Source organism: Bactrocera neohumeralis, chromosome 3 (assembly GCF_024586455.1).
Source record: "Bactrocera neohumeralis isolate Rockhampton chromosome 3, APGP_CSIRO_Bneo_wtdbg2-racon-allhic-juicebox.fasta_v2, whole genome shotgun sequence".
Taxonomy (NCBI): domain Eukaryota; kingdom Metazoa; phylum Arthropoda; class Insecta; order Diptera; family Tephritidae; genus Bactrocera; species Bactrocera neohumeralis.
The window spans coordinates 64088384-64232562 of NC_065920.1; the positions used below are offsets into that span (position 1 = coordinate 64088384).

The 144179-nt window shown below is 31.2% G+C and overlaps 1 protein-coding gene across 2 annotated transcripts; it reads right to left on the minus strand.

The window, feature by feature from the left end:
* Positions 1-34864: 34864 nt before the first annotated feature.
* On the minus strand, positions 34865-108532 carry LOC126753969 (sushi, von Willebrand factor type A, EGF and pentraxin domain-containing protein 1). Of its 2 annotated transcripts, XM_050465762.1 has the most exons (14): positions 108366-108532; positions 92110-92362; positions 63701-63782; positions 47517-48947; positions 47250-47452; positions 45691-47181; positions 40314-45632; positions 40024-40236; positions 39789-39951; positions 38679-38804; positions 38405-38497; positions 35968-37361; positions 35240-35350; positions 34865-35160 (listed from the first exon to the last, which is right to left on the minus strand). In XM_050465762.1, exons 2-14 carry the CDS (start codon positions 92228-92230, stop codon positions 35129-35131), a joined length of 10779 nt encoding a protein of 3592 aa, XP_050321719.1. In that variant the 5' UTR covers positions 92231-92362; positions 108366-108532; the 3' UTR covers positions 34865-35128. The 2 variants fall into 2 exon arrangements, with proteins under 2 accessions (XP_050321719.1, XP_050321720.1); XM_050465763.1 differs by lacking the exon at positions 38405-38497.
* Between the last annotated feature and the right edge of the window lie 35647 nt (positions 108533-144179).

The following is a 144179-nucleotide window of genomic DNA, read 5'->3' on the forward strand; positions in this document are numbered from 1 at the left end:
AACTGTTAACTTAAATCTTTTCTCAAAGTTTGAGTAAAAAGTTTTTGAAACTTTTTTGGAAAATTGTGAAAAACACTTTTAAATTATTTTTCTTTTTTTGTTTTCAATAAAAATGGTTAAACAAGTTTTTGAAAATAGTTTTGAAAATATATTTGTTGAAAAAATATATTTAAAATTCTTAATTGAAGTGAAGAAAAAGTTTTCGAAAAATTTAAAATTTTTGTATTTTTTTGATTTTTATACTTGTTTCAAATAGTTTTTAAGAAAATATTTCGAAAACGATTTTAAAAATTTTCAATTCAAATAATTTTTTTTTAAAAAGTTTCAAAAAAGTTTTTGAAAATTTTAAGGATTCGACATTTTTGAAAATTTTTGTTTTATTATACTTGTTTTGAAAGTATTTAGGAAAATGTTTCAAAAATGTTTTTTAAATTTTTGAAAATGTTTCAAAAAGGTTTTTTAAAGTTTTTTAAAATTTTTGAAACATTTTGAAAATAGTTTTTGAATTTTTGTACAACAAAAAGGAAGATTTCAAAATAATATAATACTAAATTTCCAATCAGTTATAATTAAATTTCAATTAGATAAACTGTTTTACTTTAACGCTTGAACGTCGTCGAGCTACCAAATCCACAGCACCGTGAACGCGACCACCAGATTTTCATGGACTTCGAATATGAGAAGATTTGTTCTGATTTAGTCATTTTTGCATTGCTTCCATAAACCACTTCATTTATTGTCTTTTTTTACTTTCCTAATTATTTTTCGCAAATTCACAGCAAATTCGATATCAAAGTGAGAGCACACTGCTGATAACCCCACCGCTTACCGCGTGCGCTGCTAAATCCGAGTTTTATGTGCTCACATTTAGCATTCACGTGCACGCTTCGTGTCGCTTCGTATGCGTATTTCCATGCATGTTTTTCTTGTATTTTTGTGTATTTCGCCACAATGACAATTTCCGCTGCAATTTCACATGGAATTAATATCGACAGCAACGGATTATAATGCGCGCAAGTATGCGCGAGGGGTGCGCATCAGTAGCGTTTATTTTATAAAATGAATTTTGTGTTGGCATTCGGTGATTTCGTGGAACAAAAATAAACAAACGCACATACATGTGTATCACTTCATATACTTCAATCAAGGTCTTTACACACAATCACATTTTCAATTCTCTTTGCGCTTAATTATTTATTTTAACTTCGTTGGGGAGATGTGTCCTCGAAATCGCATGTCAATGTGCTAAGCACTGGATAGTGATGTTGTTTGTGGTTTTATTGGTGTGTATGGTAATTTATTTTGATTGATTTTCGGTGAGTTCTAAGCCAAGGAGAAATTAGAGCGAGGTTATATTCGAATGCTCAGCGGATTCGCTAAGATAATTGAGTTTGAGACACTGATTATACAAATATTGCTTGTGGGATAACTTTATGTTCTAAATATTATAGTATATCTAACATATATATCAGATATATATTCTGGAATAAAACATAATATGAAGCTCTCTGCATTGAATTGTCTTCTTATTTTTCTTCACTTTGGTAGATAATGTCGTAACACATCTCAGATTGTAACACAAAATGAAAATTTATTTCTGCAGCTTACAAGAGGGCTGCTCTCTTTAACACTACTAAATATTACTACAACTTATTTAGTGGAGCCTCATATCGTCTGAAGTGATCCATGTCGGTATTTTCCTTCTACGGAGGACAGCAAGCTTCTGGAATTGTTCAAAGTGCTGGAACTTAAAGATCATATGTGATATGGGAGAGGGCATAATTGACCATGGATCACGGTGTCAATTATATTCGATTTATCTATACTTCTATCCTGAGAGACAGTTAAGGTTGCCACTTATTTAAAAAAAACTAATTAAGAGTCATAAAAATATGTAAAAACACTACAAAGTTAAGCAAAAAATAAAAATAAAATCAAAATTTTTGAAGACAGTTTTTGAAAATGTTTGCAAAATATTTTTGAAATTTGTAAAAAATTTAAAAAAAAATTGGACAATAGGTTTTAAAATTGTAAAAAATTAAAAAAAATTAGAGAATAGGTTTTAAAATTTTTTGCAAATTTATTTGAAAAACATATTTGATATATAGTATTTATTTTAAATAATTTTCAATAAAAAAGCTTAAACTTTTTTTTTTAATTTTTGAGTATAGTTAGTCTCCTAATTTTTGTTCAAAATTTTGTTTTTATGCCTGCTTAAAATAATTTTTAAGAAAATATTTCAAAACTCATTTGCAAATTTTTTGAAAACTAATAATAATTTTTATTGAAAAAGTTTTTGAAAATTTTTGAGTTTCAAAACTTTTTTGTTTTTTATAAGTGTTTTAAACGATTTCTAAGAAAATGTTTTTTTTTTTTAATTTTTAAAATAGTAGTTGCCACCCATTTCAAACAATAAATTAAGTTTTAGAATATAGGAAACACTTCATTTCATACTATATTCGCTAAACTAAAGAATTTAAACAGCTTTAGATTTATTTTTTTCTGAATAAGGTTGCCACCTATTTTAATATTTTTAACAAACATTTGTAAAAGATGCGGCAACATAAAAATATTTTGACTGAAATAAGAATTTCATGCTTTACATACAGTTTGTTAATATTAATTGTATAATGTTGCCACCTGTTCTAAACTTATTGCTCAATAAAATTTATAAACTTTTTGAGTTTCTTACAAAAGTGTAACAAAAACATAGATACTCAAGAACACTTACATATGATAATATTTTTGGAATCAGGCTGCCAATCGTTTGGAAATTACTATTCAATAACAAGTTCAGTCTTCTTTAGTTCCTGTCATCTTGTAGCGGGTCCAAGGCGCAACACGCATATACGAAGGGCAGATCAGTAGAGACTACATTCCATATACTGGTATTTAATGTGGAAAAGGCTCTTGCAAATATGGTATACGCTCTTGCAGCATTTCTGGATATTTCTGGAGCGTTTAACAACGCCACGGAATCTATTCTGGGTAGTATTCAATCAATAGGTATTGAATATGCTCTATAACGCTGGATCAGAAGACTTTTCACCACCAACGGATAAGGGCAAAATGAAGCGACGCTAAAATGATCAAGGAAGTCTGTAGAGATACTCCCTAAGGTGGAGTGCTATCTCCACTTCTACGGACATTAGGGGTGAATAAACTGCTAAGGAACTTTGTAGTCAAAGCTCCTAAGGTAGTGGCATATACGGACGACATTGCCTTCTTAATAACGGGTATGTGTCTACAGACTAGTAGTAGTATTATGAGTGAGAGTCATTCATTCATTCAATACAAGTATGGTGGACAGGTATAGGCAAATCCAGCTAACGAAAGCCAATTGAAAAGATTCAGAGTCTCGCTGCGCTGTGCATAATGGGAACTTTAAGAACAACTCCAACATGCATTGTATATACGACGATCTTGACAGAAGCATGGGAAAGGAAATCAAAACCCGATGGAACGAGCTAACTGGGTGTAAAACTGCAAAAGTCATCTGCAAACGGAACATCGGAAGTACAAAAAATAGAAGAGACTGTAGGAACATAATGGAAATACTAACTGGTCACTGTGGGGGGGCGACACATGCCTCCAGAATGAAACTGACAGATCGAGAAGACTGCAAGAAATGTCTAGAGCAAGGCACCAGGGAAACAATGGAGTATTTCTTGCACACTTATCTCGCATTGGCAAGACTGCGCTGAAAGCATCTGAGGTCCCAACGGTATAATACACTGGAGGAGGTATCGTCAATGATGTCTCAGATTCTGTTAAAAATCGCGTCAAGCGCAGACATCCTAAACTATGATCACTCCTCTTGGACTTAGCAACTGAACACTATCTGGTATCGCAAAGAACCAAACTGTCTATGCGTGGCTTATTGGCCTACCAGATTAACCTAACATAACCCAATATTTATTAAAGACGAAAGAGATGCAAAGGAACTTCAGCAAAGTTATTTGAAGAAACGGAAGGAAATAAATAAATCCATGCTCCTCAATTGGCCATGTAACAATGAATATATTGACAAGCTAAAGCCAAAAATATGGAATTGGAATTCCCATCAATATCAAAATGTTCTTGAATAAGCATAATGAGCTCGTAAAGACCCCTTTACCAGATGCTTCAAATGTCTTTCAGAAGTACGAGTATGTAAAACGATTGTTACGGTAACGAATTTTCAAAGCAAAAGGTCCTACCTGAAAGCTTTTAATGGAAACAAAGACAATTTTGGATACAAGTCTGAAAAATACTGCCGAGTGGATATACATATATTATGATATGAATAGAACTTTAGGAATCGATAAGAGGTCGCGGTTGCTTGCAATATTCCCAAATTAATTCTAATATTCCAAATGTTAGGAAAATGATATGGTTTGAGATTTAGAAATTATTCTCACAAGAAGTCCAGTAAATTAAATTCCTTACCTACTGCACAAGTCTTCTCAGCAACATTTATGCGGCTATTATGCTTGTAAAGTCGTGAAATAACTCCTAACTTGGCTGGATTTGACAAAATTTATTCGGTTGAAAATGTAAAAAAAAAAACGAATATGTCCGCTGCGGTCATTACATACAGGAAATAAACAGTGAGGTTACCACAAGGACATCCGAGAATCGTGCTCAGTTAACTTGAGATGTAATGCAAACACTCAACAAATTCTCAGCGTAGTTGAGTTACACAGATTTATCTATATACGACAGTTAATTAATGCATTATCCAAGCGAGTACTTCATGTAACTGCTGCAAATCGTACACATACCAGTAGCTGAAGCACTTTTTCAAACATGCTTAAACCGGCAGCGCGTCCTTCAAAGCGCAGTTAATAAATGTAAGTATGCTAGGGTGAGCCAAAAAGGATGAAAATCGCATTTATTACTAAAAATTAAATTACATTAATTTTAAATAATTAATTTAATTTAAATTTCAACTTGAATTTTAATTTTATTTAAATTTAAATTTTTTTTATTTCGATTTTAATTTTATTTTAATTTTGATTTCAATTTTACTTTTAATTTTAATTGTAATCTTAATTTAATATTCATTTTCATTTGAATTTCAACTTGAATTTTAATTTTATTTACATTTTTTTATTTAGATTTAAATTTTATTTTAATTTTTTTTAATTTTATTTTAATCTTGGTTTTAATTTTAATTTGAATTCCAATTTTATTTCAATTTTAATTTTATTTTACTTTTATTTTAATTTTAGTTTTAGTTTAAATTTTAATTATAATTTTAATTTAATTTCTATTTTAGTTCCTATTTTAGTTCCAATTTTAATTTTTATTTTAGTTTTAATTTGAATTAGAATTTTTTTGCGATTTCAACTCGAATTTTAATTTTATTTAAATTTAAATTTTTTTATTTCGATTTTAATTTTATTTTAATTTTAATTTCGATTTTTATTGTATTAATTTTAGTTAGAATTTGAATTTGAATTTTACCTTAAATTTCATTTTTAATTTTCATCTTAATTTTAATTCTAGATTTAATTTTAATTTAATTTTTATTTTACTTTTAATTTGAATTGTAATCTTAATTTCAATTTTTATTTTAGTTTTAATTTGAATTTTATTGCAATTTTAATTTTATTTTAATTTTAATTTGAATTTTTACTTGAATTTTTTTTATTTCGATTCTAATTTTAATTTTATTTGAATTTTTATTTTTATTTCAATTTTTATTTTAGTTTTAATTTGAATTTTATTCTAATTTTAATTTGAATTTTTACTTGAATTTTTTTTATTTCGATTTTAATTTTAATTTTATTTTAATTTTTATTTTTATTTCAATTTTAATTTTACCTTAAATTTTATTTTTAATTTTCATTTTAATTTAATTTTATTTTAATTTTTATTTTATTTTTAATTTTTGTAATCTTACTTTCAATTTTTTTTTATTTAAATTTGATTTTAATTTTAATTTTAATTTTTAATTTTTATTTGAATTTTTTTTATTTTTTTAATTTTAATTTTATTTTTATTTTGATTTTAATTTTATTATAATTTTAATTTTGATTATAATTTTAATTTGAATTTGAATTTTATTAAAATTTTAATTTAACTTTAACTTTAACTTTAACCTTAACTTTAAGCTTTACTTTAACTTTAACTTTAACCTTAACTTTAACTTTAACTTTAACTTTAACTTTAACTTTAACTTTAACTTTAACTTTAACTTTAACTTTAACTTTAACTTTAACTTTAACTTTAAATTTAACTTTAACTTTAACTTTAACTTTAACTTTAACTTTAACTTTAACTTTAACTTTAACTTTAACTTTAACTTAAACTTAAACTTTAACTTTAACTTTAACTTTAACTTTAACTTTAACTTTAACTTTAACTTTAACTTTAACTTTAACTTTAACTTTAACTTTAACTTTAACTTTAACTTTAACTTTAACTTTAACTTTTACTTAAACTTTTACTTAAACTTTTACTTAAACTTTAACTTTAACTTTAACTTTAACTTTAACTTTAACTTTAACTTTAACTTTAACTTTAACTTTAACTTTAACTTTAACTTTAACTTTAACTTTAACTTTAACTTTAACTTTAACTTTAACTTTAACTTTAACTTTAACTTTAACTTTAACTTTAACTTTAACTTTAACTTTAACTTTAACTTTAACTCTTAACCTTAACTTTAACCGTTACAGATTAGTCCTTCTATGGAAGTTTTAACTATGCAGAATATTAAAGCTCGTTTTTTTGGCTTGCCCTAATGTACTTACAGATATGCTTATTTGCATTTAAATCGCCAACTTGATTAATACACCCATTCATATATACATATATTTAATGCCAGTGAGCGCACACTAATGCCGCTGTAAGCCAAAAATTCTGCTAAATATTGCAATCGCTGTCATTTACACATTTCATTTCGACATTAAAATTCACTGCTGACGCTGCTGTGGCAAGTTAAAAGCGCCGCTGCACAGCACAAACACACCAACGCAGCAAGTTGCTGAAATGCTTTGCATGAAATTGTATGAAGATTGTGTAAATGTGCTTATTTGTGTGTATATTTATAGATATACATATATATATGTATGTGTATATGTGTAACGGTATGTGTGCTTGTGTGCATCCGCTTCGAATTTGCAGAAAATCGCTTCCAAAGCTTTTATATCGCTTATACTCCACACACACAATGTCTAACCTACTTTGCTTTGACTTTGGCACATTTTTCGCATATTTTCTATATACATTTATTCATACACATACACATATATATATACATACATATGTGTATCTAAGTCATCCACACTGCTTGCCTTACGTTCGCATGCTGCACTTCCGCGCTCTCCCTTATTTAATATCGCTCTTTAGCCCTTTTGCTGCTGCCTTCGTAATTGCAGCACATTTCAAGTAAATTACCCTTGATGCATTCCGTAAGGACAATACCGGTTCTACTCCTGGCGTAAAATGCAAGCAGTGAAACTAATTTGAATATTAAATACATTTATTTATGTAAATCGTGCTGTGGCGTCGTTGGGGAAATGTCGATGAATTGCGCCAGTTATACGCAGAATATATACATATGTACGTGTATGTGTATGTAAGTGTATATGTGTAACTCTATATGTGCGCTACACCACAGTTAGTTACTTAGCCAAGTTCAAAGACACTTCAAGCCAACTACAACCCTGCTCCACAGGTTAAACAATTAGATTAATAAAATTGTACCGTTAAGCCGGTGCGTTAACTGTTTATGATAACCAGATGATACTCGTACTGTAACAGTTTGAAAACTGAAAACAAATATAGTCAATGAAAAGTTGCCTTAAAGTTGGCTAACACTCGCTTTGCAAACTTCTACTCGTGCTGGCATGCCACGCACACAGGCAGGCGTGCATACAAATATACACTCACAAGCAAACATACATACGTAAGTACATTCCCATAGAAACCTACATACATTTATCCATACAAACACACATACACATTCAAAGATGCCCTCTCATGCACATATCAATACAATCATACATATATCTCAACCTCCTGTCAAGCACTTGCCACTCACTCTACAAAACGTGTTGCTGCTTGTGTGGCACTTGCCAATTGGGCGCTTAACCGGAGCAACAGCAGCATCCGCAGCAGCCGCAGCCGCCATAATGAGTCTATTTAACCGCGTGTTCCTGCGAAAATTCGCCTACAATGCAAGCAATGTGAGCTTTTAAGGTGCTGCCACCCGAATGTGTGGTGAGTTTGCGCAGTGCGGCGGTTTTTAAATTACACTGTGAGAAAATTTTGTTATGATTGCTTTTACTTTCTTTTCAACGTAATTAAATTTCATGAATTCGAAAAAATATATTAAAACATTTAAAAATTTAAAAATAAATAAATACAGTGGAACTTCCGTTACTCGAACCTCCATAACATAACTCGAAATCTTGAGTTGGCGACGTCAAATTTCATACAAATTTCCTGCCATAAATCGAATTTTAAATTGGCACGTGATCCTCTAAATCACATTTTGTGGGAAATCCCAACTTGTAAACAGCTGCTCACGTAGCAGTCGCTGCGCGTATTTATCTTTTCGAATTTTGCATATTATATTGAGGAGATTTGCTCAGCCAGATTTATAACGGATTATATGGAAGGACCAAATATTTCAAATCCAACGAATATGACTTCTAGATGATGTAACGCATCGCTTTGCATTTTAAAATCCCTATTTGAATAAGGATATCAATTCAACTGACGATCACTGCAAAACACTAAACAGTTTAGAATCCTTTTCACTGAACCAAACAAGTAAAAAATATATGTTCATTCAAAAGTTACAGTTCATAGAAAGAATTTGTCCCAAATTGTGTATTTCTAAACAAACTTCGTGTGCGGAATCGTTGCGAATGTTGAGAAAAGCTTGCGGTGACTCAAAAAGCCTTCAAAGATAGTCGAGACATCGTTGAAGATATGACCCATTCTGGAGTTCGACCTCTTCAACTGATGAAAATCTTAAAAAAGTGAAGCAAGTGTAAGAGAGATGGCGAGAGATCTCGACACATCTCGCGAGTCTATTCAAATGATTTTGGTGGATATTTTGGGTATGAAACGCGTTCTTACTCGACTGGTACAACTAAATGTGAATTTTTTTCAAAAAGAGTACCGTAAACAGGCTTCTTTGGATATGCTTAATCGTGCGAATGCCGAACCCACATTTATTGAGAGAAATAAAACTGCCGATTAGGCATGGGCTTATGAGCTTGACATGCAAACAAATCAACAATCATCGGAATGGAAACTGTCTTCAGTCGATCGAAGGGATAAAACAAAATTCGCTTAAGGAGCTGAAGACCACCCCAAAATCTGCTAATAAAAAGTATTTTGAGAACTGAAAGTATCGCTGGCATCAGTGTATTACGTCTGGTGGGAATAACTTTGAAGTTGACAAAATAAATATTGATGAATAATTAAAAATTTCCAGGTACTTCTTAGTCACAAGATATATTTTTTTATATCTTTTTTGCTCTCAAATGTATTTTTTATGTCATATTAAGTTTTAAGAAATACAAATAGTTTGTTTAATATTTTTTAAATCCCAATTAAGCCCTCATATGGGGTAATATTATCATCAAAATCGATCATAATGGGGATCACACTTGGACAGTTTACACACACAGTTGTGATACCTAAAGCTCTTATAAAATTGGTCATACATATCCTGATAAATCGACAAAGGCCTTTGAGTGGATCAAAAGTTTGTTGAGACGACTAATGCCAGTGTCAGTGTCCTGGTTTGCCGCAAGTATAACTGTTGAAATGTCCATACACCCAGTGCTAGAACGCAAGATGACAACGGAGATCCACCTTATTCACACTTCAATGTAAGTGGTGTAAAATTGATCCATCTAGCTCTCTGATCGACTTTTTAGTTTCCATTGATTCCACTATGACCAGGCACCCAAACGCGTCTGATAATGAGCAGCTTTATGAAATATGTAATGAGGATAAGATACACCTTGACCAACTTTTAGCTCACAGTTTTGTGAGTCACGAATGATTGTCGCTTTGCTGTGTGAATGCCCGCAAAGCAGTTTAAATGCGTAGGTTGCCTTTATATTTCGGCATTTTGCAACACTAGTATTGCAATTTGAAAACTCACAATTTAATCTTAAAGTTTGACATTTTTGACAGTAACTTAAAATATTCTTCTTGACCAAAAAATTAAATTAAATCACAAACGGTTTCGCACTATTATATATTACAAACTTTCAACGTGTATTCACCTATCAAGAATGCATAAATTAACTTAGTTCAATTTTTGACAATGAAATTCCATGGAGAACCTGTATTCATCATGGCTGTGCGCAAACCGATATTGCAAGATCATCATGTGACCTACAGTGAGATTGAGTCAATTATGGGCATTAGTGGGACTAGCAAACAGTCAATATTGCATAAGCATTTGATTGTAAAAAAAATTGTTCACGTAGGATCCCACATAATTTATCAATCGCCCAAAAACTGGCTCGCTTCGATTAGTCGAGGGCAATGTTAATAATATATAGTACAATAGCAGTGATTCGAATCACGTTAATGATATTGTGACAGTTGATGAATCGTTGAATTTTGCGTATGAGCGCGAAAATAAACAGCAGTCGACTATATTGCTGTTTCAAAATGATCCATGATCGAACAAAAGCTTTTCGAGCAGGATGCGTTTTTGAGCAAATAGTTGCCCGTTTTTTGGAAAAATTGGACATGTCTCAACCATACCACTGGAACAACGCAGAACTGCAAATTCTGTGTGGTATTCAACCATTTATTTTCCAGTTGGCTTTAAAGAAATCAGGAAAAACAGCCACCGAAGACGGAACACTCTTCCCAATGCAAACTCTCACACACTGACTGAAATAACTGCATTTTTGAGCACTCAAAACAGTGATTTGATGAGTAATCCAACGTATAGTCTTGACTTTGCATCGAATGACTTCTGTTTATTCCCGTCCATAAAAAATAAAATAAGAGGTCAACGTTTTTCGACACCTGAAGAGGCAGTTGATGCGTTCATAAGGCATGTGTTGGATAAACCCCAATTAGAGTGGAAAAAAAGCTCTTCGACAATTGGCGATTTTCGATGATTAATATTTTTTTATCGAATCCCTAAATATAATAATAATAATAATCAGTGGGCAATACTACTTTTTTTTATATTTCCAAAATGTCGGGTTCTTACGAAGATAATAATCTGCTGCATCAACATTTCTATATGGTTAAGTGTGAGGTTCATCTGTTATAGTTATACATAGATGTGTTCAAAAAATGGCTAGCTCCATTAATATTTTATGAGATTTTGTCTTATTCGAAAAATGGTCTCTACTAATTTTTGACTTAGATTTTGTTCTTAGTCTTAAGTTGAAATACACCAGCTTTCTCAAATATGCTCAAATTACATAAAATTTACATTGATTTTGTAAGCATACTTCCGGTTCTTCTAAAGAATCCAGCAACAATTGCTCCACTAACTTCAATTGTAAAAATAATTAAGTGAAACGTTTTTCATTTGACCGATGTAACTCACCGCAAACACAATGCTTCTGCCCTTGTCTAAACTACTGTTAAATTATTTTTGAATTAAATTCAAGGTTTTATTTAACATACTTTGAATGATCTATTTTAGGTCAAATATGTAGCATTTTGTTCGATGACTTGTTGTTGTTGTTACATATTTATTTTTAAAATAAATATGTAATGACATTACTGGTCAGATGGCGGTACGTCCGATTTCCACAAGTGAAGCGAAGTTTTCACCACCAAAATCATTTGCGGTAGAAAGAAAGGTGTAGCAGTCAGTCAGTGACAAATCCAGGTGTGCTTTATGCAAAAGAACCTCCAAACCAAGCTTAAAAAACATCTGTTGAGTCATTAGGGATATGTGCGGCCTAGCGTTGTCCTGATGGAATAAAATTCCTTTTCTATTAACTAAAACTGACTGCTTATGAGCGAGTTCAGCCTTCAAACAGTTGTATTGTTGACAGTACATGTCCGTGTTAAAAGTTTGGTTTTAGGGGACTCCTATAAACGAGTTCGATATTTCCAACAATGGATGTCCCAGCGGGTTATGCATTTTTAAAACAAAATTACCGTAAAGAAATCGAATATTCATATTTTCAATCGTCTGGCTTACGTTTTCTCCGCTTTCGACAAATAACTGTAAAATATGGTGCGTTTTATTTTTGCTGGTATCCAACTTTAAGGTTTGCTCAAATAATACTGACTTAAGTGACTCTTTAGTACTAAATCTTATCTTCCTTACAACACATAGGGATCCTGATCGCACTTCTTGAATACCAAAAACAAATCAATACAGCCATCGATTGAAAAAATATTGGATTTTTTTATTCACAGAATAGTGTATATGCGTATAAAGTTCGCTACGAAGCTCGGGACACCCAGAAACGCGAACTAGTCCTTCAGTTTTTGAGGTATCGATCTGAAATTTTGCACACGTCCTTTCGTACCATACAAACTGAACTAGTAAAAGCGCAATACAAGTAAATCAATAACTAAATACGCCAGAAAGAAAGATTAATTGATTAATTTTTGGTGAAATCACATAACACATAATTCGACTACATATTTCGTACGTGACATTCTTCTCATATTCCTATGTCACAGTGCAAAAATGGACGAGATCGGAGAACAACCACGCCTCATTCCCATCTAGCACAATCTTAAATTCTATTTGAGATTTTCGCTTTCCAGTAAACAAATCACAAAGCAAATGATATAACCTGATAAAACTTTGCCTTAATAACTCCTTAATTATATGCCACCTTGTGAGCAAAAACTGCCAAACTCCAACAAAACCTGTTCAAGATCCTAGGTACAAACTATGTATGTGGACCCCAGTATCTATAGTTGACTTTATACTGAAAATATTGATCAATGTATGGGATATACAATTGAAATTCAGATTCCCGGCAATAGCAACTCTCTATAAGGAAAATGGGTTGAATCACTGAGCCCTCATATACCTAACGCTGCATACTATATATCGGCATATATTTGAGTTATCTTAATCAAATTTACAGAGCATATTTTACACATAACAATATACATTTGTGTCTAAAATAGACAAAATTTGCGCGAAAACGACCTAGCTCCCATATAACTATTACCAGGATTTTCGAACATCCGCTTGATTGGTGATTGTATATGAGGTACCCTAATGAAGCTCAGGAAACATTCTTTCTGTATGTGACATGATAATAGTTAATAGATAAAATCGTGTCGGTAAAAGCCAAAAACCAATAAACAGAACAATTTTAAAGATTTCATTATGAAGTCGAATATTTATTTTATTCGTCAATGGTCCTGCTTACATCTTGTTACGCTTGCTTTCTCTCTCTCTTATACCACTTTACCATGTTTTAATTACTTATCAGTCAACACACTTCTGCTGCCAATTAATTACTTTAATTTAAGTAAATGCTATAATTATGATTAAAATTTTCTTCATCATCTCGCATTATCTCGCAGCAGCCACAAAAAACGTGAAGCAAATAACTTCCATTCTTCAACAAGGCAACAACCAGCTTTCCACTCATATGTGCAAATAAACGTAAATTGTACTTTTTATTCCACCACACACCACCAGCAACCACATTGACATTGTTTCAGGTAAAAACGCGTGCTTCGCAGTCATTTCGCTTATCCAAATACGCATTTCCATTTACCCATCTGTTTACCTTCATATAACACATAATCGCACAATTTATGCTTTCAGCTATAATGAGGTGTTGTAGCACGCACACACACTGCTACACACAAACACACGCAGACAGACACAACAAAGAAGAGCAGAAGAAAAGTCTTCAAGTCACTAAAGCTACAGCAACAAACAGCACGCAGGACCGCACAGACTAACGCCGCCGCGGCCGCCATCGCCCAGCCACTCGACAATTAAATTAATCGCACGCCCATTTAATTTTGTCATTGCCACTAATTGTGATGATTGCGGCAGCCGCAGCCACTGTGGCAAGCCAACAATCGGCAAGCGCGAGCAGCTAGCGTCGAACCGCTAAAGCCGTACACCGTAACCGCCGTGCAAAATGCGTAATTCAAGTAATATTCAAATGCATGTGAGTATATACTACATACATATGTGTGTGTGTGTGTGTGTCAGCATGTGCGTGCGTTTTTGTATATGCATGTGCTCACATTTTGTGTTTGTGTTTTCGCGTATTTGCGCACATTTATTTGTTTACTGTGTTTACTGTGAAGCCAGTTCATTCACAAACATAAATTCCTGCCTGGCGTACGGGGCGTATGAGTGCCCTTAAAGCCTAACGAAGCAGTCGCTTGATAATTTATTTCTTTAATTTGCGCTAAAGTCGCTTTTGTTTACATGTAAAGGTTTATTAATGCCGTTTTGGCTAATTTGCTGCCTACGCCCACATTTTGGGTGGGTCCTTGCTTTAAAAGGCCGTTTCGATAACCTATAATTATAGCAAGCTTTTGCCGCATATATACAGAAATATGTATATCATATGATAAGGGTGAAATAAAACTCCATCAAAAATACTAGCAATTATAAAAATAAAAAAAAGTATGTAAAATATAAAATATTTTGATTAATCACAGGTTTTTAAAATTTTGTTCTCAAAGTAAAGTGCTGCCACTTAGAAAAAAATATATTTAGTAAAAAACTATTTCAACTATTGGAATTTTAAAAATCAAAAATCATTCAAGCCCTTAATGAGGGAAATGTGGACCACAGAGCCTCTGGTGGTTAGGTTAAGTTAGGCTAGGTTAGATGGCTGATCTAGAGAGATCGCACGTCGACTGCTAATGTAGTGCTTTGTGAAGCCATAGAAAAGAATACTACTGTGTTACGAGTATTTATAAATTAGCTAAACCCTTAGTAGCCAATACAAATTTGCACAGGCGATTAATTTCCATTCCTGCCAGTTTGATGACATGTCTGAATATATTCGTTCCCAGGTGTTTAAGTCTTGACCTCCCAAACACGGGGCAATCACGAAGGAAGTGTTGAGTTGTTTCCACCTCATCTTCTGCAGCTGGCTTCCGCAGATGGCGTCTTGTAAGATTCCCGGCCAATAGGGCAATAACCTGTTAAAAGCCCCACAACTAAGTAGAGGCTAGGCTTAATGATGACAAAAAGAGCCAAAAGAAAAGACTTTCGAAACAACGGATATATCGATGGTGTCCCAGCGCTGTCCAAGCTTCCCCGAATCCCACCTGTCTATGAGTAGTACGGGAGAACCGAACCGCTCTCATCCTACCGATAACGGTTCTAGGGTGCCTTTCCATAATTGCTCATCAGCTTTACAATTTCCTGCAATTCCGCTGAGGCCTTATCACAAAGACACTCTGTGCTATTGATAGCGAGGTTAGGTGCTCCTTGATCAACTCTGAATACACTGTTAATGAGTTCAAGGCTAGCATCGCCGCCCTGCTATTTGAGTAGCTGGACACATCTCTGAAGGCGGCTGCACTCCGGAGCAGTAAGTCAAAGAATATATGTTCAGCTCATCTTCCGTCGCGTCGTTGTATAGCCCTCGTGGCTCTTCGACTTTTCCCATTAGGTGGAGGTACTTTTTGAAGCACACATGACCGGATGCAGCTGTGTCATGTAGAAGTCGACTTTCACGGTTCAAGTTCAGTTGATACAATTCAGGGGGTTGCGGTGCGACGCACTTAGGCCAATACCTTACGTCGCTTTCCCTTTCTAAGCACATCTGCCCAGATCTCAGGTCCGTATCATGAGACGTTGATTGTCGTCGACATTAGGAGCTTTTTTTTCCTTGGTTGAACCCCTCAATGGTGGCCATTAGTCCGCCAAGTTGTGACGTGATTTTTGCGACCTTTCCTGCGGCGTGCTGAGTTTATAACCGAAAGTTAGTCTTGCGCTCAGTCTTACGCCTAGGTAGTTTACTGATTTTTGTGTCCTTAGCAGATGCGTAGTCCTTTGCATACTTATTTTAAGAGGTACGTACTTATTATTTGTTAGCAGTAATAGCTCTGTTTTTTTCCGTACCGAGCTGGAGGTTGCATGAGTCGAGCCATGCTTGCGTCCGTATCATGACCTGACTAACCTTTCTTTCCACTTCTTCTGTGTAATCTGTAATTACAGTAAGAATTAATGCTGCAATGTCTTCCGCATAGCCAATTAAGTACGAATCGTCTGGCATTTCGAGTTTAAATATAGCGCCATAGCTAATGTTCTGCAAGTCTGGGCTTATAATGGACCCTTGTGCTGTCTTAACGTGACCGCTGTCTGTCATGATCTCTCTCTAGTTTGGATCGGCAATTTTCTATTTCTAATACAGTTCCGACCCACAACTCTGAAGTAAGTAGTCAGAGATTTTAAAGCTTTTTTCGAGAGCCTCTATCATATCCACCCATCTAGCGCTGTTGAAGGCGTTTCGGACATCTAAGGTCGCCGGCAAAAATATTCTTATTCGTTTTCATGGTATCAACGCTGTTTAGCTTCCACACCTAATGTTGAGCTGCCGGGTCTAAAACCATGTTGTCTAGGGGAGAGTCTTCCTGGTCATCGAAAATTGGCATAAATGGTTGTAGTTATGAAAACAGAGTTTTTTATTTCATTTTAACATCACATCGTTCCTGTTGGTGGACCCTACAGATACTTCCAATATTAACACAAGCACAAAAGCAAAAACTAACCTTTTCTAAGCCATTGGTGTATTTTCGCTCAACGGCGAACTTTTTCGATTGTGTCATTAAATTTGTTGTTTTTGTTAGTATTTTCTCACACGCGCCTACACAGGCTCGCATAAATTCGGCGAAATATTCAACATATTGCGCGAAGTGTCAATAAATTTAATCACTGCGCACAGCTGTGCCAACAAAGTAAAAGCGGAGAGGCGAGCGGCAAAGAGAGCAGTTTTGATTCATAAGCAAATGTTGTTCTTGTAGTTAGAAATAATTTTTTTTGTTGCAGACGCGTATTAGTTGTTGCATAAATAACTGTGTTTGTATAAATAACTGCTTTTCTATGAGTAACGGTGTTTCTATGAATAATTTTTTTGAATAACAGTTTTTCTGTGAATAATTGTAACTGTAGTTGCATAAATATCGCCGCAAAGCCGAAACTGTTTTGGAATTTGCTTTCACAAAAACAACAAAAACCAACAATAACAAATCGAAAAGTGAATTTTAAGCATATACACATTCAAACAAACATACATATATGCGTGTTTTGTATGTGTTTGAGGAAGTTGACTTCGAGTCGGCAAACGGAATACGAGCTCATAGCATTACGAATTGCCGACAGTTGGTCACTCATGTGTGCCTCTAATGGGCATAGCTCGGCAAGTTACAGCATTAATAAGATTTATGACCACAATAAAGCACTTAAATCGCAAATGCAACCACAATACTTACAATTGGCGGGATGGGGGGGTGCAGAGGCGGGATGTGCGAATGTATGGAATTCGTGCTAGAAAAGCCTAGTAAATTGTTTACTGTAAGTAAGGATAGTCAAACACTGGGCTATTGGCCATTCTCTGACAGAAATTCTGAGAGCTAAACTGAGAGAAAATAGAAGAGAGAAATGAGGCGAAGTTTTTGCGTAAAAAGTAAGTATAAGTTATAAAATAAAATTCCAGATTTATTGCAGTTAGAAAGTTACTCGATGAGCTTGAGTTGTGTTATCGAACAAATAAACATTCAAAGCGAAATAAAATGATTGAGTAACGGTAGCGGAAAGCTGTTTCGTTTTAATCGCTTCTCAGCAGTTTTTGGTTGAAGTTAATATTTCTTTACTTTTGTGTGTCTTTATTAGCACGAATAAATCAAAAAGTTAGAGCATTTTCGCTAAATTTGTTTGACGGGCAATACAAATACATCTATATATGTACGTATGTCCATATAATTAACACCTAAAGCTCTTAAGGCTGTTTTGATAAGTTACTCCCTGCATATCATTTTAGGGTTATTGAAGTTTATGAGCGCCTTTTTAATGTCAAAAAGACACTCGATGGTGCGATATTGTGAGCCAAAAAACAATTAAAGTAGAAAGAAGTCTTTAAGATTTGAACTTACAACCTTCATATGATAGTCGCGCACTCATGCCACATGGCTAAGATAATAGCTAATTGTCTGATATATTCAAACAACTCACTCAAACAGAATCGAACATCATATATCATCATCAAAATCGCGAACACAAGTATTTTAGTGGCACAAAGTCTTCAGTGAAGATAGTGCAGTCAGCGAAAACTCTTCTCATGCGAGTTGTCCATTCGCCTCGGTTTTAATAACGATATCATAAATAAAGTTAAATAAATAGCGCAGAGGATCTCAGAATCTCTTTTGAATCGGCAATACATTTTAGTTAATGTTTTGGTTACAAAGCGTGTCAATGCTAGACACGTACCAAAATACCTGCATATTTTGCGAAAACGACCTCGAGTAGAAGTTACAAATGTGATGCTTGCCAACGTAGCTGCGAACTCTACATTTGGCAAACATATCACTACTGGTGACGAGACGTGAGCTCATGATTTGATGTCGCAACCGTCCAACTATCTAGCGAATGGCGTTCGAAAGATTAGCTGAAAGCAAAAAAACCACTTCAAAGTCGGTCACGTTTCAAAATTATTATCATCGTATTACCGTGGTATAGTTCATCGTGAGATCATTCCAAAGGGTCCAAGAGATCAAAAAGTAAAAATAATTGGCCATTTTGAGGCATCTATTAGAAGAATTTTATCAAAAACGGCGTTGGCGTTGATGGCCAGAAAAGCCCACACATTCGCTGGAATTGGCTCACTGCGACCTTTTCCTGTTTTTGAAACTAATCTAATAAATCTGGAGCGAGGAACGCACCATGAATCCACCGAAGCCCTTAAAAGTCATTCGCTTAAGGCACTGAAAGCCATCCCAGAGATTTATAACAAGTGTATGGAAAAATTAGGTAGGCTTGTATTGACTCAAAAAGGGCTTATTTTGAAGGTCATAATAAAGATCTGGTATCATTGTCATAACATTGTTTTTTTGTTTGTCAATCCGAATCAAAATTTAGTTCCTTTGAATACACGACTAAAGAAGTTTTTTACTTGAAACTGCATATAGTGAAGAATATCAGTAAAGTTTAGTTTTTGCATTGGGATATGCTTGCACTGTTGGAATACCGGTTCTTTGTGATAACAGAAACACTTCTAAATATAGGTAAAACCCCCTCATATATCCAGTCAAAAATTAATACCTAAGGCCTCCCACAGCATACATAAAGCAGCAGTTTACTGGTGGACCGTAAATATCGTCCAACTCAGACGCACATGTCTCCGCCTTCGCATACCCTACAGGAGATTCAGGCGCAGACGAGACGCATTTCGAGAAGCCGAGCAATACCAAAAAATCAGAGGAACTACGCGAGGATGTTAACAAAAACACCTGGGGACTTGGATGTAAAAAAGTAATGAAGAAACTCGGTATTCGAGCAAAGCCACCTGACTTAACAGCTGCCAAAATGGATCGCATCGTAAACGCAGTATTCTCCACACACGAAAAAAGGGCTAGTGATCCAGAATAGACTCGAAGACTTCCGCAATTCCCAAATTTCAAATTCATTCTCGAAGAGCTGCATCTAGCCACTGGCAAATTCAAGACTAACAAATCACCCCGCCAGGATGGAATCCCAGCAGAAATCCTCAAAATAATCGCTGCAGAGCGACCGACAGTACTATTGAATATGTACAACGCCTGCTTCAAAGCCGGAATATTCCCTAAACTCTGGAAGAAGCAACGACTAGTGCTAATCAGTAAGGGAAAAGGAGATCCCAACTGGCCATCAGCATACTGTCCACTATTGTTTCTGATGACTTTAGACGTCAGAAACGCCTTCAACAGCGCTAAATTTGATCTAAGAAGAAGTTGGAATGCGTTCAATTTCTTTCCGAGTAAGGAGCGCTGGGGTAAATACAGTAACACATACCGGAAAATGCGTGGTCGTAAATTTGTATTCCCTCCTGAGCATTTTGAGGTTATAAATACTGGTATAAAGATACTGCAATTTTATCGAGCGAGGAATGACTTACTTATGTATACATAAGTAGACGTATCAAAAACAGAATCATGTCAACCCTTATAATAAAAATTGTGTTCTTGGAAGTAATTACGCTCCTGATAATAATTGGTATGTTTGGCAATTTAGCGTTTTTGTCGCATGAAAAATGGTATCAGTCAATATACTCAGCCGTATTTAATTAAGCCCACAATTTACTATGTATATAAGCCCTAATGTTTAGAGCCTATTTAACATAGACGAATATAAGGTATCTTTTAACCCCCTCAAAGTTGTATACCCACCATGCATATAATTATATACGACGATAACTAATTCATTGAAATGTCTTGATTCTACTTAATCGAGTGTGTGTAAAGACAGATTTAGTTCGTTATGACCCTTTATTCGGAGCAAGAGCCAATTTAACATTTTGTTTTACGAATATAAAAATTTATAATATTTGGCTTTGGTGTAAATCTTTATTTTTTATGTACATTTTTGCTGTTTTTTTTTTTTTATAAAACGGCACTTGCCCTATTTCTCATATTCAAACCCAAATGCAGTTACCACATAGGCTTTTTATCGTAATGAAAATGATGTTTTGTTCACATAACGGTTGTTTGTGAGTCATGCGACGATAACTAATTCATTGCAGTAGAGTTGAAATCATGTCTCTGTCCGTCCGTCCGCATTAACAGTCAAGTATATATAACCTATACTAGATATGCCCTGTAGGAAAAATTAACCATAATTAATGATATTAAAGTGAAAGACAGATCGCATTAGTATTTGGACGTTTTTTTCGCATGAAAAGCTTACTAAGTTTGGAAACAAATTTGTCTACCAAATCTATAGATGTCTTGCAAAATTCAAAAATTAAGTCTAATACAAAGGTTATGTTGAAAATCACTAAAAGTGCGTTAACCGACTAACAAAAAATGTCAGAAACATAGTTTCAAATTATTTTAACAAATACGTACACATTTTGCTCTTTTTAAAGGACTGTTCAAAAAATATCTGATATTTTTGGCCATGTTGATATAAATATTAATTTTTTTAAGTTTACAATTTTTGGAAATTTTATTTTTATAGGAAAAAAATAAAGTGCTTGTTGTAACAATCACACATAAAAATATTTTTTTTTTTTTTTTGACAGTGATGCCACCTAAATTCAATTCTTTGCAAAATAAAAATTCAAGTGCAGTTGCCACATAGTTTTAAACTATTTTTTTAAATCTATATTTTATATTTTATTTTTCTATAATTATTTTTATAAGGTTGCCATTTGTGTATTAATAGCCACCTTAAATATAACTTTTTCGCATTCAGTATTTTGATGGGAATAAATTACAAATAAAGTGTTGATTTTACAGAACTTTTTTTTGACAGTGATGCCACCTAATATCTACTACTTTGAAAGTGGTATAACTAGCGTAAATATTTATTATTTTTAAGTAATATTCATATTCTAAATTAATTTGTTAGTAGTTTAATTAATTCATATTTTGGGCTAAGATTGCCATGTGTACATGTTTTAATAGAGCTTAAATGTAAAATTTTTTAATTTATTATTTTTGAAGAAAACAAATACCAAAAAAAATGTTTTCAACAATCTCAAAAATATAATTTTTTTTTTGACAGTGTTACCACCTGATATCAAAACAAATATTTCTTCATTGAAGTAAATAATTATAACACAAATAACACATATATGCACAATAATTTTTTACATACATGTATAATAATTAAAAATATTTACAAATGCAGTGTTGCCACCTAATTTCGAAGACTAAAAAGTTACAGTGTGTTACATATTTTAATAACACATATTCAAATAATTTTCTTTCTTTAAAAGTTCAATATATAAAATGTAAAATAATAGTTGCCACTTAATGCAGATGTAAAAATTTAGATTATGAAATATTTATGTTAATACATATTACAAATAATTTGAATATTTATAAAAATTACCAATATTTCAAAGCAGAGTTGCCACCTAGTTTTACTGTAAAAAATTTAGTGTGCCATATTTATAAAAATATTTAATAATTACATAAATTGAATAATATCCATTTAAATTAGCTTATTAAAAGATGAAAACTCTGTACTATTAAAGTCGTTCTGATTTAAACAAACGAATGTAACTTTTGACCGTAACTAATATGGATGGTGGAATGTAGAAAATTTAATAGAAACAGATTTATAATAATACAAATGTTAAAAGGAAAAAATATTTAAACAGGGTTGCCACCTAACTTCAAAAATTTAAAAATATATAGTATGAAATATTTATAATAAAACACATCTTTATTTTCATATTTAATATTTATAATAATTAAAAATATTTTTAAAAGTGTTGCCACTAAAATTCGCAAAATTTAAAAATTTATAGTATGAAATATTTATAAGAAAATATTTTTATATTTCTCTATTTATAATTTATAATAATTAAAAATATTTTTAAGTAGAGTTGCCATCTAATTTCGTTGTAAAATTTCGAGTATGTAATGTTTATTGATTAAACTAAACTGTATATAAATGAAAATTTTATCCGGAAAGAAAAACGTTCAAGGAATAAGTAGTAATATGTACATATGTATGTATAAATTATTTATAATTTGGATTCTGTATGTCAATTGAATGGAGTTTGGCAACTCTTTATTAATTTGTTTTGGTTAAATTTAAAAAAAAATATTTTTAACGAAACATATAACGGATGCAAATTTACTTTGCTTTTAAATATCTGAAAATCATATCTATGAGCAGGGTTGCCACTCAAAATTTTATGCACAAATTATTTTTAGTTTGAAAAAAATATTAAGAGGTCACTACTAAAATGCTTATAAAATTTTACCTAATATAACTTATTTCATATATAAAGATAAACTAGTTACCTAACTAGTCCTAGTATTACTAGTTATTTACGTTGTATTTTTGAGAATAATGTATTATAAAAAATCTAACTTCTTGACGGTTAGGTTATCACTTATTCCAAATACAAAAAATAAACTAGTTACCAAACTAGTTCCACAGTAATGCGTATAATTTATGCTTTTTTTGGAAATTATATATAATAAAAAATAATTTCTTGAAGGCGAATCATATTCATACCCATATACTCGTACCCACATTACCAGTAAGTCTAGCTAAATACTAAGCAAACAACACCAACAACACCCACTGCAAAAACATCGACAATCACGCTTAATGATAATCTCTTGTTGACATTTACAAATTGGGTATTAGGATACTTACGCACCAACCGGTGGCTAAGAGCTTAGGGAGAAGCTAAAAGGAACTTGCAGGACAGCAAGGCCGATAGCCAACATGCACACACACATACATACTTCAAAAACATGATTTGTTATAAAGCCTAGACACCGGTATTTTGACAACATCAGCAATACAACAACAACAACAATACACACAAGAACATGCGAACGTCCGAATCTGGAAGAAGCAGCAAATAAATAGGGCTTTATATAGAAAAGCAAAACAAACTGTAATCACCCCACACACACACAAACATACATACATATACGCATTCAAAATGTCTGTGTTGAAGTGGAAGCGACCGGTGAGTGTATCAAACACTGCGGTGCCCATGCAAATTGTGTCGAAGACGCAGCAAAATCAATTTTTCAGACGTGCCAACCACTCGACGCACGACCGACTCGTTGACTGGGCCGACACCGAATATCCATGTACCCTCTTCAAACTGTGACAAATTAGTTATGTGATTGCCCCAAGTATGTGTTATTGTAACACCACGTGTTGGGGTCGAGCCTAACAAACCAAAATGGTTACCTGATTTTTGATAGAAATTTCGCAAGTTGAAAAATGCCAAAGCGGAAAGGCTAACAGAGGCACGAAGGTTAGCAGAGATTTTGATATTGTGGGTAATTTGGGGTGAGTTCGCATTAAAAATGACAACTATGCAAGTGACAGGTACAAGGGGTGTATGAAGCACCAGCTCGGACGACGCTATTGATTGAGTGCGTGTAACGAAGCAAAAAATCATAATGAAGTGGTTATGTAACGGTAGAAAGGTATGCGGTGGTGCTTAGATGTATTTACAAGTGTGGCTCGTTTAGTGAGTGGCACTTGGTTTATAGATGCTGTTGTTTATTTAGGGTTTGCCAACGTTTAATCAAAATTTAATTCTTCTTCTTTAAAATTGAATCACAATTTTTATAATCCTCGGCTAAGGGAAACTTGAAGGAATTTTTTTTTTTTTTTTTTTGGTTACGGCTTTCATACCTTTCGCGACCTTTTCTCCACCTCTTCGTCGATTTCAAAGCTGCTTTTGACGGCACGAAAAGGAGCTGCCTTTATGCCGCGATGTTTGAACTCACGATCGATAAAGACCTCTGCCAGCCGTTCGATACCAAACGAGGTTTCAAACAAGGCAACTCCCTTTCGGCTGGCTTCTTCAACCTATTCTTGAAGAAAATAATACTAGCTGCAGAACAAAATAAATAAAGTACCATCTTCTATAAGAGTGGACAGCTGCTGGCGTATGTCGGTGATATTGATTTCATGGGCATCAACAACCGCGCCATTAGTTCTGCTCTCTCCAGAATGGTTAAGGAAGCGAATCAAATGGGTCTGGTAGTGAAAAGAGGCAAGGGGCTGTCATCAAACAAACAGTCGTCGACGGAAATGTTATTGAATGCCATTTATGGGAACTATTTGAAATATGATGAGGTAGAAACACATCAAAACTTCATTCTTAGAGAATTTTATTCAACGAGGGGGCAAATATTGGGCTAAAAGAGACCAACTAGTCGCCTTAAAGTCGCAACCGATTTTTTTAATATGCAATCACTTTAAATAAATATTGGTTATGTCGAATATCTATTTAGACAGTTCTTTTCAATCCATCTCTAAAAGCGTAAGAACCCAAGTAAGGTCCTCAACTGAAATGATTGCATATTAGTTTAGGTTATGAGACTAATCCCCAAAATGGCGAAATATTACATTTAGACTGCTATTAATAGTTATTAACAGTTTATTTGTATATTGGATCTCGACTAAGCGCCTTGAACCTATCACAAACTGTTTAGGTACTTCAATTCTATTTCCGCTGATTCATCTGAATGTCTAAAGTTGTGAGTTCCGAGGTATTTTAGGCTTAATCTAGCAAAAGCGGGAAGTACGAGAAGCATGTGTTGAGAAAGATCTATCTCATACTCTTCCAAGCAACTTATGCAACTGACATTCAGACCATTACTCCATACTAAGAGTACTAACGCATGTAATGAGTCCCCGTATGACTCTAACCACATCTTTGCGTGCCCAGCGAACTCCACTCCGTTTCTCTATAGTCCGAACTCATCGAAGCAGCACGCTAGTACTAGAGTCGGGTCTTAGTAACCGGAACAGACACAGATTTTTTAATTTATTTCCCTCGAAAAAACTTCAGTAATGTTTTCGGTCTGAAAAATATATATTCAAAAACTCTGTAGCTTATCAAGCCACCCTCGTGGGAATGTTGATACACATGAATTAAGTTTTGCACACGACAACATAAATGACTTATTCTTTTAAGGACCACAAATTACAAGTACTTGCCAATGTGTGATGGGACGGTCACGGCTGTGGCACATGTATGTAGGTTTATACCTTTTGAGACACAACTTAAGAAAGTCTTAATTTCAAACAAGCACATAAATTTGCTTATGTGAACACACATAAACACAAGCAGGTACACAGACCTATTCATTTGTAAGTATGTGTGTATAATGTAAATTTATAAACACACTTGCACCCTTGTCCGTTGAGAAGCATGTAGCGCGACACTTTAGAGGACTTCAAGACACATATGATAGACACATATGAGCATATTTGTTAACGCCCAGTAGATGCTGACTAAGTGAGTGGCAAGAGGTTAGAAAAACTTGTTACATACATATAATCTTAACTTTTGAACTTATGTAACGGGTGTGTGATTCCTTGTGAACAACACCCAAGAAGCTTGAGAGCATAAAAGAAGTGAAGATGCACAGTGAGAAAGAGGGTCTCCTTTTTTGTGGATTGGGCAGAGCACACTTAAATTCCAATCGTTGGGCATGCTTTCGTCCGACCATATTTTACAAAGATGCATGCTGATGCATGCTCTTATCAGTTCATCGCCGTCGTGTTTGAATAGCTCGACCGGCAATCCATTGGCCCCCACCGCTTTGTTGTTCTTCAGAAGGGCAATTGCTATTCGAACTTCTTCATGGTAGGGCAATGGAACGTCTGATCGTCACCGATTGGGGAATCGGATGCGCCATCTCCAGATGTTACACTTTCACTGCCGTTCAGTAGGCTGAAGAAGAAGTCAGTATACTCTGAACATCAGCCACTAGATCTCCACTTTATGACCTACAAGAGTATGCTCCCGCCTTGATATTTTGAATCTTTGGATTTTCGACAATTGTAAATAGCAAGAGTTTCCTCACAATCAAAACCTTACCTTTTAAAGAGCTAGAGATTGGCTATTGGATCAAGGGATTCCAAGTTTTTTTCAAAATATAACATTGAATAAGAATTAGGTGCATGTATGTAGATCTGTTTCTTTATTTCTATAGTCATCTTTTAAAGTATTCCAATTTTAGAGGAAGAGGAAGGTCACACTATTTCTCTTACTCTATTTGAAATGGTTACTCTATCTTTAGACCTGCTTCTCTTTCTTTTTATCTATTTATACTCTCTCTCTATTTCTAAGTCTCTCTCTAGTAGCTCTTATTATTTATATCTGTCCTTCTAATCTTAATCTACATGTTTCTTTCTTTCAATATGCTGTCTTTATGTATCAATCTCCCTCTCAAACTGTTTCCTTAACTTTAATTCTCCCAATCTCTTTCTCACTATCTATATATCTATTATGTATACCTATCTTGAGAAAATAAACGTTGCTGTTCGGTTAAATTTTTTTTAAAGGAAAGCCATTTAAGTCTACTTTTTTCTCTTTGTCGACCTATCTCTGTATATCTCTACCTCTCCCTTTTCTATATTAATTTAATTTTCTATCTCTATCCCTATATTCCTCCTTTTATATATATAATTATTTATTATATCCCTCTTTATCTCTATAGCAATCTCCCTCGCTCTATCTCTCTTCAATTCCAGCTGTTTCCTATCTCTATATCCCTTTCTCTCTTTATTTGCTTATTTCTCCCACTTTGATCTTTCTCTCTCTCTCTTATCTAATTATATCCACTCTCTCTCTTCTGGGCATTTGTAAGTCCTTATCAGTAAATTATTTTACATATCAAATTAGTTAAGGTGGAGTTGAACTTCGACGATGTGCCCAAAGTCACTTCAGACAACATGGGTCACTAACCCTGTTGACATTTATCTAATTTGATTAATTGTGAGAGAATGTTCGTTCCGGTAATTTCTAAATGTTTAACAAGGAGGCGAAACTTTGTGTGAGTGTGTCTAAACGTGAGTGTATGTGTGAATATATTGTGGTATATGGCCGCAAATGTGCATATTAAATGAAAACGATGACCCTATAGGAACCAAAATAAGTTTATGAGCAATCATTGTGATCCAGTGTAATATTAACTAAAAGATGATAATTTTTATTATGAATAAATAAACAAGTTAATAAATTCAGAAAATTTAGTTACTTAGATGTTAAAAAAAATTAACTTATTTTGAAATATTTTGCAATATTTTAGTAAGCTTTACTTTTATCGATAGGTGGCAACTGTGTACAAAATATATTTAATCTAAAAACACATTCCAAACGCTTTATTAATTTTCAAAATTTTTATAAACATTTTTTAATATTCTAATCAGACTTACTTTTATTAGTAGGTGGCAACATTATTCCAAATTAGAATCTAACACGATTAAATTAAAAATATACTCAATACATTTCAAACCAAACTTTTTAACGCATAAAGCTTTCAAAACTTCAATTAATATTTTCCCCAAACTCATTTTTTCAATAGGTGGCAACACCAGTCTATAATATTTCTATGTTAAAAATTTTCGCAAAGCTTTCAAAATTGAGTTCTTAAGCGCATTATATTGAGGTACATTAGATATTTTGTTTTTATTTTAGGTGGCAACGCTGTTAAAAATATAAAAAAAAAAATTATTTCGTATAAAGAGAACCTCACTTACAAATATAATAGATTAATAATTTCTTAACAGACAATTTTTATATTTCAGTCAATTTATTTTTCGAAAGGTGGCAACTCCAGTCTATAATATTTCTATGTTAAAAGCTTTCGCAACATTTTCGTTTTTGATTTCTTAAAAACGTTGACATATTGAGGTTCATTATATATTTTGTTTTTCTTATAAGTGGCAGCGCCATACCAAATATATTTAAAAAGATTTAATTTTTGTGAAATATTTTCATTACGTATAAAAAAAACTCACTTATAAATAAATGAAAGATTTCTTCAGAGAAAATTGTTTATTCGTTTTAGTTTCTCTACAGATGGCAACTCTCATACCAAAATATGTATAAATTAAAAACGTATCGAACACTCTCCAAAATATCTCTTAACTGTTTTAATTTAAACAAAAGTTTTATTTTATTTTAGTTTGATTTAATGTTTTCCGTAGGTGGCAACTTTATTATATAATTAAAATTTATCATGCTTAAGCTAAAACCTTTTCGAAAGCATGCAAAAAAATGTCTAAGCACTTTCAGTTTTCTAAATGTTTAAAATATTTTTGTCAATTAAATTTTTTTCGGTAGGTGGCAACTCTAGTTCACGATATCTGTATTTTAAAGCTTTCTAATGCTCTGCAGCATGAGCTCTTACACGCATTAGATTAAGATTCATTACGCATTCAGTTTTTCCAATAGGTGGCAACTCTACTCCATTATATTATTATTTTTAGAATTTTCGCTATACTTTCTGGAATGCGAGAAATTTTTTTAAACTTTTTATAATATTTTAGTCAGTAGAGTTTATTTTTCGATAGGTGGCAACTCCAGTCCATAATATTTCTATGCTTAAAAATTTCGTAATATTTTCCTTTTTGAGTTCTTTTACTCATTTTATTGAGATTTATTATATGTATATTTACTATAGGTGGCAACGCTATTAAAAGTATATCTAAGTTACACATTTTTTATGCTGCATTCGAACTTGTTTTGTAATTTTTCAGTTGCATATTTTTAACTAGATACCAACCAACCAAACACAGTGTACTATAATTCCTACTGGGATGCTTGTTTTAGCTTATAGGTATGTATGTATGTACATTTATACATATGTACATACGAAAATCTCATGATACTGATACTTCTGAATGTAAAAAGGTATGTTTCCTAACTTGTTCGCCTGTAACAACTTCATTTATGTAAAATTAATTTATTGCGGATCTAAACACATTAAAAACTAATTAAAATTAATTGAGGCTCTTGGGAGAAATTTGTAGCGGAAATTTCAAATTGGTTAGATTTAATGAAAACCAGGGTGGTTTTGTGGGTTTAACTTTCCTCATCTAATACTACGGATATATGATATAAAGTTTCTGGTAATATATTATGCTAATGTATATATGTACATGTGAATATATATATATATAGGGTGAGCATTCCTTTGAAGTTTAGATATTTCTAAAAGAGATGCCAGGCACTGCGAAATATGAAAATTGCTGCTTCGCTGAGAGCTTTCCACTTTTCAGTTCTCATTGGAATGACAAATAAGTGTTATAAATTTCACTAGTTTACAATACATTTGTTGCCGAAGAAATTTTAGCTGTTGCTGACTACATATAATATGGTATTTCCAAAAATATAATTTAAATATTTTTATCAGCTCTAGTTTCAGAGTTTCAGCTATGTACATAGGTATTACACAAACAAAAAAAAATTGTATTTATCAAGAAAAATTTTAATAAGAAAATTAATTAATCATTAAGTTCTAAAAAACTTCGTTTTAAAGCTCTTCTCCGATGTGTAGACTTTGGAAAATGACGTATTAGAGACCAACGATAGCCAGACATCACATTTGTATCCTAGAAACCCTGATAGCGCTCTTCCATGACGCGTAAGTCTTGATGCATACTAAATTTTCCGGAAACTATGACTATGGAGGAAGTGGAGTTTTATACTCATATTGCATCCCATATTTTTTAATTGTAGCAGAAGGTCTTCTACAAGTTCAATATAATTTTCAGATTTTTTTTTTCAGAGAAAATTCTGCATCACAGATACGAATGCTGTCCAAGCCTTTAGTTCTGACTCAGTCATAGAATTTCTAATTTGAGTATCTTTCGTAAGTTGTCTAATTTGGGGGCCATCAAAAATTTCGGCTTTAATCTTTTCCATAGGGAGCTGAGGAAATTTTTGGCAAATGTAAGAAAAGCAGTTCTCATCTTTATCTAGTGATTTTACAAACTGTTTCATGATGCCCAGTTTTATTTGTAATGGTGGAAGGATAATTTTGTTACAAGCTACTAATGAATTGTGGACTATATGGTGCTTTACATGCTCCATTTTTTTCTCAAGGGCCAGTTTTTTCTCACCCAATGCTCTTGTTTAGCTCTAATGTCACAAAGACATATAAAACAGGGAAACTTGGTATAACCACTTTGTTGACCGAGAAGAATGTTGACCATTTTTAAATCGACACAAATTTGCCAATCATGGTCATTATATTTTATTTTGTTCAAGACTAGCGAAATATTACAATATTCCTCCATTAACTTTGTACTGTGGGCAATAGGTACCCCAGCTTATTTATTTCCATTATGTAATAGAATACATTTAAGGCTACGTTTTGAGCTGTCAATGAATAAACGCCAGTCGTTTGGCTCGTATCGATGTATTTATCAACAAGTTTTTGATATCTGAACAAAAGGTAATGCCGTTTTCTTTGGAAAAATAACGCCGTAATTATGCATCTCTTTCACGATAAAAACTTATTTTAGTATCCGAGGATAGCAAGTTTTTTTCTTTTAGTCTTGATGCTAACAATTCTGAAGCTTGTTTAGAAAGATTTAAATCATTCAACTCATTTTGGGAAAAGCGTTTTGGCTCATTAGACATACCTTCAAAATCAGCATCATTTTGTGAGGAGCTTGGTCCTTCAATGTCTCGCTCTAATGGTTTAGATATATTTTTAGGCTCTGAAGAGTTAGGTGAACGCTGGACTGGACGTTGAACACAACTAGTACTTGGGTACTGCCATTTAGCTCGATTTTTAGTGTTTAAACCGTTTATGTTCACACTACAAAAATAACAGTCTACGAGACGATTTTGTGGTTCTCGCCAAATAATCGGTGTTTCAAATTTAAAGGCACTTCTTTTACCACTTTTCCATAATCTTAAATATTCCACACAAGATTTACAAACACAATTGGGAGCCTAAGAATTCATATTTTTATCCAAGAGCACCCCAAAATACTCAAAATAGGTATTTTTCACCAACTCTGATATAACTTTTCTACAATTTTTAAACACATATTCTCCGCATATGTAGCAAAAATGATCTGGTTTATTTAAACAACGTCTTCTTGAACTACTCATGACGCAAAAACTTGATAAACTAATCTTAACACAGTAAAATACGCCTGTTTTCGATTAATATATATGCTTAAATGATAAAAATCAAAAACAAAGTAACTCGAGCTGCTCAAAAATTTTTGAGGGTAGATTTGACAAAAACAAGTAATAAGTGAACAATATCAAACGCACGATTCGCGGCAACAGACAAAAAGTTCAATACTGTAAACTAGTGTTTTCCACCGTAAAACTACCAACGAGTGTATTTTTCCCTTGTACATACAAAACCAAGGACAATGCTTCAAAGCACTCTGAACACAACGGACTAATGTCATGCAGGAATTTGTACACGTAGTTTGAAAAGGCCACATGTCCACTTACTGTTTGGGTTAGGTGGAAACCTAGGTTCCCATATCGTCTGTCGATTCACGAATGGATGCCCGGTATCTGTGTGGGGGCCCACCGTCCTTTGACTGCGGTTTGCCACCGCTACTGCCATATTGTTAAGCTTTTAACTCTTTATTCTCTGTTTGCTTCTATAGACGGCTCTAATAATTTTTTTATCCACTCGTATTCGTCACCTTACCGTCTATAATCATCATACTAGCTATTAGTTTAGCAGTGATATTGTTCAGAAACCACTGATAACTTTTAGTGCCGACAGCCTGTCTACTATGTCTGCAATGCTTATTTATCTGACATTTGCTTTAATGCCTAGCGCCTGGAATATTGAAGCCGCATATAACACAACCGATATCATAACCTTTGCGAGTAAAAAACGCCGGCTGGAATGCACGCAGCCTTTCTTTGCCATCATTCATGATAAGGCATTTAGGATTTTATTCGCTTCAGCTGCAGTGTATTCTAGGTGAACCTTAAATTTGAGCCTTGAGTCTATTATTACTTCCAGATACTTTAATTGTGGCTGTGATTATATCTCACACTCCCCTATGGTTAGAGATATATGTACTTTCCCTCAATTTTCTAGTGCTTATGAGCAAGACTTCTGTCTTTTTCTCAGCCAGTCAGCCAGTTCTAAACTCATTGAGGAGAGCCATTGGCGCAGACCATTTATGTACTCATTGCATTTACTCCGGAGGTCATCTAGGTATTTAGCCACTGCTACCACAATAAAGTCGTCTGCCTATGCAATTAATTTAACAGCTGTCGGTTGGTGTCTCCTTAGCACCCCATAATATGTGACCTTGTCTACGAAAAGGGGGCTTAGGTGTCAAAAAAAAAGGAGAACAATTAATGAGATAACGAGAAACTGACGATTATTTTTAACAGCTTTTCCCAGAAAACTAGTTTTCGCACGTTAGCCCCCTTTTCGTAGACCAGGTCACATATATTAGGTTCCATAGAAGGAGACCTAGAACCGAGCCTTGCGGTACTCCACTCGAATTAGAGTAACTCTTGGTGCCTTCATCAGTATCGAATAATAGTCGCCTGTTTTTAAAATAACTCATAATAATTTCATAAGATATTGAGTAGCGCGTATGTCATACAGAGTCCTGAGTATGTTTGCCCATATGGCTGAGTTGAAGGCATTCTTCATATCCAGGGTGATCAGCCTTTCCATCGCTTGCCACTTATTGCGCCTTCCACAAGGTCAACGACATTGTATAGTCCGTCAATGGTGCGCCTCTTTTTCATAAGGCCGTATTGTCTTTCTGATAATCCGCCAGCTTTCTGGATTGCTAACTCCAAGCGATTTCTTACTATGCTTTCATACACTTTAGCAATTGTGTCAAGCATGCACAGTTGGCGATATGATAAAGGTTTCTCAGGAAGCTTTTTTGGTTTAGGAATTAGAACCATTCGCTGGACTTTCCATTTTTCGGGAATTATCCTTTATTCTAAGCATGCATTATAAATTTTTGTAAAAATAGTTTGATTTCAAAGTCATGGCTGCCTTTAAGGCTCTCTTTGGTGTGCCATCTCATTCAGGCGCTTTGCTGCTTTTAATTTTTCCAACATTTCTTCTGCACTAACTAGCAGTGGTGGCGCTACGACTTCGGTACCAGTGAAGGGTATTATACTTTATGATTAATACAAAGCCTCTAGAGATGCCATAGCTGATAAAAAAAAATTTTTTTGCACTGCAAGAAATGTATTTCTTATAACTAAATCACTCCGTATTTACTCCAAAATCCAAACGGTTGCTATACCAATTAAAAAACGCCTTGATTCATATTAAATATATTTCTTGTATTTATTTTTATATAGTACAAAATACAATATTATAATATTTAAAGTAATTATTACATTAAATAGTATTAAATTTTTTAAATTATAATATAACGACGACTATGATTTTTGCATATGAATTGCATTTAATTCATAATTAAAAGTACAATAAATCAAAATTAAAATATTTATAGCAACTGAAACGATAACAGGTGTTAAAAAATTAAAAAAAAATTAAATTCAAAAAAAAAAATTTAAAAAAAAATATTAAAAAACAACATATATATATATATATGTATATGTATATATGTATAAACTATGCAAAAAAATATATATATACGCTATAATATAGAATCTATGCGTGCTTGCAGCCGAAACTGCCGCACACGCTTCGTTGGACGCTGCTACTGCCATCTCAGCTAATTATTACTATTATTTTGATTATTTGTTCATTCGTTGTTCATCACTTTTACGATTCGTTACGGGCGCCAAATAAGTAAAGAATACTTAATTAATTACTTTTTTTTCTATGTATAATTACAAAATTAAGCGAAATGTGTGGGCGCCATTTTTTAATTGTATTTGTTTTCGCTAAAGTATAAACTAAATGTAGCAATATGCTTAACAACTAATTACAATTAATTATTGCTGCACAATAGTTTAATTTATTGTCTTTTTTTTTATTTTTGTTATTTCATTAAATTTCGCTTTTACTATGGAAAATTTGAGCAGCTTTCAAAGCTTCACATTAAATATTGTAATCTGTGTGTATGTTTGTGTGAGCATGTGTGTGTGTGTGCGCACACGTCTATGTGTGCGTTGTGTTGCATAATGCTTAATTATAAACAAAAACTTTAATTAACTTTAATTATAGTATAACATTTGTGCAAATTAAGTAAATGTGTAGCATGCATTTAGGCGCGCGCATCAAAGTGCTTCGATAAGAAATGCTTTCGTGTGTTTTGTATACAAAAAGAAACAATAATAATTACAAATTTAAACAACTTCAATTACAACAATTCAATATAAAGCTTTTTTAATATTTATTTTTGTTTTTTTTTTTGCTTAATTTCAATGCAAAAATTGCGCTCTCTGTGTATATATGTGTGTGTGTGTGTGGTGAGTATTTCGAGTTATGCCAGATTTACACTATTGAAAAGCAGTGTTTTTTTTTACTTTTGCACTTTTCCACTTTAATTTTTCATACTCATTTTTGTTGTTGCCAATTTGCTTGCTGCACTTCACTACTAAATCGTACGAGTCTAAGCTAAAATCTATTCGCATTTAAATACAATGTATCAGCGTCGTTAAATTTGCCATGTGACGCTGATTCGTTAGTTTTATGACCACAATTCTTTATTGCTGCCCATTGTTGGACGGCACTACTATGCATGTGCACTTGTATGTGTGTATGTGTGTGTGCGTATGTGTTTCGAGTTCGGCGCGTTTTGCGCTTATTGTACTTCGCTGTCACTGTCGCTCTTCTCTGGAAAAGAGAGAGAGAGAGAGTGAATTGCACATAAATTGCGATTTTATTGATTTTCAATTGAGTTAACGGTTTATACCTTTCTTGCCAGTGTACGCGTGTCGTTTCAGTCGATCGTATAAGTCTTCTTTAGTTCCATACAGCGAAGCATTCGACCTCGCCAATGTACTCATTTTACCGCCATGCAGACCTGTGGTGTACAAGAGAGTAATAAGAGAAGAAATAAAAATGAGAATTTTCGAACATATTAGAGCAAAACCGCACATACGTAACGTAACGTAACATAACTTAACGTAACGTGACGTAACTTAACATATCATAATATAACATAACTTAGTGTAACGTAACGTATCTTAACATAACATAACTTATCGAAACATAACATTACTTAACGTAACTGAGCGTAACGTAACGTAACACACAATAACTTACTGAAAAATATCGTAACATAACATTACTTAACCCAAGAAAACATATCGTAACGTAACATAACTTAACGTAACTTAACATAATATAACGTAACATAACATAACATATACTATATGTAGCATAAAACGTAACATTACAGCATTACACAACTTTACATAACGTATCATAACATAAATGAAAATGTCAGAAACTGAGAGACTAGTTAGCGTATATACGGACAAACAAAAGAACATGGCTAATCGACTCAGCTCGTCACGCTGTTCGTTTACTCATATACTACATACTATATATACTTTATAAAGTCTTCGACCTAGCCTTCTGATTACTACAAACATAATAGCATCCTCAGAATATAAAAATTAAACTAAAACCACTCACCACCGCCATCCTTGATGTAGGCCTCGTTGTAGAAGTTCGGCATCTCCCAGCCGTCCTCCTCATCATCGTAGTAATGCGCATAGGTGCTGTGATGCGACGGCGCAATAGACTCCGCATAAGGCGTATGCGCACCATAGTAGAAGTTCACCTGCGAACCGGTTTGATCGATAGCCGGTGTGAGCATTTTCTTTGGATCGCGACGCTTGGTCGAACGTACGCAGATCATCCAAATCAACAGCACAATGACGATGATAAAGATAACGGCACCCGCAATACCACCGGCAATATAAGCAAACTCAGAGCGTTCCGCACAGTGCGGACCGGTGAAAGAGCCGATGCAACGGCATGATGGTGTACCCTTGAGATCCTTAACACAAGTGCCGGAATTCTCGCAGAAGCCTTCACACATGTCCGTGCACTCCATGCCAGTGCCATTGAAGCCAGGTTTGCACTCGCACTTGAAGTCCGACGTTTCAGGTACCAATATGCAATAAGCATTAGGATCACAATGTGGGCGACCCTCGGCAATATGTTCGCATGGATTGGTACACTCCGACTTGGCAGTGGCGCCCGTAATCTTAGTACTGTGATTGGGTGGACACTGTATGCACGACGTTTGCTGTGAATCCGGCTGATAGTAGCCCTTGCGGCATTCCACACACATATTGAGTGTACCGTTGAGATAGGTGCCGGGTGAGCAGACAGGCAGTGTGCATTCCTCCACAGAATTGGCGCCCACTTTCGGTGTTGTACGGCCAAGTGGACAATTGACGCACGACGGTTGTACACCCTGTGTGCGATAGGTGCCACGCGGGCAGGGCTCGCAGCGTCCATCGATGCCAAGCTGTTGGCCAGAACTGCATTCATCGCGACACTCCTTACGTGAGGTGGCCTCACTGGAGCGTGTGGTCTGACCGAGTCCACAAAGCTCACAGCTGAATGAACCTTCGTTGGGCTGGTAGAAGCCATGACCGCAAGAGCGACACAAGCCAGTGTCCGAGTCAAGGTATTTACCAGCTGGACAACGTTCCTTACAATCGGCTGCCGAACGTGCGCCGGGACCGGCAGTAACACCTGGTCGACCAGCAATGACTGGACACTTGCTGCATTGCAGTTGACCCGCCTCCGATTGATAAGTGCCGCGTTCACAGGCAACACAAGTCCTATTCGCCGTATCGTAATAGGTGCCAATGGCACATGGCACACAGTCGGGTATCATAACCACCTGTCCAACGGGGCAGGCATACTCCGAACCCAATTCCAGCGAAGCTGGATCGGGTACGGTGTTGGGTAGAATGTCTTGTACGGCGAACTGATCATCTTCGAGTATAAGTTTTTCCAAGAGATTCTTTACGGTCGAACGTTCACCTGTGCTCGAGTGGATAACCGGGTCGCTGTGAATAAGAAGTGATAAGCATTATTACTTAGGTTCAGAGAAGCGGCTTAAGGTTATGTGTTAAGCTAAGCGTTATTGGGTGGTAGTGAGACCAATTTGTGAGGATGGAATTAGCAAAAGTTTGATGTAGGTCATGCTGGTGATTTGCAAGAATACATTATGCTATAGTTTCTTATGTTACGGTTTGTCTTATTATGCTATGTTATGTCACGTTATGTTATGTTAAGTCACATTATAATTTAGTAGACTCTTCTATGTTAGGTAATATTATGCGATGTAGAGTCGAGTCACGTTATGATTTGGTATGATATAATATGTTAAGTAACGTTATGTTATGTCATGTTATGTTATGATAAGTTATGTGATTTTATGTTATGTTACTTTATGGCCAGTTATTTTATGGTATGCTGTGTTATGTCTGTAACATTATGTTAGGTCAAGGTGACGTTGTGTTATGTTATGTTACATTATATTAAGTTATTTTATGGCAAATTATGTTATGTTACGTTATTATATGGTAAGTCACGTTATGTTACGTTACGTTATGTTTCGTCACGTTAAGTTAAGTTATGTTCTGTTACGCCAATTTATGCTATGTTCTGTATTCTATTTTAAATTACTTTATGTTCCGTTACGTCAATTTACGTTGCGTTAAGTTATGTTATGTTCTGTTACGTCAATTTACGTTACGTTAAGTTATGTTACGTTAAACTAAAAAATATTAAGTAAGATTACTATACGTTATGTCACATTATGTTATGTTATCCTCCTAAGCTCGGCTACGTTATGTCGTATGATGTTATGTTATGTCATGTTAAGTTAATTTTTCGATATAATATTATTGTTAGCATTGATGGGGAAGCTTAAATCACTATAAAAGCTTCTGAAAGCAATAATTAAAATCACCAAGCCACAAGCAACCAATAAAAAAATTAACGGTAAATTGCATAAATTATGTGAGTGAAGCGCTTTCGCCCGGCCATATTAGCGTGCTAATGTGCGCAAACTGAAGCAGAAATTCGACAATGAGCATAAACATACTTCACTGCTGGGAAGAGTATCTCCAGCATGTACGTATCGCCGCCGGCTTGTTGGCGTCCTTGACGACTGCGCGTCTCCACCTCATCGTTTTCGCTATAAATCAGTGATTAATTGTGTTAAATTCGATTAAAAACGTACACAAAGAAAATTCACACATACACACACACATATAAATGTACATGCAGACACAAAAAGTGGTTACTCTTACAAACATATAAACATTAAGTCCACACTTTCCTCTAACGGCATATTTTCAATTTAAGATTTTACTTACTTGAGCACTGGAATCTCTGCTTCCATGACGTAGACACCGCCATCCTTGACTTGGCGACTGACGCGTTGACTTTGGGCCGCACGGTAGTGATCGCATTTCACATCAATCTTGATATCCTTGCATTCGCTGTGAAGATGAGAGAAGTAATAATATTTTTTATAAAGGTTAGAATTGAGCTTCTTCAGTTCAAGCTATAATTACCAAGTAATTCCTGAATTAGTTTTGATCTAAATTTTTTCAGAATCTCAAAGAATCTTAAAATGTATTTCCCAGAAAACACTCACAAAGATCTCTAGATCTAGAGGAAGGTGATAACCCGATATCCAAAATTTCCTAATTTCAAAAAGATTCACCTTTAAACGACCAGGGGACCTAATCGATGCAAGTATTTTAGCTCAGTTTCTTCTTTTACTTGAAACACTTCCTTTGAGAGAATATTTAAAAAGTCTCTCTGATTTTTTAAAGCTTCAAAGCATCGAAAAGGCTTCAGAACTGCGACATCGGCAAAGATTTGGTCTCAAAAACATTTTGGGACACTCCCAACCTTGTCGTAGTCGTTAGAGCTTCCCTTTTCCTTAAAAATCTTGAGCGAGAAATGCTTTAAAAGTATTTGCTGAACAAGCGTTTCAAGCATTCACTCTCGAAAATTTCTTCACCCTGATCTTAATAAAGATTCAGTCTATTTTCAAGATAGATCTTATGGCTTTAGTGCCCATTCCCACGACAGTCGAGTCTATGTAACCGGAACGGACCCGGATTTTTTAACCCGCCAAGGAATGTCAACCCAGCAGAACTCTGCCGCTACAACAACAACGAGTTTAATCCTGTTTCTACTTCCGCCTCTGAAAGTACTTGCTCTAAGCTTCCCTACCGAGATTATACGAGTATTTAGGTAGTAGATAAATCTTATCGCGAAGGTTCCTTAAAGCTTGACATTGTCTAACGAGACTAGATTTCGAAACTCCCTTGATCGAAAATGCCTTAGTTTAGTTTTCGAGGCGCGAAGTTAATATTTCCTTCTATCCTAAACGATCCGTAGGACCTAATAACCCCACCGAAATCACATTAAACAAATATGCATATACATACTTATATAAAATAAGAACTCACCGTGTTCCCTCCACAGAGTATGAGCAGAAGTTCCAGTCACGATTGAGCGCATTCACCGAGTTCGTCACCTTTTGACGCAGCACACCTTGGCCAGCCTTGTTGCAGAGCACATCCGAAGGGAAGAGCATCTTAATGCGGAATACGCGTTGTGCAGGTTTGGAAGCTGTAGAGACAAATAATATTTATGAAAGAATAGTTTCAACTTCAACAACAAGAACAGCTGTTAGAAACTCACGTGAGCATGATGGGTAAATCAAAGGCATGGATGGTTCGCGTGTTGGACGCCAGAAACCTTCAGCACCGCAGGTGTAGAAGTCAGGTACGGCCTCAGAGAAGCGTAAGCCAGGATTACAAGAGATCTCGCAAACCTTAAATTGACCGCCTGCGCCCCAATCTTTGCATACTTGCACACCGCCAACCGGATCGGCCAAAGGTGGACAGAATTCAGCTGCAAATAAAGACAAATTACGATTAGTACCATTCTTGTATACAAATATCTTTCTCTGTCTCTGCTTAAATACTCACTCAGCAAAGCAACCTTGAAGCTGCATGTTGCCGTATTGCCTGCTGCATCCGAAGCTATATAGGTTATGTCATAGGAGCCCCAAAGCAGTGTGGTGCCCGGACGATGACCGTTACGTTCAATAATCTTTGTTACGCCAATGTTATCACTGAAGTGTGGCTCATCCCAAGTCACCACCGCTGAGCCATTCTTAGCAATGACCCATAAGTCACCTGGACAATGTTCCACAGTTGGTGGTTCCTTATCGACAACCAATTGTTGGCAGTTCGGTCCTTGATAACCGTTAGGGCACTTACGTTGACCACACATTGAAGGCACTGTACGTTCGACGCCACCCGATGTGACCTCATAACCGGCCCAGTTTAGTACCAGACCGTGATAAAGCACAGGCTCTGAGCGACAATCACGCACTTGTTTCTGTATTTCGGAAGTGATGTCCAAAGCACGTCCCCAAACTTGTGCCTTAGTAATTGTACCCTGGAAACCGGACTCGGCATATGAAGCTGAGTGCCTTGTATCATCGGGTTGTGGACGTCCAAGTACGGCCCACGCATATTCTGGCATGGTACGTCCACCACCATATTCCATTTTGCTAGCGATAAGACCCTCCGTAATCAATTGCAGTTGACCGCTTACACCGTCCCAGAGTATGGCTACATGATGCCATTGTCCGTCATTAACTGAAGTGTATTCACCGAAGGAGAGGAAAGCGTCAGGCAGATCTTCGAAGATGGAAACCTGCACACCACTTGAATGCGCTTGCAAGAGCAAGCGGCGGTGGTTGGCGATGTGTGGTGATTGTACGCCGTAAAGTGTGAAGAAGATGCCGGTATCGTCCTTCTGCGCGAATTGTACCCACATTGCGATAGTTAGACTGTTGGTCTCGCCGGTATAGAAAGGTACCACTTGCGCGGCCGTGGAGCGCAATGGATCGCTGAAGTATAAATCGTAGTCCACTTGTATGGTCTTGCGACAGTCATCGCCGGTCATATTGAAGGCGCACTGACAGTAGAAACCATTCGTCAGATCGATGCAAGTAGCGCCAGGTGGACACGAGTTGTCCTTACAGTCGACAATATCATCTTCGCAGTTTTTACCCGTATAACCAGGTGGACAGGCGCAAGAGTAGCCATTGCCGTAGTCAATGCAGGTGGCGCCATTCTGGCAAACATTTGCATCACAAGCGTCGAACTCATATTGACAGCCAATACCGGAGAAATCAGCTGGACATGTGCAATTCAGTCCAGAACCATAATCTTGACACTTGCCGCCATGCATGCATGGGTTGCCGATACAACGTTCAGGCGCGGTCTCACAATTCTTGCCATCCGTGCCACTCGGGCACACGCAGAAGTAGTCCTGGAATAAGTCAATGCAGTTGGCGTCATTCTGGCATGGCGACTGACCACCACACGATGTAATCTGACGTTCGCAACGCACGCCGCGCCAACCCTCCAAGCAAGTACACTCAAAGCCAGCAACACGATCGCGACACTGGCCGCCATTCAAGCAAGGACTGGCCTCGCAATCATCAATGTCTGTCTCACAGAATGCGCCTGTAAAACCTTCGCGGCATACACATTCAAATTTATTGTCCAGATCGAGACAGCGTTCAGTACCCACAGGGTTGCATGGGTCACTCAAACACTCATCGATTTCCGCTTCACAACTAAGACCAACAAAACCTGGACGGCACTTACAGGTAAAACCATCCAATTGATCCACACAGGTAGCGCCATTCTGACAGGGACTCGATTCACAGTCGTCAATAGTATGCTGACAATTCTTGCCCGTATAACCAGGCTCACAGGTGCAGCTATAACCGTTCACTAAATCCACGCAGACGCCATCATTAGCGCACGGTTCATCAGCGCAATCATCAATATTAATATCACAAGCATCGCCGCTCCAACCCGGATGACAGACACACTCATGATCGAAGAGTCGATCAACGCAGGTGCCATGCTTGCATGGCTCCGATAAGCACAAGTCGATCTTTTCCTCACAACGTTTACCGGTGAAGCCAGGGGCGCAACCACATTGGAAGTCATTCACCAGATCAGTGCAGTTCGCGCCCAACAGGCACGGATTCTCAGCGCAGTCATCAATATTTTGTTCGCAATGTATACCCTCCCAGCCAGGCAAGCAATCACATTTGTAGCGACCCTGTTGTAAAGCCAAGCAGCTTGCGCCATTCGCGCACGGATTGCCATTCGCCGTGCAAGGATCGATGGTCACGTCACAATCGGCGCCAGTATAACCGCTGCGACACAAACAGGTGTAGTTCTTAAAGCCAGGTTCATTCTTGCACATAGCACGTGCCGGACATGTATCGTTGCTGCAATCACTCGCTTCCTCCTGGCAATTGATGCCCGAGTAACCGGGCGGACACTCGCAGCGATAACCTTGTGGCAGATCGGTACAAGAGCCACCATTGTAACAAGGCTGTGAAGCGCATTCATCAATATCAATCTCACAGCGTCTGCCGGAGAAACCAGCCGGACAGAAGCACTGTACACCGTGACCCATGGGCACACAGAGACCACCATGCATGCACGCGCCCTCACCGCACACCACAGGTTTACACTCTTCACGTCCTTTAGCGCCAGGACCTTCGGTGCGCATATTCGTGGGGCATTCATTGCAAGTTTGTGCGCCAATCGCGCTCTGATAGTAGTTGACTGGGCAAGGTGAGCAGGGTGCCAGCCCAGTATAAGAGTAGAAACCTGGTGCACACTTCTGACGACACAGATCCTTTGTGGAAGCGGCCGGTTGGAAGGTGAAAGTATTTTGTGCACAGGCAGTACAATCCTTAAAGCCGCCAGTTGGTGGATCACTAGTGTATGAGTTACGTGGACATTCCAAACAAGGTACCAGCCCCGTTGGCGAGTACGTGCCGTAACCACAGACGGGTATACAATCAGCTAGCGCCTTTGAACCTTCCTCCTTCGTGTAGGTGCCAGCCGGACAACGCAGGCAAGTGCCTTGACGATCGCGGTTCTGATAGTAGCCACGTGGGCAGTTGGTACACACGCTTTGACCGGTTATGACATAAGTACCAGCGGGACAGTGCAGACAACGCGGCACATCACTTGTATCCATATTCAGCACTTCGCCAATACTACAGGTGAAACCACGCGAAATGTTACTCTTGAGCGCGCGCAGCGGTGGACATTGGTTGCCGATGTTGGAGATATTTAGCAGCGAGTCGATGACGGCGCTGGCGTAGGGCACACTCAAGTCGAATATCAAGTTGAGCGTGGAGCCGCAAAGCTCGTACAATTGTGGTTGTCTAACGGCAGGCAGGATCGAGAGTATAAAGTCCATCTTCACGACGTTCTCCTCCAACAAGCTGGGTACCGACTTCACGAAAGACACATTCATATTAACATTGACAGCCGAGCAGCGCTGCGATAACAAACGATTCAAACCGGCGTAGTGCTGTGATAACATATCCTGATATTGATTCAGACACGCTTGTGCAACAGCGCCGTTAGCGCGATAGGTGACAGTGGCGGTAACTTGGTAATCAGCTTGTTCGGTATTTTCCGAAACGCAGTCGGGCACAACCGAAGTGGGCTTCCACAAACGCGATGTCTCGCAAGAGAAGGACTTCAAGGGTTCGCCATCAGTGAAACGGAAGCCGGGTTTACAGGTTGCTATGCACTCAATGCCACGATCGCCAGTTAGACAATTGATGGCGCCATTCGCTGGTGGTTGTAGCTCCCAGTCCACACACGGTGAGGCCTGCACCGAGACTTGGAAGTGACAGAAAGCGCGATTGTTGTACTTGTCAGTGGCGGTAACGGTAACATTCTCATAGCCACCGATGGGTATGATAGAGCGTTCGGGTGTATACGTTATACGCACATCGCCAGAGTCATCAGATGTCTTAATACGTTTACGTGTGTCGTTGAAATTCACGTTGTAGCTATCTTGACGTTCCACCAACTCAATGACGTAACTTTGTGGACATTGCAGCAGCGGTGGCGTGACATCGGGTACGGTGATGTTGATCTCGCATATAGCCACATTACCATCATAATCGAAAGCGACGTATTTCACCACAGTATCCTTGAACACATAAGAGGGAGTCTTGAAGTTTTGTGGCTTGACCTCGAGACGCGCAATGGAGCCGGAGTTGTCGACGGCAGAGGGTTCGGTGAAATTGACTGGCAACACAGCGCCGTTCTCATCACGCCGCACAATGATCGGTTGTTGTGGACAGTTCTGGAAGATTGGTGGTTCATTGTCCACGCATGGTGAGTAACCGTAATCATAACCTAGTAGTGGTTCCTTCTTGGGCTCTTCGCAACCCATCAGCTCGAATTTCAAGCATGCATTATCCATATAGCTGACGATACCCAAAATAACGAAACGTGCCTGCACATATTTGGGTAGCGTAATCATCGCCAATTCACCGTAGTTGCCGGGATCGCGCATAGTCAAATTGAAATTGGGGAAATAGACCACATAATTCTCGTTCTCAGCCTGTTTGTAGAAGAAGCGTATCTCGGTGGGACGTCCTACAATATCATTGGTAACCACACCCTTAACCAAAATCGCCTTCACACGATGTATCTGACCCAAATCAACGCTGACATAAGTGAAAGCTTCTTGCTTGCCACACCAGCCCGTCGCAGAGTTCAAACGTATATTCTTAGCCTCGTAATTCGGACGCTCCGATGTTGCATTAATCGCTGAATCAGGTATCTTACCTGAAGTAACACCCAATGGTTTGATTACACGGCACTCAGGTTCGCGTATGCAAGTAATCGGACGTGGATTAATCAATATATAACCGGGACGATTACAACCGAAGTATACTTCCGAACCCTGTTCGTAACTGCGCGCGATTTGGCGACCATCACTTGGACGACCAGGATCCTCACACACGGGTCCTTCGCAACGCAAATCACCAAAGTCCCAAATACCATCGGATTGACAGCGCACGACATTATCGTGACGAGACGTCTGTCCAGCCAACTTAAATGTATTCTGACAGCCAAAGAAGAATGAGCTCTGGAAGCGAGTGTCTACAAATTGTCCGTATTCAGCGCCAGGTGTTGGCATTGGTTGATAGCAATCGACGCGTGGACAAGAAGGCTGCGAGCCAGATAGCCAGTAGTCGGGTAGACCGGGTTTGGGATCGTACACACACTGACGGAAACCGGATGTGGCTGTATTGCGTAGCTTACGACCAGGCGCACTGCAGGTGATGGTTACATTATCACGGAAAGGCACGAGCACGGACTCGGGATCTGGACGTTCGACAGCTAAACCCTCTAGTTTGTCATCAGGTAAGGATACACATTTGGCATCTAATAAAAAAAAGTTTAGTTAAATGAGATATAAGCAAAGTTTTAATGGTGAACTCACAGTTACATTCCGGTACCGTGGCATTCCACTGACCCGTCGAGAGACAAAGCACAGCGGCGCTGCCTGACATAATATAACCGAAATTACATTGGAATCGCACAACATCGCCGAAGTGATGATCGTTCTTGTCGGTCAAAAGCTTGCCGTTCTCTGGTTCCAACAGTGGTGGGCACATCAGTGGCACACAAGTCTTATTACGCTGATAGGTATCGCCATCGCGTTCGCCTGTTTCGGTACGTTCAATGCTAAAGCCAGCTGTACCGTTAGCTGCGAACAGTTGGTAGCCCGTATTGCAGGAGCAACCATAACTACCGGGTGAGTTCACACATTTCTGATCGCAACCACCGTTATTCTTTGCGCACTCATTAATGTCCACACAGTCCAAACGTGTGCAGCCCATCAGCTCCATGCGTATACAAGGGGCGCCGACATAATCCTGTATGCGGAAGCGTATATAACGTGCCTCGATGGGCATTGGTAGATTCAGTATAGACAGAGTGGGTTCTAATATGCGGAACTCAACAGCTGTACCATCGGGATTCGTATAATCTTTGAAAACATCGGTAAGATCATCGGTATACTGTAGACGCACGGCAGAAGTGAATGCGACATTGCCATCGAAACGTTGCACAGACATTGTACGGAAACCACGTAGTATAGTTGGTGCTTTGAGATCAATCAAAATCCAATTTGCACCCGGTTCGACAAGCGCGCCACACCAGCCAGCTGAATTGAGACGCACAAAACCCTTGGTGTAACCTTCTTCACTGGACGAAGTCATAATACTATCATCGGGTATGCCACCGTTGGCCAAACCTAAATCACCGACGGGACGACACTCAGGCGTTGGCGCAAAACCGCCACGGCACTGACAATGGAACGAACCATTCGTGTTCATGCACTCTGTGGTGGCCAAGTCACATTGGGTCGAAGTGCATTCGTTGATATCTTCACAGGTGGGTGGATTCTCAAAGATTTGCTCCGAATTACAACGTATAATATTGCTACCGATTAACTTGTAACCCTTATAGCACTGCACGCGTGCATCATCGCCGAAATAGTAGGGACGTGCTGAGTCCACGACAAAACCATTATCGATTTTTGGGTAATCGTAACAACGCTTACGCGTACAACGTGGCACATCACCGCTCCAAGTGCCGTTAGACATACAAATCAGCACAGGGTGACCATTACGTTCATAACCCGATTCACACTCGTATTGTACAATAGTACCGTAACTGCGACCGCCGCCATTTAACAGCGTCACATTTGCGTGCGGCACTTCGGGTAGCGGAGAGCATTGTGAGGCCATGCAAGTCGGCGTGCGTTCCCAACGGCCATCGGGCAGACAGGAAATCTTCTCAATTGGCGCGCCCGAAGCAAAAGCGAAGCCGGCATAACACTGATACATGGCAACGCCGCGATATGTGACGTTCGAAGAGCCAATGGAGAAGCCGTTATCAATTTGCGGCACTGGACCACAGTAGACCTCTGCGTGTGGTAGAAAAACAGCGGTTATAACATCAATTTGTTAGGTATACCGTTTCGTTGCGACTCACCTTGACATTTTGGTATGTAAGAGACGCTCCAGTTGCCACCCTTCATGCACTCGGTAACGATTTTATTCTTGCCAGTCGCGAACTCTTGTCCAATGGGGCAAGTAAACTTCACCACAGTACCAAAAGCGGTATCACGACTCGAAGCCAACGCGCCAATGCCGGGCTTGAGCTCGGGACAATCGGCAGAGAAGGTGGCGGACCAGCTGTAAAGTAGAAAAGTATTAATAATATGCGACTACTATAAATCTAGCAGCTTTCGTAATTTACCCAGCCGCATTATGCAGCGCATCTGAGGTGAATTTGATCAACATCTCGCCGGATGAGGCAGTCAACGTTAGTTTAGGTGCTACTGTGCCTGTGAAGCCATCACCTGAATGCAAACGCAGACCAGCTGTCGAGGAACCATCATAGACTTGCACGAAATCGCTCTTGTGTACCATAAACTTATCGAATTTCAACGAGAGTGGTGAACCGCTTGGGTTGCGTATGGTGAAATAACATTCCTGGTTCTTTGGATAATCCTCCAAACCGTAAGCCGGCGAGGTCACAGTGCCGTTACGTGCGGTAATTGTCGCCTTGCAGCCCTGTATATAACGTAAGCTGAAACCCTTACCCGACTCACCCAAGCTCGATTTGAAGTAGAGATACAAAGCATTACCGGTCGAGATGATAACTTTCTCATTGTCCTTAGCTTTACCAGTCAAGCGTGCGATGGGTCGACTCATTGGCGATTCACCATCACGTATGAGCAGCACATCACGTGCCTCGGCCACATCCAAGTCATCTACCTCGATCGAAATAATGCGTCCCGGTTGCGCCTTAATGATGTACAAGCACTCCAAACCGCCGGGATATTGTTTCGGATAATTCGGGCTCGTCAAAGTTTGACGCTGCAGATTTGCCTTCAATACGCCACCGCAATTCTTCGCCTCCGTCTTCCAGGTGGCGCGGAAACCCTTACGCTCCACACTACCATCCGTAGTGAATTTGACAATCATAAAATTGGATGCCGACACAAATGGTTGCATCGTCAAATCCAACTTGCCGCTCAGCGTTGCCAACGACACCGACTTGTCCTCAGTGCGTCCGCCGACCAACACTTGCACTGTATCGAATGTCTTTTCCGTTTCGAATTCTTGGAATTGCAATATGATATTGCTACCCAATGGACCCTCCAGTGTCCACTTGCATTTGCTCATCGCCGCATATTTATGTGGATAATTTGGTGTTTCAATCACATCACCGCCGGATTGCATGTGATAGTGACACTGTGCCGGACAATCCAACTCATCCGAACCATCCCCACAATCATCAGCGCCATCACACTTGAACGCTTGGTTAACACACAAGCCATTCGAGCAATGTATGGAGTTTTGCGGACACGCCGGCGCGCGGCACATGAACGGCAGCAGGCTCTCGCAAGTGTCCAAACCCCAGGATTGCATGCGCGATGCGAAAGTGGCGGCAACACACTCGCCGGACATCGGGTCGGGTTGATTAAGTGACCAGAAACCGGAGTATTGTGAGATGAGCGCGCCCGAGGCGGACTCCAAGGTATTGGTGCGCAGATCATCCAGTGAGGCCAAACCTAACCAATATTTATCGGAGGCGCGTCGATTGGGATCGTTGGTGCGCGCAATTGCGAGCGTGTTATTATTCTCCGCATAGGTGTCGATGGCCACGAGTTCGGCGCCATATCTGTGGAAGTGAGAAAAAAAGTTAGTTTACATTATTCCAAAATTAAAAAAATTTAAAATAATTTAATTAAAAAAATTTTATTTTAAGTTTAAAAAATTTGTATATTTGAAATCGACTTTTTCCCATTTTTAATTAATAATTTTTATTAATTTTAAAATTTTAATTTTAAATTAATTAATTTTAAATTAAATTATATTTTAATATTAATTTTATTTTAAATTTGAAAAATTTTTGTTTTTCAAATCTACTTTTTCCCACAGTTGCTATTTACTAATTTCTTTAACTTTTTTTGAATTAATTTTTTTTAATTAAACTGATTATATTTTAAATTAAAATTTTTTTTATTGCCTATTCCCAAAGTTATGTTTTTTTTTTTTATTTAGGAGTGTTTAAATTAAATTTTTTAATAATTTTTTATCTTAATTAAATTGATTATTTTTTTATATATTTTATATTCCCTTTTTGTTTTGCATTTTTTTTATTTAGAGTGCTTAAATTAATTTTTTATATTAATTAATTTTTTAATAAATTTTTTATCTTAATTAAATTGACTATTTTTTATATTTGATATTGTCTTTTCCCATAGTTAGTAGTAACTAATATTTTTATTTATAATCTTTAAATTAATTTTTAAATTAAATTAAAATTTGAATTACATTCTTTTAATTAAATAAATTATATTTTAAATTTTTATAATCTTTTTGTTTAATTTTATTTTTTACAACTTGCAGTTCACTGATTTTTTAATTATAATGTTTTAATTAATTTTTTTTTAAATTAAATTAATTATATCTAAACATTTATACCTGAAACGGACTTTTGCCAATAGTTGCTGTTCAAATTTTTAATTTCTTTAACTTATAAGTTTTGAATTAATTTTTCTTAAATTAAATTAATTAACCAGTAACCATCTGTTTACATTTGTTTTTTAATATTTTTTTTTTGATAAATTATATATTTTAAAATTTTATAATTTTTGTGTTTAAAATCGAGTTTTTTGTTTTTTTGAATTTATAAAATTTTTATACTTGAAACCGACTTTTTGCCATAGTTGTTGTTTGCTAATTTCTTTAACTTATAAATTTGTAATTAATTTTTTTTTTAATTAAATTAATTATGTTTTAAAATTGAATACTTTTTATATTTAATTCTCCCTACTATCTGTTTACCTTCTTTCTATTTTTCTAAGTTAATTCTTTAATTAAATTAAATTTTTAATTACACCTTTTTAATTATATTTTAATTTTTTATAATTTTTATGTTTAAGATCGATTTATTTGGATAGTTGAAGTTGAATAATTTTTAAATTAATTATTTTTAATTAAATTAATTATATTTAAATTATTATACTTGAAATTGACTGTTATCCTAATTTTCTTTAAATTAAATTATTTATATTTTAAATTTTAAAAATTTTTATATCTTAAAATTATTTTTTCTCATAGTTTCTGTTTACTAATTTTTAATTATAATTTTTTTTAATTATTTTTAAATTAAATTAATTACATTTTTAATTTTAATAATTTTTATTTCTTCCAACGCTACTAAGTTTTCTGTATATAATTTTTTTATTAATTTTTTTTTAAATTTTAATTATTAAAAATTTAAATATAATTTAAATCATATGAAATTAATAAAATATATCCAAATAATTGCTAAGCCGTTATTTCACCAAAAAAACGTAATAAAATATAAAGAACTAAAAATTTAAAATTAATTTTCCAAATTGAAAATTACTTGAAAAACTCATAGAAAGTGTAAGTCAATAACAGCCAGTGAATGGTCCAAGAATTTAGCACGCACACGCTAATTTTCGGCACAAAAATAAGCAAAAGATACAAAAAACCTACACACACGCACGTTGCCAACCATTTCTGCCATTAACTTGTCATCAGACAACTTTCTATTTTCTTTGAATTCTTTGCGCCGCATCTTTTGCTCAGTCGACTGTATTTTACCACTTTATCAACAAAAAAAGAACAAATACAAGCACATATTCAATTATGCTTTTGGCCTAATTTGTGTTAGTCAACTTAGCAATAATAACAACAATAGCCAAAGAGCTGGCTGTCAGTTGCGCTGGAAACTTTCCTTTCCAAATCAATGCCAAATGGAATTACTTCAACAACACACACACTACTAATAGCGGAACAATTACAACAATATTATGAGTGCGACATACAACAACAATGCTTTGCTATTTTGCGCCATTGTAGGTATTTAAGAATAACGCCGCGGGGTCATTAAATGCCATTGATATGATCTGAAGTCGCAGCAGCGCGGAAATTATAGAGCGAAGGCCAGGTGATTGAGGTTTACACAGTGGTGGGTATACACATATGGATGTATTGTGTGTATGTATCATAATTTAATTTTTTTCATTATTTTTAGCAATTTTTATTTATTTTTATTTTTTCTTACTTTTTATCTGTATTTTATTTATCTTTTGTTAGTTGTTTATTTTTCGAAAATCCAGTTTATATTGCATGCTGCGAGTTGGAGTTGGCTGGTGCGGATTGAGCGGCCGATTGCTCGAGGTTAAAGTAGGCGATGCCGGAATTTTTCACTTTCAGATTTTTGATTGATGTTTGCACAGTATTCTCTGCTTATATGGCCCTTCCTTCATTGATTTTTTTACTATTTATGAAAACAAGTACCGGGGTTGAAAAGCTTTTTATAAAAATGCCAGTCAAGTCAGGACCTCCACACTGTGAAGCCAAAATTTTACGATTTTTAAGGTATTATTTGGGTCGTTGGATACCGAGAAGAAGGAGGATGATGATTATAAGGCACTTGGAAGACGGATTTTTTTAACAGGGTTAGATCTCCAGTAACATAGAACAGGCTGTTGTGAGAATTGCTTGGACGGCGGTGTTAATATTTACTTAGAACCCATGAAGTGCGCTCTCGCTGCTTGTAAACATAATGGTAACAGTAAAGACTTAACGTCGAAGGATTCGAACTGAAAAATGTTCAAAACTAAGTTGAACTAACAGCGCATCTCTCGACAGTCCAGTTTACGTAATCGGGGACGGATTCAAATTGTTATCTAGCCAAACAGTGTCAAATCGGCAGCATTTGTCCAAATTACTTCAGGAACGTTTTCTTTCACTTCAAATCGTGGAGGACTTTCTGAACACAGGTCTACCAGATACCTTGTTTTAGATTTGATCGACGCTTATGAATTTCTCAGACTTCTTTTTACCCACAATGTCATGGGTACCTTTTCACATCTTGGTATATCGAAAAAAATCTCTATTATGAACCCAAATATATTTTTGAAAAAAAAATTGTTGGCAACTCTATCGAAAAAATTAAAAAAAAAAAAATGGTTGGCAAAAATCGAAAAAAATTTCAATTGATTTATTATTAAATAATACCACATTGCACAAATTATGAACCCAAATTTATTTTCGAAAAAAATGTTTGGCAACTCTATCAAAAAAAAAAATAAACAAAAATTTTTAATTCTTATATTACTATATAATATCACATTGCACATATTGTGATCCCAAATTTAGTTTTGAAAAAAAAAGTTGGCAACTCTATCGAAAAAAATTTGAAAAAATTCTCAATTAATACATACAAAAATACAGCACAACCTTGCACAAATTTTTCTCAAAAATTTATTTTAAAGAGATGGTTTAAATTAAACAATTAATAATTTACTATACAATACCACATTGAACCCAAACTTTTTTTTTTGAAAACTAAAAATGGTTGGCAACTCTATAAAAAAAATTAATAAAATTTTCAAATATTACAGTACTGTATAATACCACATATCACAAATTCAGAACCCAAATTTATTTTTTAAAAAATGGTTGGCAACTCTATCCAAAAAAATTGGCAAAAATTCTCAATTAATATATTACTATATAATATCACACTGCACATACTATAAAACCACATTCAGTTTTGAAAAATGGTTGGCAACTCTCTAAGAAAAAATTAATAAAAATCCTCAATTATTACAGTACTATATAAAACTTGGCAACCCTCTTGTGAAAAAATAAAATTACCAAAACTCAAAACAGCTCAATTAAATTTAATTTGGGTATTCACAGCGAAGTAAAAGATAAAAGAACTCATCGAAGAATGCAGCTGAAAATGCATAAAAACATGAGTGCACCTACATACAAACACACACACTGACATATGCACATATACACATACATACATATGTACTACAAAAATCACCTACAGCAACATTTTTACGGCCAGCTTGATTTCGAATATTACCACACCTCTTTGAACGCCAACAGGTTTCCACTGGAATTTTCATGATTACTTTTATTGTTGTTGCGCTTTCAAAAGTGCTTAAGACATTCCCAAATCAACCGAGCATTCTTTTGTTGTTATTGTTATTGTTGCATATGCCGACATGCCATAAATGCCACAGCATTCAAAATCGCATACTTAATGGCGAGCATAAATCTGCACAGCTGCAACCAAATTGTCAATAAACATTAAATGTTGCTGACTGGCTCGGTTGTTTGCTGGTGCGCACGTGTGGGTAAAAAATGCTGATACATACATGTGTACATATGTACATAGCCACATATGCATATATTATATGCAGTACACCTTTTGATCTAAAAAAGCTGCTCTATTGTCCTTTTCTATATTTTTTAGTTTTGGGTTTTAAATATGTTAACTGAGTGCTTCAGCGTAGTTTTCTACATTTTGTAAATGCGAGTTTGAAATTTCGGGATCCCGAATTTTTTCCTATTTAAATTTTATTTTATATTTCTTTAATATACCGCAACAAACGTGTCAACTTCCACATTCCGAAGCTTCGGTTTCGTCTATTTCGGGATCCCGAAAACTCGGGACTTTCTTGTATTTTTTAAATATTTTGTGTAAAATAGCTAATAGACGATACATTTGGTGTGTAAAATGTGCGAACAAATACCTACATATAAATATGTATTTGCCAACTTTAATAAGATCAATATTTTTTATAACTCATTATTTGGCAATATTAATTAAAAAAATAATATGTTTTTTAGTTATGTATGTCTTTAATTACGCCTTTAATAAAAAGTGTTATTAAAAACATAAAATAAAAAATTTTAAGTTCGAAAATTTTCGGGATCCCGAATATTTTACTATCGAAATTTCGAAATTGATGAGTTAACTTCAAACTCTTGCGAGACTAGGAAAAACTCTTCATAAATTTTAAAATTTTGAGTTCGAAAATTTTCGGGATCCCGGATTTTTATAATGTCGAAATTGCGAAATTGATTAGTTAGTTTAAACTTAACTGTTGCGAGACTAAGAAAATCATAAATAAAAATTTTTAAGTTCTAAAAATTTTCGGTGTCCCGATTTTTGTAAATCTCAAATTCAAAATGAAACGATCTAATTGTTTCGATACTAAAAAGCTTTTCATAGATTGGTAAATTTTAGGTTCGAAAATTTGAGGATTCCGGATTTTTATAATATCGACATTACCAAATTAAAAAATAATCCAGAAATGTTTCGTTCATTAGAAAGCGCCCTTTATGAATTAAAAAATTTTAAGTTCGAAAATTTTTCGATATGCCGATTTCTTTTTATATTAGTTAGTTTTAAGGACTATAAACGATCTAACTGTTTGGAGATAGAGGACTCTCTTTATAAATTATAAAATTTTAAGTTCGAGAATTTTTCGGCATCCCGATTTCTTATAAAATTTATTCAAAAACAAAAGTAATCTGTAAAGTATATTTGTTATGCCGATTTCTTAAAATCCCGATATTGCAAAATGAAAAATATATGAATAATTAGAGGTAACGTATTCTTTTTTTTGTTACTCTGTCAGCCCACCTACAACAAAATAGACTACAGTAACATGCTAATCACATCATAACCAAAATGTGCTTTTTTACTCTAAAGCTGTAATGGAAAACATACCAATACTTCTCTTTATTTTTTCATAATATTTCCTTTATTATTTTACATGCCACAACCCGCACTCATTCAGCCATGAAAAATGCCACAACTGCCCAAAAGTGAAATTCCACAAATTCTTTCATGTCAATTTCCACCGATTTCGAAAGCTTTAAGCTTTAGAACAAGTTGCCGCACAGACTCGTGTTTGTTTTGTTGATTGCCTACAAATTTCATTGCAGCTGTAACTTTCACTCAGGTAGAAAAACTGAAATATTCACACGGCAATCGAAAAAAGCGAAAATTACTTGGCCACAGACAAATAGCTGTATGAATAACAACCGTTAATTTTTACAAGCATACATACATCTGTATTATATAGCAAAAAAGGTGTGTGTAAATATTTTTCTTAAAAAGCAAAAGCAAAGCGAGAAACCACAACAACCAATTTCGCTTTCTGGCGCGTTAAAAATGACCACGTCCGGTATTGGGGCGGACCAGCGGCTCACTTCAAGTGTCACGCTTTGATACTTAAAAATTTGTTTCATCTCAAAACGCACTCGAGTCGTGTGAACTTTTTCTCATTGAAGATGAAATTCAGACTTGAGTGACTTTTAGCGCGATATTTGTGCATTTAGTGATGGGGTTGGAATGCTTGGATGTTGCTAAACTAACCTAACTTAGATTGAGCAGTGTGCATGAGCTAAAGTGACGTCAGCCAAACAGCTGATGCTATTGATTGCGCTAAAAATATTATAGATTTACAAGAGAGATACATGCATTGCATACAAATTGGCTCATATGAATCGTAGCCTTTGAAGAAAAATGTGGAAAATTAATATAGAAAAGTTGACTTGGGATAAAGATCTGGCAATAAATGACTAGTTAAGAATTGTATTGATATGGTAAATAACAAAAACAAAATTGATTGAGTCGACACTGGATCCTTAATGAAGAATATGATACTACCTTTCGAATACCAAGAGTATTATTTGATACTTGTTGGACTTCAGTGACACAACGATAGTTCTTAACCTTGAAGTGAGATTCTTCGCAGACTTTAAAGCCTAACTCTATTGAGTCTATAATATATCAAAGGAACGGTACTAGTCGAAAGGAATCAAATTAGAGGTCAAACAAAATAGTATGACCAAAGCGTCGTAACTTCGAAAAGAAAATACCTTTTTTCTTAGGAAAAAAGGAAGAAATGCTGAATCTACATCAACAGAAAACGTGACAAAAATACAAAATTGAGTTCCTCGAAGCACATATGGCCTAACGCCGTAATTTCGAAAAGGAAAACTCTTTTATTTCTTGGAAGAAATGGAAACAGAAAAGATCTCATTGAAGTCAAAAAATGTGCTTTATCGATTTTAATTTGAGATTTTGCGAGTTCGATTAGAGAATTATGAAATTTTGACATTTACTTTAAGCTAAAATGACATCACGGAAACCGCTCGCATTGATCAGACTCAAAACATGAATCCAAATTAGAAAACGGAAGATCACTGACAACTTTAACAATTTGTCTTTATAATTTTCAGAAAACTGTTTGTTGAAGTTTCGATGCTTCGCTTAGGCTAAAATACGTCAAGAAAAGCGTTGATATTATCACATTAACAGAAAAGGAATTCTACAATTAAAAAATAGAAGAAAGAGCAATAAATGATGATACGATAAAATTTTTATTAAGATATTGCCAGATGTCAAATAGTCTGAGCTGCTGCCAAAAAGCTACTACTTCCCTAAAGCAAGGAGAGCTTATAAAATCGAAATTTTTAGATATTAAAAATCGTATTTCCTTCAACGATCGTTTCCCATTAGCATTACCTGGCAAATATATCTAAGAAAGACATTTAAAAATTTCAAGCTTATCGGCTCAGCCGTTTCGAAAAAACTTTCATCACTGAATCACCTCTGAAAAGAGCATTTCGAAAAAATGTATTTGAAAATTTTTGAGAGCTGCTTACACAAAGTGAAAAATTTTTACATAGCTGCGAAACTATTTCTCGGCTCAACTTCAAATTTCAGGTTTGAAATTTCGGGATCCCGAAAACTCGGGATTCAAATTTTTTCTTGTGTTTTTTTACATATTTTTTTTGTTAAATACTTGTAGCTATATATGTGTGCTATATTTTCAGATAAAACCCTACATATAAATTTGTGCATATTTAATAATTTTAGTCAGATCAATATTTTTATAACTCATTAAACTCAGATAAAAATATATGCAATAGTTAATTCTGTCATTGATTACGCCCTATATAAAATTTTTTGTTAAAAAAAAATAAAAATAAAAAACATTAAGTTCGAAATTTTTCGGAATCCCGAATTTTTGTAATATCGGAATTTCGAAATTGATTAATTGGGTTCAATCTAACTGTTGCGAGACTAGGAAGAGTTCTTCAAAAATTAGAAATTTTTAAGTTCGAAAAATTTTCGGTATTCCGACTTTGTAAACCCGAATGTGGAAATTAAGCGATCTAATTGTTTAGAGACTAGAAAAACTGTTCAAAAATTTGGAAGATTTTAAGTTCGAAAATTTTTCGGTATCTCGATTTTCTTATAATTTCGAAATTGAAAAACAAATTATAATGCAATGATTTAGTTAGTTAGTTGCAAAGATTAGAACTAAAGGATTGTATAACTATTATTTTTATTCGTATGGAATGTGTTGAATCCAACAAGCGTTGGAAAAAAATAATTAAAAGGAATGAAACCGCCCCAAAAGGAGCAAATCGACTCAAAAACAGACCACAACTACTTTTAAGAACCTTTCAATTTTTCTTAGCGATAAGTTTTTTCTTAATTCTTAGCATCCTTTATAATGGCGTAATTCAGTTGAATTAGTTTTGAGAAGATTGTATTCATTGAAAATGCGCTCTCCATCAAATGAATGCGCCGTAAGAATGGCTGTGTGTGAAAAAAATCAGTAAAATCAATTCTGAAAATATTTCAATGAAACAATCTACCTTTTTGTGCCCAACAAAGCAACCATTTAACACAATCAATCACTACACAACTATTTTCTCTTTTTTCAAGTAAATAGTTACGAGCCAGACGCCGCGGCCAATTTGGGCACCAAAAACGTTGAAAGAAAAAAGAAATAATTGTAGACAATATTAATAGTGCAAGCGTTAGATTTCAGCGGCGTGCGAGCTACCTGCACAACGGCGATGCTGCGCAGACGCACAAAAGATCGCCGCTGGCGTCGTGGTGTGAGTGGGGTACTCAATTTAAATTTCGGTTTTTTTATATTTTTCTTATGTTGTAGATTCTTTGGCTTAATGGCAAGCAATGATTTTCAATTTGCCCGCTACTTTAGACGCACAAAAACAATAACAAAACACCTGTCACTGAACTCCAATGGTCAAAAACATTGAAATAGGTTAATGCTTCACTTGTTGTTGTGATTTTTTGTGTACTTCCCCACTTGTTAGTCGAAACTGGGCGTCAATTGCGGCTTGTTGCATACACTAAAGTCAACGCTGAGACAGGGGAATGGAGACAGAGCCACTTAGCTTGCAGTCAGGTAGTTGATGAGTTGAAACAAGAGATGCCTTTGTTAATCCATGAACACAAATATACAAACATAACATAAATATGTATGTATGTATCTGTATCAGTATGTAACATGACATCTAAAATTATGCTTATCTAGCATTTTCCCATTATGCTGTCGCGCTAATCTGTGTCTGCGACGGCGCGACTGCAGATCAAGTGACTGCGGCTGTGCGCGTTCTACTGCCAACGCTGAGTTAGGCGGCTCATATAACATTTTTTTGTATTTTTATATTACATTGCTTGTTGTTGTATTTTTTTATTTTACATAATTTGTTGTTGCATTTTTTATTTTACGAGGTTTGTTGTTGTATTTTTTATTATACGAGATTTGTTGTTGTATTTTTTATTCTATATATTCCCCTTTGTTAGTCTCTTGGCTAAAGCTCGCCTCTAATGTGTTTAAAAAAGGTCTCATAGCAGAATTTTCTTGCCAGCTAGCAGCTCTAGCATGCTAGAAAATGAGATAATCTGCAGCTTTCTCTGCTTTACATGGCAAGTGGCTGCTCGTTAGTGTATAAAATTATTGAAAAACTAAATAATTAAGCATTTTCATATAAAGCAATGATTTTCATGCGTGCTAGATTTTTGTTAGATAGAGAAGGTAAATAAATATAATCTAGTAGGTGATGCAAATGGTTTTGAAAGTGATAACAATCTTCTGAGAATAATTGTGATAGCCATGGCTCAATGGTTTGGTGTAGTTGTGGGCCGGTGAAATCATCGGTTCATATTTATTCAAAACTGATGCCGATGAGAACGTAACCGTCAATGTGACCGTTATCGCATGATGATAACCGATTATTTGATGCCTGAATTTGAAGCTCGTGATCTCAACAACATTTGGTTTCAACATGACGGCGTCTTTTCCCGCACATCGCAGCAATCAATGGATTTAGTGAAAGAATACTTCGGTGAGCAGATAATTTTAGGTTAGGGCCGGTCGATTGGTTCCCAAGATCGTGAGGTATTACACCGTTAGACCTTCTCCTGTGCAGATATGTAAAGTCGAGAGGCTTCGATTCAGGCCTTGGAGCAAAACATTAGGCATTTGCAGGCTTATATTGCGAGCAAAACAGAAGTTTAAATAAAAAATGTTTGCTAACTCAAAAATATTACGAGAAACTTGTTGATTTTTGAAAGCAGTATATAAAAACTCAAAGATATGTTAACAGAAAATATAATTATTGTTAAATTGCCAATTATTAGTGATAGATCGCGTGACAACTGTTGCTTTATTTCAGTTTAGCTGACCTCTTCTACATTTCAACGTATGTTGATGGCTGTCAAAGCTGTCACAAACTAGTCAGCCGAGTCGAGGAAACCGCAATAATTGTTAAATTTTTGAATTCCTTATGGCACAACATGCAAATATACTTTCTTCAGCACTTAAAGTGACGTTTGCTGTAAACACAATCACTCGAAAGTGTTTTAAATGTTACATTATTGCACTTTAATATGCTGGTGGTTATTACTGTTAAACATTTCCGCGCCAGTTAAATGACAAGCAGCGCACTTTCTAACGCCATATAATGTTATACACGTAAATATGTATATTAGGATGCTTAAAAAATGCAAAAAAAAAACAAAATATATGCCACATTTTATGATGATAGCTTTGCAAATAAAAAAAGTTTCTGAAGCAAGGACTTTATTTTGTTGGTTCAGTTTATATGGTAATTATATGCTATATTACTTAGTCTAGTCTAAGCGAATCATTTGGATATTATAACGTGAACTTGGATAATAATCCATGCTGAGTTTCGTGCAGATATCTTGTCATATAAAAAAGTTATTCATACAGGAACTGCAGCTTGATTCGTCAGTTTCTATGGCAGCTATATGCTAGAATGGTTCAATCTGAACGATTTCCTCTGAGATTGTTATGCTATCTTAATTAATAGTTTGCACCAAATATCAGAAAGATATCTCGCAAATCAAACAAGTTTTCCATACAAAGACTTTATTTTGATCGGTCAGTTTCTATGGCAGCTGTATGTTACAGTGGTCGAATCTGAACGATTTCTGCTGAGTTTGTTGTGTTGTCTTAAGTAATAGTTTGCACCAAATTTCAGGAAGATATCTCGCAAATCAAACAAGTTTTCCATACTAAGACTTTATTTTGATCGGTCAGTTTCTATGGCAGCTGTATGTTACAGTGGTCCAATCTGAATGATTTCTGCTGAGATTATTCTGTTATCTTAAATAATAGTTTGTACCAAATTTCAGGAAGATATCTCGCAAATCAAACAAGTTTTCCATACAAAGACTTTATTTTGATCGGTCAGTTTCTATGGCTGCTATATATTATAGTAACCCGATCTGATTAATATTTTCAGAAACTATTGCATAATCTTGGGCAATCATCTGTGTTGAATTTTGTGCAGATATCTTGTAAACTAAAAGAGTTTTACATACAAGTGCTTGATTTGAATCGGTCAATTTATATGACAGCTATATGCTATAGTGGTGCGATAATGGCGATTCCATTAAATGAGTGGCCTCTTGAGGAGTAGAGGCTGTGTGCCAAATTTCAGAGCGATATCTCAAAAAATGAGGGACTAGTTTGCGTATATACATACAGAGGAACATGGCTAAATCGACTCAGCTCGTCCCGCTGATCATTTATATATATGTTTTATAAAACCTCCGACGTTTTCGTCTGGGTACTAGAAACTTTGTGGCAAACTTAATATACCTGGTGCAGCATAGAAAAAATGGTTTAAACACCCTAATGAACATATATATATATACATATATATGTGTGTTAATTTTACTATGCTAAAGCGGTTACCCGGCAAATATGGACAGCATAATAGCCATTTAGTTGGCAGATTTAATTAAGCTACATGTTAGCCCTAGGTATTACACTTACCATTATATATACTGCACACAATTAGCAATACATTAGTGGTACAGTTATACATATATATATACATACATAGCGTTGTATACATTCATATGTACTACAACAAGTGCCTGCCACGAGTATAATCCTCACGTTCGTTTGACGGACAGCGACGTCTTCAATCATTTCACTTTGCCGTTTTTGGCCAAAAGCAACAAACAAATACCCACACAACAACACAAGTAGAGATTTTTGTTTTTGTTTTGAAGTGCTTCACGAATTAGCATGCCTTACGCACTGTGCTGGCCTACGTGTGGCCCATAACTATCGGTCAGCGCTTAGGGCCAGTGATCTGTAGTGAAATTTGCGGCTCGAAAATCGATCAGCGGCGCCGATAACACGCATACACACACGAGCACAAGTGTAGTCACATAGTACTTAAGTGTTAATCGGGTAATTGTGCGCAAGTAATATTACGAATAACGGTAAAATTGAGTTCAATAACCGCTTTAGGCGACATTTTCGAAGCACACGCGCATGCATGTGCGTATGGATGTGCGTATGTGGCATATATTTTTGTTGGTATGTGTAAATATTTTTCTTATACAAACAGGTGCGCATACCAATTAGCGTGTTTTTCCCTCGCATTTAAAGGGGACTCTAGATTTATCTTTCACTTGACGCCGATAAGCAAATGAAGATGTAGCTATGTGTGTGTGTGTGTTTATACTTATGTAAATAGGTATTTCATACAACTTAGACATAATGTGATGTTACTAAGGAATGGAAATAACTTTAATAAATTAAAAAAAAAATTTAAAAAAAATCTAAAAAAATAATTTAATTAAAAATATTATATTTTATATTTTATTTTAAAATATTATTTTTTTAATTTTATTTAAAAATATTATTTTCTTAATTTTATTTAAAAATATTATGTTTTTAATTTTGTCTAAAATTATTATTTTTTTAATTTTTTTTATTAAAACAAAAAATATTAATTTTTTTTTATTTTTTAACTCCTACTCTCTCTAATTCAAATAAAAACAGGTACTACTAAGAAATGAAAAAAAAAACAATTTTAATAAATTAAAAAAATATAAAAAAATAATTTTTATAAAAAAATTTTAAATAAATATTTTTTTCATCCCTGTTATTATTTGAAAATTTTGAGAGAGTAAGAGCTAAAAACAAATTTAAAAAAAAATTTATAAAAAAGTGTTATAAAAAAATGTTTAACAAAAAATATTCGTTTTATAAAAAAAAATATTTTTAAAAAATAAACTTTTAAATTAAAAACATATCTTATTTAATAAAACGAATATTTTTTATTAAAAAAACTTTTTTACAATTTTTTTTTTTATATTAAAAATATTTATTAAATTTTTTTTTAACTCTTACTCTCTTAAATTATTCATATAAAACCATATATGAAAAATAATACAAAAAAATTTTGAGGTGCACTAAAGCTTAGGTTAAATTGAGTTATGAGGTCGAATCTCGCTTAAAACTTCCATATAATAGATCAAAAGACCTTTACGAATCGACAAAGTGCTCTGAGCCTATCATAAATTTGTTGAGACGGCTAATGTCTCCTGGTTCATCAAAGGTAAGATTGCAAAGTTCTTCAAGTTTCGCAAAGGCTGGACAATGGTGGAAAAAGTACCTTCCACCTCCACCTCCACACAACTTTGACCACTTACATCCGACAAAAGAGTTCAGAAGATATCCTGCGTTATACCCCAAGATCTTGCAGTCACACAGGAGTGGGCCGTCGTTCAGCGATCAGGAAGATTCTATGGTACTTAGGGTCAAATACTATTTGGAAAGTACAGTTCTGAATTTTTTTAGACTTTAACTCGACCGGATCTTGAACCACCGCCCACCGAGACTACTTAATAAATCAAGAAATACTATGTTTAATATGAGACTTTTGTCTTTTTTGAAGAAAGTAATTACATATGAATTTCAAAAATTAAAAAAAAAAAATTTTTTTAATATTTTCATTTTTAGTTACATATATAAATAGTACTAACATATCACATCATAATACTAACATAGTGACCTAGCAGTGCTTAACAGAAATGAAATAACAAAAAACACACAGCGAATTACACAATAGCCGGATAGCTTGCAGACAGTGACTTCCTTACTTTTTACAAGCACAATAATAATGCCTACATATATACATATATGCATAAGTATGCGTCCGTTTAGGTGTGAATTTGCACAGGCAGCGGTGATGTGACACTTTATGCAACAAATTAAGACATATTCGCGCGTAATTAACAAACAATTTACTAAACTGCAATCAAATGCTAAAAACTGAAAACTTCCTAGCGCTTGAATAAAACGTGTTAATATGCAAAATTTTGTTATTTAAATTTGCTTTTTGATTTTCTCTGGCTTAATAACTTAATATATTTCGTCTGGCTAATTACTTGTGTTATTGCATTTTAATTACGCTCACCTTCGACACAGCTCAGCGCTCTTTTCCCATGAATGTTTTATGTTGAAGTATTTATAACAGTTAAGGCCACGCAATTCCCAACCTGAAATGCAAATAAAGCGAAACAGAAATGAAATTCAAGATAATCAAAATTTGAAAATAAAAATATAGTAAGAAAATGGGAGGAGAAATAAACAGGATTGTATAAAACTAAAAATTAAAAAAATATACATAAAAATAAAATATATAAATATATGTATGTATAGATAAAATATTAAATACAAAACTTATTTATAAAAATTATAAAAAAAAATTTTAGTTTTAAATTAAAAAAAAAAATTTAAAAAATCTTAAAAGATACATATACTGTTTTACTAAAAAATATAACAACACAAATTACACAATAAATACAATAAAAACAACATAAAACTTACTAAAATATGAAACAAAAATAAAAACATAAAAAATATAGAAATGCAAAATAATGAAAAAATACACGGAAAAATGTAAAATTTCAAAACAAAATTTATTAAAAAGAAAATTGAAAATAAAAACAAATTGTCAAAAAAATTTAAAAAAATATAAAAAATTATTAGGAACTATTAAATTAAATTTTTTTTTAAAAACTACAAAAATTAAAAAATAAATGTTTCTTGCAAATTAAAAGAAAATATAAAATAAAAAAATATTCAGGAAATAATAATAAAATACACGGAAAGAAATAAAGAACAAATATAAAATTTCATTAAAAAAAGTTATTTAAAAAATATAAAAATAAAAATTCCAAAAAAAAATTAAATTTGTTTCATTAAAACACAAAACAAATTAAAAGAGAGATGAGAAACAAATAAATATTAAGAAAATAATAATAAAATACGCGAAAAAAATAAATAAAAAATTTAAATAAAATTTCAAATATAAAAGTTATTTAAAAAAATTTAAATGAAATATTCAAAAAATATTAAAAAAAAACAGAAAATGGAAAACAATGAAATCCTATGTAAAAATACAATTTAAAAAAACATTGTCAAATAAGAAAATTTAATTTAAAATTGTTTTTAAAAATATTTTAAATATCAAAAAAAGAAAAAAATTAAAAATTATTAAAGAGCAAACAAACAACAAATTACAGAGAAATATAAAAAAGAAAAAAATTAAACAGAAAATAAATCATAAAAAAATTATGAAAATATGGTATTAATTATATCAAAAAAATATTTTGAAATACAAATATTGAAACATGAAAAAAAATTATTAAATTTTAAAAACAACATAATTACAAAAAATAATGAATAATAAAAAAGAATTAAATAAAAAATTTAAATTCAAAGACAATACGAAAAAATCATATTTTTTGCCTTAGTAAAAAACAAAAATTAAATAAAATATAAAACATAAAAAAATAAAAAAATAAAAAAAATAAAAAAATTCAAAAAACCAAAAAATCACAAAAAGCGCTAACAACAAATACAAATACATAAATTAATTAAAAATCCAGCAACAGTAATGAGTTCAATAACTTCAAACAACTTAATATTGCACAAACTACAATAAGAAATAATAACTACAACTATAAAGCAACAACAATTAAACAATTGTATATAACTTAAAACAACACGCAATAATTAAATGCGAGTTTAATAAACTAAAAAGCAATGTGGCAGCTTTTTTTCGCCGCTGACTCATGTTAACTGTAAATTGATTTATTTTATTTATGCATATTTGCCACATGAATGGCTTAATGCCGCACCAACACATTGCAAACTGCCGCTTTTGATTAGATTTCAAACATTTTAGACAACCAGCTGGGGGCTGTGATTGCCTGGCGCACAGTTGGGGGTTATAAAGGGCCCATACTACGGTTCAAGCTGTTGCGGCGGTGCGATTTTCGCAGCGGCATTTCAAAAACACTGACAAGAGGTGATGACAGCGCGTGTGAAGTGAGAGGGGTTAAGAAATTTCATTGACTTATTATGCAAATGTATGGATGTGCGTAAGGCAAGGCACATAAATAAAGCTTTAACTCACTGGTTGAGCTGGGAAATATTGTCAGTTAGTGGCACACATTGTTGGAGTGTTTGATTTTAATTACTTTTAATATTGTAAAATATGAAAGCCAAATAATTATTTTATTTTCGCTTTATAAATATTTCACGAGCACCAATTTTGCTATATTTTAACATTTTCGAACAAAAAATATCGATATGCAAAACTTGTTATCGTTAACTTAATTCCGATAAAAAATGTATTGCAGCAATTCGCTTTGTTTTCAGTTTAGTTTTCATTTTAATTTAAAAAATATCGATACACAAAATTTGTTATCGATTACTTAAAATCACGTAGCAGTTTTATTGCAAAAGTTGACTATGTTTTAAGTCTATTCTGTAAAGCAAAAGAAGAAATATAAAAATATTTATATAATGTTTAATAGAAAGATCGACTTTTTAAGAAATTTGCTATCGATTACTCAAAGTCGCACAACAGTTTCATTGTAATAATTGACTAGGTTTTAAGTCCATTCTATAAAGTAAAGTTCAAATACTTAATTCCGATAAAAAAATTATTGCCGGCGTTGGCCTCGTTTGCAGTCCAATTTTCAATTTTATTAAAAATATATCGATATACAAAATTTGTTATCGATTATATAAATTCACACAACAATTTTATTGCAAAAATTGACTACAAGCAAAACAAAACGGTATAAAATTATTTCGATACTTTTTAAGAAATTTGTTATCGATTAATGAAATTCACATAACAGTTTTATTGCATCCATTGACTACGTTTTAAGTACAGTCTGCAAAAAAAAGGTTTAAAAATTTTTCATATTCTTTTAATAAATCGATATATCGATATTTTAAACGATATTTATTACAACAAAATATTTATATACTTTTAAAATTCTTATAATACTTCAAGTTATTTGGAAAAGTAAAGGATAACGGTGTAGTAAGATATCGATATTTTTTAAGAAATCGATACATTGATATATTTCACGATATTTATTATTATTTATTTATATTATTCTTACAGTATTTCAGGTTATTTGGAAATGTAAAGGATAACTGTATAATAATATATCGATATTTTTAAATTTTAACTATCAAATTCGATATATCGATATTGTTACAAAACATTACTTAAATAAAAATATCGATTTGTATTTTTATATTCCTAACTATATATCTTCACCTCTAAGTATCTAAGTGTTATACTCTAGAAGAATTCTCAACTGAAAGCTGTTGAAAGCTTACATTAGCTTTTAGCTACACTATGCAAGTATATTATTTTTTTATACTGTGCAGGGTATATTGAGTTTGCTACGAAGCTGAGTAATACCCAGAAAGAAACTCTGAAAACTTTTTTATATATGTATATAAAAGAGCAGCGATAAGCTGCGTCTATGCCATATCCATATTCACATAGTTTTTGAGATATTGCTCTGAAATTTTGCACACGTGCTTTCCTTCTCAAAACAATACTTATTTGTCAGATCCGCCGATACCGGACAACTATAGCATATAGCTGCCGTACGAACTGATCGATCTGAATCAAGTGCTTGTATGGAAAACTTTTTCATTTTTCGAGTTATCTTCATGAAATTTGGTACAAAATATTTTTCAAAGTAATGGTATAAAAAATGTCGTACAAAATGAATGATCAAAATCAAGTCATTGTATGGAAAACTTCTTCAGTTTTCGAGATATCTTTACGAAATTTGGTACAAATCCTAATCAAAGAGAATAACAAAATCTCCGAATAACATTTTTAGATCGGATTACTACAGCATATAGCTGCCATACAAAGTGATTAATCAAAATCAAGTCGTTATATGAAAAACTTTTTTCTCTGAGATATCTTCCCAAAATTTTTCAGGTATCATAATCCAAAGCAAAGCTACAATCTTCGAACAAATTGTTCGAATCGAACTAATATAGCATATAGTTGCCATACAAACTGACCAAAATTTATTAAATTCAGATAAAAATATTCAGAATAGATCGCTTTTCCTTATTAAGTAACCGTAATTCGACTTGAGAGTTTGCTGTGTCAAACAACGTGGCTAGAGAGAACTAGCGTAACAGATTTTCATTTTTTTTTTTAATAAAGTTTTTAATAATTTTTGCTAATTTTTAAAAATTTTATATTTTCTTTTTATAAAACTTTTTATAATTTTTTTACTAATTTTTGAAATTTTTGTATATTTTTTCATATTTTAGTTTCAATTGCTTGACTCATTTCTCATTCCATGTAGTTTAAAAAGCTCCTTCACTGTTTGGCAGTGTCTTTACACTGTTTTCAAAAGGTTTTTGATCTCCCATAAAATGTCGAACCTCAACAACGCCTCTGCCTTCAAATATATTCATTGCTCGTAGACAAGCACGCACCCAGCATACTTATACATACCACATATACTCAAACATATCTACATATTATGCACGCATTGACGCCACAGCACATGATTAGCATTAGCAAATATTTTTCTTTTTCTCACTAACTTTTTTATTTATTTAAATGAATTTTTATTTCGAAATTACGACTATGAATAAACACCTCCGCCGTAATTGTAATGCAATAAAGATACAATGTATGTACTGTACACATATAAACGCATATAGGCTTGAGTGTGTAATCACGCTGCGCAAACGCAGGCGTTCAGGCACTCATAGACGCGTGCGCCAAGCACAAGAAGCGGAGAAAAACCGAAAATTTTCGAAAAGTTTCACCGCACCTTTCGGCGTGTATGCACAACGACGCGCGCACACTTTCCCAGCGCGACGCGGTGTTTGTATGCAACGGCGCATGCGCGCAGGCAAACAGCGAAATTCAACAGCAACAACTACAGCACCTCTGCAATGACGTTTGTGCTGCTGGAAATGCATATAAGACTGCACATATGCGCGGAACATGCCGCGCGGCAGCAACAACAATAACAAGCGTGATAGTCACAGCATGGCTGCAACTCGTTGCAACACGGCTGGCCGCAACTTTCTACTAAATTATCAATAAATTCATTATTATTGACTGTTAAACGCCAGCGGCTATTTGTAGTTGTTGTTTTTGCATTGTTGTTGCTATTGTTAGTGCGCTTTGTATGGCACTCGTAGTTGGTTGTTATGGTTGCAGGTAGAATAAAATTCACTTTCCTTTGCAGTTATGTATATTTACTTATATACATATGATACATATGTATATATATGTTTTTTATGGTATGTGTATGTATTGCATATACATATGTACATATGACTGTACTTATGTATGTAATTGTTTCGCGATCCTTCCGTACGACAAGTCATGCATATGAAAGTGCTTCAGGTGAAGGGGTTCGTCAGTGACATATTGCTCGTTGAGCTGCATGACACACGTACCACTCACCGCCGGTTCAAAGAAGTTACAAATTGCCTGCTTAATTGAGTCATCGAAAGTGGTGTCGGCCATGCGAGTATGTCAAATATATGCCGAATGGCAATCGAGGAGGCAAACAATAGTTAAATTGGCTGTTTAATCACTTCCGATTAATTGGTGAGTGGCGAATTCAAAAGTGAATGATTTCAAGAGAAGCTAATTTTTCAGAATGGCTGGGGAAATCGGCGTCACACGCTGCTTCAACCGGAACCGGAACCCGGTATAAAAAAAACTTTTATGAAGTTCTTTGTCTTGATTTTGATCGAACAGTTTGTATGGCAGCTATATACTATAGTAGTCCGATCTGATTGATATATTCGGAGATTGTAACGTGGCTTTGGGCAATAAATAGTGCCAAATGTCGTGTAGATAACTCATCAAATACAAAAGTTTGCTATGCAAGAACTCGATTTTGATCGGTGCGTTTGTATGGTAGATGTATGCTATAGCGGTCCGATCTCCACAATTTATACGGATATTGTAGCAATGTCTTGAGCTATTATTTATGCCAAATTTCGTAAAGATAGCTCGTCTAATAAAAATGTTGTTCATATAAGGACTTGAGTTTGATCGATCAGTTTCTATGGCAGCTATACGATATAGAACTCCGATCTAACCAATATGTTCATATATTGTAGCACTGCTTTAGATAATAATCCGGGCCAAATTTCGTGAAGATATCTTCTCAAATAAAAAAGTTCTCCATACAAGAATCTTAGTTTGCTAGGCCAGTTTGTATGGCAGCTATATGCCATAGTAGTCTAATCTGAATAATATATTTACAGATTGTAACTTTGCTTTAGAAAATGGTTCTTGTCAAATTTCGTGAAGATATCTCATCAAATAAAAAAGTTGCCCTTACAAGGTTTTTATTTCGAACGATCAGTTTGTATAGCAGCTATACCCTATAATAGTCAGATATCGACCATTCCGACAAATGAGAAGCCTCCTTAGGTGAAAAGAATATATGAAAAATTTCAGTTCGATATCTCGAAAACTGAGGTACTTGTTCTCGAGTATACAGACAGGCGGAGCTCAGCGCAATAGAAAGTGAAGTTAAGGAATCCCACGATTATTGAACTGCTGCTATCGATGAATCTTAATATAAAACTTAATATTATATTAATCTTACATATCTTCTTTTGTCTGGTGCTGTCTGGTACCTCTATAGGAGACTACCGAAAACGCAATGAATCTGTCCTTTCCTTTTTGGTGCCAAGAGAAATCTGATGGGGAGTTCACAACAGTATGCACCACCACCAAACTTCCCATGAAGCTTCGTGCCTCATACTGCTTCTGCATAAAATCAAGGTTTTGCAGCGCCATTTAACTACTTTTTCTTTGAAACAGCTCAACTCTTTACCATGCGCTCCGCAGCTCTAACCGCCATCTTCTTCATTATCCCCTCAAAATTCATCTTCAACGCAAGCTTTCTTTCAGCAATAGTCCCCAAATAATAGATTAAGATATCTCATCAAACACCTTATCACCAGTGAAATCAATTGACTTTGCTAGAAATATTTAAAATACTGCTTTAAAAGGCTCTTTAGCTTCCGTGAATGTCTATATAAATGCTTCATGCATCGAAACGTGCAAAAATGTATGCAACATTCACCTGTTGCAAGCAAATGATTGAATCATTGCAGTCAACTGACATTTGTCGACTTGTTGACAAGTGATTATCGCTTGTATTTCATTTTTCATAGTTGTTGTTGTGTTTTGTTTCACTTTGCTTTTTTGCTTTTTTTAACCGCAAATCGGTGGTTTTCGCGCATTTCGCTTAAAGCTCAGCCGCTTTCACACATTCCGGGTAGTCAGCAGTAAATAAGTGGTGAGTCAGTTATAGATACCAATTTGTGTGTGTTTGTATGTATATGCAGAAATGTTGGTATTTGCATTTAATTGGTTAATCAATGATTTTATTCATCGAACTTCTTGGAAGCGAAATACATTTAAAATTTAGTATAATTATTTGGTGTTTTTTCGAGGTTGTGATTGAAAACAAAAATTAATAAATTGACAGTTTTTTTTTATTAAATAGTGTATTGATTTAGCATTGTCTAATATGATAGAGACGGAAATTAGATTAAAGCTATGTTCGTCGAAACACAGTTGAAACTTCTCATTTGTTACTGTTCGATATTTAATTATTATAAAAGCAATTTCAAGAATTGTTGATAATAATTTAACATTTTAACATTATTTTAGCACACATTATTGATAAAAAATTACAAAAAAAACATATTTTGGAAAAATTTTCGACACTAAATTATATACTTGATTTAATTTATTCTTTTTGTTTTTAAATACATATATAGTTTATCAATTTTCATTTTTTTAATGCCGAAAATAATATTTTGGAAAAAATTGCAACATTTAATTTTTTAGAAGTTATTTCTTTAATTAATTAATTTTATTAATTAATATAATTATGTATTTAATTAATAAAATTAATTTAATTTTTAAAAATTTACATGAATTTAATTTCTTTAAATAATTTATAATTTTTTGCCAAAAAGAATATTTAAAAAAAAATTTTAAAACATTTATTTCTTTAAGTAATTAATTTTATTAATTATTTTGTATAATTATGTTATTAATTTATAATTTAATTTTCAAAATTAAAAAAATGTATTTTTTAAGTTTCTTTAAATGATTTCTAATTTTTTTTTTTAATTTTTGTTTTGTTTTTAATGACATTGTAATTATATATTTACTTAATAAAATTAATTAAATTAAAAAAAATTTGAAAATATTTATTTCTTTAATTAATTAATTTCATTAATTATTTTGTATAATTATGTTATTAATTTATAATTTAATTTTCAAAATTAAAAAAAACGTATTTTTTAAGTTTCTTTAAATAATTTATAATTTTTTTTTTTAATTTTTGTTTTGTTTTTAATGACATTGTAATTATATATTTAATTAATAAAATTAATTTAATTTTTAAAAATTTACATGAATTTAATTTCTTTAAATAATTTATAATTTTTGCCAAAAAGAATATTTAAAAAAAAAAATTTGAAAACATTAATTTCTTTAATTAATTAATTTTATTAATTATTTTGTATAATTATGTTATTAATTTATAATTTAATTTTCAAAATTAAAAAAAATGTATTTTTTAAGTTTCTTTAAATAATTTATAATTTTTGTTTAAATTGCTTTGCTTTTCAATACATTGTTTTTCTGACTTCTTTAATTTTAATTTCAAAAAGAATATTTTTAAACAAATTTTCGACATTTAATTTTTTAGTATTTATTTCTTTAATTAATTAATTAATTTAATTAATTTTTTTTTACTTTATAATTTAATTTAAAAATATTTATATAATTTTTTTTTAATTTAATTTCTTTAAATAATTTTTAATCTTTGTTTTATTTATTTTTAATTTTCTGTTGTTTTAATCACAAAAATATAGTCTTGAAAAATTTTCCAGACTTAACTTTTTACTTTTAGTTCCTATTTTTTATTTAAATTTTTTATTTAAATTTTTTAGTTTTCTGCTATTTAAAATACAAACAAAAATATTTTTATAAAATTTTAAGCAAAAATTTGTTAATTACGATACCATTTAATAATTAGTTAATTATTTTTATTTTTAAAAATATAATTTTTAGTTTTGATTTATTTAATTAAAAAAAATTAAAAAAGGGCAAATTTTTTTTTAATTTATTTTTTATTTTATTTTATTTTTTTTTTTAATTCATCATTTTTGTTATATGAGATATATTTTTTTTGATATAGTGTTTAATATAGAAAATTATAAATATATATTTTACTATTTTTCTTTGAAAATACATATTTTTTTAATTTTAAAAAATTTAGCTTTCATAATTTTTTTACCTTTCCAGCAAGCTTAATTTTATATTTTTATAAGATTTTTATTATTTACATTCATTTAAAAATTTATTTTATTTTCTTATGTTACAAATAATACATTTTGTGTTAGTCTGTCATATAATGAAGCTTCAAGCATAGCATTTAGCCTACAAATAAAAATAAAAATTTACTTGCAAATGCCAACTTATTTCAACAAGCTACAATGTAGATGCGAGCACACCTTAAAAGAGGCGAGTCTATAGTAGAATATTGCAAATGAAGAACGCTACAAAATCACAATGCAAAATAATACTTTGACATTTCGAAGCTCAAGTAACAAAGGCTGAACATCTCACACTAATCAACAATATAAATTATAAAAATACATGTACTAAAAATAACATATAAAAGCTTTGAATCGTAAATCAAATAAATTTTAATAAATAAAAATTTTCAAAAAAATATACATTTAAAAAAATAATAATATTTTAGTATAACTCTTTTACAACTTAAAATTTGATAAAATTAAAAAAAAATGCAAAACATATTCAAAGGCTAAATGTAATATTTCTTAATAAATACTGCAAAAAATGTCTAATTAAGGCACCAGGGGAAAAATGGTCAACTCTGAACTCCATCTGGAATCGGAAAGCACCTGAACTGGTCTATACGTGGCTTACTGGCCTACCAGACTAACCTCACCTAAACTGATATATACTTTGAAAAAAAAATTTTACTTTCAAAAATGTTTTCAAATTAAAAATAATTAAAATTAGAAACAACTTTACACTTTAGCAAACTATAAATGTTAAAAAAATAGATCTTAAAAAATTTTGAAATGAAATGAAAATACGTAAAAATTGCCAATATAATATAAGAAAATTTGTTGATTATTAAAAAAATAAAAGATTTAAAAAAATTTAAAGTTAAAAAGAAGTTTTTCAAATCAAAAATAAATTCAAGTATTAAACAAAATTTAAAATCAAAAGCTTTCAAATATTCATAAATAAATATTTTTTTCAGTGGAATTTTTGTAGCATCTTCCTTTCGCTTTTGTGCATTTTATTTCCCTAGTGCCGCAAAGATTCGTTGATTTGACTGCTAACAAGCATGTGAATTGAAAGAAACAGGAATGTTGGGAAATTTCAGAAAACGATAATATGTACATATGTATGTGTATGTGTTTCGAGCAAGTGATTGGTAGTGTAAATGCATTTATATATATTTATGAAGGTATAACATATGTATACAATATTTGTGTGTAAGAATATGTTATTGAGTCACGACAAGGCCGATTGTTGATGGTTTTAGCACAAAGGCACATCATTACGACAGTGATTTCGCTGCAAAGCTGTGGAAGGGTTTAAAAGTGATGGTTACATCGACAAGAATTGTTTTGTATTTTTAATTTGACTTTTATATATTTATTTATATTTTTATTAAAACTTTGTTGAAAATATTTTCTTCTAATATTACTTTATAATTTTGATTTTTAGTTATTTTTACAATTTTGGAAAGAAAATTTATTTCAATCTTTTTAATCTTTATTTTATAATTATCAAATTTTTTAGCTTTGTTTTTTGATATTTTTTTAATTTTTTCTATATTTTCCTTTCATGTAATTTTTAATATTAGCTGAATTAATTTAAATTAATATTTAATTACTAAAATAACTTTCATGAATTATTATATGTAAAGTTATAAAAATATTAATTAAATTCAAAATTACTACATTCAATAATTACGATATAATTTATTAAATTATAAAAAAAAATTTAATAATTAGTTTAATTTAGTTAGGGATGTAAAAAAGTGGTATTGTGAAACTATTATTTTTTTTTTATAAAATTAATTAAAATTGTAAATTTAATTATTTAATTAAAAATTGTTTTTTTATTCAAAAAACACTGAATAAATTATTTTTTTAAGTAAGAAATTTTTTAATATATTTTTTTTAACTTTTTTTTGTTAATTCATATTTTTAAGTACTTTAGCTGTCTTATTTAATAAGTTTAATATAAAAATATTAATTTCTCTGAAAAAACTTTGTTTTTGCATTGTTTAATAGATGGAAGTTGATTAAGATTTTTTTAATTTTAAATATTTTTTAGTTTGCGATAATTTATTTAATTTTTATGAAATAATTAATTTTAATATTTGCATATTAATAAAATTGTTTTAATTATTTTAATTTTTGTTTGCCTTTTTATTTAAATATTTTACATTTCAAATTTTGCTACAGCTTTTTTTTTAATTTTTGTAATTTTTTTATATTAAAAACTTTTTTCGCATTGTGTAATAGACGGTAGTTGCCTAGGATTATTTAATTTTATAAAATTTTTTCAAATTTAATTCTTTTTAGCAATTTTTAGTTTTTTTTTTTTTAAAATGTTTTTTTAATTTTCTTTTAATTTTTTGTAAATATTTTTTATTCAAATGTTTTCGAATTTAAATTTTATTTTAATTTTTTTTTTGTTAATTTTATTTTTTTTAATTTTAAATTTTTTTTTTTTATTTTAAGTTTTATTTTTTTAATTTTTTCTAATTTTTGCAAATTTTTTTTTTAAATTTTTCTAATTAAAATTTCCTTTTAACTTTCTTATGTTTTTTTTTTAATTTTTTAATTAAAATAGTTTTTTAATTTTTATTTATTCTTTTTACTATTTAATATTTATTGTTAGTATATTTTCTCTAGGTATGTACTGCCTGCTGCTGCCTTGCTATATGAAGGGCAAATTCATATAGTTAAACTACAATGCCGAGTTTCTGTCCAACGTTCATTAAAACTTTTGTGAGCAAATGAAGTAAAAATAAATTTTAAATAAAAGTTTTTTTATGCTTGATCATAATGCAAAGCAGATTGCCTGAACGAGCCGTACTTCTTTCAAAAGAAGTTCAAGCAAAGGCACATATTGGGTTGATAAAAAAATATTTCTTTGTTTCTTTGAGATAAAATATTTTTTTCTTTTTTCCTTTGAGCTAAAAACATCGCTTTGAGTCTCATTTTTAGCGCGTGCATTTATTTTGTAATAAATTTCTTTATTATTTTTCTCCACTTCCTTTTTATGGCGTCTGACCCGGCATACAAAAGACTTAAGCAACAAACTTGTACGCTTGACACAAGCTGGCTTTGACAGGCGGCACAATTCAGTATTGTACACAGAGATAAATGCATAATAACGCATGTGTGTGTATATCTACATATATACATATGTGTACAAATACATGCACATATCTTTATACTCGTACATACGTATGTATTTATACATATGTACATTTATTTCTTCAGCGCATCTCACCGTCTTTTATGACACATAAAATAATGTGTACTATCAAGATGGCTATAAAAGCCTATAGCAACAGCAATTACATACAAACAAGTGTATAAGCAAGCACTAGTTTGGTCTCCACAAAACGCGCTTTTATGTGTCATTTCAGCGCTTGCCAGTTGTTAACTAAATTAGTGATGCTGCAGCTGCTGCCTGCCCAGTTGTTGTTATTGCTATAATTTGCTTGCTAGATTTCGCTACTGCGCCACTTTGTTGTGGTAAGTGTCATAAATGGTGTTTTAGTGTTGACCTATGCGGCTTTTGTGCGTAAATACTCTACTTTTTTGGATAATAAAAAATATATTTTTTTTCAACTTTTTTTTTCATTTTATTTATTTTATTTTATTTTTTTATGTTTTTAAACTCAATTACAATTTTTTTCCTTTGTAAACATGTCACAGTGTCACTGAGATTTCGCCATATTGAGTTCAAAGAATTTTGAAACAGCTGCTAATGTCAAATGACAGCGCTTTTACAGCCATGTAAAGCCAACAGCTGTTAATTGACATCAAATGTAGCACAAACTTTTTCCTTTCCAGCTTAAATTGAATTACAATAATTATAGCATAATTAAATTAAGCAGCAAGAATTTCGAAATGCTCTTCTGACTGAATTCAATTAATTCTTCTGGTTTGTGGAAATTATAGCGGAAATCAAACGTGTTTATGTTAAATGCCTCGCATTAATTTTCTAAATTTCTGTTGGAGAAATCGTGTTTGTCCGAAGCATGCAGTTAATGGCATGCTGGTAGAGCGGATTAGCATATTTTTATGTGCGTTGATAGAACCGAAGATTTTAGTGACATGAAAAAAAAAACAATTTGAATTTTAGGTTTGTTGGTGGCTTTTTGTTGTAAGGAAAATTCCACGAATTTTAATAAAAAGAAAATTTGAATTGGGGATGTTAAACTTAATTTTTTGTGTCCTTAAAAAATACTATATTTTCGGATTTTTTACTAATTTATTTTATTTTATTATATTATATTTTATTTTATTTTATTTTTTTTATTTTTTATTATTTTTTTTATTTTTTTATTAATAAAATAAATATAAAAATCTCAATGTCATCCTAATATTATGATTTTTTTAAATTAAATCGTATATGTACTTACATACATACATTTGCACATATAAATATGTGTGTGGGCGTTATAACTGTGTGCACTCTTTAAGTAACATTGGCGCTGATGCGTAAAAAATATATGCAAATTTACTTATTTAACAAACGTTTTACAAAGCGTGGGAATTCGGCAATGTCATTTGCATACTAAAAATATACTTTTATAGAAAAACACATTAAAAGGCGTATGAGGCCGGAATTAAATTATGTGAACATAGTTTTTACTTTAGTTTTGGAGATGGGACTTTTTTATTCAGAAAAAAAGTCTTGCGAGCATTTTATTATAATTTTCGAAATCACCTGAAGAACAAAAGCTTGAAAATGATAATTTTTGTTGGGAAACATTTTATAAGTAGTTTGAAAAATTATAAAGTATATTAAAAACGAATTATTTAATTAAATTAAAGTTTCGAATTTTGTTAATTTTAATTAATTAGTTTAAATTATTTGATTTTTAATTTAATTTATCAGATTAAATTACTTAATTTTTAAGTTAATCTCAACTAAAAATATTTAAATTAAATTAAAATAAATTATTTAATTAAATTAATTTAAAAAATTTGTAAATTTTAATTTCTTTACATTATTTTTAATTTATTTATTTATGGGTTGGCAAAAAAGCAAATGCATTTAATTATTTTAATTAAACGTACTAACTCTAAATTTTAACTAACTTAGTTTTAAGTTTTACTAACTCTAAATTTTAACTAACTTAACTTTAATAATTAGTGAAAAAAAATAACCAAAAAGAATTCAAAATTAACTAATAAGGAAGAAATAATCAAGTAAGATATAAGTTAAAGGAAAAAGCAGCCCAGTTGCCACCACAAAAAACCTCAAAACTCACCAAAACAGGAGTACATTACTCAAATGAGACAGGCAGAAGAAGAATGTAAGAGTATTGCCCAAATTATGAAGACGGCGATGGCAAAACAAAAGAACGTAACGAGCATGAATGTTAAGAAAGGAGCGGCACAACTAGATGAACTCTTCGATGTCATCAAGGGTTACCACAGAAACTGGCTCATAGCAGAAAGTGAGAAAAGACAGGGACCTCTAAGCAGACGTATCAAAACCCCCGTATCAATAACCTCGAAGCGGGGCGCGACAAGCACTGTGGAGCTTCGAGAAAAAGTGCTACCACGAAATGAAAAGGATGAGCAGTGGCAAAAGGTCTTGCCTAAAAAAGCAAGGAAGACCACCGCAAACGAAGGAACGTTGAGGGAAACACACAGGCACGCATTAAAATTGAATGGGTTAACTGCAGGCTGCGACTGAAAGAAACCCCCAAAAGGTGTTTGCTGCTTTAGACCTGGGCACTTAACCTGGCACGGCAAAGGAACCTACAGAAGAGGACAAGGTGCTTGCATAAAATGCGGCCAATCAGGTCACAAATTGAAATGCATGCTACCTTTGCAAAGAGGATAAACACGAAAAAGTCAACAATATCCCGAGCTCCGCAAAATGTATATAGGAAATACCAAAACAAATGAATATTTTGCAAGCCAATATGCACAGATGTGAGGCTGCTGATGCACTACTCTCGCAGATGGTGTTGAGGAACGACTAGGAGTTAATCATCACAAGCGAGCAATATAAAATGAAAGAGAGAGGTACCTGGCTAGAACATTGCAGCTCTACCACCGCTTTATGGTTACCACCAGGGAGTAACGCCATCACTGTAAACAAAAGGAACGGCAACGGTTTTGTCTGGGCCAAATGCGACCTTTTTACAGTAATTAGCTGCTACTTGAAGCCATGCGATAGCATACTAGAATTCCAAGAAAAGCTCAACGATATTGAGGACACAGCCAGGTCTGTAGAAGGTCGCCGGATACCTAAATTTCAAAGCGGCAGAGTGAGGTATGCCAAACCCTTACTCGAGAAGAAAGCGTATTCCAGAAATGGCTGCGCGGCTTGGTCGAATAGTGCTCAATATGCAACCACGTTTTGAAGGCCGGGTTGCAAGGAAACACAGCAGACATTGCGCTACCATCAGAACGGATGGCAGGCTCAATAAATAGAAAGTCCTAGAGGATTACATCATCAGTACATTTCTTTCACGATCGACACCGGCAGTAATTTTTTCATATTTTTTTTGTTTTTTTTTTTTTGATTGTATATGGATTTTTCAATTAATAAATATTTTTTTGTTGTTTTCATATACATATATACTATTTGTATGAGTTTTTTTTTTATTTTCTTTAACAGCAAATTTTCGAGAAAAAAAAATATAAAATTATACAATGTTGATTTAAAACATTTCAAAGTCAACATTTAAATTCACCACACATTATGCCAATCAACAGCACTGACTCATTTCGTTTCTCTAAATTTAAATCAAGTTTACTTTAATGATTATTCTAAAGCGCGAAAAACCAGTTTGGCATGCCAGATGCCAAAGCAAAAACAATGGGCTGCAATAGCGCATAATTCTTGACTTAAGCAACAACAATGAGCTAAAAAAATTTAAAAAAAAGTTGTAAAAGTGGCAAGCACAGCCAATCATTCAGTTGAACGCTTGCTCAAACGCTCAAAAATCAAGTGCTGCCAGATTACGTGCACACTGTGGCATGCGAAGAATGCTTCCGAAGACTGTAAAAGCAATCGTAGCGTGTAATATTGATATATAGAAACAGCACATACACACGCGCATGCAATAATAAGGCCAAATGTGCATGTGTGTAGGTAAGCGTGCAAGAACGGTGTAAGTGCAGCAGCTGAGCTTGCAAGGCGCAGTCTCATGTATTTATATATGAAATAGATTGCAGCAGCCAACCAACGCGCACAACAACAATCACAACAGCGTTAGCATCCATCGACAGCAGCAGCTTTAGCAGCGATTTTGCCAATCATTCATAGAGCCAAGTTAGCACCCAACAACTGCAATCTAACGCTACAGCAACAAATGCAAATATAATAATTATTTATGTACATACATACAGACTTATGTAGATGCGTGTACGGTGCTCACAATAAAACCTGTTAACCTTGGCAAGAGTTATGCCACTTCTGTTGGCGGCAACGGTTAGATTTTTAGATATATTTATATGTGTGCAAAGGTGTATGTGATTCACTTCTTGCGAGTGTAGCAGGAAAAAACTAATGCACGGCATAAATATAAATGTATCTATGTATATATACTTATATTTATTTATACGTATAAGGCAAATTAAAACAAATTATTGTCAATCGAAATGTCATGACAAACTGTTAAGCGGTCTGACTTAAAGAATTTTTGCATTGAAAACGTATATGTGAGGAATGCATGGTTTCAAACTGAGGCAAAAATACTTGAATATAATTCAAAAATATAAAGAAACCGTTAACTTCGGTTGCGGCGAAGCTAAAATACCTTTCACAGCTGCATATATGAAGACCTTACTCATAGAAAGGGTATATGCTATAGCGGTCCGATCTGCACAATATTTTTGAAGAAATTTCGTGCCGAAATCTTCTCAAACATAAAAGTTTTTCATATAAAGACTTGATTCTGATCGGTCAGTTTATATGGCAGCTATACACTATAGTGGTCCAATATCGACGTTATCAACAAGTAAGCAGCTTCTTAAAAATAAAAATAAAAAGACATATGGAAAATTTCAGATCAATATCTAAAAATTTGAGGGACTGAGCTTTGAATCACAATTTCGAAATGCTTAACAACTAAAAAAATATCATATTTTCACATTTTTCATATTAAAAAATCACATTTAAAGTTTTTCATAATCATATTTTAATTTTAATAGAAACTTTGCGTTGACCTTTTAAATGTCTCCGAAATATTTTTCGATTGAAAATCAATTTTTTCAAGCTTATGACAACCACTTACAGAATTTTCAAAAATTAAAATTACATATTTTTTCAAACATTGTATTTTATATGGCAACCCTTACAAAAAATTTTCTTTTGAATTAATAAATTTAAATAATTTTAAACATTTTGAGAGGTACAAGTCACAATTTGCAAATTTTCAAAAGTTAAAATAAATCATATTCTTAGTTTTTTCATATTCATATGCTAATTTTTTATGGAAACTTTGATGTCCAAAAATTTCGAAAATATTTTTATGCTGAAAACCTGCTTTTTCAGGCTTATGACAACCCCTTATTATAACTTTTTTTCAAAAATTTTATTTTATATGACAACCTATACAAACAATTTTTCTTGAAATTAGGAAAAATAAGTAGTTTTAAAATATGGAAATCGTAAAAGTCTCACTTTGTAAAATCAAAAATACACATTTTGTTTTTTTTTTTATTTTATGTGGCATCTCTAACAATTTTATGCTTTTAGAAGAAAATCTTTTTTCCTAATTTTAACATTTTTCAAAAATAGGATTGCCACGATTTAACACAAATTAAAAAAAACTCGTATTTTAATTTTTTGATATTAATATTATATTTTTATTTTTATGAAAACTTTGCAACTAAGCTTTTACATGTCTCCGAAATATTTTTCGATTGAAAACCTGCTTTTTCAATGCTTATGGCCACCGTTTCAACAGTTTTTAAATATTGAACTTTTATTTTATGTGGCAACCCTAACAAAAATTTTCTTTGAAATTAAGAAAGATAAGTAAGTTTTAATGGCTGTAAGACGTTCAAGTCTCACTTTGAAAATTTAAAATACATATTTTTTATTTTATTTTGTATGGCAACCCTTACAAAAATTTTCCTTGAAATTAAGAAAATAATGAATATTAAAAATTGTAAAATGTTCAACTCTCAATTTGAAAAAAGAAAAATATACATTTTTCAATTTTTTTTTATGTGGCATCTCCTTCCATTTTTTTTTTGGTTTGGGAATTAAGCTGCTGCAAATTTTCGAAATACTTTGATAAGGAAAAACGGCTTTTTCGCAAATTTTTATACTTTTCAAAAAGAGGGTTGCCACTATTTCGCACGTTACTTGCTTAGCAAGGGAAAAATATGCGTGAAATTTACATATACCGCTTACTAAAATATGAAGTGTTTCGAAATTTTAAAAAATTAAAATTATACCTTTTTTCGAACAATTTATTTTATATGGCAACTCTTACAAAACTTTTCTTTGAAATTAAGAAAAACGACTCTCATTTTGAAAAAATATACATATATTTTTATATTATTTTATTTAAACTTTTTATAAACATATTTTTTAATTTTTGCCACTATATCACCATTATTTGCACACAAAATATAAGCTTTAAAAATATACTCTGAAATATGAATATTTGTTATAAGACGTTATTTCGAAAGCCGTGTTGCCAATAAGAGTGCTTTTGAATTTTTAAAATGTTATTTATTTTTCATTGAAATTAGACTATTTATCATTTTTTTAATAGTTATACAAGTATAACTGTTGAGGCTTAAAGCAACGGAAACGGTGCGCAAAATCTAATTAGTAGAAATAGGGTGACCACCACTTAATACAATATTAATTGTGATGTCTCAAAAATCGTTGTTGATACTTTTGCATCATAATTTATTATTTTGAAATAATTCTGTATCTCAACCGCATGCAAAATGCTTGTAGACTATAATTTCAGTTCTTTCGTACCTCCAAATCAATTTCCAATCTGCAAACAAGAATCAGCGAATATTATTACTCGTGGCGTTGCAACATTTAGAGTCATTAGTTCTACAAATCGTTAGTATTTTTCATAATTTCTTCTTTAACAATTTTTTTCTTGTTGCCAAGCTCAGAACATCAGGCGCTCTAATGGCTTATGACAAGAACGCCCGTTGAAGCGAGTAACTAGTATTAACAGTTAATTGCTGAAAGAAAGCTGCTCTTAAATGGACAGTAAATGACCGTAGCAGCAAATTGAAGTGTCGGTGAACCAAAGCGCTGAGTTGGTGAACGGTAAGTTAAGCCGACAGCGAAATATGAAATACCAGTGAAGCTTAACGTTTAACTTTGAATAAGAATTTTTTCTTTAGATTAAATTTTTTTTATTCTTCTCTTATTGCCAAAGCGCGCGGGAAATTATTGGAAAAAGCTGAAAAAGTGCGCTTGCCGGTAAGTTACAGTCAACTAAATTGGCGCAAAATTGTATGTATGTATGTATGTATGTATATTATACATCTGTTACGTAATGGGAAAAATTATATAAATGTATGTAACGAAATTTAATTTTTATGTTAAAAAGCAGGAAAAAATATTATTTTTATATTAGCGTATGTTATATATTATATTTTTAATTTCAAAAATTTTTGTAATTAATTAATTTTTTTTTTTAATTAACTTTTGTTTAATTAATTTATACTTATGGTAGTATAATTAGGTATATTTTTTGAATTTAAATTACAAAGAAAAAAAATTAAAAACGTTATTTGAAATTAATTTAAAAAAATTAATTAAAAAATTTAATAATTTATATTAAATTTATTATTATAATTAATATTTTTTAATTTTTTTTTTAATTTTTAAAAACATTTTTTTTAATTTTTTTCTAATTAAAATTAATTAAAAAATAATTAATTTAAATTAAAATTTAAATTTTTCTTCCAAATTTAATTTTTTTTATAATTTCAATTGTACATTATTATTTTTTTTAATTTTTTTCTAATTAAAATTTATTTTTTTTATAATTTCAATTGTACATTATTATTTTCTTTTTATTGTTATTTGATTTTTTTTAAATTTTTTTCTAATGAAAATTAGTTATTTTTCAATTTAAAATTTAAATTTTATTTTTTTTATAATTTCAATTGTATTATTTTCTTGTTGTTATTTGATTTTTTGTTATTTTTATTATTTTTATAATTTAAATTTTGTTATTTTCTTATTGTTGGTATTTTTTTTTCGTTAAAGTCTTTGTTTTGTTGCCAACAGCTGCAGCTGTAAGCAGCTTTAAAACAGGAAACTAAAAAATGATTGCCATATATGTATGTATGTATATACCTATGTAATTACTTTGAAGCACATACCACATACGAACATTTGCATGCTAGCGGTAGAAATATGCGACCAAGAATGAATGGAAAAAATTTCTGGGTCACACATACTACCATATGTGGCAGCAAACAAGTACAACTATTTGCCAATATGGCTAAGCTATGTATTTACTACTTTAATATAAGTAGCTATGTACATATAGTATATAGTTCTTTACTGCAATGTATGTTGAGACGCACAAGCAACGTAAAGCGACGTAAGACTTGGCGCACTGTCTATGTAAGTACCCACTAAGCTTGATTGTGGCCAAACCGCAGCGCAGAAACAAGTCGCAGAACAAGCACGCAAATTTGCAAGCAAGTACACCAGCTGCTGACAAGCCTACACACACACCTAACGTATTTGCCTACGACTTAGCCAAAGACTAATGGCTCATTTTGTATTGTTTTTCGAGTGCTTAGGCAGGCATGCGATAATTTATAAAAATTTAGTTGTTGTTTTTGTTGTTATTTGTTATTTTTTCGCGGTTTTTCTTGTTGTTTTTGCATAACTAGGCTGCCATAAAAGTAGCAGCAGTGGTTGTTGTTGTTATTTTATTTGTCAGCAGCACTGTTTTGTAAGGTATTGCGGAAATACGTATCTGTGTGTGTGTGTGTGTGTGTGTGTACGTGCTTTTCTGCTTGAATAAGTTTCGTGTGAGTTTCAAAGTTGGCTACGACACGACCAACCAAAGTAACCGTTTAAGTGAACTCATCACTTGGCCAATTTGAAAAAGTTGTGAAAAGAAATTTGCAGTTGAATGAACTGTTTATGCGTGAAATATGGAAAAGTGAAAAAGTGTTAAAGTGGTCACGTTCGAGTAGACGAAAAGCCGAAATGTTGGCATGGGTATGTAAATTAGACAGGGCGAAGTGGCAAATGGTGGTTGGTGTTAGGTAAATTTAACGGTTAAAGCGGGAAACCGAAGCTTATAAAACTTCAAAATTGAAAAATTAAAATAAAAAAAATTAAATTAATTAAATTAATGGTTATAAATTTTTATTTTTAGTAATAAAAAATTTTTTAATAGGATCAAATTGGTAACTCTGTTTTACTAAGAAATAGTAGCAGTAGTCTTTCTAATAAGAAAGCAACATTTTTCTCGTTTATAGCATTTATAATAGATATACATAGATGTGAAATATTATTTTAAATTAAAAATTTTAATAACAAAAGTGGCAACATTTCCAATAATTTTGCGCAAAAATCTTGCTATTTGCTATCATATTTTTGTGCATACTCATAAACAAACCGGTATAAATGTGACAACTCAATTAAAATGAAAAATTTATTTGCAAATGTGGCAACCCTGCCGAAAATGTAATGCCAAAATACAGCTATTTTGAAATTTTACATCAATGTAGTGTGATTAACTTAAACTTTCAACTAACTAAAATTTTTTTAAAACTTTATTACATATATAATATAGTAAGGTAACCCTGTCGAAAGGCAATCATTTTAATCGACACTCTTACAAATTAAAATCCGTTTTTGCTTAATTTTTGTCTTCACTAAATTTGTAAAATAAAAAATTTATTTGAAAAAGTGGCAACCCTGCTGACCAAATTGTGCAAAATCTAGCTATTTTGAGTTTTACTTCGATGTAGGCTGATTAGCTAACTTTCAACCAACTAATAATTAATTTTAAATTAACTTTATTTTATTATTTGGTATGGTAACCCTCGGAAAAATTAAAACAATTAGAGTAATAATTTATTTATTTATTTATTTTTTTTAATTTTAAATTTAAAACAAAAAAAATAAAATAAAAAAAATTTAATTTGAAAAAATTAAAATTGTAATTAAAATTTTCTTAATCCAAATATTTAGATATTAATTATTTAAAGTTTTGTATATTTTTAAAAATTTTTTTATTTAAAATTTTAATCTAAAATTTTTTTAATTCAAACAATTAAAGTATTAATTTATTTTTTTGTTTTTTTTTTTTAATTTTAATTTAAACCTAAAAAAAATTAAAACAAAAAAATTTAATTTGAAAATTAAAATTGTAATTAAAATTTTCTTGGTTTAAATATTTAAATATTAATTATTTAAAAATTTGTATATATTTTTTTAAATTTTTTTTTATTTAAAATTTTAATCTTAAATATTTTTAGTTAGAATTAATTATTATTTACTCTTAATTAAAATTCTAATTTTTATTTCCGAACTTAAATTTTAATCCAACAACTTTTATTGATCTAAAAAATATTTAAAAACTTAAATTTTAATGTTTTAAATTTAAAATTATCAAAAGGAAATTTTAAATATTAATTTTTAATTAAAAAGAATATTTAATTTAAAAAAATTTAAACTCAGTTTAAAAAATTTAAAGTCTTATTAATTAATTAAATTTGTCGTGTAAAATTAATTTAATTAAATTTAAAAAATTTCATTAGATTTTAAATTAATTAATTAAAAAAATTTTAAATTTTTTGTGTAAAATTAATTAAATTAAATTAAATTTAATTAAAATTAAATTTAAAAATTAATTTTAAAAATTAAATTTAATTAAAATTTAATTAATTAAATTTTCGACTTAATATTTTTTTGTTGGATTAAAATATAAGTTTGGGAGAAAAAACTACAATTTTTTTTAAAAATAAATAATAATTAAAAAAATTAAAAGAAAAACTTAAAAAAATTAACAATTTAATTAAGATAAAAATTAATTAAAATTAAATAGATTTAAAATTAATTAATCAATCAATAAAATAATTAATTAATTTTTTGACTAAATATTTTTTTGTTGGATTTTTTTAATTAATTGATTAATTAATTTTTTAATTATAATTTTAATGTTTTTTTAATTAATTAAATCATTTGTTTTATTATTATTTTTTGTATTAATATTCTTACAAATTCCCAAAACAATTAAAGATATTTAATCAATAGAAAGTCATAATCAATAAAGAAATTATTGAAGCTGGTTGAGAATTGCCAGTAAACATTTAAGCAAAATATACGTTTAAAACGCAGTTTAGTAAGAATTGAAAATAGACACAGAAATAAATTTTTATATTTTCTACTTCATTGCTTATAGTTTGCTTTTATGAATACTTATGCTGACTGTTAAAGACCGGTTTAAACTAACGGTAATTAAGTAAAACTCACCGGCGCGCACACTACATACTTTCTTTCTTAACTCATTCTAGCCACTCATCAATATTAATCGATTCGTCTGACTGGTTCCGCAACAAGTGCATGCATTTACTTTGAGTGGGTATAAGCACACAAGCATACAAATAAACATACATATCTACAAATATACATATATACAAGCTAATATGTATTGTATATTCATGTATACATTTATCTATACTTAGAGCAACGAAGAATACAAGTTTGCAACTCGAAAGAATGCATTATAACCGTGTTTATAGCTTTAACACACTTGCCACAACTAAGCTTCAGCAGATGCACCCGGCAACTAACGCGATTTGACCCACATTCATCTAACAAAAAAGAATTGAAACCAACACTATTCACTTCACTTTATTACCCAGCTTGAAGCGGTCGCGCGCTATCAACAACAAATCAACGTTATCAGCTGAAAACTATCGTCAACTGTGTAGTAAATTAGTAGCGCAACAACAACAAAAAACAAACAACAACTGTAAATGCAGTAACAGCCAAAATGTTGTTGGCTTTGTTGTAGTTATTACCGCTGCACCTACATATTTACAAGTATATGCAATGGAAGCAAAGAATGCTGAAGCGCCTGCGCGCAACTTCAACAGGCAAGCAGCAAGCGCGTTGTGGCAACATCTTCTGCTGCAACGAGGTGTCTCAGGAAATTATGCAGTCAAGCATGCATGGGTGTATATATTTGCATTTGTATGCTCGTGTGTATGTAAGTGTGTTTGTTTGCAAAATATATTACTGCAATGGCGCCAGCAGCAGCTGCTGACAGAGGCGAGGCTTTGGTGGAGTGCCTGTCTGGTTGTAGACACAAGTGACGGCAACAGCTGAGGACGCAATAAATGCGGTTAAAAGTGGACTTGTGAATTGTATATTTTTGGAAAAATTATTTTATATACTATATATATGCAGGCAAAAGAAAAATATTTGATTTTTGACTAGTTTTTTGGAGTTTGTAACATTTATCAGATTTTGATCGGCAGTTATATGCTATAATCGCTCTATCTGAAAAATTTGTTCGGAAATTGTATCATTGTCTTTGGTAATAATCCATGGCAAATTTTGTGAAGATACCTTGTCAAATGAACAAGTTTTCCATACAAGAACTTGATTTTGATAGATCAGTTTGTATGGTAGCTATATGCTATAGTAGTCCGATCTGAACAATTTATTCGAAGATTGTAAAGCTGTCTTATATAATAGTTTATGCCAAATTTGGTGAAGATATTTTGTAAAATAAAAAAGTTTTACATACAAAAACTTGATTTTAATCGGTTTGTTTTTATGACAGCTATTTCCTATAGTGGTCCGATATCGGTATTTCAGTGCACATTTACTATATCCTGTTCAGTGTATGAAAATGTGGGATATTCTTCTCATTTGCTATACTTGCTTCTATTCGTAACTAGTTATAAACCCATTTCAATAAGACTAGTTACAAATGTAAATACTTTTGAACTATTTTAGCAAAGATTTTACTAATTTGTTAGTTCGGAAATATTTAATTAATTTATTGGATTTGGCGGAAAACTGAGTATGCGCGGAGGATGAAGAGACGCATTATATTTGCGAATGCTCAGCCTTCAACCAAAAGAGACGGCATATACTCCACGGCTCTCAATGCCTCTTGGCAACTGAGGTGAAAAATAAACAGTATTTTCTACGAAATTCACTGAGGTGTTGAATAAATCTTAATTTTGGTTACCTCCTGGCAGCACAATATGCCTTATGATGGCCTACCTGCGACCGCCTGCGTTCTAGCGCTCCTGCCTGACTTGGCAACCAACTAACCAAACAATCCCAATCTTCTTCTGCAGATTTAGCACAAAATATACATAAGCATCTGAATTGCTGGCTGTACAAGTTTCATTAACGAGACTAGGCCACAACTAATCCGCAACTAGTCTGAAACTAGTCCGAAATGGTCTACATTTTGATTCAAATAAAATATATATTTCTAAGAGACTAGATATAAAACTCTATATATAAGAGTAGTTCGCAACTAGTCCGAAATTTAGAATTTCTACTGCTGCACAAGTTTTGCCAACGAGACTACTTCGCAACTAGTCCGAAATGGTATACATTTTAATTCAAATAAAATATATATTTCTAAGAGACTAGATATAAAACTATATATATAGACTAGTTTGCAACTAGTCCGAAAAAGCATAAATTTAAATTCAAATAAAAAATATATTTACAAATACTTCAACCTGGCTTTCCACGCAGAACTATGTATATTGCTAGTTAAGCAGCCACTTATGGATATATGTATGTAGCTAAACATGTTGTTGTTGTTGCAATTTTGTCGTATGGCGGTCGTACTAGTATTCTTGCAATTCACCTTATTTAAAGTTGTTGTTATTTATAGTTAGTTGTCGACATAGCTACTAGTTGATTTTTGTTGTTGTTGTTTTTATTGTTGTTGCTCTTTCTCTATACACTCCATACATGATTATGTGGTATTTATCGTGTTTAAAGAAATACCGTTAAAAATTCTAGTTTGCAGTTGCTCGCTTTACTGTTCTCATTGCTGACTACATTGCCACAACGTGTCTGCCCGCTATAGTAATACCTGTTGTTGTTGTTTTGACGGTTGATCGATGTTGAGGCACCGCAAAACCCGCTTGCTGCCGCAGCGTTACACGCTTAGTACTCACACACTCGTTATCTATGCGCGCCGCTAGCAACAAGTAGCTGCTGGTGTTGTTGTTTTTGTTGTGGTTGGTGCTAGTGGCGGCTGTGGTGGTGTTGTTGGGTGTTTGGTGTGCGGTGTTGGCAATCGAACAAGTGTTTCAGCAGCCGCCAGCGGGTAACTCGCATGACTGGCATGCAACAGTAAGCTTGCATTAACATTTGTTGCGGGCAACCGTATGTGTGTGTGTGTGGTATGTGTATATAACTGTTAAACCACTGCCTTGTTTATGCATGGAGTTGTAGGTTTGAATGACGGAATTGCCGGTGGCCTAATATAACTGGTGCATTCTATGTATAGCGAAGAAGCATAACACACATACATTCATATACATACATATGTACGCACATACACACGTACATACGGCAGCAAGTTTATGCACTTACATACATATACTTATGCTGCTGTTAACTTCATTATCAGCTAGCAAAGAATTATTGGTGTGCATTATATCACGACTATAGCCACCTTGCCTTATTTTGACACGCCATTACTCATACCACCACACACACATCAGCACTGTTGTAAACGGCTTGGGAAGTTTGGCGATAAGCCTTAATAAGTAGCGTAACGTTGCGCTCACGAAAGTCAGCACTAAATAAATGTCATTTTATTGAATGAGAACTCACGCAGCAATTCTTACAAGATCTGCCTTATTTGTCATATGATGTATTATGTGACGGCAATTGCAGTCAAGTGCTGCAGTTATGCATGTTGCAAGGTGTGGAAATTGATGATTAGTGCCTTATGTAACTACAGGCAGCGAATTTAACTATTGCATTTACTTGTAAATATATATTTGTGTACGTGTATTTGTTCGTTAAACATATTTCATTCAAGGGACGACAATGCGTATGCGTAATGTACTTTCGTAAAATAATACGCAACTAATTTCATTCTGTAATTTAACTCATTAAAAGAGTATGTACAATTTTTTCTCATTTTCAAAATTTACTGTTTATAAATTACCTAAATAGTATTGTGGTCCCGATTTTAGTCTCGAAATTTAAAAAAATAAACATTAAACTTTACTTCTTCTTATTTCTATTGCAATCAGTAAATTCTATGACGAAGAAAAATATCAGTGCCGATTTTTTTATGTAATCCCGTTTTAGTCCCGAAATTTTAAGAAATAAATTTAAAAGTTTACTTCAATACATTACTATTGCAACAAATGATGTCTACTACGAAGAGAAATATCAATCCCGTTTTAGTCCCGAAAATTTTAAAATCACTTTCATATTGAAATCGCGTTTTAGTACCGAAATTTGAAGAAATAAATTTAAAAACTTACTTCAATTAATTACTATTGCAACAAATGATGTCTACTACGAAGAGAAATATAAATCCCGTTTTAGTCCCGAAAATTTTGATATCAACTCAAAGTATTAAACATGATAGATATAGTAAAATAAAGTTGATTTTGTTATTATTGCAGTCAATAAAGTGAATAATATACATATGTACATACATACAAAAAAATAGCAATATTGATTCTATAATGTAAACCCGTTGTAGTCCCGAATTTTTTTTTAAATTGCCCAAAGTATTAAAAATATTAAATTTCATTTTATAAAGTTCAAATTTTTTTGTTGCACTCAAAAGTTTCTACACACTAAAAACATTTCAATCACGTTTTTACAACGTAATCCCGCTTAAGTACCGAAAATTTCCAAAATATCATAAAGTATAAAAAATTTACAAATTTCATAAAATTAAGCTAAAATTGTTATTATTTCAGATTATAAGGCAAAGAATGCAAAATTGTATCAATTTTTACTTTTAATGTATAGTAATCCCGAAATTACCTCAAAACTATTAAAACCGAAAAAATTGCATAAAATTAAATTAAAATTGTTATTATTGCAGCCACTAAAGCTTTAAGCAAAGAAATATATCGATCCCGATTTTTTAATGTAATCCCGATTTAGTCCCGAAATTTTTTTAATTATAAAAAATATTTTTTAATGGATAAAAAATATGTTGTACTCACCATTTGGACACGAGAGACCTTCCTCGATCGCTGCATTTGTTTTTGTTGTCGTTGTGGCTATTAAGACCAAAAAATAAATAGCGGACAGCCAACTTAAACTGGCCGCCGTAGAACCGCTCATTTTGCGAACGTTTTTAACCACTTCACACCGCCTTACAAACGCTATTTGTAGCCAGCTTATATCTTTCTTACTTTTTGTATATAAAAATTTGATATGAAACACTTTTTAAAGATGATTACTTTAAAGATGAAGCTAGAATGAAAATAAAGTAAAGAAAAAAAATTAATTTTGATTATAAAATACAAAATTAAAATTAAAACTAATTAAATTAATTAAAGTAAAATGAAAAATGAAATAAAAAATCATAAATTTAATAAAAATAAAAATAAACTAAATAATGATAAGAAATAATTAAATAAAAATACATTAAATAAAAAAATTTAAATAAAAATAAAAATTAATTATATAAAAAACAAAAAATATTTAAATGAAGTTTTCAATTTTTGTGAAAAATTACTCTTTATTTTTTTGCTACAACATCAGAATTTATTTATTTTTTTACAACAACAACAAAGTTTTATGTGCCTTATAGAAATAGATTGATTTAAAAAAAATTAAATAAAAATAAAAATTAATTATGTGAAAAATAATTAAATAAAATTAGCAATTTTAATGAAAAAAATTATTTTTATTTATTTTTTTCTACAACAACAATATAATTTGTGCCTTTGAATATAATAAAAGAATAAAATAAATAAATATAAAAAATATTAAAATAAAATAAAAAGATTATTTAATAAATATTAAAAAAAAAACATTAAATAGTAATAAGAAATAATTAAGTAAAATAAAAAAAAAAATAATAATTTAAAAAAATTAAATAAAAATAAAAATTAATTATATAAAAAACAAAAAAAATTCAATTTTAAAGAAAAAATTAATTTTAATTTATTACTACAACAATAACATTTTTTGGGAATTTTTGGGCAATTTTTTACAACAACAACAACGTCATGTGCCTTTTTGTTGCAGCCAATTTTTTTACAACAACAACCATATTTTATTAGCCTTTGTGTTTTAGCTTTGTGAAACTATTCATTTTTTATTTAAAGCCCTTAAATTAAAATACAAACACACAAACAAAGCTGTGAGCAAAAATTCCAGCTGACGCACACATATCAAATGTCACACACAAAGCGACCGACTATGAATTTTCTAGCGCAAATAAAAAACAACAACTAAAGTAAAGCTCACTGCCAGACAAACCCGTCAGAGCACGTGCAAGTTGTCGCACAACAACAAAAAAAACGGAGGAAAAAATATAAAAACACTCGCCATAACTCCCAACGCAAATGAAATGCAAATAAAATAACAGTTAGCAACAACAACAGCAACGCACGTGAGCAGAATTTCACCTCACTGCAACACCTACGAATTTATGCACTTTTAAATGCCTCATTACAGCACCCAGCAACACGCCATCACACACACCTTCCTACACTCATATATGTACATGTTGCTGTATGTATGTGTGTTACACTTTAGAAAGTCAGTAAGCAAGTCTGCCAATTGAATTAAATTCAAAACTGCAATGATTGCTGGCAAGTCGAAACATTTCTACACTCTTTTACGCCTGCCATCTATCGCCTGGCGTCGCAAGCCGGTCGTCGAGTTTCCCCAAACGCCAGCGGCTGCATTGTAGCGATGTGTTGGTAGAGTAGAGTTGGCACTGCGCTTACAGTTAATTAACCAAATACGGTTTTAACAAGTGCTCAAACGCAAGCGTGTATTTAATGCCAAATGAAAAGTTTCAATTACACAGCAACTGTACCGTTATTAACGCATTCAATTTGTGTTTATTTTTATATTTTTATACATTTAATTAAATAAAAGTTGGGTACTGAAAAATACGTTAAATAGAGTGTGAGTGTGGCTCATTTGGCTTTACTTTAATGTTTCGGATTTTTGTTATATGTTAAAAAAAATTTAAAAAAGTTATTTTTGTCTTTTTGAATTTCCATATTTATTTTTAATAAAATATTTTTTTAGTTTAAATTTATTTTTTAATTTTGTATTTTCGTTTCCTGGATTATTTTTATGCATATAATTTTTTTTAAATATTTTTATTTATTTAAAATTTTTTTTTTTAATTTCAAAAATTTTTGAAATATTTTTAATTAAAGTTGAATTGTATATTTTTCTAGTTTCAAAAAATTTTATTTTCATTTTCTGGTTTATTTTTATTTATGTACATATTTTTTTTTAAACTTGTTTGTGCTTCAATTATTTTATATTATTACTTCTATTTTTTTTACTTTAAAACTAATTCTTTAATTCTCAATATTTATTTGTATGGTTTTTAAATGTTTTTTTAACTTTTTTTTTAGTTTTTGAAATGTTTTAAATATGTTTTTTTCTTCAATTATTAGTTAATTTTAATTAATTTTCCAGTTTAATTACAGTTATGTTATTTTCACAATTTGGTTTTGATTGATATTTATCCCTTTTCGTTCATTAACTCATTTAGCTTTACTTTTCTTCATCTTAATATTTTTTTTTTTAATTATCCATAATCATTATAATGATTTTTAAATTTTTTTATATTTTTAATTTTTTTTTATTTTTGCAAACATTTTTTTAAAATATTTTTAATTTTTTTAATATTTTTAATTTTTAATATTGTTTTAATATAAAACTTTTTTTTAATATAAAACTTTTTTAATATTTAAAAAAAAAGTTTTTTCTAATTTTAAAAAAGTTTTTACTTCAATTTCTGGTTAGTTTGGGTTCAAATTAACTTTATTTATTCTGTTAAATGTTTTTTATCTTTTTTCTTAAATTTTCATATTTACTTTATAGGTTTAATAATTTTTTTTTCAATTGTATTTTAATTTTTCTTTTTTTTTAATTTAAAAAATCTTTAAAATATGTTTTCTTTAATTTTTAGATAATTTCCTTCTAAATGAATTTTTTTAATAACTTTTAATTACATAAGTTTTTTTCATTATTAAAAAACTAATTTGAATTTCCTTCTATTTCTATTTTTTATACAATTTCTTATAAAATTTTATTTATTGTAATCAATTTTCTTCTATTATTTTTCTTTTTAATATTTTTTTTATTGATTTACTAAGTTTTATTTTATTTTTATTTATGTTATTTTATATTATTTTCTTTTATTTTATTTTTTATTTTATTTTATTTTGTTTTATTTTATTTTATTTTATTTTATTTTATTTTATTTTATTTTATTTTATTTTATTTTATTTTATTTTATTTTATTTTATTTTATTTTATTTTATTTTATTTTATTTTATTTTATTTTATTTTATTTTATTTTATTTTATTTTATTTTATTTTATTTTATTTTGTTTTATTTTATTTTATTTTATTTTATTTATTTCATTTTATTATATTTGAATTAATTATTTTTTGTCCACCTTTCTCTTAGTTACATTAAAATCCCCTCCTCGCAACCCTTTGTACAAAAGCCAGCACTAAAGTTCGTCGCCTGACCTTCGTGCGAGCAGGAATAAAAGACTTAAGCAGCGAACGCGTCGCTGACCAGACATTCAACAGACATCGCTCCGCCTGCCGTGAACAAGCAAATACTTGAAGTGGCTACCGTCAGCTGATGCTGTTGACATTGTTGTTGCTTCAACAACTAAATAAATACAGCCAACGCATAACCTTGCTTCGCGATATCCACTTGCAACAAGCAAACGGTGCGTGACACTATAACGTTTTGTAGCGAGCATTTTATTTATTTCTTTTAAATACAGATATGAACGGTATATGGTATATGGTATAAACGACTTGTATAAGACACATATGTACTAGTACAAATGCATTTAACTAGTTTGCCTTATTTCTTTCAGAGCAAATTATCGTAAATGATTTCATTTCCGGTTTTTTGTGCAGCATAGGTGTGATTTTTTGAGCACTGCTGACATAACGGTAAACGTAAGAACGCCAGTTTATTGATTTTTTTGTGATTTTTTATCTTTTTTAGTTGCTAATTGAATTGTGATCATTTGATTGTAATAAATACGAGGCTAATTGGTTACTAAAAGCTTCCAAAGTTCACAACAAAGTCTACAAAAAAAACTGGAGAACCTCAACCTAATATGTGAAGACTTTGACTTGATTACTTATGAATCATAATAAAATACAACCATAAATTTTAAGAAAAAATGTCAAATTTTATAAATAAAATATTTAGTTTCTCCACTTAACTAATTTGTTAAAGAAGTTAGCTGAAGTGACTTCCCTTTAATTTCATGATTTTTGAGTGAACTTGGGTGACAAACCTGAATACTTATACGCTGCGTGTGGTTATGGGAAGAGAAAAAGTTTAAATTCGTAAATTTATTATTGGAATATTTTTTCTTAAGTAATCATTATAAAATACAACAATAAATTTTGAGTAAAAATTTCAAATTTTATGCAGCAAAATATTTATTCTTTTTACTTTATCGGCTGTATTTTTTTTAAGCAAGAAAAGTTTGCTAAAGTGACGCTATTTCAATTTCATGGTTGTTGGCAAGCTTAGCCAGGTGATAAACCTTAAAATGTTTGCGCTAAGATTGGATATGGATAGAGAGAGTTTACGAAAAACTTTTTCAGGACAGCAAACATTTTAGGTGTTATTGGTAACTGGAAGGAGTATATGTTTAATGAAACTTTTCATGGTAGAAACACTTTATTATTGGGTTTGTGGCGATAACGGCGACTTGAAAAAGATTTTCTGAAAATCTTTCTTGGGATCAGAAGCAGATTTTTGACGCTATTTTGTAACTAGAAGGATTAAATGCCCGCCAAAAAGAGTTTTTGAGAAACAATTTTATGTCAGAGGTAGTTTTTTGACCTTATTTTGATACCAGAAAGATTGAATGCCGGCCAAAAAGAGCTTCTGAGAAACTTTTTCATGTCAGAAGCATTTCTTTTTTATACTATTTTGTAACCAGGAAGATTGAATGCCCGCCAAAAAGAGTTTCTAAAAAACTTGTTCACGTCAGAAGCAGGTTTTTGACGTCTTTTTGAAGCCAGGTGGTATAAATGCTCCTTGAAAGCTTTTCCTTTTAACGAAAATTTCAGAAACGAAACCTAAAGTCATTGAGGCTCCTCTCACCTTATGCAGTAGTTCCGCTTTAGTTTGAAATAATAATAAAATAGAGAATAGAATTGACATGGGGTAACTAAAATGCTAAGACATATTTTTCAAAATTAGGAAAAAATAATTTGAATTCATTTTAAATTTATCCATCCCTGAATAAATATGAAAATTTTGTTCTTCAGTACATTTCTTCATTTTCAAACACTATAAGCAAATGAAATGCCACTTAATGATGCGCCTGTCAACTCAGCGACTACGCAGCTTTACAAAGCAATAAATCTTGAATTATTAATAAACCTACATATCATACTACATATCATAAATATGTATATATGTAAATTTCAAAAACATAAATCAGTCTTAGAAAGCAAATATTTTAATTACGTGCCGTTGCTAGCAGGTATATGCATATGTTTAATATTTGTACTTGAAGAAAATTCATATTATTGAAATAATATTTTTAATATATTGAATATATATATGTATAGCTTAAATATATTAGTTTAATAATATGTGTATATGTATGGCGCATGCAGCAAACCCACACAAACACATATTTCTTATACGCTTTATTTCAGTTCATTGCTTTGTAAATATAAGACACGCTCGGTAGCTGAAGTCTTTTGCTGACTCCTAAGCGATTTGACCTTCAAATGGCTTATGTTGTACAGATATATATACCTAAATGTATTCATATATATATCTATATATACATATATACTTAGTACTTAAATACTATATGTAAGCCTGCTGTTTCCGTAGGTGCAGTTGTTGTTCATTCTTTCAAATCGCAGAATTATAGGTGCAGCAAATGAATGGCTAGCGTACAAAGCTTTGGTAGGAGGAAATGCTTAGACAAAGATTATCGCGGCTTAAAGCACAAAAACAACTCTTTAATAATTTATCAACATTTAATAGATATGAATCAGTGAGGTGAGTAGTAATTAATTGAAAACTATAAATTATGTAATATTAAGCTATGTTTATAAAAGCAACAAAAGTGGGCCTAACAGCTGGTAATAAATTGGAAAAACATTTTATGTGAAGATTAATTAGAGTTATTTGGTCAAACAAGTGTACTGAGAACTGGTAATAAAGCAGACAAGGGCATTCATACTGAAGGCAAAAAATACAAACGAAAATACAAAAATAAAATATTATAAAATTTATTAGAAAAAATATTTTATTTTAATAGCAAATTTAATATTATATTTATTGAAAAATTTTAGTCGAAAATTTTAACTTTTTAAACATTAATTGGACAAATATGACAAAAAAATGCATTGTTCTTTTTTCATATTTTCAATATTTTTTACTGGTTTATATATAATTTTTTATTTTTATTTAATTTTTCATTAATTTATTTAGTAAAAAATAATTTTTGATATTTATTTTTTCATTTTTTTTGTTTTGTAAACAACACTAACAAAATTTTTTCATTCAAAATATCACCACCTATTCCTGATCGCTTGTCAAATAAAAGCAACGCCTAGCAAGCACTTCATTTGCCTTTGTATGCCTTTATGTAACACTTTTGCGCAATTTAATGCAGCTCCCAAACTGAAAGTTGGTCAATGCAGTTTTTTCATAAGCAAATCCCATAGAAGTGTGTTTGTAAATGTAATAACAACAATAAAAATTTGTTATTTAAACATACATATATTTATGACTATGCAACTCCGAAAGCAAACTTAACTATAACAACAAAACAACAACAATAACAACAAACAACAAACAAAAAGACAACGCTGAGGCGTCTTCATTGGTTTTAAGGCGTCTTTCACATGCAAATTTGCAGGCGATTTGTAATGGTAAGCGGATTAGAAAATGAAGAAGCGGAAAAATGAACTAAATGTAACTATAACGTACATAAATTTAATGGCAATGATTGATTGCAGATTTAAAAATAAAAAAATTATATAAAAATATAAAAATAAAACATGCGGTTAATATGAATCAGATATTTTACATAAGCATATTGTGATAGTCAGTATGAAAATTATTAAAAAAAATAAAAAAATAAATTTAGTAAAATTAAAATAATATTTAAAGATAATATATATTTTATAATTAAAATAAAAAAATTTGTCTTTTTCTCAAAACAAAATATATTTTTCTACAAAATAAATAAAAATGAAATAATTAATAATTAAAAAAAAAATAATTTAATTAAACGAATTAATAATGAACTAAAATAAAAAAATATTTCTGAAAACAAAATTAATATAAAGAGCATGTTTAAAAAAAATAAATTATTTTTATTAAAAAACATGAGCACTCTCTTAAGTTATGCAAAACAATTTCCATAAAAAAGTAAACGAATTGTAAAGTGTAAATAATTTTTAAAATAAACAACATTTTTTTTGAAATAAATAATATTAAAAATATATTTTATGATGCTAATAAATATTTTAAATATAAAAAATATATATCCAAAATATTAAAAAAAAAAGCACTTTTTTTTATTTTTTTTTTTAAAACAATTTTCTTAAAAAAAACGAATTTAAAAAAGTGTAAAATTTTTTTATTTAATATTTATATAAAATTGATTTTTATTTTCAAATAAATAATATTAAAAATATATTTATTCATAATAAATATTTTTTTAAAGATTAAAATAAATATATAAAATATCGAAAATTTAAAATAATAAAATAAAATATGACAAACTAAAAAAAATTTGTAATTTTTCTTAAAAAAATTATAAAATTATTAAAAATGATTTAAAAAAATAATTAAAAATTTAATATTTATATAAAATGTTCCTTGATTTTTTTTTTTTACATAAAAAAAAAAAATTGTTTTTTTTTTATACAAAAAAAATTGTTTACAAATATTGAAAAAAAAATAAATTTTACCAAAATATTTAAAACAGATAAAATAAAATATGACAAAACAAAAAAATATAAACAAGTTTTAAAAAAAAATTATAAAAAATTACAAAAAAAAATTAAAAATATAAATTATATAAAATAATTATTTTTATATAAAAAAAAAACAAATTATTTTTCTTTTTATTCAAATAATAAAAATAATTAATTCAAAAATATTTTAAAAATACAAAAAAAATTTAACAAAATTTCAAAAAAGATATAATAAACTATGACAAAAAAAAATATGAAAAGTATAATATAAAAAATGTAAAAATTTTTAAAAAAATTTTAAAAAAAAATATAATTTATATAACAACATATTTTGTATAAAAAGCAAACTCCATTTTTTTCACCTTCTTCACAAACGAACATTATTTAGTAAAATACAAAAAAAATATTTTACCATAAATTTAAAAGAATACAATAAAAAGGAAAAACAAAAAAAACTCAACAAAAATGTAATTAAATATATTTCAACGTAACTAAAAATCATTAATTAAATATAGAAAATTAAAAATTATTATTTGCTGAAAAACTAGGAAAAAAAATTAAAAGAAAATATTTTATGTGTATATAATACATCATTTTTTAGTAATAAAGCACAACTTATTTTTCTTTTTTAACAAAACAAAAAAACTTCAATTATAAAAAAATATATCAACTAAAAAATCTCTTAAAAAATTTTTTTTATAAAAAAATATATTAACAAAAGACTAAACAAAAAATATAATAACATAATATAATTTAAAAAAAATTAAGAAATATAAATTAAAATATAATAATATTTATTTCAGTGTAATTAACAACTATCAATTAATTATCGATACTAAAAAATATTATTTGTTAATAAAAAAATTTGAATTTTGAAATTCAATGAAATTCATTTGAAAAAATTGAAATTTTATAAAACTCAAAAAAAAGTAAAATATTTGAAACCCAAAACCAAGAAATAAATTATTAAAGAGCAAAACAAAATTCATATGAGTAATGCCGTGCATTAAACCCTATATGCTAGAAGCAAACACCTAACACAAAGCAGCCGCTCAAAAATATTTGCATAACACAAGAATCTTCATTTAAATGTAAAAAAATATTAAATGCAAAGCAGCGCTGTTATTGTAAAAGAAATCGGGTCGCACTCATATAAATACATATATCAGGCTTTCATTCACAGAAATAATATTGACACAAAGAAAGCGGCGACTGACCGAAAAGTGGTATTATTCATCAAACAAAAATGCATGGAGCGCCGGTATCGATGCTTAATGATATGTAACTAGGTAGTTAGATAGCTACTAATGGGAAAATATCTGCAAAATATTGAGTCATCAATAATGTTAAGCAACTTAGATGCTTTGTTGGCTAACAACTATCATAATTATTTAGTTGTGGCGCGGGAGATGAGCTCATTGTTGAGAGACATATGAGTAAAGTTGTGATAAAAATAGCTGATTGAAACAACTAAATGATATACTATATACATATATACATATAAATAAACATATACATATACATAAATATGTTTATATAAATATATGTATATATATTTATGTATATAAAACTATTATTATTTTTTAACTTCTGCTTAGTTGTTTACTTTAACTATTTTTAGCTTTACTCTTTCTGACTTTTAGCCATCATAGCTATTTCCAAAACAAAATAATAATAATGAATCACACCACTCATAATCCACCAAACCAATCACGCATATTTCACGCACTCACCCAAACCCCCGCGCACATGCTTGCTAATCCATTTTGCCACCGAAAATCCGCAATTCAACCAAGTAAATTACCAGCAGTTATTGATACGCTCTTGAGTTGTGTTTGAATACCACACCTACGCGAAATTCAAATGAGTGCCCAAACCGGTTGTTTGAGTGCTGATTAGCGCTAATGGTTTGCCATAGAAATGTTCTTGGTATGTTATTTTTTTTTTCTAAAATTTAATTAGCTTAGCTCACTACCTGCTTTGTGTCCATAAAGACGCAATTCAGAGTTGGTTTGAGGTGAGTTAATTTTTGGAAAAAAATAATTAAAGAAATAAATAAGAAAATTAAGTTCAACATAATGCAAAAAACCATTTTCTGTGACCATTCAAGTCATATGCCAACTGTCATATTAAATTAAACGTTTTATTCAATATTTTGACATTATACACAAAGTTTTCTATTACAAATAATGACCTTATTATCGTGGTCGAAAAAGTATTTTCGTATTTTGTCAATAGATGCCGTTGCAGTCATATATCTCCAGTGCTACCAATCGTGTCATACCCTACATTGTCGGAAAGGCGAGATTTTAAGCTTCATTTAACCAAAAAAAAATTAAATTCGCGGAATTTGAAAAAAAATTATAGCTGTTCAAAAATGAGTGAAAATAATGAAGAAATTCGATATATTTTGAAATTTTTGCATAAAATAGGGAAGAATGCCACGCAAGCAACCAATAAAATTTGTGAAGTTTACGAAGACGATGCTGTATCAGTTCGTGTAGCACAACATCGCTTCCGTTCTGAAAACTTCGATGTGAAAGATGCACCACGGTCTAGTCGACCTATCGTCGAAAAAGTCGATGAATTTATGGGAAAGACTGACCAGGACCATCACATAAGCAGCCATGACATCACTAAGGAACTTAACATTCATCGTCAGACGGGTTTGAACCATTTAAAAAAGACTGGCCACAAAAAGAAGCTCGATATTTGGGTACCACATGAATTGTCTGCGAAAAACTTAATGGACTGAATTAACATCTGCGATTCTTTGCTGAAACGAAATGAAATCGAACCATTTCTGAAGCGAATGGTAACAGGAGACGAAAAGTGGATCAAATACGACAATAATGTGCGAAAAAGATCATGGTTCAAGCGTGGTGAAGCTCAACAAATGGCCGCAAAGCCAAAATTGACGCCACGAAAGGTTATGCTTAGTGTTTGGTGGGTTTGGAAAAGAATCATCCACTATGAGCTGCTCCAGCCTGGTCGAACGATTGATTCTACACTTTACTCTCAACAACTGATGAGATTGAAGCAAGCAATTGACCAAAAAGGTCAGAACTGATCGACAGAAAGGGCTTCGTCTTCAATAAGGACAACGCTAGACCATACACATCTTTGATGACTCGGAAAAAAATGGGAGAGCTTGGCTGGAAAGTTTTGATGCATACACCATATAGACCTGACCCTGCGCCATCCGACTATCATTAGTTTCAGTCAATGCAGAAGTCCTTTAATGAAAGAAAGTTGACTTCCAGAGAGGGCTGTGAAAATTACTTGTCGCAGTTTCTCGCCGAGAAAGCAGAAAATTTTTACACTGCTGGAATAATGTCTCTAGCGGAAAAATGTCAAAAAGTGGTCTACCAAAATGGTACATATTTGGTTCATTAAAGTTTATTATAAATATAAAAAAATAAGTTTGATTAGAAATACGAAAAGACTTTTTCGACTACCCAATATAATGTAGTAAATCGTAAGCAATAAAAAACAAACTCAATTTTGATTATTTTGATGACACGTATTTTTGCAATCAAGTGACGATATAAAGTAATAAATTTTTGATATTAAAATCATAACAATAATTTTTGACAATAAATTTTCTTTATTTTATTATATTTTTTTGCATTTCATAAATATTTTTATGGTCCTCACAAATGAAAGCTAAAAATATAATTAAAATATTTTCTCACTTAAATTTTTTGTTTATATGCAATTGCAATTATGAAACCTGATAACAAAATTTTATTGTCAAATTGCTCCAAAGCTGTTCGGGTATGAGATATGAGCATATACAGTTGTTTACGATTAAGATTTGACAGCATCTTTCACTGACGTCAATTTTATGCTACATTTAATGGCTGTGGCTTGAAATCAGTGTGAACGAGTAACTGCTTCATTTTCCAGTCATTAAACGAAGCTGCTGTCTACTTTGAACAATATTTTAAATATTTATTATTTTTAAATTTTTTTTATATTTTTTTTAATTTTATTTTTTAGTTTTTTATTTTTTAAAAATTTCATTTTTTTATTAGCATCTTCAGCATTTTTTGCTTTAATTCATTATTTTTTTTATTATTTTTTTCATTTATAACCGTTTATTGATTTTTCTTTTTGAATTTTCATTTTTTTGCTCTATTTAATTTTTTTGATTATTTTTTTTACTTTTTTTATTTATTTTATTTTTGTTTGAATTTATAATTTATCATTGAATTTCCTTTTTTACATTAAATTTTTTCCTTTATTTCCACTTTTTCTCAAATTTCTCGCGCTTTTAGTTTTCAGCTTTTGATCACAAACCGCCAAAGTAACAGCGCAAAGCCAAGCGCAACAAGTGGCATCATCGTCTGATTTCAAATGCCTTAGCTGCGCGCGACGACAGCGGCAGCGTAGCGCGGCAGCACACACAACTGCGCTCAATCGCTTGAACTTTCACTTGGGCAGGTTGGACTTCTTTCGTAGAAGAAGTTTTGCTGTGGCGCTCCCCTTACTCCTCGCAATGTCATGGCAGCGGTAGCTGCTGAAGAGTCTAGCTGTTTGCCGCAGTAAAATCGTGTTACGGGCACATATGCTGTGTGTGTGTGTGACTGTTTATGTGACACTACCGCTTTTACCGCATTTGCGAAAATTCCAATGTTTTTTTCTGCCATTTTTTCACCGTAATAATATCTCTTGATCTTGTATCTTTTTACGCTTGTTATTTTTGGGCAGGCAAACTAGTTTTTCTCGATCTGTTTTTGGTAATCAAGGTAAATGTTATTTTTTGCATTTTATGGAGATAAGTAATATTTCACTGGTAGCTTTCGTTGAAGTGAAGTTGTTTTAAGTTTTTTTTCGACTTCTTTTTTGAAATTTTAGCAGTTAGCATGGTATATTTTTGAAAACTAGCTTCAGTGGGAAATTAAAAAAAAATCGTAAATTATGCTAATAACTATATAAAAAATTGTCATTTATTTATTTTTTTTATTTACTAAATATTATTTGAAAAAAAAATTTAAATTATTTTTATACTTTTTATTAAAATATGCCAAAAGGGAAAAATTATTGTTTTTATAAACATACCCACAAAATTTTAATTTAATTTTAATTTTAAACTAATTTTTAAATTTTTTAGTTATTTTTAATGAACAATAATTTTTTAAATTTAATTTAAAATTAATTTAAAAAATTAAAATTGTTGAAAAAAAAATATTTTGTTATGTATGTATATATAAACAATATTTTTTTAAATTTTATTTAAAATTAATTTAAAAAAAATTTAAAAAAATTTAATTTAAAAAATTAATTTTTAAATTTTTAGGTAGATTTATAAGAACAACAATTTTTTCCTTTAACAAATTTTAAAACTATTATGTAATAGTTTTTATTATTAAAAACTCATATCTTTTTATTTTGTTTGATTTTTATTTATTTTTTTAATAAAATTATTTTTTTTTGTAACAAAATGCGAAAAAATATACTAATCTTTAAAAAAATTAAATATTAAGCGCTATTCGTTATTTAGTATTTTTAATTAAGTTTAATTTTTAATTTTTTTTTTACATTTTTACGTCCGTTTGTCTGTCTGTATATATACGAATTAGTTGCTCTGTTTTTAAGATATCGTTCTGAAATTATGCACACATCATTTTCTCCGTAACGAGCTGCTTACTTGTAGGAATTATTAATATCGGATAACTATAACATATAGCTGTCATACAAACGGAACGATCGAAATCAAGTGATTAAAGAAAAATTTTCAATTTGACGAAATATTTTCCCGAAATTTGGCAGATTATTATCAAAGGAAACGCTTTAATCTGCGAACATATTGTTCAGATCGGACTACTATAGCATATATGTAGCTGTCATACAAACTTAACGATCAGAATTAAGTGATTGTATGGAAAACTTTTTCATATGACGAGTTATCTTCACGAAATTTGGTATGTATTCTTTTACAAGAAATTCGTGCAATATCCGACAAAATTGTTCAGATCGACTCACTATAGCATATAGCTTCCATACAAACTGGCCGATCAAAGTACTTCTAAGGAATCTTATGTATTTGTGAAGGATGTTTTAGCTTCGTTGCGACCGCCGTTAATGTTTTTCTTGTTTTATTTTTATTTTTGTAATTGTTGTGCTTTCAGAAAATTATTTTTTTGTAAATGATTAATTTTTCTGTTATAGCGAAATATTAAAAGAATGTCATATTTTTGTATTTTTCATATTTAAATTTTTATTCCACATTTTTTCCTATTTCGAAAATTTTCTATAATATCAAAAACATAATTTTAAAGTTTAAGTATTAATTTTATGCTTTAAAATTTTCATTTATATTCATATATATATTTGTACATATATATGTATTTGTAAACTTTTATTTTTTGGGATTTTTTTTTGCAATTTATATTTTTAGATTTTATTTTTCATTTCTCATTTTTTTTCTTTTTTAGTATTTTATTTATTTCTGGCTTTTCATATCATATCTAGCATTTTACACTTTTCTATTAAAAGTTTGAAATTTTTTCATTTATTATTTTATTTTGTTTTTTGTTTTATAATTTATATTTTTAGATTTTATTTTTTCATTTCTAGTTTTTTGTTTCATTTTCTCGTACTTTACTCATTTCTGACTTTTTAATAGCCTTTAAACTTTATATATTGTATTTTTGTAGTTTTTTAGTATAAGTTTGGATTGTTTCATTTATTTCTTATTTCAATTTTAATTTGTAATTTTTTTTTTTTTTAATTAATTTTTTTTATATTTAATTTGTGTTTTGATTATCACAGTATGATGTCCCTCAATCTTACGGATTCCTTCCGCATTTATCATTGCAGTCATTTATTTTATGTTTGCAATTTTTCACTTATTTTATTTTAATATAATAATTTATTAGCTTTTACTTTTAAATTTTCTCTTAATTTTTATTTTTAATTCTTTTCGTAATTTTTATTTTAAAGTTTTTACATAATTTTGATTTTTAAATTTTTTTTAATTTTTATTTTAAAATTTTTACTTAATTTTCATTTATAAAGTTTTTCTTAATTTTTATTTTACAGTTTTTAATTAAATTTTATTTTTAAATTTTTTCTTAATTTTGATTCTAATTTTTTTTCTTAATTTTTATTCTAAAATTTTTACTTAATTTTCATTTTTAAATTATTACTTAATTTTTATTTTTAAAATTTTTTTTTAATTTTTATTTTAAAATTTTTACTTAATTTTCATTTTTAAATTATTAATTATTTTTTTTTTTTTTAATTTTTACTAATCTTTTCCTTTTAAACTTTTGCTTAATTTTTATTTTATTTTTATATAAAATTTATTAACTTTTAGTTTCAAATTTTCTCCTAATTTTATTTTTAATTTTTTTCTTAATTTTTATTTTAAAATTTTTACTTGATTTTTTAATTTTTATTTTAAAATTTTCTTAATTTTTTATATTTCATTTTTAAAGTTCATATATTCTCCAGTTTACTACATTTTAATATTTATTTTAAAATTTTTACTTAATTTTCATTTTTAAATTGTTTCTTAATTTTTATTTTAAAGTTTTTACCTAATTTTCATTTTCAAATTTTTGCTTAATTTTTATTTATAAATTTTTGCTTAATTTTTATTTTAAAGTTTTTTCTTTATTTTCATTTTAATGTTTTTACTTTATTTTCATTTTTAAATTTTTACTTAATTTTAATTTTTTTAATTAATACATAATTTTTATTTTTTACTTAATTTTTATTTTTCAATTTTTATTTTTAAATTTTTACTTGATTTTTATTTTAAATTTGTTATTTAATTTTTATTTTTAAAATTTTCCTTTGGCACATAATTTTTATATTTCTTAACATTTTTTAATGTTCATATATTCTCCAGTTTTCTACATCTTTCCGTATTTCTCATATTCTTTGTAGTTTCTGCTAAAAATCACCACACGCCTTGCGCATTTAAAGACCTCTAACCAACATTTTACTCTTAACCATGAAGGTCAGCAATAATTTAACACATAAAATTTGGGTTAACGGCATTTTGGCACAGCATCCAAGCGCACGCCACAAATGAAAAGCACAAAGCCGAGATTTATTAAACTCAGTATATCCGTGTATAGCCGCCCTGCTGGACCACAGCATGGACCACAAAATGAGCAATAAATTATCAAAATCAAAAATGAATTGCGTAACATTGACACAATTCTCTAATATGTTGCATTTTCACATATTCGACACACACACATAAGCACACGCTTGTTACTTTTAATAAGAAAAAATTATATAAAAATTTAATTCGTACCCTTTAACACTGCAATTTTGAAACACACAAGTCACGCGAAGTCAACACACAAAAAAAAAAATTAACAAAAAAAGCAAGAACTAACGGTCACAACAACACAATTCGATTGAGTCGTCAAAGTGTGTACGCGTGCGCTCCGACCGTTTACGAGCGCTGGCGGCAACAACGAGTAGCGTTTTCTAACTGAAAGCCAGAATCTGTGGAGTCAAGCCAGCAAGTCAGCGCTCGGCGTTGAAAAGCGAGAAAACGCACGCTGAAGCTGCCAGTTATCTATTGTAGGTATATAAGCGCGCGGCAGGCGCGAGCAGCGGCAGTTGAAAACCGGTAATGTGAGCAGAGGCAGAGACAGGCGAGTAAATAGGTGTGTAGGGTTATATACATAGTTGTATATACATATGTATATGAGAGTATGTTTGTGTATAGGTGTGCGCACAAAAGCGGATTATTGCTATTTATAAACATTTGTGTGTGTGTGTGCGTGCGCCCAGCATCAGCCACGTTTTGTCTTGCTTTGCCGTGAACGTTATGGATTTTGTGTGCAGTCGAAATTTTGATTTTGAAGATTTCGAATTGTTGTTGCAATAAATGGTGTTGTTGCTGTAAATTGCAATTGTAATTGTTGTTGTTAACTTGAAAAGAATATAATATTTGTTTCAATATTAATTTTGATGATTTTGAGTTGTTGTTGTAATAATAATGTTGTTGTTGTAATAATTTATGTTGCTGTTGGCACGTTGTAAGGAATTTAAAATTAGTTCCTTTAGTTCAAATAATACTTTTTAAGATTTAAAATAGTTGTTGTTGCAGAAATTATTTGTTGTTGTTTTTGTTTTTTTTCCGTTTAGTTGTAAATAATTTAATATTTGTTCCTATAGTTGCAATATTAATTTTGATGATTTCGAGTTGTTGTTGTTATAATAAATGTTGTTGTTGTAGTAACTGCTGTAGTTGTTGTTGGATTATAAAAAAATTAAAATTGTTTCCTATAGTTCAAATAATAATTTTGATGATTTCGAATTGTTGTTGTAATAATAAATGTTGTTGTTGTAATAATTGGCATTGTTGTTGTTAAGTTGTAAGAGTTTTAAATTTTGTTGCTATACTTTAAATATTAATTTTGCAATTTACATAATATTGTTGTAATTTTTTTTGTTTTTGTTGTAATAATTGGTATTGTTGTTGTTGGATTGTAAAATATTTAAAATTTATTCCAATATTTTAAATATTAATTTCAAAGTTTTCGAATTTTTGTTGTAATTATTTTCGTTGTTATTGTAATATTTGTTGTTGTTGTTGTTGTTAAGTTGTAAAAACTTATTATTCGTTCCTATAATGAGAAACTAATTTTACAATATTTCTTGCCCACCAAAAACAAAAACAGCAACAATTAAATAACCGTTATCTATTTCTATAACAAACACACTTACTTAAATGCACAGAAAATCACTTAACACTAACAGCTCACCTGCAGCAACCTACAAGTAGACCCATTGAACTAGTTCTCCAGAATCGAACAGCCTGGTCTGCCTGCCCACCTATGGAATGTTGCCACATATTTTACACAGTAACAAAAAAGAACAAAAAAACAAGAAACGAACAACAACAAAAACCAGCAACAAAAAGCCAATAACCAAACAACAAAAAAACCAACAAGCAACAAATTAACTGCCCGCAATGCACCAACAACAACTACAACATAGCAACAGGTGCCACAGCATTAGAGGTGGAGCGACGCATGGTGAGTTGTGATCGCTGCTGGACTGCTGGGCGCTTGGATGCTGATTATATTGTAATTTCAATATTAATTTTATGCAACAACTTTTCTGAGTAACCTAATTTAACGCTGTGGTGTGGAGCTTTAAGCACAGAACGGAACGAATCGGCGAAAAGAGTTGAAATACAGATTTAGTCGGCGGCTGTGAGTTGAAGTGTGGTAGAACGGTGTAACTGCGCTTAAAGAAAGCGGTAAATTTATGCAGCACACGAAATTAAGTATTCTATTTCGATTTTTATATACTTCAGGTAGAAAAGCAGACAAAGGAATGCTGAGACTTTTGTGGCGTTCAGTGATTTGATTGAATTTTTGTGTTACAGACTACAAATGGATGCTGTTTGTTTTAATTTTCTGAATGTTAGATGCCTTCAAAGACCGTCGAGAGATCGTTGAAGACTTGCCTCTTTCTGTACTTTGGACTTTCGATCTCTTCAACTGATGAAAATATTAAAAAGGATATGGTGCTTGAAAATTGTCAGGCAAGTGTTAGAGAGATGGTAAGAGAGCTCGACGTGTCTCACGAATCCGTTCGAAAGATTTTGGTGGATATTTTGTGTATGAAATGAGTGCTTGCTCAACTCGTCCCGATAAAGCAAACTTTTTTTAAAAAGAGCGCCGTAAACAGGTCTCTTTGGACATGCTTGATCGTGCGAATTATGATCCCACATTTATGGAGAGCATTATAACTGCCGATCATACATGGGTTTCTGAGTTTGACATACAAACAAGTCAACAATCATCGGAATGGAAGGAAAAAACCAAGCCGAAACCAAAAAACGCCACGCTCAAAAATCAAGCTTGTGTTCATTATTTTTCCGATATTCGTGATTTGGTGCATCATGAATTTATTCTGGAGCGACAGACTGTCAGTAAGGTGTTATATTTGTCCTTATTGAGGCGTTTGCATTAGTTGAAAACTGCTGGAGTTGTGGAAGAACATCATCTTGATTGCACAACTTAGTAAAAGGGCTTCCTGATCTTTGATCCTATAGAGCTAGCAACGTTATGCTTTACAACCATTACTAGGCCTCGTTTATTTTTATGGTTTGTCTGCGTACTATCGATTTTAAGCTCGTTTATCACACTTTCGTTGGGTTCATTCCCATCAGTTCCCTAAATAATTGATCCGATTCAGAAAAGTCTTTAGGAGAAATAAAATTTTTTATGGCGAAGAGACCATCTGCAGTAGTAAATTTGTATCTAAACTTTACATATTTATCGAATTCCGTATTTTTGCTGTTTTACACCGAAAGTAAGCAGTAAAGTAACTAGTCTTCAACTAGTTAATAAAAGCAATTTTTTCCATTCATTTTCAAGAATAAGCAATTATTTCTTTTATTTTAAATATCAAGGACACTCACTACTACCTCCACCAACATTTATCATAACATATATATGTATATATATGTAAATATTTATTATATAGTAAATAGGAAATTACGACTAAATCCATAATTGTTCACCCATTCACCTAATGCAAGTCATTAAAATATGAAAACGCGTTTTTCCTTGATTAAATAAAATAAAAGTGTAGATTATATAAAAATGGTAAATGTTGGTCAGTGGTGTTGTAGTGGCACTTTCACCCATGCCACCAACAACAAGTTGTATTATTTTCTTTTCTTAATTTGTAATTGCAGCTCGCCACCCTCATTAAGCGCAGCGCTTACTGCACACAAGTAGTGAGCGGAATTGAAAATTGCTGCCGCTTGGCGCGCTGCAGCGTTTAAAATTCAATCACAGCTAAAAACGCTTGTGCCATATCAATCAATCTACATGCACATAACGGTATGAAAGCGGCGCTACGCAAAACAATGCCTATGCAATTATTGAAATATCGGAGTAAGTTGTCATGAGAAAATAAAATAGTAAATGTGGCGAAGAAATTAGGAAGTAAAATATTTAAGAAAATGTTAGTGTGATTGCCAGGTGACAGAAAGTCTAAATCATTAGAAATAATATTAACTTAATGAGGCAGTAGACATTTCATTTTACGATTTAAACGATAAAAATTGTTTTGCAAAAAAATTTTGAATCTTTTAACATAAATTTTAAATAAAATTTAAATTTTATAAAAACTATTAAAAATAATTATAAAATTACAAATTTTAATTAAAAAATTAAAAATTTAACAAATTCAAAAGTTATAAAAATCAATTAAAAGTAATTATATAATAACAAATTTTAATTAAAAAAAAATTTCAAAGTTATAAAAATCAAGTAAATATAATTAAGAAATAATAAACTTTAATTTTATTAAAAAATAAATAAAAATTAAAAAATTTAAAAGTCATAAGTGCCAAGTAAAAATAATTTTGAAATAATAATCGTAATATTTTTTAACTAAATTTAATTTAATTTTTATAATTTTTTTAATTTAAATTTTATAATTTTTTTAAATTAAATGTAGTTAAAAAATATTACAATTTATTATTTCAAAATAATTTTTACTTGATACTTATGTCTTTTAAATTTTTTAATTTATATTTTTTAATTAAAATTAAAATTTATTATTTCTTAATTATGTTTACTTGATTTTTATAACTTTGAAATTTGATTTATAAATAAAAGATTATTGCAATTAATTATTTTATTAATTTTTTTTCAACAAAAAAAATTTACTAATTAAAAATAATTTGGTTTTAATTTAAAAAATCCATTATAAAAAAATAAGTTAATAAATAGCAAAAATTTATTATTTTTAATTTAACTAAAGTTCTATGATATTTATAGTTAATATTTTTTTTATTCAATGAAATACAATTATTATAATTAAGTTTCGTGTTATTTTGTACAGTTATATCGATATATTTCGATTTTTCATAAATTTATAGTTTTGATTGTGTAAATATTAGACTGAGAGCAGAAATTAAATATTTTATTTTATTTTTTAATTTTGAGACTAATATTTTAATTAGCTATTAAACAATAAAAAAATAATTATTTATTTATTAAGTTTAAAAATAATTTTCGTCAAATTTATCTGTTTAATGTTCGTTTGTCCGTTTGTCAAAAATATTTATATATACGAAAAATTAGTTAAAACTCATTTTAAAATAATCACTTCATTCCTTATAATTAATTTTTCTTTATATAAATAATCATTTCAATAAATTTTTGAAAAATTAAGATAAATTACTAAACATGAAAAAAATTTAAAAAATTATTTTAGTTTAAATTATTGACAAAAACTGCTTAAACTAATATTTTTACTTAATTATATTTATTAATTTTACTTAATTATATTAATTTTTTCAATTAATTAACCACTTTTTAATTTAAATTATTGACAAAAACTGCTTAAATTAATATTTTTAATTAATTACATTAGTTAATTTTTATTTAATTATATTATTTTTTGCTTGAATATATATAAATTTTTTTAATTAATTAACTCTCTTTTAAGTTAGGAATACATTTGTGTACCTTTTTAAATTTTTTTAAATTAGTACTTATTTTATTATAGTTAATTAACTATTTTTAGATTCAATAATAAATGCTTTTCTTTATAAGGTTTCAATTTTTATTAATTTACGTAATTATAGTAATTATTATAAGTCATACTTATTTTATTTACTTTTTATTATAATTAATTACTTAATTAATTTTTACTTTAAAACATTAATTTCAACTTATTTATTAAATTTTGTTAATATATACAGTATTCAAATTTTAGCTACTTTTAGTTAATTATTTAACTAATTTTTATTGGAATTAATTATTTCACTTTCAAATTATTATTTCTATTTATTTTTAAAATTTATTATTAATTCCAAGTCTAGCTAAATTTAATTTTTTTTTAATTCTTATATTGTGAAAAATTAATGTAATTAATTAAAATTTTAATTAAAATCTTTAATTAATTATTTCTTATACAAAATGAAATATGCGTAAGTTTATTTATTAGTATTTAAAAATATATATTATTACTTATATGGTCCCGCTGTGTGGCATTCAGCGCCAACAAAAATGGTAAAAAAGCCTTACGCTTCATGTCAAAACAAAAACCTGAATTTTACGCATTTCCAAAAAGCTGCACGAAAAAGAGTCGACCAACAAACGTGCATACCTTCATGTGAAACAGGTATTATTGGGCGCTGCAACACGACTTGCGCCAAACAACAAAGCGCTGTTGGCTCTACCACAAAACCCACAGCCATGCTTGTAAACACACACACACACGAGTAACAAACAAATGCATGTGTAAGTGTGTTTTTGTTGCATTTTTGCTTTTCTTTGTTTTTTCTTACAACTTTGTTTTTACATTTTCCTTCAACACCATAACCACCTTTTTCGCTGTTGACGCGTCACCTACTCCCAACGCCAAAAATATGCGTCAATACGCAGCTAGTCTGCATAAACAACAACACCAATAACAAAAACAACTTATTTACAAATATCACATACAAAATTGTTGAGACTTTGTGCACATTTAACGCAACTCAAAAGCAACAAATTCAGCAAGCTCTACCCAGTCAGTAGGCTGGCTGGTGCATACAAAAGACTTAAGACACAAACCTGGGTGCGCTTGGCGCTATAAAAGCGGGTTTAAAAGTGTATAAGGCGCTATTTGTGGTATTTATTTGTAAAAAAAACTTTAGTAAGATGTATGTGCATGTATGTGGGTATATATATTTATATGTATACATATACATAAGTATGTATTTATGTATATATGTTTACCAATCTGCTTTGCTAACCAAATCACTGCTTTTCTCCGTGGCATTTTCACTCAAATCAATATTATTACAACTGTTGCACTTGATGCGATCATTAATAAAAACAACAATAACAATAACTATGCATTTAGCAACAACAACACCGGCACTTAAGCCATTTACACCAAATATGTAGCGTAGAGGAAAAAGTAAATTAAGACAAATATTGACTTTGCCTCGCTTTTCATTTTGTCATAGCGTCAATTGATTGCAATTTATTGCCACGTACTTATTTCAACACAAAAATATTTGTTAAGCAGCTTTTTTGTGCTATTTAATTGTGTCTGTGTGGCATTTATTTTGAGTTTCCATAACAAAAAGTGAAACAATAATGGTCATAGCCACAATCACTTTCATTACCAAACTCTGTGTTCAACAAATATGCGGTGTTGCTAATACACTTATTATTGTCTATTGCTTTGTGGCTCAAATGTTATACAATGCTGGCGACTTGCCATTTGTTTACAAAATATTTTAAGCGCGGAAAATGTGAGACGCTGTCTATCTTCGGTGTGGCATGCTGTATGTATGCATATGGAAAATAACTGTTCCCGCTATTGGTGGGCTGGTGGCTTGATTTGCTAAATTAGCTGTGAGGGCCAAAATTAGTTGTGGACTGGAGAAATTAGTTGACACTTTCTTTGAAAGGGAAATTTTGTGACAAAGTTACTTAAAAGCAAGTAAGAGTTTTTTTGGTCAAGGTGCTGTTAATGCACTTAAGCTACCACATACACACAGACATTTATTTAAGCAATGTACCTTAATTGCTAATATGCAGTTTGAGTTCCTGAGCTCAAAATGATGAAATTTTAAGGCATTTTTTCACGTTTCGCCTTTTCTTTTTATAATTAGCAGACATTTTTTAATCAAACGAATGGAATGAGATAACACATAAGATACAACACAAAAAAATATCATCAAAAATTGTAGTGAAATATAATATTCAAAAACAGTAAAAAGGATTATTTTTGAGAATTTTTTATAATTAATTTTTTTTTCTTAAGTCAAAAAAGTTGAAATAAAACTATTTAAGAAAATGTTAAAATAATTTTTATTATTATTGGTTTTTCCTTTACTTAAAAAAATATTAAACTTTAAAAATGTTCAAAAAAAATTAAAAAAAAATAATTATTTTAAAACAATAAAATATTCAAAAATATTAAAAATAATAGATATCAAAAATGTTTCAGAATTAATTTTTTTTTCTTTAAATAAAAAATATTTCTTTAAAAAAAAAATTAAGTAAAACTATTTAAAAAAAAATTAATAATTTTTGTTATTATTATTTTTTCCTTTATTTATAAAAATTGTTAAACTTTAAAAATATTCAAAACAATATGTTAAAACAAAAAATGTATAAAAAAATTGAGAAAAACTAAAAAAAATATAAAAATTTTTGTTATTGTTACTTTTTTCATTAATTTAACCTAATTTTTAAAATTCAAAATTAAAAAAAATTTAATTTGAGAAAAAAGAGCAAATTATTTTAACTTAAAAAAATATTCAAAAATAATAAAAAGAATGGTTTTCAAAAAACTTTTAATTAATATTTTTTATAAGTAAAAAATAATAAAAACTAAACAATTATTTTTAAAAATTTTCATAATGAAGAAGTGTGTTTGAAAATTAAAAAAAAATTAATTTTGAAAACTTATATAATAAAAATATTATTTTTTTTTTTTAATTTTTATAATAAAAAAACTCTTTTTAAAATTTTTATATTAAGAAATAAATTTAGACAAATTAAAATTTTTTAAAAAAATTTCCCTCAGATTTCAAAAAGTTAATCAATAAAAATATTAAAAATATTTATGTTCTGAAAATTTTTTAAAATTATATTTTTCGTTTAATTTAAAGAAAATCGCAAAATTTATTCAATAAGATGTTCAAAAAAATAAGTGTAGAAATTATTTTTTAAATATTAGCAATAAAAAATCGATTACCTGGTCTAAAAACTAAAAAATAGTATATATTGGTGAGAAACCATGGAAACCCTAAAAACTGCAACTCAGATTGATGTTGTTGTAGCGGCAGAAAATATTTTTGCTGTATTTTCGGGGTATGGTGTCGAGTTGCCAATGCTTGGCCGGATAAAAATCTGAGTCTGTTCCGGTTACTTATACCTGACTGTTGTGGGAACGAACCACAGAGTCATCTAGCGTATTTTGATTAAATTAAACATCAAAAGTAGTATTCTAATATTATTTCATTATTTTCTCAAATTTTAAGTAATTATTAAACTTTTATATCCAGAACTTCGGGACTTTTTGAAAATCTACTTTCGATTTACTATACAAAATTTTATATTTATTCGTCTAGTATATCTAAGAATACATTTTATGGTAATATATAATGCTGGAAAAAACTTTAATTCGGAATCTACAAATTAGTAAATACCGAAATAAATTTCAAAATTTATTTTAAGTATTATTAAAACATTAAATTTTAATTATACACGAAAAAACTTTAAAAATACCAAAATTCTTAAAATATTAAATTTTTAGTTTACTACAGTTTTTCAATAAAAAAATGCGAAAAATTCGGGATACCGAAAAGTAAAATATAACATCCCGAAATTTTAAAGTAACTAACAAATAGAAGTTGCAGTTTTTAATTTCAACAAAAAAAAATTGCAAGAACAAAACGGGATCCCGAATCGAAGTGACCACAGTTTTCAGAAATTTAGATTTTATACAGTTTTTAATTTTAACAAAAAACATTATAAGAAAAATTCGGGATCCCAAAAAGTAAAATTTAAAATCCCGAAATTTTAAAGTAACTAACAAATAGAAGTGACCACTTTTTTGAGAAATTTAAGTTATTTACAGTTCTTAATTTTAACAAAAAACATTGTAAGAAACAAAACGGGATCCCGAAATATAAAATTTAAAATCCCGAATTTTGTATAGTAACAAACGAATCGAAGTGACCACTGTTTTCAGAAATTTAGATTTTATGCAGTTTTTAATTTTAACAAAAAACATTATAAGAAAAATTCGGGATCCCGAAAAGTAAAATTTAAAATCCCGAAATTTTAAAGTAACTAACAAATAAAAGTGACCACTTTTTTGAGAAATTTAAATTTTTTACAGTTTTTAACTTTAACAAAAAACATTGTAAGAAGCAAAACGGGATCCCGAAATATAAAATTTAAAATCCCGAAATTTGTTAACAGTTTTTAATTTGATGAACATTATGATACATATTTTTTATATTAATAATTATCAACCCACATATTTTAATAATTTATTGACCTGAAATATATATTACGCTAATTTTCTTAAAATTATTCTTGCAAATATTTACTTGCAATAGCACATAAAACGCTTGACAGTCTCGTAATTTGGCAAACCGCTTTTTACTTTCACTGCTTCACACAGTTATTTACTAACAAAAATGTAAAGGGAAAGCTAGTTTTTTAACTGATAAAGCGATAAGCGACCAATTCTGTAAGGCAACAAGCTACTAGATATGAAAAATTTAATTACATGCTAGATATGAAACAAAAATTATTAAATTATGCTTTCATTTTCTTTTAAAACTGCTCTCTATCGAGATATTGATCGTAACAAATAAAAAAGTAAGGAAAAATTAAGACACAAATAAATCCGTCGAACGGTCAGACACACTAACATTTGGTAGTGGGTAGCAAAACAATAAGCTGCTCACAACAACAACAGACATTTTGAAGAAAACACTATCTTAGCACGTTCAACAAAAACGCTTTCACGTGAAAGAATCGTATTAGAAGTAGCCAAAAATTTTCACACTTGCTATTTCTGTTAGATTTATTTATTTTTGTTAAATTGTTGTATTTATTTATTTTTTTTTAATTTTGTTTTAATTTTTTATTTATTTTATTTTTTATTTTTTTTTACCTGTTTTTGAACCAAAAACTTTAAGTGTGAACTAAATCAGTGTGGCGCATTCATTCATTTATTGCCTTCGCTCATTCATTAGCGCATGCTTGCCATGCTGACTTCACTGACCAACGAAAACTTTCTTCACTTTCATTTCAACACTTTCGTTGCGCCAGCGCAATGCAGTGGCGAGCGCAAAGGCGGTGGCGTTGGCAACGACGTTGGCCGCACTCACTATGACGTATGGCCGTCCATCAACGTTGGCGTCTGTCAAAAGCAGCGCCACTGACATTAATTGCCCACCGTTTTACACATAAATATACGACATAATTTAGTCAAGAATGTTGGCGCGGATTATCAAGGGCACAAAGCTATTAAAAAAAGAAAAAAAAAATTTTAAAAATTGCACAGAGACGAAATTTTTTTCAATTGCGCCAAAAAAATTTTCTTTTATACTTTATCATAGAAAAGTGTTTACTTCGGTTACACCAAAGCTTCCCAGTATTCTTTTCACAAATAGAAAAATTTTCCTTACAAGCGCTTGATATCGATCGTTTAGCTTGTATGGCTGCCATTTGCTTTAGTGATCCGATCTGAACAATTTCTTCGGAGACAATAAGGCAGTACTAACAAATAATATCGTCAAAACTATTACAATGATGTTTCCTTCAGTCGAATTTCAAACCCTTTATTCACAAACAGTTAGTCAAGTTCTCCACCCATTTGTAGACAATATGGCAGTTCTAACAAATGAGCAGCTTTTTGATCGACATCTCATAAATTTAGAAACTAGTTCGCGAACGGGCATACCCAAATTTACTTACCTAGTCACGCTGGTCATTTACACATTTACTTCATAGAGTCGCCGACGTCTCCTGATGTTGGCTAAAAACTTCATGTCAAACATAGTATAGCCTATTCAGGGTACAATAATGTTTCCTACAGTCGAGTTTCAAACCTTTTGTCCAAAGGCAGTTAGTCAAGTTCTCCACCTATTTGATAACAGTTGGCATTTTAGACGTAAGCCAACTTTAGTATTGTATAATATATGCTAAAAGAGCTCGTATCATATTCTTAAAGCCATGAACAGAGAGGCGAGAGCTTATATGTATCTTTTTATAGGTAGAGAGTCATGTATAAGTACAATAAGTATCGCTGGAACTACCTGTTGACCATATCGTGGAAAAATCGTAAACTAAGTAGGCGTTGTGAAGAGCAATGGGTCTAAACTAGTGCAAACTATGAATTCATGGATTCGTACGATTATGAGATGTTTATGAAAGAACTCCGACTTTGAAAATCTCTATCCTTCGAGTATGAGTTTGTTGTGATCTGAGTGTTATTGCCGTGGCTAATAAATTTCTCAAAAATTTTTCTATCACTAGCAAACGAAGATCTGTAGTCACAAATATTGATACAGATTAATGAATTTCTATATATTTATATCAGAAGTATGGCTTTTTATAGAACAAAACTTTAGCATCTGCGAATGAAGAAAAGTAGAGACTCAGGGCTTAGTTTATTAAACTGAAAAAGTTTCTTAAAACTCACAAAATCTCGTTAGACGTAAAACAGGAACATCATCAGGAACAAGAAAAAAGAAAAATTTGTTTCCACTCAGTCTAAAACACACCAGATCTCTGAGAATGCATAAGTGGCAACCAAAAAATATAAATTCATTATAATTACGGCATTATTGACTTGTCTTCAAGCAAGCTAGTTTCAAATTCTATACACCATTGAAACTTTAGAGATAACAGATGAGATAAAACCAACTATGTATGTGTGTAAAATATGAATATTGAATATTCAAAATCACATTAACACATTAAAATTCATATGACTAATAAACTTGTTTCTTTTATGCGAAATTATTATATTTTAAATTATTTTAGCGATTCATATATCCTGTTAGGCGAGTTTGACCACTTGCTACTTGGCTTTTGTTCCACACGCCACGACTGTATGTTTCGAACACAAGAATGTCTCTGCTTATTCATTAATTATTCGTTGTTAGAATGTTTAATATGTTCATGTCAAAAGTGACGCTTTATGAAGTCAAGTGCCGCAGGCAAAAATGGCAATAGAACAGACAAATCGCAGAAATAAGCGATAAATTTTAAAAATTATTTTTTAAATTATTACTTAATGGACTTAACTGTATATTGTGTATGCGTGTATACGATACATGCGGTCGTAATTAGCGCTCAACAGAAAATGTATATTTCAACACGAAATTTATTAATTTTTTTCCAAAAAAAAACTACGAATCGACTACGTAATAAATAGCCGAGTAATTATATTAATAGCAACACATTTTCATATTTGCCGTTAATTAGTGTAAAAAATAAATATAGTAATGTATGAGTGGGTATTGCGAGGCAAGTCGAAACGGTTACAAGCAAAAAACGCGGTCCCGAAATTTCGGGATTGTAGTTGCGGGATTAAATAAATTATTTTAATTCTTATTTAGACTCACCTTCTTTATAAAAAAAAAAATTAAAAATACCAAAAAAAATTTCGGGATCCCGAATAAAGTTTAAAAAATCCTCATTATTGCAAAGAAAAACATGGAAACATTGAGTGTGTATTTCTAGGAATATAGCTAGTGCCAAAAACCGGGATCCTGACATTTCGGGATTGTGGTTTCGGGATCGAGTATTTGCTATTTTTTCATATTTTGTTAAAATTGGGCATCGAAAATACATACATACATGTGTACATAAGTACATATGTAGGCATTTTAAAATAGCTAGTGTCAAAAAAGGGTTACCGAAATTTCGGAATTGCAATTTCGGGATCAAATATTTGCAAATTTTTCATGTGTATGCAAGGGAAAATATAGTTGATTGTCATTATCACTTAATTTAAACTAAATAGTAATATTCTAAAAACAAACTAAAATTCTAGAAAAAAATTCGGGATCCCGAAATGTAGTTTACAAAATCCCGAAATTTAGACTCATATAATTTCTTAAACAAACAAAAAAATGCAAAAAAAATTCGGAATCCCGAAAAAAGTTTACAAAATCCCGAAAATTCGGGATTGACCAAATGTTACCAAATAAAAAACCAACAAGCATATGCTTTTGTAACCGCACAATTGAATAAATTTTCAGCTTTTAATGTTTATCGTTGGTGCAAAAAATTATTACTTACGCTTACAAGAATTTTTTATTCAGAACGTGATTTAAGCGCTAGAAAAATTGCTACATGCGCGCATAGGCGCTTATATAAATATATAGTACATAAATACATATGCACATTCAGTACATGTAATCGTTTGCGTTTGCATTAGCCAAGCAAGTGCGCTGAGCTCATAAGCGTTTGTTTTCGGTTGCTTTCGCCATCGCTCAGCCGCAAATCACCGCACACACAAACGCTGCCGCACCCACAGTGCAAAAAAAATACCGTTTTATCAATAAGACATTCGCTATTTGTGTAAATTATTAGCGGCCGTTTTTTTCGTACAACAACAATACTTGTAATTGGTAATTTTCATTGCGGCCACTGGGTTGTAGCGGTTTTTTAATTCTTTTTCGGCTTAAGCCACGTTGTTGCTATTTGTACGGGTATGTATGGCAAGTATACAGTTAAGTATTTATTGACCACTGAAGGCATGCATGTGTACATACATATAAACATATAAGTGGTTGCTTTTGCAGGTGCTTGTCTGAGTATGTGTGTGTGTGTGTTTGTGCTCAGGTATATTACGGTAACTACTATTTATAAAATTGAGGTTTTACTTTTTTCATTAACCCAATCGCCATTTCATCGCCGTCTTTCACTCTTTGTGTGGCAACGGTATTTGGGTTAGCGCGATTTAATTTACAATTAACGATTCGGCACCAATGTGATGTGGCAAAAAGGGAAAAAAATTTGACAGGAGGAGTATGTACACATACATTTATAGATATGGAGTAAGTGGTATTCAAAGTATGGGTATATGGGTATATAAGGAAGGTATTTAAAGTAAGCAGTCTTCAAAAGTCTTTTAGGCAGGCAAAGTGTTTTAACAGCAATTTTTGGAATATATTAATATAAAATACATTGTTCCAAAATAATTTCTTTTAATTTTAAATTTTTAATTTTCAAAAATTTCATCTAAAGAACAAATTAAAATTTTAGAATATAAATGAAAAATTTAAAATTTTTAATTTAATAATAATTAAATTATACCGAAAATATTAAAAATTAAATAAAAAATTTTAAATTTTTATTTTTATTATTAAATTTTAAATTTTTATTTTCTTTTTTTGTTTTTGTTTGTTTTTTATTTATTTATTTTTACAATTATAATTTTTAGTTCTTTAATTTTGTCTAATTTATTTAGAATTTATATAATATATTTGATTTTTTTACTTTTAATTCAAAAGTTTTATTTTTTAAAATTTTTATAAGAAAAATAAATTTTTTAAAATTTAAATAAAAAATTTTAATTTTTTAACTTTAATAAAAATTAAATAATGTAAAAAAAATTAAAATTACATTAAAAATTTTAAGTTCTAGATTTTTTATTTTTGTTTCATTTTTTTATTATTTATTTATTTTTAAATTATATTTTTTTTTTTAATTTGTTTTTTTTAAAATTTTTTTTTTTTTATTATAAAACGAATTTAAATAAAAAAATTTTTTTTTTTTTATTTGATAATTTTTTTTTTAATATTTAAAGTTTAAATTTTTTTATAGAATTATTTGTATTATTTATGTATAAAAAAACATTATTTTTTTCTAATTTCAATTATTTACTGTCAATATTCAAAAAAATATTTTTAATAGTTTAACGCTTTATTTTAGTAATTTTTCTAATTTTATACCATTTATTATAAAACTCAATATTAAGATTCAAAAAAATATTTTAAAATTAAATTCTTTTTAATTTTTTATTTAGAAAATTTTGTTTGAAAAAAGAAATAAATATTTAATTTACTAATTTTTTAGGAAATTTTTTCTTAACTAAATTAATTATTACTAACTAATTAATTTTAATTGAAATTTAATTTAATTTTTTAATTTTAAAATATTTAAAGTTTGAATTTTTTACTAGTAATATTATTTAAATTATTATATTTTAATATTTTTAAAAAAATTAATTAATTAATGTATTAAAAAAATTAATTAAAAAATTTAAAAATTTTTTAAAATTAATTTCTAATTTTAATTATTTTAATTATTAATTTTAATTTTTTAAATTAAAATTAAAAAAAAATCTTAAACTTTTATTTTTTAAAATTTTTTTTAATTTTTGATATATTATTTAAATATTTCTGAATAATTTTTGTTAGCAAATTTTTTTGTTTGAAATTATTTTTTGTGGCGTTGCCACATGGACGAAATTATGCATTTAATTAACTGACATTATAACCGCAATATTGTCATATAGGTTTTAATGTTAAGGATTTTAAAAGATATTATTTAAAAAAAGTTTAAAATGGTTGCCATTTAGTAAAAATTTTGTACCTAATTAATTTATAAACTAACTTAAATAAAACAATTTTGAGATGTAGGTAAACAAACGTAAGAAGGCATACAATATTTTTGAAAGGGTTGCCACTTGTTCAATTTTTTTATGAAATTATTTTCTAGCTCACATATTTTATAATATTTCGTTCCCAAATATTTTCAAATGACTTACACACAATGAGTATATTTTAGTTTTATAGGAATATAATATTTTTGAAAGGATTGCTCTTTCTTTATTAATTACTTGTTATGAATTTTATAATATTTATTGTATTCGATATTCTTTTAAATATTTTTATTTTTTAGAACATAACTAACAATATTTGATAAAAATTTATAAATTATCTCAAAATTACTTTTATTCCATTTTTATTTTATAAAAAAAATATTTCTCAAATTTGATATTAAATTTCTAAATATTTTCCATTTTTAGATATAAAGTCCATAAAAAACGTATCACTTTAGTTTTTCGATCATAGAAATAAAATATGTGAATTAAAATTTTATTTACTCCCAAGATTCGAAAAGAAAGTTCTAAATAGTTAAAAAGTTATGATGAAAAATTCTATAAAATATTAATAATATTTATTTAATAAAAATATTGTTTAAAAAAGCAATAATAAAATCTTTTTAATATAATGCTGAATTAATCTTTTAATTTTGTTAATCACAATATGAATCTTTAAGTGTCTGTGTTGCACACATATCAAAATTTCTATAAAATCTCTATGCCGATTCTTCCCGCCTACAAATTAAAAAACTCTATAAATAATTGACCACCATTTATCATCTTCACTTTCACACACACGCACATGCACACAAATACTGGTATAATTTCGGCTGTGACCGATGCTATCAGTGCTGCTTTTACTGAATTTCGGTAGAACTGAAATTTCACCTGAACTGAGCATCGCACACACACACATATGAACACATACGTACACGCTTGTTTGACAACTAATTAACACGCAAGAAAAATGGTAGCGCACTAATTTAAAAGTAGATGGATTGGAAGCTGCCTCGGTGCAACAAAAGACTTCATTAAACAAATAAATTAATAATAATATGATTTGTAATGCTTTATAATCGATTTGAATGCATAGAGATCAGTTGGTGGGTATAAGAAGCTGAGAAAAAGTGAGAGTGAAAACGAAAAAAAATCATATATTATGAAGACTTCAATTTTTAAGATTTTAGTATACATTTTGAAAATTTTTCTTATTTTTATATAATATTTTAAAAATTTATATTATGAGTTTAATCTATGAAATAGCAATAAATATCTTAACCTATTTTCTTAATTCTTCTTTCCTCTAAAATTTTGATTCGTATACTTTCCTTTCATTTAAATAAATATTTACTTAATTTTATAATTAATATTAAGTAATCATATGTTTTACTTAATATTAATTAATTAAATGTTTTTAAATTTATTTTTTTTCAACTTTTTATTAAAAAAAATTATATTTTAGACTTACCATCAATTTGTGTTGCTTAAAATATTCAATGTGGAAAATATCTGCTCCGCATGCATCCACAAGCTTCCGCAACTGGTAAATTATTTTATACACTGTTTTTTTGTTGTTTTTTTAACACAATAATGTTTGCTAAATTTTTCGATTTATTTTTTTATTTATTGTAGCATACACTTTTACAGCGTCCACATTTATTAACTTAAAAATGTCTGGCCATAACAGCTGTTAGGTTGAAAAGAATATAATAAAAACTACTAAAAAATTATGTAAATATTAATAAAAAAAAAAATTGTTAAAAATATATTTAGTAATTTTTTAAATTAAATTTTTCTATAAAATTAAAAACGAAATTAATAAATTTTATTTTTTGAAACTTTTTTTAATTATTTTAATTTTTTAAATAATTTTAATCAAATTCTTTTTTCAAAACTGAAAATAATAATTTAGAATATTTTAATTAATAGAACTTTATTTATTTATTAAGTTTTTTTATATTTACAAATTTTAATAAATAAATTTCATTTATTAATTAAATTTTAGCTTCTCTTTATATATATTTTTTTAATTATAGTTACATTTTTTTATTCAAATTTAAACACAATTATGTAAAAGTAATAAATAAATAAGATTTAAATTTTTTTATTAATTAAATTTAATTTTTTAATTACATTTTATTTTTTTAATTAAATTTTAAGTTTTTTATTTAAATTTTATATATTAATTAAATATTAATTTGTTTATAAAACTAATTTTTTTTTTTAATTTATTTTGTAATTAATTTTAATTTGATTTGTTTTTTCAAAATTGATAATAATTATTCGGAACATTTCAATTAAACAAATTTTATTTATTAATTAAGTTTTAAAGTTTTTTGTTGAAATTTAATTTTTTTATTTTCAATGAATAATTTTATTTTTTAATTAAGTTTTATATTTAATTTCTTATTTGTAGTTAAACTTTCTTGCTTAAATTTAAACATAATTTTGTAAAAAAATTTTGAATAAAAAAATATATTTTTAAATGTTTTCATTAATTAAATTTAATTTTTTATTTATATTTTAATTTTTTTTTATTATTTTGGAATTTTTATTCAAAATTCATTTTTTTTTAATTTCAATTATATTGAATAATTATTCAATTTTAATAAAATTGAATTATTTAGAATATTTTAATTAAACAAATTGTCTTTTATTAATTATTTTTTAAGGTTTTTTGTTAATTTTTTTTTTTTTTTATTATTTTAATTTAAAAAAATACATTTTTTTTTGTTGAATATTTTTTTTAGTATTAAAATTTTTTATATATTTTTTATATATTATATAAATAAATTGTATTTTTTAAATATTAATTTTATTAGTTAATTTTAATAACTTTTTTAATTAGTATATACAATTTTTTAATTATACTTGAAATTTTTCTTTCAAATTTAAACATAAATATGTAAAAATGTTTAAAATAAATTTATTTTTTAAATTAAATTTTTTAATTAATTTTTAATTTTTTTAAATTTAATTTAAGCATATTCGTTTTATCTTTTATTACAACTCATTGCCACCAATAAGAGAAATGTCAGAGTCTTAAAAACGCTTTGCATTAGCATAAATATAACCACAAATTATGCATAAAACCAACAACAACAGCAACACAAACATTTCACATCGAAAAAAATCTCACACAAAACTAGAACGACCAACCATTTTAGGCACTTACGCGAAAGGCATGGCATTATTATTGTTTTTTCTTTGTTGTAATTCTCGACCAACGCCTCGTGACACGTCTTTTGCATTCCTCAAAGCATACCTCATACTCTTCTATGCTTATGAATTCAATGTGTGTAAAAACGTTCATAAATTCTTTTTTCATTAATTATTCATGCGACAAGTTTTGCTTTCTTAATTCGACTAGCGGCCATTAGCCACAAGCCGCCAACCGCTTGGCCATTTGAATTATTAGTATTGAACTCGGCTACAATATTTCTATAACTTCATGTCACCGGCACACCAACAACACTCCCTGACCGCCTTTCAATACTTTGGTGTGCCGTGTTTAGTATTTGCTTCTTCTGAGTATTTGTGTGTGTTAGGGCAAGTGTATTGGTGACTACTTTATTCCACACTTCAATTTCATGCCAAAGTGTTGTTTCTCTTATTTTCCTTTTATAAAGATTTGATGCCAATAGAGGCTTCGGATATATGCATATACATACATACATATATGTACGTATGTATATATAGAATATGGCATATCATCGCATATTATTATGGCGTGACGGTCATAGTCTCTTGATAAAGCAGAGAAGCAAGGGAATAAATAGTGCGAAGTGCAGATATTTATATGTTTGTTTGATTGTACTTTGATCAAATTGCTGCAGGTATATTTGGCTGATATGCTGGCGCGCTAAATACCACTAAATTGTTCCAAGAACTAAGTTTTATAATGTTTCAAGAATTTGTTAATGCGCTTAATGTGTGGAAAGCACGAAGGATTTAAATACTGCTGAGCAGAAATCGGCTTAAAGTTTAAATATTATATGCGTATGAATATGTAAGGTAGCACGTGGCAGAAAAAATATATGTAATTAATGTTGTAATCATTACCATAACCACATTATTATGTAATGATTACTTTATAATAACACACTTTTTATGACTACTTTATATTTAATTTTTTTAGAACTTGTATTACAATCCAATAAAACAAGTATGATTACAGTTACTACATTCCAATTGCTTTATGATTACTTTAAATTTAAACATTTTGTATATATAAATATGGTAGAAAAACTTTTCAAAACAACATAATTCATACAGTAATGACTTTTTGGAGTAATGATTACTATGATTACTTTGTAATTACACACTTTACGACTAATTTAGTTTTTTTATTAAATTAATTGGAATGTAATCAAATAAAACACGTATAATTACAACCATTACATTCCAATTACATTATGATCATTTTCAGATTTTTGGAATATTTTGCAATTTTAGTAGCATATGAAACCTTAAAAGTTATATAATTTATTATTTCGGTCAAACTGGTCCAAGTACAATCCACTAATATGATTACTTTTTAATTATTTTCACTTCTTAATTTAAAAAATTTAGCTAAGTAAGATTTTTTCATCTAAAGAATGCTTAGAGTAGTAGTCTAATAATTAAATGGATAATAGATAAATAATTGCATTGCTTATTAAGCATAGTTAATTAATAAGTAAAGTGTGTAATTAATTACTTTTTTGCTACCATTAATTTTTTATGCTAAATAAGGGATAATAAAGGGAAAATTAAAGAAATTTAATCTCAGTAATGGGCGTTGCCTTTGATTAATATTTTTGGTTCACTTTTAATTAATAAGGAAAGTATATAATTAATTTCATTTTTATTACCATTACTTTTCATCAATAAATATTAAAGGTAACGCTAGTGGCAATCATGACTTGTAATTAATATTTTTATTTCAAATGCTGAAAGTTCTCAAAATTCTATATCATTTGTATAATTACTACGATATTGGCCATAGCCAGCGTTCATATAATGATTACTGTAATCATTACTTATGAAAACAAAAATTTGCATTTCAAATGCCGAAAATTAAAAAAATTCCGTTTTAGTTGCACAGTTACTATAGCATTTCTTATAATGATTAATGTAATCATTATTATTATAAAAAAACAGTCAGTATTTACATTTCAAATAAAATTATAAAAACATTTGCAAAAAAATTTAAAAAATGTAATCATTCTATTAACATTTCAAATACTCATTTTTTTAAAAAATTGTAAAATTGTAAAAAGTTAAGTTTTGATTACAATAGTTAGTGTGCGAGTATTCTTATAATGATTACTGTAATCATTACTTATGAAAACAAAAATTTGCATTTCAAATGCCGAAAATTTAAAAAATACCGTTTTATTTGCATAACTACTATAGCATTACTTATATTGGTTACTGTAATCATGTAATCATTACTTAGAAATAAATATTAAACATTTACGTTTCAAATACTGCAAAAAAATTTTATAAATTTTTGTTTAATTTTAAATTATTGAAAGTTAAGTTTTGATTACAACAGTCAGTACACCAACATTTGCTACAATGATTACTGTAATCATTACTTATAAAAACAAACATTTGCATTTCAAATGCCGAAAATTATAAAAATTCCGTTTTAGTTGCACAATTACTATAGCATTTCTTATAATGATTATTGTAATCATTACGTATAAATAAATATTTACAGTTCAAATACTTCAAAAAGAATATAAAAAATTTTGCTTCATTTTAAATTATAAAAAGTTAAGTTTTGATTACAATAGGCAGTATGCGAGTATTCTCATAATTATTACTGTAATCATTACTTATTCAAAAAATTATTTCTAGTTTAAAAACAGCAAATATCAAAGTGATTTAAAATTACTAGAACAATGTGATACAAAATATTTTTATGAATGAGCAATTTTAAAGTATGTATGTAATTGAAGTAATGTTAAAATTGTTATAAACAGAAAATTCTAGAATATAATTGACATGTTACATTTACTAGCTTAATGCAGTTAGGAAATAAATTTTATTTTGATGTAATCATAATGTAATCGAAATCTAATTGTGACGTATTTTTTAGTGTGTTTTTGCTATTTAATCTAATTATTTTTTTTAGTCTAATCTCTAAATCATCACATTCATTACTTCTGCTTTATTTATAATGTTAATGCAGTAAGACAATAAATTTCATTTTGTTGTAATCAGAAATTAATTGTATGTTTTATAATATTTTCTATCTATTATTATTTATTTATCACTCCAATTTCTTTATATACTTAATGGAGAAACGAAAAAAAAAAAATTCTGATGTAATCATAAAGTAATCAAATTGTAATTATCACATATTTAGTAGTGTTTTCTAGCTATTTACAATACCAAACTATTTCAACATATTTGCCGCTCCTTAAGCCAATGCCTAACTACGAACACACATATTCACACGGCATCAATTACAATTTGATTGACAAATAGTCGCAAGTGCAAATATAGTGCGTAATCCACCCGCACCGGCGCATTACAGTTTCAATATCAGCGAAGTATATGTATAAAACAAGAGATATATAGGTGCAATGTGCTATATGTGCCACTTGTAACACACATGCATAGATACATATATACCATGAATTTGCATGGCTTAGAAAATTAGACACTTGATTGCAGCACTACTTGCGCAGCTAAAACCGCAAAAGCATTTGACTGCATGCAACAAAAGCAACAATATTTTTTCCTGCTGCCACTTGTTGGCCATTCGGCAATTGCATTTACACTTTTGCATTGCAAAATTTCTTTATACCTTTGCATATTTTGCTTTGCTTTCGAACGCAAACACTTCTTCTGCTTATTCTTTAGCACCACAATTCTTTTATACAACACTTTCGTGCCTTTTGTTTGATTACACACACACACACTTTGCATTCTACTTTTTATATGAAATTTTTTTCAGTTTTCCCCTTTTTCACTTTGCAAAATGGAGTTGCTGCTATTGTAATGGTTTTTTGTGGTTTGGACGCAGTAAAATTAATTTTCTAGTATTTTTTTAAGGAAGAAAATCACTTAAAACATTTTTTAAGTCTTTTTATAAAATTTTATTATAAAATTGTTAAAATTTCTCGAAGAAAGTTCACTGCTTTTCCATTAAACACCTTCAAGTGTCGCAAAGCAAAAACGAAAGACTCACGAAACGAACGCGCTTTCAAAAATTTTGCACAAACAAACGCGCACGAACACTTTGAAAATTTGCAAGGAAAAAATTTCACTCTATACGCGCGCAGTCCTGCGTCTATTTCGCGTACGAAGACTCGTATAATTTGTTTCTTTTTGCAATTGTCCATACAGCACAATTGGCTTAAGGCAGTTCTTTGTTCATTACTCCCAAAGTAATCCAATAATTCACTGCAATCCAACACTGAGTTTATTCAATTAAAGTAAAATTATACACAGCAACACAAAAGTTCACAAATCAGCTAGACAATCAGGCATTAAAATATTTTTAAAATAAGAAAAAATTCTTAGCAAATAAATAGTGAACAATTAATGTCGTATCCGTTTACTGTACCTAACCACACGAAGGCCAAACACACACTAAACTGGCTTGAGAAAAATCTGAATTACCAAGCGTGTAACGAACAGCAGCGGCAAACAAGTAGCCGGCCGACTTGTCCAACACCAGCGACCAAGAAACCACGAAAACCCGACTTCATCACATAGCCACGGTGCTGGCAGCCAAGTCACGGCAAAAACAACAAAAAACACACACACGTACAAAAATGTGCTATAAGCCGCTAAACAACAAATAAATGGTGCTATGCAGGCACGCACACTCACACACATACACACCTGTAGAAGTTTATAGAGATGTATTTATGTAGATATGTATGTATCAGGTGAGTATGTAGGTATGTGCATACAACTGACTAAAGGCACTTTTCTGTTTTCTTTACTTTTGTTTTTGCTTTCGTCTTCGCCTTTTCGCCGTTCGACTTTCCGAGTACGCGTGGCGAACAGTGATGCCAGACAGTGTCAAGAGAACATCTTATGACTTGGCATAGTAGAATTAAAGATAAAGATAAAGATAAAGATAAAGATAAAGATAAAGATAAAGATAAAGATAAAGATAAAGATAAAGATAAAGATAAAGATAAAGATAAAGATAAAGATAAAGATAAAGATAAAGATAAAGATAAAGATAAAGATAAAGATAAAGATAAAGATAAAGATAAAGATAAAGATAAAGATAAAGATAAAGATAAAGATAAAGATAAAGATAAAGATAAAGATAAAGATAAAGATAAAGATAAAGATAAAGATAAAGATAAAGATAAAGATAAAGACAAAGATTAAAATAAAAATAAAGATAAAGATAAAGATAAAGATTTTTTTTAAAGGGTAAAGATTTGTTTGTAATCAAACAAAACAACTTCAATTGCAATCATTACATTTTCATTACATAATGATTATTTTAAGTTTAGATTTTTTCTTTGTATCATCATATATGGTAGCTGGTTTAAGAAGAACTTTTTAAGCATACATAAATTATGTTGTGGTCCCATACATATGTATATAACTACCTTGTCGAGTAATGATTACTTTGAAACTAAACACACAATGTTACTATTTTTTTTATTTTTTTGGTATAGCTTTCATTATAATCGAATAAAGCTAATACGATTACAATGACTGCATTTAAATTCTGTGATTACTTTTTACAAATTCTACTTAGATGACTACTAACATCTAATTTATAATGTAATCGTAAACATAACCACGCTACTGAATAATGATTATTTTGTAATTACACACTTTATTACTGTTTTATCTGCTGTTGATATATACATATATATGTATATGTATGTATATAACTTTTATTCCAATAAAAAAACGCTTATGATTTTAATCATTACATTTCAATTACTTTATGATTACTTTAAGGTTTTTGTAATAAGTCAAATTTAATTAATCTTCCGTACAATAAAGATTTTCTCTCGATGCCAGTATTTTTATCTAGCTAATATTTCGGTCACTTTTACTAACTCTTTTGAGCAAGAAAATTTGCATTACATTTCAATTACTTTATGATTACTTTAAGGTTTGTGTAACAAGTCTAATTTCATTAATATTATAAGTGATATCGTTTTATTTCGCTACAACTGCTAAAAGTACAATACCATTGCTACAATTACCTATTCATTACTTTCTCTTATCAATTCTAGTAATTATTATGATACGGATAAATATTTTTTCTGGAGCCAATATTTTTAATTCGTTAACATATCAAAAACTTTTCGAGGATTGTCTCTTTAGAACAAAAAAATGTGCATTACATTTCAATTACTTTATGATTACTTTAAGATTTTTTATAAAGAGTCAAATTTAATTAATGTGATAAGGTCTTATTTCGGTGCAACTGTCTTAAAAATATTACCATTACTACAATTAGTTTAACATTATTTTCTCTTACCAGTTCTAGTAATTATAATGATACGGATAATATTTTTTCTATAAGCCAGTACTTTTAACTAGTTAATATATCAGGCATTTTTTCAGGATTATCCCTTTTGCTCAAGAAAATTTGCATTACATTTCAATTACTTTATGATTACTTTAAGGTTTGTGTAACAAGTCCAAATTCATTAATGTTACTAGTGGTAAGGCTTTATTTTGCTACAACTATTAAAAATATATTAGCATTACTACCATTACTTTTCCATTATTTTCTTTTATCAATTAGAATATGATGCGGATTAAGATTTTAATTACCTAGTATTTCAGTTACTTTTTACTTTTCAGAGTTATCTCCTTGGCAGAAAAATTCTCATTACATTTCAATTACTCTATGATTACCTTAAACATTTTTTTAAGAATATAATTTTAGTAATGTTGCACCATTAATCTAATCATCTACTTTTTTATTCATCACCTTTCTTTCCTTTTATAAATAATACGAGTAATTCTTTCTTATACGACGTATGTATTTCTTACAAGTTCAGCCAAACGAGCTCAAAATTATAAAGAAAAACTTGAGTCTCTAAAGTTCGGCATTATGAGTCGAAGGTAAGACCATAGATAATCGATCCTACCCTTACTTCACATTGCCAAATTTAAAACGAGAAGCTAATTGTGACAGTTAATGAGAACACTCACCTTATATAGGTCATAACAACCAGGATATAACCCACTTAATTGATTAGCTCATTAATCATTACTTACCTTAATTATCATTAAATTAAAAGATCTTATTGAAGGGTAGAGAAGTATATAATTCAGTTGACTTTACTAATAGTTGTAAGATGTTTTCAAGTAATACAACCCATCTATATAGGCAACAGAGAATTATAGAAAAGAGAACAGTGATAATTAATAAAGAAAAATGATAGGAATTCCTAGCCAGAAAAAGTAAAGACGCGCTTCGAGAAAAATGACAGCGAAAAAGTCATAGAAAGATACAGAATGGAGAGAGATATAAAGAAATATTCACGCGGCGAATTGCTGGAAAGCTGTTGCAACAGGTATACAGAGAGTGAGAGCCAGGCAGAGGGTGAAATATCGAGATGAAAATTGAGCAGCGAAGTAAAAATCTGGAAAATGCTGGTAAGAAGAATTTTCAAGTAGAGTATAGTCATATGTATACGTACATATATACAAACACAAGTAGAGGAAAATTTGGGGTTTTCGGTGCATTTCGGTGTCTGAAGGCTACACATGTATGTATGTACTTAAAATCGAGTGAAGAATATTATTGTTATATTTCAAACCAAAATATTATGAGTCCAAATCTCTACATACATACATACATATTATATAGTCTCATGCACATACAACCTTTCATCTAGCATTTCCTATGAAAACCCATTCAATTTTTTTCGTTGCAATTTGGTAAATCTTCTGTTTACTTCTAGCCATTAAACTTGTGTTTGCGTACATGTCCGCCTGCCAAATGCCTTTTTGCACCTCATTCACAGCTAACTGTCTTTTCCATTTTTGTTGTTTCTGTATGCCTTTGTTTACATAATCAGCAAGCCATTGATACTTTCACATGCGTGGAGGAATCTTTGTAGGTCCTTAAATGCTTTCATTAGAAGCCTTTTCACTTCTTTTTTCACTGTGCCCAGCATGTTCCCTCACGTTAGGTAACACGGGCAATTCATATTTTTATTCTTTTCTCAATTACCGATTACGTGCTTTTGAAGTTGCGTGACCTATTAGTTATCTGACATGACATCGAGCAGGTTCGGAGGCTGAAACATTCATATATGCAAGTATATGTATAGTACGTACATATATATGCCAAAATTCGACACAAAAAAAATTGCGGAGAAATAGCAAAACCCGAAGGTGGCAAATATTTCTAGTCAATTCTCTCAAACTAAAATCAAAAGACCTTACAAATGGAAACCTTCGACAGAAAGCACATATTCTAATAAAAAAAAACTGTGGTCCAATGTTCGGCAATTGAAAAGGGTCATCAATTTCGAGGTTCCCTACTTTCTTAAAAAAAAAACACTCAGAAACTTCAAATTTAATGTTTGTTATCATTCGAAATAACATTTTTTGGCATTTATTTTTACAAATGTTGGTCGCGACCACGTCTAAGAAGCTCCATCCGTTGATTCCAATTTTCGATGACTCATTCGAACCTTTCGACTGGTAACTGGCGAATGACACGCGTGATGTTTTGCTCCAAAACCTGAATCGAAGCGGGATTGTCCGCATAGACTTTAGAATTTATATATCCCCACAGGAAAAAGTCTAACGGTGTAATATCACACGTTCTTGGTGGCCAATCGACCAGCCCAAAACGTGAAATTATCTGCTCACCGAAGTGTTCTCTCAACAAATCTATTGATTGATGCGATGTGTGGGAAGTTCGAACCAAATGTCACCGAGATCACGAGCTTCAATTTCATGCATCGAATAGTCGGTTACCATGGCGCGATAACGGTCGCCATTGACGTTTACGTTCTCATCGGCATCATTTTTGAAGAAATATGGACCGATGGTTCCACTGGCTCACAAACCACACCAAACATTTGCTTTTTCTGAATGAAATGACAGCTTTGTAATCTCTTCAGAGTGCTCTTCGTCCCAAATGCAGAAATTTTGCTTGTCATACGCACTGAATCCTCACCGCTGAACAAAATTTGGCTTGAAAACGTAGGATCTTCTTGGAACTTTTCAAGAGCACAAAGAGCGAAATGATATCACTTGGGAAAGTCGAGCGGCTTCAGTTTTTGTATGAGCTTTATTTGGTACGCTTTCATTTTAAGATCGACTCTTCACGGTCTTCGTGAACACTCTCAGTTACGACTGCTATATTTTCTTCGCTGCGTGCTGGACGTTGTCTAATCGGTCAAATATTATAAAACAATGAATGCTGGGTCTCAATATGGGTAATGGTGTTTGATTATGTTGACCATAAGTTGAGCAAAGCGCACGAAACACATTCTTTACAGCACTTGAATCTCCGACGTATCCCTAAAGGTGTTAAAAACTGCGTAGCAAACTTAATAAACACTGTTCAGGATTTTAAAAGACTAATTTAACGACTTGATTAGGCGAGGATTAAAAGTGGCAAAAGGGATTTCTAGAAATTACTTTCTTAAAGCTTCGACACTTGTCCACGGATTTTTATGCCGCTAGGCAAAAGTATAGTGTACAACCCTGGAATGGATGTTTCGCCTTCTCACTTTAGCTCGCCTTGAAACGGATGTTTTTTGGCTACCCAGAGTATACTTAATCTAAGACCGGAAGTTGTGAGCTGCTTAAGCAGACCCAAGTGAATGGCGCTCAGAGAACTTTCCTCACTTGCGTGAACTTTTACACATGGCTCTATCCTCCTACAGTCTTCACATAGAGAAGAGTGTACAGCTGATGGCCGACGATATTGACATCAGCGGCCTCAAAAACCACGTTTTGATTTCTGCTTTTTCTAAACTAGATAAGGAAGCGAAGCAAATGGGTTTGGTAGTGAACGAGGACAAAACGAAATATCTATTGTCATCAAACTAATAGTCGTCGCACCTGCGACTTGGCACCCACGTCACTGTTAACAGGCATAACTTCGAACTAGCGCGCTTTGTAAACCCACCTAAAACCGCACAAGCGGCGTCTACGCCAATAAAGAAGATCTAAAGAATTTACTAGAAGTTACCATAGTCAGGTGACGAACCAAGATTTTTGAATCTCCTCAGAGATGTAACGTTGCTATAAGAACTTCTCAACATTACAACGGAACTTTACAACGTTTCCATATAAATCTCCATAAGATCCAAACGCAACTTTATGCGTCTTAATTTTTCGACCAAGAACTTTCTAACCATCGAATATGGAAACTTAGCACAAATTAGTGAAACCGCTTGGCGTCGCCAAATAGCAATTTCCAAAAAAACCGCACCAAGTACAAAGCTCAGTATTTTAGTATGTCTGTGGACTTTGTAAAACCGTAGTTAACCTCAATTCTTTTTTTAGGCGATCAGCAATGGATTTAACGGAAATGTGCACCAAAGTGTTCGATCGACTTCCGTTCGACGTGTTCGGCAAAGAATTGGCACAGCAAAACAAGTCCAAGACAAAAAACGCAACAACAAATGCAAACAATAACAGTTGTAGTAGCAACAAAAATGGCATAAGTCCAAGCGGGTAAACATATAGACATACACAAAATTCTTAAAGTGAGTATGTACTTAGGTATATAAATCGATGAGTATATACTATACATATATACTGAAGCAAATAAGTCATCACACGTACTTTTACCGTTACATTGGCACCTTCTAGGGAACTAAGTATACGAAAACTTAAAAAAAAAATAAGAAAGAAAAACCCTTCTCCCTTTGTATGGTTGACGGCTCGACGGCTTCTGTGCGCTGCGCACCCGCAGTTAACGGCTCTCGAGTAAAAGCATTTCGCTGTCAGCGTGGTGACAAACAAAAAATTTGTCATCGGTGTCGCTACCGGCACCAGCAGTGACACCTGTTAAGTAGCGTTAGTGTTGGCCACCACCGACGGCCAAGACTAAGTATGCGCTATTTGCTTCTCCCATTATTATTGTTGTTGTTATAGTTGTGTACTTGTACAATTCAATTACTTAAAGCACTTTTGTTGTTGTTGTAGTATTATCTATTAACACCACAGTTTTATTGCATAGGCATTTTTAAGTATTCGGTCACTCGGCGTGTTGTTGACATTATCACAAAAACAACATGACAAAGTGGAAAATGTGTGAAAATAGGAGTTTTGGAACCAGAAATACTTTACGATACGTCAGATTCCATTCTTCTTCTTTACGCGGTAAGCCGAGTTTACACCAGTCATTCTTCCTTTCCACTGTTTGTTTGGAGATTCCAAGTGTAGCCAGGTCCTTCTACATCTGATCTTTCCAACCGAGTGGAGGTCTTCCATTTCCTCTGCTTTCCCTGACGGGTGCTTCGTCGAATACTTTCAGAGCTGGAGTGTTTTCGTCCATGCGGACAACATGACCTAGCCAGCGTAGACGCTGTCTTTTATTTCGCTCAACTATGTCAATGTCGTCGTATATCTCGTACAGCTCATCGTTCCATCCACTGCGGTACTTGCCGTTGCCAATGCACAAAGGACCATAAATCTTCCGCAGAAACTTTTTCTCGAAACTCGCAAAGTCGACTCATCAGATGTTGTCAACGTCCATGTCTCTACACCGTATAGCAGGACGGGGATGATGAGTGACTTGTAAAGTTTGTTCTTTGTTCGTCGAGAGAGGACTTTACTTCTCAATTGCCTACTTAGTGCGAAATAGCACCTGTTGGCAAGAGGTATTCTGCATTGGATTTCGAGACTGACATTGCTGTTACTAATAATACTGGTTCCAAGATAACGACGACCTCGAAGTTTTCACTGTCAACAGTGACGTGGGAGCCGAGTCGCGAGTGGGACGACTGTTTGTTTGAAGACAGGAGATATTTCGTCTTGTCCTCGTTTACAACCAGACTCATACGCGTCGCTTCCTTATCCAGTCTAGAGACAGTAGACTTAATGTCGCGACCATCAGATTCTATTACCTTACACACATTGCCCTTCAGCAACGATCATCATTAGTTTTCAAGGTTTAGGCGCAAGGGTAACTAAGAAATCCTCATAGTGGATAGACCATGAGCAGGAGTCATTAAAGGTACTCTTAGGTGCTCACTTTCCTTTGAACCATTCCGCTGAAGAAGTGACTCTACGGTCAAGGTGTCACGCAGTTGGCTGTCTCCAGCTATGGAACTGTTTTACATTAGACCATGTGCCTAAAACCTAAAGAGAGTGATTGTAGTGCGTTTATGCCGAAGGACGGAAAGAGCTCCTACGTCATTTCAAAGGCCCATTATTTTGTCCTCTTTCCTGTTGAAAACGTTGGAGAGACTCATAAACTTAGACTTGTACATTAGGAGCAGAATACCGAGGTGTAAACTGTTAAGGGTCTTGCATACCTATGGCAAAGGCATATCGGATGGTAGTATCATGGATTATGCACAGAGGATTTGCAGTAAACACACTTAGCGACATCCACTAACAACACGGTGTCGCAGAGGCTACTTCTGGCGGCTGCTTCTATACTCAGATACCTCCGAGGGAAATAAGTACTGCGGGAAGTCGACGAAGAAGAGGCTAGAAAGGAAAGTAGGAAGGGGATATCTCAGTAAGGAACTCTCCGTCAAGTTTAGTTTTTATATTTTGGGCAAAAGTGATTGGTTTTAAGATGTAGAGGTAGTGCTCTGAAATGTAGAACGTTCAAAAATACGAGCACGCACTCCGACAACACTATGGCAATACTGGAGTTGTGCTTGCTACTTATGCACTCAAAGTTAGTCAAGGAGTATCTATACTCACAAAAAATGGCAACAATCACATCGAAGTGAGAACGAGTTGTATCACCGTTGTCATCCCGCGTTCTAGCACTGAACCTATGGAGCTCGCGTGCCCTAAGCCTGCTCCACTAACTACTCGTTATCAGAAAGGTTTACCTTGGTGCAGGAGCTCTTACCAGAAGATGTTCTACCTAACGATCAGCTAAATATATCACACCAGAAAGTTCCTCAGCGCAGAGCTACGCTGATGATCGACCTTAAAGAAAAGGAACTCTTTTAGAAATGATCTTCGTATGATTTAATGTGTTTTATACAATTACTATCATGGTCGGGTGTTGAAAATATGAGATGCTATTAGCCGGTATCCAACTTACGTTTTATGTTTTCTTCATCACCATCGCAATACGACATTAGATTAGACACGAGGTCCATCAGCGGTAAGCCTTAATGTAACTATTTGAAAGATTAATTATTCGAGTAGTTTTCAGTTCGACTATGAAAATAAATTAATTTCTTAACTCAAAAAGTTAGAGGACCCATCTTCGATGAGTATGGGACTATGACTGTAGCGATATTGAACTCAAATTTTTGCCTAGGTCAAATCAAAGATTACAGTTACTCTATCTATGAAAATACAATAGCAAAGAAATTTACTGACAATCATGTTGGAATTGAGGCGTATTAAAAGGAAAATTAAAGAGATATAAAGATAAGTGGAGGCACCTTTGCTTGAATGAAAATTATATGAAAAATAAAGGGGAATCCATTCCAAACTTTGGGTAGACAGAAGCAAGCGAATATGGTGCTTTTTCTCATTTCCTCACAATTTTCTTGCTCGTTTATATCCACAGACTTCCTTGTCATTTAAACTTTGAAAATAACCTGACATACAATGAAGTATCTGAACCTCGAACCGATGCTTGAACGATAAATAAAAAGTTTAAGCTCTAAAATAAATCATTTTTTTTCCAAAATATGGCTCCAGTAATATATATCTGGTATTGCATTAGTGCGATCGGGTTACGATATATGGTATCACAGTAATAAGATTTCGGTACTGACAACTTCTCAGACAGTTCTGTGATTGCTTAACCGAATACTGTCTGAACTCGCAGCAGCAGAGCTGAGAAAATACGCGATATTCTACAGTTTTTCTTCGATAAAGGCGAAAACTCTGAAAGGCTTATGACGAAAGTATCGATAAAATTATAGAGATCGTCAACCACGACCGTCATATAAGAAATGTTTCGTTTGTTCAGAAGCTAAACATTATACAACAAATCCAGTTGGAACCGTTTAAATAAAGGAGGATACAAAGAGAAGCTCGATGTGTGGATGTACGTATGGACCGATCGATCGATCACTGTGTGGTTTCAAGACGAGTCTTCTTCTTCTTAATTGGCGTAGACACCGCTTACGCGATTATAGCCGAGTTAACAACAGCGCGCCAGTCGTTTCTTCTTTTCGCTACGTGGCGCCAATTGGATATTCCAAGCGAAGGCAGGTCCTTCTCCACTTGGTCTTTCCAACGGAGTGGAGGTCTTCCTCTTCCTCTGCTTACCCCGGCGGGTACAGCGTCGAATACTTTCAGAGCTGGAGTGTTTTCGTCCATTCGGACAACATGCCCTAGCCAGCGTAGCCGCTGTCTTTTAATTCGCTGAACTATGTCAATGTCGTCGTATATCTCGTACAGCTCATCGTTCTATCGAATGCGATATTCGCCGTGACCAACGCGCAAAGGACCGTAAATCTTCCGCAGAACCTTTTACTCTCGAAAACACGCAACGTCGACTCATCAGTTGTTGTCATCGTCCAGGCCTCTGCACCATATAGCAGGACGGGAATTATGAGTGACTTATAGGGTTTGGTTTACGAGTCGAGAAGAGACTACATAGTCAACACGCAAAAAAAAAAAACTTTTTGGACCGATTTCCAATCTCCGAAACGCTGCTGAATCGCAAAAACCGATCCATTTATGAAGTGGATTCTTACTGGTGTTTAAATATGGGTCACCTGCGGCAAGGTCAAAGAAAACGGTCGTGACGTAGCCACGATTGACGGTTAGCAAAGTTTTTTATGTTTGAAGTGACGGGCATGGAATCATCTACTCTGAACTGCTCCACCACGGCCAAACTCTTAATTCGGACGCAATCGGCCAGAAGCAGTCAAATTTGGTCAAGAGGAGAGCAAAAAGAGGAACGATTGAACTGATTAAAGGCAGCAAACGCCTAAAAATAAGCAGCTTTGATCTATAGAAGAGGAATTATGTTCCAGCAGCATATCTCCAGGTCACATGTATGAATGTACTTCACCAGTACTATCTAGAAGCTCAGCGAATTTGATTGGAAGGTTCTTATGCATGCAACTTACGTTTCGGACCTGGCACCAAGTGCTTACTACCTGTTCCTGTCTGTGGCGAATGATTTTGCTGGGGAGAAATTTGTTTCGAGAGAATCGATTGTCCTAAAATTGTGTCAAAAGGGCTGAGTTTTTTATCCAGTGGTGTAATTCGACAAACCCTTTATGGGCGAAAGCATTTTAAACCCCTTTCGACCTAAAAAAAAATGTGAGTTTTATTTTATTTCATTTCCTCTTATGTGGTTATTAGTAATTGGATTTCAGTTTCTGGATTCCGTTACCGCCCTTTGAAATGAACATAACCTAATTAAGGGGGTATTCTGGTCTAGAAGCATGAATTTCAGGTAATTTTTAAAGTGTCGTAAAAAAAAGGCAATTAATATTTTTATTATCCATTTTTTATTAGTTATTTGTTAATTTTAGAAGAGTACAGAAAAAAATTAAAAACTAAAAAAGTAAAAAATTTCAAAAATTATGAGCTGACGAAGTGATTTCTCTTCAAAAATTTCCACGTGACCATTTTCAACCCTTCTTTATCTGAAATGGAGGATAAGTCATTTAGAACGCAAGTGAGGAAAGTTCATCGCCATTCAAAAAACGATTAAAAACTTTGAAAAAGTAAAAAATTTTGTGCGCTGGGCTTGGGACAAAAATTGAAAAAGTTTAAACAGCTGACCCCCCTTTGATGACGACCATGGCAAACGGAATAAGGACTACTATTTGAGGGCATGCACCTGGAATCGACATTGACATAGTTCAGCGAATTAAAAGACAGCGGCTACGCTGGCTAGGTCATGTTGTCCGGATGGATGAAAACACTCCACCTCTGAAAGTATTCGACGCAGTACCCGGCGGGGGAAGCAGAGGAAGAGGAAGACCTTCCACTCCGTTGGAAAGACCAAGTGGAGAAGGACCTCTACTAATATCCAATTGTTAAAGAAGAAATCTGAAATCGCAAAAATTAAGAAGAAGAAGAAGTTATCTAAACCAAAAAAAAGGTGATTAATCTAGAATAATGTTGCAATGGCCGGAACTACGGAAAAGTGGAAAAAAATTTTTTTCACAAAATGGCGACTGCCTGAAAAAAAAGTTTTTTTGAATCACTTTTTCTGACAATTTCGAATTTTTTAAAAATAATAAAAATAAAAATTTGGGGCTGGAGCTAGTTTCAACCATAGACAAGCCTATAAAGAAGACTCTATAAAAATTTCAAGTAAATCGGTCCAGTAGAACCTGAGAAATCGTGGGTATCGTTCCGAAAAAGTCAGTTTTCAGAAAAACGCGTTTAAAGTTTCGCGTAAAGTCTTTTGTTCGATTAGTTCCGGCCGAACCAGTTTGGATGCCGGGTCAGAAAAATGCCTATATCTCCGAAAATAAATTGAATTTTGAAAAATCCTCTTGTACACATATTCTTGAATAGTTAAGCTTTGAAAATAAAAAAAAAAAATCGTTTTTTTTTTAATTTCTAGACCAGAATACCGCCTTAAACTAACTATGTTATGGCTCGACCAAAAGAAATGAAAAATCAGTAACCAGTAACCACACACCTAAACATTGACCAACACCGTTATAACAGCTGATGCCATTAAATGCAATTTTTTATATATAAAAAATACTGTATATGTATGTATATGTGTTTGTGTAGGATTCGCACATACCGCTCCGCTTGTCGGACTAAAGTGCCAGTCCGAGTTATTTGACCAGAACATTAAATCTTTGCGATTGCGCATGCGTCGCTTGGCTGCGGCGTTGTTGTACGCGCGTTGCACGGTGAGCTGCGTTGAGCAGGTGGGCAGACCATA

Coding starts and splice junctions, on each gene's coding strand:
- LOC126753969 (XM_050465762.1), bottom strand. CDS start 92,230: ATGAGCGGTTCTACGGCGGCCAGTTTAAGTTGGCTGTCCGCTATTTAT. Junction 39,952..40,023: donor GATTTACCCATCATGCTCAC/GTGAGTTTCTAA, acceptor TTGTCTCTACAG/CTTCCAAACCTGCACAACGC. Junction 38,805..39,788: donor TACTCTGTGGAGGGAACACG/GTGAGTTCTTAT, acceptor TCATCTTCACAG/CGAATGCAAGGATATCAAGA.